Source organism: Bos javanicus, chromosome 3 (genome assembly GCF_032452875.1).
Source record: "Bos javanicus breed banteng chromosome 3, ARS-OSU_banteng_1.0, whole genome shotgun sequence".
NCBI lineage: Eukaryota > Metazoa > Chordata > Mammalia > Artiodactyla > Bovidae > Bos > Bos javanicus.
The window spans coordinates 107,280,590-107,424,768 of record NC_083870.1 but is presented as its reverse complement, the minus strand read 5'-3'; the positions used below and the strand labels follow the sequence as shown (position 1 = coordinate 107,424,768).

Genomic DNA, 144,179 nt, shown 5'->3' with positions numbered 1-144,179 from the left:
CAAGACAAGTAAATCTTAAGTTTATATGTAAAAATAAGCATATAAATACAGCCAGAAAAATTCTGGGGGAAAAAAGAATAATGGCATACGATTGATCCTATTATACATTAAAGTATAAAACATCAGTAATTAAAATAATTTGGTACTGAAACATGAATAGACCAACCAATCAATGGAGAGAATAAAGGGTCTAGAAATAGATAGAAACATATATCAGGATTAGGTATATAATAAAGATGGCATTTCAAAACAATGAGAAAATGTTTGATTCTTTAATAAATACCATTGGAACAACTGGCTAGCCATTTTGGGGAGAAAAATTAAATTCTTACCTCACTTCTTATACTAAAACAGATTCTGAAAAGATGAAAGATTTAAACACTAAAAAATAAAATTAGAAACATATGAAAGAAAACATGAATAATATTTTTGAAAACGTAAAAAACATTTTTAAGATCTTTCTAAGTAAAATACACATCTGATGAATTTTTTCAAAATTAATCAATTTAACTACACCAAAATGTAAAAATTTCTGCCAGACAAAACAAAAACCAAATCAAAAGACAATGGCAAGCTGGACAAAAGCTAATTTCCATAATATTATGTAAGAACTCTTGGAAACCAAGAAGAAAAAGTCCAACAACCCAATAGAAAAAAAGATCATAGAAAGAACACAAATGACTTAAACGTTTTAAAAGATGTTCAGCCTCAGTCACTAAAACAATGAATTATTTTTTTACCTAGCAGATTGGCAAAGATAAAAAATGTAATAATACCTAGTATAGACAAAGAAATGGAGATACCAGCATGCTCATGAATTATCAACAGGGGTATAAACAGGTACGACTTTCTTTGAAGGATAAATTGGCAATAAGTTTCACATTTTCAATCTACTTGTTCTCTGAGCCAGCAATTTTGCCTCTAAGAATTTTTCGTACAGACATGCTCACACATACGTACCAAAAGTACGTTTGCTGCAGCTTTTTTATGGGATCACCAAAAAAAACACCCAAACTGAAAAACGTAAACACTTGTCAATAGCATAGCTAAACACTTTAAGAAGTATAGTGAATGTCATACAAAGCGACGTTGGAAAGAGACACTAACAAAAGCAGATGCTCGAGGTGGAAGGGGAACTCCCACAGGGGAGACAGGGACAGGAGTAAGACTTCTCAATATACTCCTCTTTCAATGATTCTGGGTTTTGAACCTTTTGAATGTATTACCTATTTCAAAAACAAAATTGAATTGAAAAAAAAAAACAACAAGGAGAAGAATGAGATCGATCTGTACACGCCAATACAAAATGATTTCCAAATACAATGTTAGCGGGGGGAAAAGCAAGGTTCAGAAGCCTGTGGAGTATGCTACTATTCATGTGGCAAAGTGTATGCATTGAAAATGTCTAGAAAGATACACAAGAAACTACTAACAGCAGTTTCCTCTCTAATAAGGAAACCAGAAATCTGGAGTAGAAGAATTACTTTTCACTTCATACCCACTAATACTTGTTTTTTGACAAACGAATGCAATACAATTTCATTTAATCCTCAGATCAAAGTCACTAGTCTAGAATCACCATGATGAAACCAGCAGAATCTCACAGAAAAAGATGTAGAGCTTGTGTGTGAGATTTAAAAAAAAATACATATATATACATATATATATATAGCAAAGCGCCCCCCCGCCAACACTCAGTGACCTAAACGATACATCTAGCTGGGCACTGAGCTTTGGGAGACGAACAAGACTTCAGAGTCAAGTCCACTTGAATCCTGACTTTGCCACTTACTAGCTGTATGACCTCAGGCAAGTTCCTTCACCTCTCTGGGCCTGTTTCTTCATTCCTTAAAAAACGAATTATTACACTTGCCTTCCGTTACCATGATTAAATGAGATGGTACCGGTAAGGGGCTTAAAGACCTGGCATGTAGCAAGCATTTAATTAGGAGTAGCAAGGGAAAGGTTAAGTTAATTATTATACCCTGGTGCTCTGGAATATTATTATATGGTTTTGAAAAGAATTACACAGGACTTGGCCTGATAACGTGGAAAGATCTCCAGGGACATTCTTAGGCGAAGAAAGCAAGTGAGAGACCAGAATGCACAACGGGATTGCAGCCTGCAGGGAGGGAGGACCTATATTATGTTTCGATTATGAATTTTTAAAAAAAATCAAATTGCTATATTAAAAAGTCTGGAAGGCTTCATACCAATGGTAAAAGGTGTTTATCTTTGGAGAGGAAGTTTGGGGAAAGACAGGTTGGAAGGACTTTCGCTTTTTACTTCATGCGTCGCGGTATTGTTCGAGCTTTTCACTACTAGCGTTGATCACTTTTTTTTTATTTTAAAAGAAGCAAAGACCTTTTCATTAGAAAATTAATGGGAATTAGGAATCAGGGGGAGGCTTCCGCAGCGACCGGGAAGGTGGGGCGGCGAGGCGCCCACTCCTAGCTCTTGACACAGACCTCCCTACCCGCTCCCGGTCCCCTGCCCTCCCCCCGGCGCGCCTGCCCTGGAGGGCCGCGGGGGCACACGGGTTCACTGGGGCCGCGGGGCCGGGAAGGGGTCAGGGGACCAGGGGTGGAGGGGTCCTCGGGAGTGGAGAGGGTCGCGGGGACCTCTGGGACGCCGGGGGCCAAGGAGGACCCGGGGTGGAGGGGGACACGCGGGAGCAGAGAAGAGCGGGGAGAGGGGGGGACACAGAGCCACGGGGGGCGCGGGGCCCCGGAGCGTGCGGCCCGGGCAAGCCGGGCGCCCGCTGAGCCCGCGGGCCTCGCCGCCGCGCCATCAGCGCCACCATCAGCCGCGCCGCGTGCGGCCCCGTGTCCCCCGCTGCTCGCGGCCGCGGGCCCCCGGCAGCAATAATGAGGCAGAGCGCCGTGACCGCGGCCCCGGGCTGCGCCGCCGCCAGCCACGCGGGCGCCGCATTAGCATTTCCGAGGCCTTGCTGTTTGTTCTTTTGTGCTCATTTTCCAGCCCGAATGCTCAGCACATCCCAGGCCGCGTCCTTAGCAGCGGGGCCACCGAGGCAGAACGCGGCTGCCCGGGTTTGGGAAGGCGCGCCGGCTGCGGGCCCGGTGGCCTCCGGAGGACCCCTGCCTCCCGCCCTGCCCGACCAGACCTCCTTGGGGACGGCCCGCCAGGGAAAAAGAGGCTGGGCAGGGACAGGCTTCCCCCCAGAATATGCCCTGAGCGGAGGCCGTCGTCTCTGCAATTTCGGCGGGGGCGCACAGGCTCCAGAGACCGGAGTGGGCTTGGGTCCGAGCTCTGCCACGAAATAATATGGTGCCCTGATCTACAGGCTCTTCTCTGTGTGCCTCGATTTCCCCACCTTAAAAATGAAGCTCAGTACATATCTCATCGGAGTAAATGCTTCTAAAGTACTTAGTGCTTGACACATTATCTAATTTATTCTTCAACAATCCTGAGAGGTGGATATTAATACTGTCAAAGTAAATGGAGCTCAGAGGGGTGAAGTGGCAGAGGTCTTGACAGCTAGGGAGCTACCGCACGGCTGAAGGAAGCAGCCAAGAGCAGAAGTATTTGTCTCTAAGGTAGACTGAGGCGTTCTCTTTGCGACTGAAGTTTTCAGGCTCATAAGTTTAAATGAGGAGGCTGGAGAAGGCTATGCTTGGGGTGACACCTTTTAAGAAGGGGCTAAGGAGCCCTGGTTCAAATGTAAGTGTTCATGCATCTGCTGCCCCAGTATCAATTAAAAAGAGCAGCTGCCTCTTTCCACCATTGGTGCCCCCGCCCATAGCCTGAGGAAAGGGACTGGAGAAGGGGGCACAAAACCTACTACAAAGCTACAGTAATAAGACAGCATGGCACTGGCATAAGGATAGGCATAGATCAATGAAATAGAATGAAAGTCCAGAAACATGCCTTCACATTATTGGTAAATTGATTTTTTACAACAGAGTCAAGATAGGTTTACCTATGGCTGATTCATGTTGAGGTTTGACAGAAAAGAACAAAATTCTGTAAAGCAATTATCCTTCAATTAAAAATAAGTTAATTAAAAAAAAAAGATAACTCAAAGGGGAAAGACTAGTCCTTACAACAAATGGTGCTGGTACTACTGGACAGCCACGTCATCATACACAAAGAAGGACTGGAAACAGATCATAGGCCTGGATGGAAGAGCTACAGCTGTAGGGTTCTTAGAAGAAAACACAGGAGTAAATCTTTGTAGCTTCATGTTAAGCAATGGTTTTTCACATAAGATACTGAAAGTGTGTGTGCACGTGTACAAAGGAAAACTGAACTACATCAAAATTCAAAACAGTTGGGCTAAAAAAAGAGAAGACAATCACCAAAATAGGAGAAAATATTTGCAAATCACACATCTAGTTAAGGGACTTGTATCTAGAATATATAAAGAACTTACAACTCTATAATAAAAAGATACCTACCTGATTATTTTTAGTGGGGAAAGAATTTGAATAGATATTTTCCAAAAGAGATATACCAAATGTACATGAAAATAAGTATATGAAAAGATGCTCAACATTATTCATCAGGGAAATCATATTAAAAATACAATGGCCTTACTACCTCACCCACTAGGGTAGCTGTAGCCAAACAGGCAGGATGTGGAGACACTGGAGCCCTCATGCACTACTGGTGGGAATGGGGAATGCTGTAGTGATTGGAAAAGAGTTAAACAGTTACCATATGACTCAGCAATTCTACTTCTAGGTATATACCCCAGAGAATTGAAGACATATGTCCACACAAAAACTTGTATATGAATGTTCACTGCTACTGCTAAGTCACTTCAGTCGTGTCCGACTCTGTGTGATCCCATAGACGGCAGCCCACCAGTCTCCCCCGTCCCTGGGATTCTCCAGGCAAGAACACTGGAGTGGGTTGCCATTTCCTTCTCCAATGCATGAAAGTGAAAAGTGAAAGTGAAGTTGCTCAGTTGTGTCCAACTCTTAGTGACCCCATGGACTGCAGCCTACCAGGCTTCTCCGCCCATGGGATTTTCCAGGCAAGAGTTCTGGAGTGGGGTGCCATTGCCTTCTCCGATGAATGTTCACAGCAGCTTTTATTCATAATAGCTAAAATGTATTAAAACTCAGGCTTCCCAGGTGGCAGTAGTGGTAAAGAACCTACCTGCCAATGCAGGAGACATAAGAGACTCAGGTTTGATCCCTGAGTCAGGAAGATCCCCTAAAGGAGGGCATGGCAACCCACTCTAGTATTCTTCCCTGGAGAATCCCATGGACAGAGGATCCTGGAGGGCTACAGGGTCACAAAGAGTTGGACATGATTAAAGTGACTTAGCACGCATGCGTGTGTTAAAACTCAAATGTCCATCAACTGATGAATGGAAAAATAAAATATAGCATATCAGTACAGTGAAATATTCAGCCAGCACTGTCTCCAGGTATAGGAAGTGGTCTATATCTGTGTTGAATGAGTGACCAAATGGAAAGTGAAAGAATGACTTCAGCTGAAAGCTGTCCATCCACATTCCCCTGGGTCCCTGCAGAAAATCTCAAGGCACAAGCTAAGTGCTACCCTGAAGCCGGGTGGGCACCCTGCCTGCCTCCCCGCCCTGCTGTGGGAGCTTTCACTGCCCTCTTGGAGCAGGTTTACTCACCTGTCACAGAGTCATCAGTGCCTGCCCACTTCCCTTCCAGGGCTGTGTGACTCAAATGGAGTGTGGCAGGTATTAAGTGCAACCTTCACACTCAAGTGGCCAAGGAATCTTTTTATTTTCTTTAAGTAAGTTTAAGTCCAGCTCTGAAGACCCAGCCCTCTAAACCATTGGAAATCTAAACAGGCATGACTAGGTCTCTTCCTTGCCCCAAGGTTGCTCCAGGATACTGGGGTCTTGGGCAGGACCAAGCCTCAGACAGGCCCTCTGGTCACTACCTGCCCTACTTGTTCCAAAGGATGTGCCAGGAGACCCAGCCTCACAGTCCCTTAGGCCAGACCAACTCTGCTACCCCCATACTCTGCCAGCCTTCCGAGGCTGTGTTCTCTCTCCCAGAAATGGGTCCCTGGGATCCCTTTGGAGGAATTCACTACCCTCTCCCATCCCAGGCTCATGAAGCCTCTGTCTTCTCCCTCTCTCAGTGCTTTGCAAGGCAGTCCCTACTTTCTAAGCCAGTCAGCATCACGTTTTCAAGGAACTCTGGCTTTTACAGAACAAGAACCCTCTCTTCAATCAACTCCTGCTTTGCCCCAGGAATTTGAAGGGCCAGGCTATTGGCTTAGAGCATAACGACTGGAGAATAGGAGAAAAAAAAAAGCAAAATGCATTCATATGTCAAAAATAGATTCCGCCACAAGCATGTACCAAAAAAGCTCTAATAGATTGCGAAGGGCCATGCCTAGGGTAGGAGTTACACAGCTTGAGTGGGGCTTCAGTTACTTCCACGTGGGGACATCATTTGGGAATGCCCTGCCACAGGAGGCATGGCAGACAAATAATAATTTGTGGAAAGAAGAGAAAGGTCTAACTTCTTCAGTCCCAAGCAGCAAGCTTTTCCAACTTAAGCAGGGCCTTCAAAATTCAAAACTCAGTCGCCTGATACCCGACATTGGCCTTTGGGCTGTCTTTGGTTTCTCTGTTGTTCTAGACCAAGGGCAGGATTTGCAGCCAGAGTGCAGGTGCTGACTGCCCCAACTGGGCTGCTTCTTTAGAGAAAACATCTTGCTGAGCCATCCTGGGAATACCCACAACCGCCCTGACATTGAACACACTAAACACTAGCCTCCAAGTGCCCAGTATCCTCCTCTCTTTGAAATGGTATTTCACTTAATCTGTAGGAGAGTCCTACTGTATTCCTTTTTTTTTTTTTCCCACCACATGGGATCTCAGTTCCCTGACCAGGGATCGAACCCGAGCCCCCATGTAGTGGAAGAGAGGAGTCTTAACCACTGGACTTCCAGGGGAAGTCCCTGCATTCCTCTTTTGACACCAAGAAAATTATAGCAGAAAGAAGTGGGTTCAACTAGCATCTGTCTGACTCCCGAGGCTGTGTTCCTAACCTCCCTCACACATACTGCCTCCAGCTGTTTTTTAAAAGTCTGGAAATTTACCCGTGATGGGAGAAGAAAATTCACTAGTTTCCTGGGAGACAATTACTAGCTTCTAGCAAGATTTGGGGGCTTTCCTAGTAGCTGAGACGGTAAAGAATCCACCTGCAATGGGGAGACCTGGGTTCAATCCCTGGGTTGGGAATATCCCCTAGAAGAGAGTATGGCAACCCACTCCAGTATTCTTGCCTGGAGAATCTCGTGGACAGAGGAGCCCAGAGGGATACAGTCCATGGAGCCACAAAGAGTTGGACACGACTGAGCAGCTGAACACACAACAGCAGGATTTAGGGGAGAGGGTTACTCAGCACTGGCCCACAGAGCACCAGTAGGGGGCAGAGTCACAATAGCCCTGGTGTGTGTAATACTGCCCCTCACTGTCTCGGACTGCCCTGGAGTTCTGGGGTTCACGATACAAGCTCAAATGCCCAGGTAGTCCACACCATATCATACTTCTGCTCAAACATCTTCAAGGCTTTCCCATCACCCCCACAGCCAGACCCTTCGACCTTTTTCCAATCTGCTGTGGAGCAAGCACTCGTCTGGAGTCTGGCAATCTGAACTTTCTTTTCCTCCTGGAACCTTGACTTCCTCCTCTGAGAAAAGAGCATCCACATCCCTCAGCCCTTCCAGCTCTAACGGCTAGACTCCATGGGTCTCTCGGCAGCCCCTCTCTTAGCCTTTCACACTTCACCCAAAGGACTTACCTTGCCCTGAATCTTCATGCTCTCTCTCCCCTTTGTTTGTTCATGATAATCCTTTCTGTGAAATCTTCCCTCCCATCTCTGCCCACCCACATCCTCTTCCTACTCCTAGCCCAAACATCACTTCCTCCAAGAAGTCTGCTCCAGTCCCAAGAGGAAGCAATCTCATCCCCTCTGCACTCTCCCAGCACGATGTCAGTGGTCTTCTCTTCTTTTTTTTTTTTCCTGGGGTTGGGGGGACAGGTTATGCCATCCCAAAAGGCACAATATTATTTGAGTCAAGAATGCAGCTTTGGGGAATTCCCTGGCAGTCCAGTGGTTAGGACTCTGTGCTTCTACTGCAGCAGGCCCAGGTCCAGTCCCTGGTCAGAGAACTGAGATCTTGCAAGTCACACAGCATGGCAAAAAGAAAAGACGCAAGTTTTGAGTCAAACAGACCTAGGTTCAAATCTTGGTTTCCTGGACGGTGATGATCTTGGGCAAGTGACATAATGGTTCTGAATTTCACTTTCCTAGCACGTAAGACAGGAATAACACAGCCTCTCCGTCAGAGGGTCTTGGTGAAGATTAAATAAAATGATGTACATTAAAGCCCAATAAATAGTTGGTATTACTATTGTCTTGTCTTTCTCTTGATGTAAGTACCTCGAAGGAGGACATAGCATCTTTCTCCTGACAGCTCAGCACAGGGTCCTTCCTGAGCATGGTTTAAACATTTTTAGAATAAATGAAACAATCAGAAATAGTTTCAGGCTGTATACCTATGTTCACAGAGGCATTTTTCACAACAGCTGAAAGGTGGAATCCACCCAAGTGTCCATCAACAGATAACTGGATAAACAAAATGCAGTATTTACATAAAATAGAATATTATTCAGCCTTAAAAAGGTAGGAAATTCTGACATATGGATGGATGAACCTTGAGGCCATTATGCCAAGTGAAATAAGCCAGTCACAAAAAAATAACTATATGATTCCACTTATACAAGGTACCTAGAGTAGTCAAATTCATAGAGAGGAAAGATGGAATGGTGGTTGGTACCCAGGGAAGCCGGGAGGGAAGAATGGGGAGTAGTTGTTTAGTGGATACAGAGTTTCCATTTTGCATGATAGAAAGCATTCAGAAAATTGGGGGCACAACACTGTGAATGTACCTAACATTATTGAGCTATACGCTTAAAAATGGTTAAGATAGTAACTTTTATGCAATGCATATTTTATCACAATTAAAACTAAACAAGATAAAAATCAATAACTTGCTCAGACCTTTAAAAAAAAGAGTAGATTTAGGCTGAATCCCTCAAGAGTCTCAGTAGGAACAGAGCAGCAGAAAAGATGCTCTTAAAGTTTCAAATATTTGGGTATAAAATTTGTTTTAATGTCCATGAGCCACTCATATATACATATGCTCCAAACGAGCTCATTTTTCTTCTCCTTTCTGCTCTGAAGGGTGACATAAAGATCACCAGCACAGGAAGGATCTGAACGACCTGCTGATTACAGGATAATATTCATACAATGAGGTTAAAAGCACTGGCTGAAAAGTTCTTTCATAAAACCTGCTACATGAGAAGAGAAAATAATTTATGAGAACATGAACAATTAGCACTTTGTAAAAAAGAAATAATGCACTTAACTTGATCCCTATATTTAACATCAATTAAAGATTATCCTCATGAATGAAACTCGACCTGGAAATTAACAAGGGATTTAAATTGCATTATGCAAGCAAAAGATAGAAACCAAGAAGCCAGTATGTGAGCTCAGGGCTTCCAATATTCAGCTAGGCTGGCATCTGTACGATGAAGCCTGACCATTTCTTCACATTTCTCTGAGCCACAAGATATTGCTGCAACATAAAAGGACATTTGTTTCAGCCCCCAAATCGCATGATAAAAATCCCTAGGTAGCTGCAAGCACAAGGTTGGCACCCTTGATTTTTAAAAATAACTTCTGGGTCATTTTTTTTTAATAAAACTAACCAAGAGATTCCCTTTAAAAGAATGACTGCACTGCTTCTAGATTTCACTCTGGATCATTTCCATAAAACTATTCAAGTGAATCTATAGGGTGAGGCTAGATCAGAAATTCTGGGTCACCTAGTTTCTACCCAAGTTACAGAGCATTTTATCCTCTAAAATGAGCAGCTCAAAGGGTGTGAAATGGGTCTCAGAAAACAAGTGTGGACTGTAGCTATTTATGTGTGATTTTAAAAAAATAGTTAACCTTGTACTGAGCCATACTCTGTGCTAAGCAACCCACAACCCATCAGGCCAATTTTACTATCCCCATTTTATAACTAAGAAGAGAGAGGCTCAGAGGCTTCACTTATGGAGATTCACATGGGCAGATATGGGATGGGGACCCAGGTTCCTCTGTTTCCAGAGTTCACTGGCAGTCACACTCTTTACCATGGAGGGCAGAGATGATGGCAGATGCAGAGATGATGGCAGATGCAGAGAAACCCTCAAAGAAGACATACACAAGACCCCCTCAGAATGCCCCAGAGCCTGTGTCTAGAACCAGAGGCGGAATCTCTGTTTGTCTCCTGATACAAAGCATCCTGCTGCTCCCCAGGGAACATGTCAGGACCACAGCTCTGATGCTGATTGCTAAGAATTGCCCCACTGGGAGGAAGCAGAGAGCTTCTTACCATCATTCAGACCCCCTGCAAGAAAGGGTCTTGTTCACAGCCCCATGAGAGATTTGGCTTTGTTTCTTTTTTTTCCTTATATCACTGTCACTCTCGCTACATCCAAGTTTTCTGGTTATTGTTTCTAGTGCCAGATCTGGGGACAATTTACCCTTTGCAGAGAGAAAAATTCGGCTCTCACAGTCCTGGCTTGGTGTGTGTGTGTGTGTGCAGAGCACAGGCTTTCCCATTGTTATCTTGGGAAGGAGAAAGCAGATGTTAACCGCTACCCCTTGAGAATTCACCTTGCTGTGCTGTAAAAGTCTGCATTATTAATATTCCAAAATCCTTCCACTCTTGTACGCATCTTAGATGGGAGTGCATTTTTGAGAATTCAAAAATGTGGAGAGGATGGAGGTGGCAGAAGTTTATTAAATTGGCCCAGGGCAGTTTTGAAATTTGAAAGTTTCTCACTCTCCATGGCTCTGGGCCAACTCAGCCAACTTGGTTGAACAGCTTGTGCAGAGGTTTCTCACTGGGTAGCCCTCCCCATCCTCACAGAGGGTGAAGAGCAAGTACAATGGGTACCCAGGGAGGACAGGTTAATCCAGCTCCACTCTGGAAAAAGGGCACAGTGGCAAAAGGAAGATACTCCATAAGACTTCACAGTAAGTGCATTAAATATTAGTTAAATTAATTGATCACTTTTAAGATAAATAATTCTAAGGCAACTTCTCTGTTATATAAGTCAGCAATGAAACTCAGCAGTTTCTTCCTCCTCTGATCTGGCTGACCCATTGGAAAGTAAGAGCTGGGGCTTTTTTTCCACTCTATTTCGAAAAAAAAAAAGAAACAGCAAAACCAAACAGCCACTCATTGCAAAATTGTAAAATAATTGTAAAGGGTATTTCCCCAGATACAAATGAGCTTTGCAGCAAATAACTGCAAGTTTCTGTAACAATAGAGCAGAGTGAATAAGTCCAGAGTTTTGAAATCAGAAGGACTTAGGCTGAGTTCCACCTCTGTTCCTTTCCAGCTGTATCACCATAAGCAAGTTAACCTCTCTGAGCCTCAGTTTCCTCCCTTGACAAAAGGAGATGACAACAGCACCTACTTTATAGGTCTGCTCTGAAGATTAAATAAGATACTGGAGACAGAGTATACAGTACCTGACACATACTAGGTGCCCAAGAAATGTTAGCTGCCTCATGTTATTATTTGCATCATCATTATTGTTGGTGAGGTTGTTTTTCAAGTACACTGGCCCCCAGATGCAGTAGCATCCACACAGCCTGCCCTGAGACCAACAGCTGGGATTTGATTTTGCCTCATGAGCTAGACCCAAGGATCTCCTAATAGGAGACAAACTGCAAAATAAAGGCGCCTTCCAATAGGAAGGGTTTCTCTTCCCCAACCCTCAGCCCCACCCCCTGGTTTTGATCTCAGAATTCCCAGCTACTGAAGATTTATTAAGGCCATTTGGGGATAGGGAGAAAAGAAAGACAAAATAGAATCTATTTCTGTAATTAACTACTTAACTAGAGCTTTCAATTAATGGAATCTCTTAAAGAAGAGAGGGATGGATACCCACCATCTCTCATCTGTCTTCCCAGGGGTGAGTTGTTCCCTAACCCAAGGGCAAAGTGTCATCCCAAGGGAACTCAGGTGAGTCCTGTTTGTTACCTCCTGAGCCTAAGGCATCTGAGGACAGAAGACCCTCGCGGGTTTGTAATAGTAATAAAATATGGGGTCAGCGGAGCCTGGAGCGGGGGAGACGGACGTTTACGAAAGACCGGCACAGGTCAGGATGAAACCGAAAAGACTGGTCTCATTAATAGAAAGTAACCGGCCAAGTTAACTGACCCAGAGCCCATCTTCCCCGAGCATTTGGGAAAAGGGAGCTTGCTGAAGCCACAGCTCCTGGTGTGGGAGGCTGAGCGGCGCTCCCTGCAGAGGGAGCTGTGCAGGCGCTCCCCCGCCCGGGAAGACAGCCATCCATCACTCCGGGAGAGGCGGCGGTGGGGACGTGAACTCGGTCACCTCCTCCCCCTCTCCCTTCCCCTGCAGGCTCCAAGGAGCCGAGGCGGTGGCGGCAGCGCGAGGAACAGAACGCGCTGCAAACTGCTTGGCTACCCCCTTTGCAAGACTGACGCCGCCGACACAAGTTTTTCCATTTCCCCAAACAGCCTCTCCGGCTGCCAATAAAGACGGCGGCGCTAGGCCCAGGCACGCGGTCAAAGGGGTCCTTTCCAGCGGCTTCGGAGAGGCCCTCTCGGCCCGCGGCGCGCGCTGGGGCCCCCGGGGGACGCTCAACCTTCCCCCTTCTGTCTGCCGGTGCGCACGCCGGCGACCCGGGCCGATTGCAAGGCTGTGCGGAATAATTACCGAGTAATTGATGGCGGGCCTGATAGGTGACAAGTCCAAGACCCTTCGAAACCGCCGTCTGCGTCCTGCATGGGGAAGGCACGGTTAACGCCCAGGATCCTACTTTCGCAGGGCTCTGAGGCTCTGAGTTGACAGGCTCCATTAGAGAGCGGCTGTGTCATGGAAATTGTGATCTTAGCAGAGGAGTATGTGGTGGATACCCAATTACCTGCACCAGCCTACACTGACTGGCAGGCCCCTCTCCCTGCCTGATTAATAGGATCAGGGGCTGTTCTCATCCCTGACCTAACCCATCACCATGACCTAACTCCCCAGACCAGTCCTCATTGGACTTGACCTGCAGGGCCGAGATTGGGGAAGGCATGGCCGGGAGACCCTCACAGCAGGGGAAACAATGTCCCTTCTGTGCCTGACCCAATTCCTAGACCCAGGCCTTCTACCAAGAAGGTTCAGATGCTTCTCCAAACTGCAGAACTTTGCAAGGCTCTCAGATCTAAAGTGGAAAAGTCTTTGGATCAAGGCTTGCAGCTGTGTGGGACACGTGGATGCCCAGGAGTGACCTTGAGAAAGGCCTTCTCCTGGGTCCTCAGTCACACACACACACACACACACACACACACACACGCACACACACACACCCGCCCCGCCTCCTCAAGTGCCACGACAAGGCCCAATTTCTCAGAAGCTGAAGCAGATCAGGTCTGTCCCTGACCAGTACATAAAGACGGCCACTAGGCCAAGACAAATTCCAGTGCAGCCCCCTTCCTTCTAGAAAGCAGAGAAGGCACCTGGAGAGAAGGGACTTGACTGGAGAAGGGAGGGGAGAGGGTGTTTGTAAACCTCACCTGCTCACAAAAGAAAAACTTGGAGCCCAAAAGAAAGAGGCCAATAAAACAAATCCACGAATTCATATCACACACTCCAGAGACAACAGGACTGACCACAGCCCCCTGCATCCTACCTTCCCCCTACTCAGGAAGGACAGGATTTGCCCCCCTACCACCATGGCCCCCTCCTCTACACAAACAAACGTCTCTCTCCAGTGGCTGGGTCCAGGTCCCACGGTGTGCTAGCCTCAGAGACACGCCAATCGCTGCTCCCCAAAGGTGGGGCCGTGGGGATGGGGAGAGGAGGGGTGACTCTGTCGGCCACTGCGGGTCTTGGTGGACCAAGCACCGCCGTGGCTGAGAGGCCAGCAGGGACTGGCCCAGGATCACCACGCCCCTAGTGTGAGGCCCAGAACGCTCAAGTCTGGGGCAGAGAGAAGGGGGAAGGCTTAACCGTGGGCCACATCTAAAGGGACGGGATTAGAACAGGCTAGGTGGCCTCCCCGAGGGCCCTGCGCCCGCGCGCCCTGGATTGCCAGGGCTGAAAGCGCCGCCACCCCGGGGAGAATCGCGGAGCTCTCTCTCGGACCCCGCTCCAGGAGAGCCCGGAACAAGACCCCGTTCATTCCAGGCAGGGGAGCCTGGACTGCTTCCAGCAACCTTCTTCCCTTGGTCACTTGGAGCCTGCCACCCGGTCCTGGGTACCCACGGAAGCGCCTCCCACGGAGCAGCCCGCGGGGCCTCCGGCCGGACCCTCTGGAGCGTGGCGGCGGCGCCCGCTGAGCCCTCGCTGGCCGCGCGCGCGGCGGAGACCAAGGCTGCCATCTAGCGGGCGCAGTAGGCAGGCGCCGGGGGGCCCCAAGCCTAGGGATCCCGGTGTCCGCTGCAGCCCGGCAGGGTTTGGAAGCCAAGGACTCGGTGCAAACTTAAGCGCAAGCTGTGTTACCCTGGACAAGCCCCCGACCTTTTTGAATCAAACCTGTTTTCCTGGTAAAACAGAGAGGGAACGACTTCTCCGCTCAGGGTCGTCGGGAAAGATGCGTCGGGGAGAGAGGCGCAGCCCCCTTCCTCCAGGCCAGCCCTCCGCTCGCCTGCTTCACACCCGACTCCTGCCCAAATGAGTCTTGAGCAAACCCAGTCCCCCGAAGACGCGAGAAGAAGGCGGCGCTGAGGAAAGCCAGCAAAGCAGGAATCCGCACTGAACAGCAGGATCCTTTTCTAGGAATTGTAAACCCAGAATTGTAAATAAAATGCTAATGATTTATTCGTGCTCAAACTCCGGGGGCTGCGTCGCAGCTTTTGAAGACAATTCCAAGCGAAGCTTTCCAGGAAGGCGGGCCTCCCCGCGGCGCCTTCCAGAGCTCACCGGGGGCTTCCAGGCGGTGGTTCTCGGCCGAGAGCTCTGAACTGCCCTTGACTGAGACCTGCACGGGGTTAGAGGAGGACTGGTCTTTTTCCTTAAGTCTGCAACTGAGTCAGACCCCTCAGCATTCACCCATCATTCATTCAACAAATATTTACCCATCACCAAGCACCTACCAAACCCTTAGCTAAAACCTGGTGATCAAAACAGACATAGAATTCAAATCTGGTTGGGTAAGTTTGACTTAATGAACAGTCCTAGAAATAAATCCATGCAAATTACAGTGAGTGCCTCAAAAAGGAAAAAAAAAAAGCAAGAGTATAGATTTTTAACTTCCAAGGATGGATTCCATAAAAGTTCTGGAAGCTTCCAGGGGTTCTGGAGGGTGATCTGAGGGTTGATCTTTGAGTGTCCTAATTATTTCACAGTATTTCTTCAACAGATGAGCTTTTTTAAAAAAACAACAACAACAACTTAAAAACAATTCAACAATATGTATAGACATCTGCTGTACATGGTAGCCATGGTGATACCTGGCCTGGCTGGGTAAGGTGGTGATCACTGAGCACCCATAGGTTGAGAAGGAGAACACAGCTAGCCCATCAGACTGCTGTCCAACCAGTGCAACCCACAAAGCATCAGAGAGAGCCTCACTTTTAGCAGCTTCTCCCAACAAAGCAAGAAGCTCAGCACTAGCGGGAGAAGCTGCAGTGGCTACAAACCCTACCCCTCAGATCAGGAGACCTGGAGCAGCCCCACCCAGCTCGTCGGAGCTCCCTGCGAAAGCACCTTGCCGGCTGTGTTTGTTTTTAATAAACCTCTCTTCCCCACACTCCCTTTTATGTAATTTCTTGAGAAATGGTGAGTCTCTGGTTAACACTGACCTTTCTAAGGTCTTTTTGAATATAAGATATAAATGCACTAAAGATGATCCAGATTCCTGTTTCCATCACTAAGCTGAGTTTTGCATTTGGGGGGCCTCCATCAGCCCACCAAGGAAATAGTTCCTCCCTCACTGGTCACTGAAGGCCACATTGTTGAGGAAATTCAGGCATCCTGCAGGGGGTATTCTGAATAACTTTTATTCTTTCCTTCAGTGGACAAAGTTTTATTGCTCTCCTACTATGCGTGTGTGCTAAGTTGCTTCAGTCATGTCCCACTCTTTGCGATCCCACGGACTGTAGCCCTCTGTCCATGGGATTCTCCAGGCAAGAATACTGGAATAGGTTGCCATGCCCTTCTGCAGGGGGATCTCCCCAACCCTGCAGGTTCGATGCAGGTTCGAACCTGCATCTCATGTCTCCTGCATTGGCAGGCAAGATCTTTACCACTAGCGTAACTTGTGGACTGACTCTACACTGGGTCCTGGTGATGTAAGGCAGATAAAACACCTCCTGCCCTTAGGGGGCTCACAGTTTAAGTCTGGCTTCTCCTTTGCAAAGCAAGGAATTAGGAATTCCCTTTCCCTGGCCTGGCTGTGTCGAGACCTGGACCCCAGCAAAATTCTATGTCCTTTAAATTAGTGTATGCTTTGAGGGAATTCATAAAGCAGTCAGGTCCCTAATGCTATAAAAAAAAAAGGATGGCATTTGATCAGAGCATCCAGAACCAAAGTCCAAAGAACAACTTTTCTGGGGCACCCTTGTTCCAACTCCTGCCTTGTAAGCTGAGTTTTATCATGCTTTATTTCACAAGGCTGGGTTCTCGTAAGTTTCTTTAAGATAATTCCCATGTAAAAGGAAAAATACCTGCAATGAAAATGAATGAAATTCAACTACAGGAAACAGCATGGATGAATCTCATAATGTTGGAACCAAGAAATAAGACACATACGTACAAGATGGTTCCATTTATCCAGACTTTAAAAGCAAGCAGCAATAAGCTATTTGGGTGTGAACATTATGAAGAAAGGCAAGGATCATGGTCAAGAGAGGGATTATTTCTAGAAGGGAGGTGGTTGAGATAAGGGAGGGGCAAACAGTGGGCTTTGGGGGAGCTGGTAATACTCTAGTTCTTAACCTGGATTGTGGCTGCAAAATTATTTGCTCTATATATTATTTGTCAAATCATGTCTGTTTTATGCACATTTCTATATATGTGTGATAGCTCACAATAAAAAACATATTCGTTCAAGAAATAGGTAGAAAAGTAATATCCAACCTATTTTTTAATGTATTACATTTTTTTTCAAACTGAATTGTTCAGTTTGAGTATCTGTGTAAAGTGAAGTTGCTTCAGTCATGTCCAACTCTTTGCGACCCCTGTGGACTATAGCCCGCCAGGCTCCTCTGTCCGTGGGATTTTTGAGGCAAGAATCCTGGAGTGGGTTGCTATTTCCTTCTTCAAGTTTGAGTGTCTGTACCCTTTCTGAATTTTCTGTAACTGCTGTATCAACACTTTGTTTGATTCTCTCACATGACGGCAACAGGTTCTAATCCCTACTCAGCTTTATAGATAACACAGATGAGGAAGAGCTCAGCCCTGGAGCTGGAATTCTGGTTCTGTAGTATTACTAATTTACTGTGTGACCTTGGACAAGTCTCTTCCCTCTCTGGGCCTCAGTTTCCCCTAGTACACAATAAGGGGGTTGGAGGAGATGATTCCCCAGGTCTGTAGTTATGTGAGAGGTATCTTGCAGGTTGAGTGAGGTTTTCTCTGTTCTAGAAACCCCCTTCCATCTCCCAAAGGACCCATACTTGTGGAGCCCAGCAAATCTCACAGTGATGCCACACTGCAGAGAAAGTGAGGGCACATCCTAAAAGCAAGGCCATCAAACACTCCAGGTGGCTGTCTGAAGCTGCCATAGGCACCCTGTCTTTCACCACCTCCCAGCATCCACGCCCAGAGAATCCCAGCGCCTTCCAAGGCAAGAGCTTGGCCAAGGCAAGAGCTGTCTTTGGGCCTGATGGCCCTTGGGGATGTGAACACTGCTAAAATCCCATTGATTAATCGGGTCCCACCCTTGGATCAATGGCTGGCATTAGGCGAGCTTAGCACAGTTTTATTAGTCTGGCTGCCCTCTTGTAGATGTTATAGATGAAGAAATAAAATGAGGAGGAGAGGGAAAAAGGACAAAATCATTAGTCTGAAAGGAGCAAAAGAGCATCTTCTCTATTTTGTATTCAGATTTAGAGCTGCACTGGGAGCACACACAACAATCCATTTTTATGCTGTTTCCAGAAGTTCAGTTCAGCCTCCTGATTTCCCACTTTGCCTGAGAGCTAAGATCCCAGGAGCATCTGATCCAGAGCTAAGGCCAGCCTTTCCAGGACCCCCCTCTTCAGCCTCTTCAGCCATTCCAGGATCCCCCAAAACCCTAGGGTCCCATTCATTCATGTGTTCACTTCTCACAAGGGCAGAAGGCTTTTGCCTGATGCAGGGGAACAGCCCTAACCCTCCACCAGGAAGTCCATCTTGAAAGGGTCCTGTTTGCTCTGAAGGTACTGCTCCTTGCACAGGACTTGCAGAGAAACCTGCTATACACACATCCCTGTGTTGCCAAAGCTTTGGTTCCAACAGAGGAAACACATGGCCTCTGCTCACTGAAGCTCTCCAGAGAGATGCTTTGAATTAAGACCAGAAATGCTTTTAAAAGTCTTCAGTCCCTGGCCTTCTGATGATGACCTCTTCCTTAATTTTGTGATGGCTTCATGTGCCTCCTTCCATCATCTAGGTAGCTATAAAAAGCTAAACACCTCCTACTAACCCCATTAGGATGAAAGCGGAGGATTTTATTATTCATTTTTAATAGGAGGAAGAGGCTCAAACTCCCCCAGGAAGTGTAAAAGGTAGGGTTTTGATGTATCTGATGTGGAGAGGTTGCAACAAAGCAGAACCCCCGAGAATGGGGAAGCCTCGTCAGAGGACAAACAGGGAAGACTAGGGTGACCGGCTTCTGCACACAAGGCAATGATCTCAGGCAGCCCCAACCGACTTCTCCAAAGCGCTGAGCTCTGCGGCATGAACTGCTTTCAGAACCTGCCTGGGAATCCAGGAATACCCTGAATCCCCTAGAACACTGCCTCCTGATAATTGTCTGTTAAACATTTGCAACTCACACACAAAGGTAACTAATCGGAATGGTTCCCTCCAGGACCACACTGTTCATAACAGTAATAAAGCCCCTAACACAGACAGCGTCATTATCCAAACGCCATTAACGTCAATATTCGTATCAAATGCCATCTGGCAATGAAGCCCGCAAGCCTTAACCCCTCCTACTCTGGGACTTGGCAGCCTGGTGGGGTGAGGGTGGCCCACAGCCCTCCTCCCCTTGTAGCCTGATGCTCGGGACAGGCCTGCCAGGGAATCAGGGCCAGGCTAGTAGGCTGATCCCAGGAGGAGACCGAGGTATATATACAAAGAAGAGCAAAAACATCTAATTTATTCACTGCCATTGACTTTTCTTCAAGTCTTAATTATGAAGATGCAGTCAACTGCTCCTCCACATTGTCATAATAGGAAACTGATTGAGTATTTATATAAACCTCGAAAGAATCATTGTTTGGAAGAGAAACAGAACTTAACCGCCTGCCGGTCCTTGGGGTTGCCTTGCAGACAGCGTCATCTCCAGAACCCTATACTTAAGTTGAAAGAGCTTTCTGTGGGGAGTAATTAGGTGACCCCAGAACACGAGTTCTTCCTGGAGAGAGAGGCTGGGTGCTTGGGGCACAGCTCAGCTCCTCCCCGGGGCTGGATCCCGTTTCCTCAGCCTCTGCATTTGTGTCACCAGATGGCCCTCTGAGAATCACGGGTCACCAGGCCGTGGGGCCATCCTCCCTGAGCATGGGCATGTGAAGGCAATGGAGAAGGCGGGAGCCTTGTAGGTGTGGGCTTGTCAAAGTGATGCTGAGCACTGGCAGAAACACAAGAGCAGGCTTCAAGGAGATCCTCACAAACCACGCCGAGCCGCATTTTTTCCCACTGTCAACTGTTGCTATTACGTTGCTGTTGTTGTTTAGTCACTAAGTCATATCTGACTCTTTTGCAACCCCATGGACTGTAGCCCACCAGGCTCTTCTATCCATGGGATTTCCTAGGCAAAAATACTGGAGTGGGTTATGATTTCCTTCTCCAGGGGATCTTCCCAACCCAGGGATGGAACCCACGTCTCCTGCATTGCAGGCGGATTCTTTACACTGAGCTACTTGGGAATAAATAGCTGTACATGAATCAATCATACCGGCTGCTCGGGCTTACGGTGAGATTCTGAATGAAGTAGTAATGATGATGGTGATGATGTTGATGGCTGCCATTTATGGAGTGTATGTGTCAGGTACAAGGCTGAGCGCTTCACGTTTTGCCATTTAATCCTTACCACAATCATGTTAAAAAGTATTGACCTCCATTTCACACAAGACAAAACAGAGGTTCGGAGAAGTTAGGTGAGCTACCTAAGCTTACCTTAGCTAAGTAACCTACTAAGTGGGAGAGCTGGAATTTGAGATCAAATCTACCCAGGTCTAGTGCCCAAGCACTCGACCACTATTCCGCCCTCCTCCCAAAAGCATTTTGTGAGCTCTGATATACTGAGCACAGGATCTTGAAGTAGAAGGCCAGCGTTTCAGTCCCAGCCCCCTGACTGCTAGCTGTGTGACCTTGGGTTGGTCACTTTGCCCCTCTGGGTCAAAGTTTGTCTTCCTGCCTCACGGAGTGGCATTGATGCTCTTAGGAGATGAAGGCTGAGACTAACTGCTCTTAATGGGTAAACTACTGAACAGATGAGAAGAGCAACCACCAGCCTTGCTCCTAGGAGAGCAGCGTGGACCAGCAGTAAATAGCTGGGAAGCAGCATCTACAAAGATGAGTGGCTTTGGGGACGCACCAGGGAAGGAGGCTGTTTGAGCCCAGTGTCTGAGGCAGCCAAGAAACAGAACAACTGTTTCCAACCACAGCGGGCTTGCTAGAGAGCCACCGAGGGCCAGAGAGATGGGAACCGGGGCTATCTGGGAACAATGGACTCCCAGAACCAGGAACCTGGATGATGGCAATGGGAACATAGTTGCCCTTAGCAGCAGCTGCCGGAGAAGGCAATGGCAACCCACTCCAGTACTCTTGCCTGGAAAATCCCATGGACGGAGGAGCCTGGTAGGCTGCAGTCCATGGGGTCACTAAGAGTCAGGCACGACTGAGCGACTTCACTTTCACTTTTCCCTTTCATGCATTGGAGAAGCAAATGGCAACCCACTCCAGTATTCTTGCCTGGAGAATCCAAGGGACAGAGGAGCCTAGTGGGCTGCCGTCTATGGGGTCGCACAGAGTCGGACACGACTGAAGTGACTTAGCAGCAGCAGCAGCAGCAGCAGCAGCTGCCAGGTCTTTCATACTGAGACATGACTGGCCGGCAGCAGCACTTAGAACTGCTCTGCCTTATACTGTCTTTAGAACGGCTCTGACTTATACTGTCTCAATGAAAAGTGGAAAAGTAATCATACGGCAGGAAGCTCTTCTCTAATCCCATTTTAAATCCTTTTGGGAGAGATACAGGGCTCAATAAATTCAAGAAACAAAACAAAAAGAAGTGAGCTTCCTGACACAGGAAGCATCTGTTCACAGCCCACCAAGTGCTGTCCTAGGGAGGAATTCCTTCATTGACAGGGAAGTCTTCAGTCCCAGAAAAGTAGTTCTATAGCCGCCCTTTGTAATCAGCCAGCACAAAGCCTTCATACAAGAGATAGGAACAGACTCGGAGAGGATATGTCGTTATTCCCTGGAAGAAGCTAAGTCTTCGGTGCTGCTACTCCGTGTAGCTCCTGTGATAAAAGCGGAATCATCCCACACAGCCCATCTCCCTCTCTCTATATGCCTCTTGGGGCCAGCATAGTGGACACTTGTCAAGGGCTAGGATTGGGTAGGTTTGGAGGTCAGGACAGAACTGGAGTTCCCTGGCCTTGGAAAGCAGAAGACACCACTGCCAGATGGGAGCAAAGTCAGAATGAAGCTCTGAGTCGGGAGCAAGAAGATAAGTCCAGCGAGGCAGGTCAAGATCTAGTGGAAAATCTGTGTGATTGCATCGAATTCCAGCCAGCATTTAGAGCTCACCTTTACAGCCAATGAGGACTTGATTCATGGCTTGGTTAGCCCTGTTCAGAAAAGATCGGAGAGGATGGGTGCTTGGAAGTGAATAGGAGCAGCCCCTGCCCATGCAAGTACCCTGACATACACTGGACCCTCTGAAAACCTTGGGCACATCCTTCTTCAACTCTATCCTACTAATACCGCAACCCTGGCAGAGAGAACTTTTTCCTTTTCCACTTTTCCCTAATGCATTCAGGCAGAAGAGTCATTAATACTTCACAAGGAATGAAAAATCAAAGGAAGAAGACAATTTTTTACTGTATTTCTTAAACATTTGGGTAAGAAAAGTCAGATGTCAAAAAAAAAATCCCCATTTACATCTTTTAAAATGTGAGCAATTAATATTTTCCACGGAGGTTCACGCTCCCTCTCTTCATTCTGTTTGCAGGGTATTGTTAAGCCATGCTTTGTAATTTGTTGCATGTTTAAATATTCAGTCTGTATTTCATTTGGGCTCCACATTTAATTCAGCCAACATGTTCATTTTAAGATCAATACTGTCATAACTATGTTGAAAAATTAAATTATTGTAACTTTATTTACATTTCTTAAAAGTACTGTGAAAATTATTCTTAACCAGGACCTAATCAATGTTAGAGTCTAAAAATATGCCACTCTGCATGAAGCTATAAAAAGATTAATGTACATTTTTTTACAAGAAATTAGTAGCTTAATGAAGTGGATAAAAACGCTGTCACAATTTTTATTGGATCTAAATTGCATAGTAGTGGAGGTACAGTAAGTGCCTTCTGCATAATGACATAATGAGTCATGACTGGTGCTGGAAGGCTAATTTGCCCTTAACTGACACAAAACCAGGGAATTAACATCCCAGTCGCTCTACGCCAATAGCAGATGCATTATTTCATTGCACAGCAGGGTTTTTAACTAAACTCTTAACTGTAGAAATATTGATCTATTCTTCTGTGAAATGATGAAATTGGAATTTTTTAAAAGGACGTCTTAAATTATGGCTGCTGCAGTGACATTTGCTTTCACAGTACCATGTCTGCCGACAGAGCAAATGTAACAAGAGAAGTTTGATGAGGTTCCTACCTGTGTTTTAGAGTCTTTACTCAGAGGAGAGAGGAAGGGGAAATTTTGTATGAGAGCAAGTGCTGGTGTTTGAGAAAATGACAGACCATCTATAGGAACCTCATTTCTAGAGGGAATATTCTTGAGCATTGTCCTAGCCCATGAACTGGTTTCCTTTGAAGAATATTTGGTGCTTGAAAGTTGTTTGGGGTAAAACACCACCAAAACAATAATATTTAGTCCAAAACAATAATGTACTCGTGCAAGGTAGCCTGGGAGTAGTTGAAGGAGCTAGAGACCCTTATAAGAGATAAAGTTAGAGACACTGTACTACCATGGTTTCAACTTTGTGATTCATTCATTCACTCATTCATTCTGCCTATATTTACTAGGCACCTATCAAGTGCCAGAGATGGATAAATACAATCACTTCTCTATGGGGGCTAATGATCGCTTCTGTCAAATAGTGCAATGCAATATATTTCTTTGTTTAACCAAGTGAATCAAACTTCATCTTGTTTTGAAATTTTTGCAATAAACCTGGTAATAACTGCAGACATTGTGAGCTATCGCAACCCAGGAAGTTAAAAGAAAAAAGAACAGGATACAGTCTAGCAGATATACATCTGACACCTCTCATGTGTCGATAGAGACACATAAGTTAACATCAAAAAATAGTAATAATAATAAAGATTGGCAAAATCCGAATTCTTTGTGATCAAGGAGCTGGCAGACCAAACCTATTTAACTCAATTCAACAAGCATGTATTATGTTCATGACCTAAACCTGGACACCCAGAGTAATTAGATTTGGTTGGATCCAGAGGATCTCAACAACACTAAAAGATAGCAAGTCACAAGGGGACAGCCTTATTAGGACAACCTGGTATCACTATTTTTTAAAAATCAGCCCCAAGTGATTCTGGAGTGCAGCTGGGGTTCAGAATCACTGCTCAAAAGGCTTGCAACATAACACAATAGAGACTGCTCAGACCACACTCAGAAAGTTGGAGGACTTGAGGGTCCGGCTCTGACTAGGAGTGGAAAGGAAAAGGGCCATACACTGGCCAGGTGAGGATGCACAGAAGAGGGGCAATTTGAGGTACTGGAAACTACAGACAACAGATTTGGTCCCCTATGCAGATTCTTTCATGTCTGAGCCACCAGGGAAACCCTAACACTGTTCTGAGTCTAAGACCATGCTCTGCTGCATGTTAGAAATCTCAAAACCTCTCCTCCTCATCTTCCCTTCAATTTGTATAGGATATTTTTAAATCCGTGTGTGTGTGTGTGTGTGTGTGTGTGTGTATGCTGCTGCTAAGTCACTTCAGTCGTGTCCGACTCTGTGCGACCCCACAGACAGCAGCCCACCAGGCTCCTCCGTCCCTGGGATTCTCCAGGCAAGAGTATTGGAGTGGGGTGCCATTGCCTTCTCTGGTGTGTGTGTATATATATAGTTATTTGTAAAAAGGATACATATTCATTGTAGAAAAATTGGAAAACTATTGGTGATGGCATCACCAACTAAATGGACATGAGTTTGGGTAAACTCCAGGAGTTGGTGATGGACAGGGAGGCCTGGTGTGGTGTGGTTCATGGGATCACAAAGAGTAGGACACAACTGAGTGACTGAACTGAACTGACAGCAACACATGTGTGAAAGATCTCATCCTTAGACTCTCACCCAGCATCATCCCTTGGGGAAAAGTGCCCCCTTGATAAGGAGAAAGGGAAGCTGGTTGTGATTTTAATTTCCTTTTCTTTCTATTGCTTGTGAGGTCTTATGGGTTTTCATGTTTGGGGCCTCCTCTACTTTGTGTGTCCGTGTTATTTTTCCTCCTCACTCTATTTTGGAATGTGATTTCTTACAATTTGTAAAATTACATCAAGAATATTAACATTATCTATTACACGTTAGTGAACGTTTTCCCTTGGAGAAGGCGATGGCACCCCACTCCAGTACTCGTGCACGGAAAACCCCATGGACGGAGGAGCCTGGTGGGCTGCAGTCCATGGGGTCATGAAGAGTCGGACACGACTGAGTGACTTCACTTTGACTTTTCACTTTCATGCATTGGAGAAGGAAATGGCAACCCACTCCAGTGTTCTTGCCTGGAGAATCCCAGGGACAGCAGAGCCTGGTGGGCTGCCGTCTATGGGGTCACACAGAGTCGGACACGACTGAAGCAACTTAGCAGCAGCAGCAGCAGAATGTTTTCCCTGGTTTCTCCTGTTTTGTTTATAGTATATTTTGACATAAAAAGCTTTCCATTCTTATGGGGGGGAGGGGAGCAGACAACAAACAGAACTCTATTAAATTGCCTCTAATATCTTGCTTATTTCTCCTCCCTACACTCTATGTGTGTCAACAAGCCCCTGGGGCCTGGAGTCAAAAGATCATTTAAATAGTCACTTCAGTTCAGTTCAGTTCAGTCGCTCAGTCGTGTCCGACTCTTTGCGACCCCATGAATCACAGCACGCCAGGCCTCCCTGTCCATCACCAACTCCCGGAGTTCACTCAGACTCACATCCATCAAGTCAGTGATGCCATCCAGCCAGCTCATCCTCTGTCGTCCCCTTCTCCTCCTGCCCCCAATCCCTCCCAGCATCAGAGTCTTCTCCAATGAGTCAACACTTCGCATGAGGTGGCCAAAGTACTGGAGTTTCAGCTTTAGCATCATTCCTTCCAAAGAAATCCCAGGGCTGATCTCCTTCAGAATGGACTGGTTGGATCTCCTTGCAGTCCAAGGGACTCTCAAGAGTCTTCTCCAACACCACAGTTCAAAAGCATCAATTCTTTGGCGCTCAGCCTTCTTCACAGTCCAACTCTCACATCCATACATGACCACAGGAAAAACCATAGCCTTGACTAGACGGACCTTTGTTGCCAAAGTAATGTCTCTGCTTTTCAATATGCTATCTAGGTTGGTCATAACTTTCCTTCCAAGGAGTAAGCATCTTTTAATTTCATGGCTGCAGTCACCATCTGCAGTGATTTGGGAGCCCCAAAAATAAAGTCTGACACTGTTTCCACTGTTTCTCCATCTATTTCCTATGAAGTGATGGGACTGGATACCATGATCTTCGTTTTCTGAATGTTGAGCTTTAAGCCAACTTTTTCACTCTCCACTTTCACTTTCATCAAGAGGCTTTTTAGTTCCTCTTCACTTTCTGCCATAAAGGTGGTGTCATCTGCATATCTGAGGTTATTGATATTTCTCCCGGCAATCTTAATTCCAGCTTGTGTTTCTTCCAGCCCAGGGTTTCTCATGATGTACTCTGCATATAAGTTAAATAAGCAGGGTGACAATATACAGCCTTGACGTACTCCTTTTCCTATTTTTACCAGCGTTTAATTGAGGGTGCCCAACTTCATGTATGTAAATCTGTTTTCCTTCATCAGCATCCCAACTTTTATCAGGATGAAATTCAGTCACCACTCTAATGGCAAGAACTTGGCTATCTTGTATCTACTTGTATATACTTGGCTATCTTGTATCTACTGATACATCCCCAGAAAACAGAGTACTCAGTAGGCACTCAACAAATATTTGTTAAATGAGTGGATAAGCATTTGGCCTGGACTCTGACCCAAAACAGGCAATCAGCACATTGTGGTCACTCACAACAAGCCCAGATGCCACTATCTTAACCTGTCAGAATCTGTATCTTGTAATCCAGCCATTTACATCTTTGCCATGATTTCCCAAGTACAGTAATGTATGTATTGAGTGTCTAGTATGAGAATAGGCCTGTTCTGAGCATCCCTGGTGGATATGAAAGAGGGCTACTGCACAAACTCTGCCTTCAGCCTAGTGACGGCTCTTATAGGATTTCGTTGTACATACAGAATAATTAAAAGAGGAGATGAGATGAGCCAGAATGTGGGCCAGGAGTCTCACTGAGAAGTGAGATCAAGAAGGGAAAAGCAGAAACACGGAAGGCTTGTTAAAGAAGGAGGCCCCCAGCAAGAGATTTGAAGGATGAAGACTCTTCCAGCATGCAGAGGCGAGGAGGCTTCGAGGCCAGATGATAAACAAGGATCCAGGCTTGCTTTTACTCTTAAGACTATTGGCCTAATGTGCTACTTGACCACAAGACAATTGTATTATATATTCATGATTTCCCTCACCCAGACTATTTTACTTGCTCATTGGCAATGATTCCATATGCTAGTGTACTGGTTTCTAGAAAAGCTCTCCTTTTCCTCTTAGGATTGGAAACCCCAGGGGAAAAATGTGAAATCCAGAACATTCAGCCAAGTCAGGCTTTCATTTCAGTTCTAAATCAACCTAAGTGGTTTATGTTCAGATTCACAACTAATTCTTCAGTTTTTTGAGTGCGGACACACTGGAGAGTGAGAAGAAAAGTGGGGTTCCTTCTGTCCAGTTGGTACATGTAATTTTGCACACAAATACAGGAGCTCTCAGAACACCTGTAGCCCATCCAGTGACTCCTAGGGTCATACTGTGAACCCCTTGCATCAGAAGTTGACCCTGAAGAGTAGCCAGCAAACTGCAGCCTTCAAATTCTGTAATTGTTATAATCTCCTTGGCCTGAAAAGGATTATTTTGGTCATTTTGCAACTGGCTACAAAATCTGAATCTTTCCGGTTTACTTCTTTCAAGAGATGATGTCCTTTCTCACTCACTACCTGTCCAAGTTCCTACCTAAAAATCACAACCAAAAGAGTGTGTAGGTGTGTAAGTTAAGATAATACCAACTGCTATAACAAATCAAGTCTAAGGACTTCCCTGGTGGTCCAATGGTTAAGAATCCGCCTTCCAATGCAGAAGATGGAGGTTCAGTCCTTGGTCTGGGAACTAAGATCTCACATGCCCCAGGGCAACTACTGAACCCTCCCACGCTGAAGCCTTATGTGCCACAATTAGTGAGCCCTGCAGGACCCAATTAATATTCCGCATGATGAAATGAAGATCCTGCATGTCTCAACTAAGACCAGACTCAGTCAAATAAACAAACAAAAAACAAATCAAGTCTGTCATCTCGAAGACTTCACATCATTTATTCACAGCTTATGTAACATTCCAATGCAACTGTTTCTGGTCAGCAGATGAGGCTCTCACAGCCCGTCTGGGAATCCAGGCTCCATCCACATCAAAGCTCTGCATTTTCTGAAGAGTTGTCATGCTATTTTTTCCATCTTGGGGAAAGAAAGGATAATGAGGGAGAGGATTTTATGGGTTAGACTGGGAGTGGTGTGCACCACTTCCTCACATTCTTACAGCCAGAATTCAATCATATAACCATCTGTAATTGCAAGGGAGGCTGGAAATGTTATCCCTGCACCCAAGAGGAGAAAGCTTATTGGTGAACAGGTGTCCTACCTTGCCCACAATGGATGACTACAGCTATTTCCAAACTACTCTTGGGCAAGCCGTTCAGAGTCCTCACTAGCCATTCTTCTTTCTCCTTTTGTAGACTCAGCCTCTAAGGAGTTCTGCCACTACCAAGAAGGAAGCCCTTTGCCCAGGCATCAGACAAGTGAGACTTCAAATCCAAGCTCTGCCAGTAACGAGCAATATGTTCCTGGAAGTTCATCTCTGTGCCTCGGCTTTCTCATCTATAAAGTGGACCACAACAATAGCTCTAACCTCATGATATTGCTTATTTAACTTAAATGCAGAGTACGTCATAAAACTGCTGGGCTGGATGAACCACAAGCTAGAATCAAGATTGCCCAGAGAAATATCAACAACATCAGATATGCAGATGATACCACCCTAATGGCAGAAAGTGAAGAACTAAAGAGCCTCTTGATGAAGGTGAAAGATGAGAGTGAAAAAAGCTGGCTTAAAACTCAACATTCAAAAACTAAGACCATGACATCCTATTCCATCACTTCATGGCAAACAGATGGGGAAAAATGGAAACAGTGACAGATTTTATTTTCTTGGGCTCCAAAATCACTGTGGATGGTGAATGCAGCCATGAAATTAAAAGACGCTTGCTCCTTGGAAGGAAAGCTATGACAAACCTAGACAGCATATTAAAAAGTAGAGACATTACTTTGCCAACAAAGGTCCATATAGTTAAAACTATGATTTTTCCAGTATTCATGTACAGATGTGAGAGCTGGACCATAAAGAAAGCAGAGCACTGAAGAACTGATGCTTTTGAACCGTGGTGTTAGAGAAGACTCTTGAGAGTCCCTTGGACTGCAAGGAGATCCAACCAGTCGATCTTAAAGAAAATCAACTCTGAATATTCATTGGAAGAACTGATGTTGAAGCTGAAGTTCCAATACTTTGGCCACCTGATGCAAAGAGTCAACTCACTGGAAAAGACCCTGATGCTGGAAAAGACTGAGGATTGGGGATGGGGAGGGGGGAGAAGGGAGTGACAGAGAATGAGATGGTTGGATGGCATCATTGACTCAACGCACATGAATGTGAGCAAACTCTTCAAGATAGTAAAGTACAGGGAAGCCTGGTGTGCTGCAATCCATGAGGTTGCAAAGAGCCAGACACAACTTAGTGACTAGACAACACCACCAATATAACACTGGTGGGCTACATGAGAAGGCACAAGTAAAGTTCTTAGCCTGATGGTTGATGAGTTGTAAGCACTCAAATAATCTAATACCAATGCTACTGCTAATAATACTTAAAACAAAAACAAAGCTATTATTATGGGGCTTCCCTGGTGGCTCAGACAGTAAAGAATCCACCTGCAATGCAGCAGACCTGGGTTCGATCCTGGGGTTGGGAAGATTCCCTGTGAGGAAATGGCTACTCACTCCAGTATTCTTGCCTGAAGAATTCTATGGACAAAGGAACCTGGTGGGCTACTGTCCCTGGGGTCACAAAGAGTCGGACATGACTGAGTGACTAACACCTTTGCTTTTGCTTACACTTCCTTTCTTTATAGGCTAGTCCAGATTTTGAAAATGAAGAATCTAAGAGATAAGCCAAGGCTTCTGTAAGAATTTTGATTAAATGTGATAAAGGTTTGGCCTGGGGTAAAATGAAGAAGAATTCCAGCGTTCAACAAGTACTTTTATGACCATTAACTTAGATCTGAAAGAAATCAAGAATAAATAATTTTGGGACTTCTCTCGTAGCTCAGTGGCTAAGACTCTGTGGTTCCAATGCAGGGAATGAGAGTTCGATTCCTGGTCAGACAACTAAAATCCCACATGCCACGTGGTGCAGCCAAAAAAAATTTTTTAATAAATAATTTCAAGATTTAACAATACATTAATGGGGAGAGGAAAGTAAAGAACCTATAGAAGTTGCAAATGGTCCAGATCTCCAGTTCAGAGGTTTTTCCAAGTCACCAGTACTTCTAGGTAAAATTAAGATCTATTTGTTCTCAGCCTTCAGATCTCTTGCTGCATTTCACATTTCACAGTCTACCTGGTTTTCTTCTCACTACGAGGATCATTCTGACTTCTTCCCCAGCGAGGCTCCTTCCACTGATCAACCATGGCCTTCATTCAGTCCTGCCCTGAATCCCTCCCTCAAACTTCAGCTCAGCCTCCAGCTCAGCCTTGTCACTCGAGTTGTCCAGGGAACATTTCCACTAAGATCCTGTGACCTTTGACACCTAAATGAGTTCCTTTTTGCCAAATAGGCTGCCTTTCTCAATTATCCCCTTTCTATCAATACCCCGCCACAAGGGTCATGCAGTGAGGACACAGAGCCCAGAGAACTTTCAGTCTTAACAACTAACCAGGAAAAGCTGCAGTGCAGCTATAAAGCATCCTCCAAGCATGAAATGGCAAACAGCTCTAATTTCCAAAGACAGGTATTAGAAAATGTCAGTAGGGCTCTAAGCTTACTTCTTAGTTCATCTTGCAAAAGTGTAAAGCCAATACCTTGTCTGGGATAAGGCTCCAGTACAGAGAGTTCCAGTACTGCTTTTTAGAGTAAGATAGGCTCAAATAAGGGCTTCCCAGGTAACACTAGTGGTAAAGAATCTGCCTACCAATGTAGGAGACACAAAAGAAGCAGATTAGATCCCTGGGTCAGGAAGATCCCCTGGAGGAGGGCATGGCAACCTACTCCAGTATTCTTGCCTGAAGAATCCCATGGACAGAAGCCTGGCAGTTCTTAGGGTTACAAAGAGTCAGACACAACTGAAGCAACTTAGCACCCACACACTCAGGCTCAAATAAATTAACATTCCCTTCTCAGCTGACTCATTACCTAGAACACAAACTTTGCATGCCTGTTTGAATACAGACAGGAGAGAGGACAATGAAAAGGAAGGAAGGAATATACACAACTTGCTAACATGAGTGTAACAGCACCTCTCTTAAAAAACAAAAACAGCAAAAAGAACATTGTAGAAGATCAATATTCCATTTTTACAACCCAAGCTCCTATCTATATTGTAGTAAACCAAATTTTAATTGTTTGCCGTGTCCCTTCTGATATTTGATCACTTTAGCTCTAAAGATGCTTTAAAAAAAAAATTAAGTATAGTAGATTTACAACTTTGTATCATTTCAAGTATATAGCTTCCCTGGTGGCTCAGTCCATAAAGAATCTGCCTGCAATGAAGGAGACTGCCTGCAATGCAGGAGACCTGAGTTCAACCCCTGGGTTTGGAAGACCCCTGGAGAAGGTAATGACAATCCACTCCAGTATTCTTGACTGGGAAATTCCACGGACAGAGGAGCCTGGCAGGCTACAGTCCACTGGATCACAAGACATGACTTAGCAACTAAACCACCGTCACCACCAGGAATACAGCAAAGTGATTCAGTTACACAAACATGTGTATATTCTTTTTCAGATTCTTTCCATAACAGATTATTAGAAGATATTGAATATAGTTCTCTGTGCTATACAGTAGGTCCTTGTTGTTTATCTATTTTATATATAGTAGTACGTATCTGTTACTCCCAAAGCCCTAATTTATCCCTCTCTTTCCTTCCCCTTTGTTAACCATAAGACTGTGTTCTATAGCAGTGAGTCTGTTTCTGTTTTTTAAATAAGTTCATTTGTATCCATTTTTAGATTCCACATTTAAGTGGTACCCTTTGATACTTGTCTTTCTCTGATTTATTTCACTTAGTATGATAATCTCTAGGTCCATCATGTTGCTGCAAATGGCATTATTTCATTCTTTTTGTGACAAATATTCCACTGTATACATATCACACCTTTAGCCATTCATCTGTCCATGGACACTTAGGTTGCTTTCACGTCTTGGCTACTGTAAACAGTGCTGCTATGAACATTGGGTACATGTATCTTTTCAAATTAGATTTTCCAGTTTTTCCGGCTATATGCCCAGTAGTGGGATTGCTGGCTCATATGGCAGCTCTATTTTTAGTTTTTTAAGAAACCTCCATACTGTTCTCACAGTGGCTGCACCAATTTACATTCCCACCAACATTGTAGGAGGGTTCCCTTTTCTCCACACCTTCTCCAGCATTTACTATTTATAGACTTTTTGATGATGGTCATTCTGACCATCATTGTTTTGCATTTCCCTAATAATCAGCAATAGTGAGCAAAAGGATGGTTTTTGAAGTGCAAGGGTCTTAAACTGGAAGTTGCAGTACTTTCTGAAAGACACATTGGTAGTAATGGGCACTGGAGTGGGGGAGGTCGAGGGGTAACTCGTTTCCTTCTACTCAGTTCCTCATTATAACTGTCCTTTTGCAATTTTCTCAGTTATATTTTAAACAGTTCTGAAGCTACACTGATGAATCTAGGTTTTTTTTACATTAAAATTTGTCCTTGTGGAACAAAGTCACAGCTGGCGATTGTGGCAAGATGATATGCCCATGGAGGGATAATGTGCTGCAGCCTTTTTCTTTGCAGTGTTTTAGCTCTCAAGTGTGAAATAATTACAACAAACATCATCTGAGGCCAAAAAAAAAAAAAAAAGTGATGAATGCAGAAATTATCAAACATGTGGCATTTCCTTCCAAACGAGTGCCTATTACCAGTGCCCATTACTACTAATATGTCGTTAGAAAAGTACTGCAACTTCCACTTTAAGACCCTTGCACTTCAAAAACCATCCTTTTGTTCAACATTGCTAATTATTAGAGAAATGCAAATTTCCTTCCTTCCTTTAAGAGCACACTCATCTATGGCAGATGGCTTGGTGAGCAAATCGTTCTGCCTGCTATAGGCATAAGGACAGCATGCTCTTATTAAAGCTGCTTTGTAACCCATAATCCAGTGAAGAAAAGAATGTTAGGACCTTCATCCTATCCAACCCCTTGTTAAAGAGCTGATAATGAACAGAAAAAGTGAAAATCACAAACTGCTTCACCTCCAACACACTGTCTCAATCAGCACGGAGTATGATTTCAGGGGAAATAACTTCAGCAATCCTTTGACTCTCTAAGTTAGGTGTATACTTGGGTGATACAGGCAATTGAGAAACTTTCAGAACAGAGCCAACTTCTGGGAGCCTGAAAGCTTGAGTTTAAATGATACAACACCGCCACCTAGAGGTCAAGCAATGAGGAACTGGACACTGCAGCCAAACGGGTAAAAAGCTTGACAAGCTTACCGCCCAGCCAGGAAAAGCATCATTGCCTTCACGTCAAAGCTGCAATGAGAGACATTTAAATGAGTCTGGGTTTTCCTCAACATATGGGATATTGGAGAAATCCTACAGAGTAGAAAATATGCTTCCCCCATCACAACCTACAAAGACAGGTGCTGAGCAAGTCACCAAAAAAGAGGGCAGAGAACAAACCCACCCATGGTGCTAGGGAGGCTCAGTGGTTAGAGGGCTTTTGTGGAAGTTAGGACATTTAAGCTGACCTTGGTAGGATGAACAGAATTTCTATATGCCAAGGGAAGCAGATTCCGAGCTGAAGGACCAGCATGAACTACTAATTTCAATTATGAAAATATACAAGATTTACTCATCACCAGTTCATTATAGGTTATATTAAGCCACTTGGAAAATGGAATAAAAAATCATATTTCCAATTCCACAGAAAACATTCCAGTAAAATGTCCTTCTGTGTACTTATTTAACATGCTGTCATGCCTGTCTGCAGCCCAATGAACTACAGCCCACCAGGCTCCTCTGTCATGGGATTCTCCAGGCAAAAATATCAGAGAGGGTGGGCATTTCCTCCTCGAGAGGATCTTCCCAACCTAGGGACTGAACCTGAGTCTCCTGGACTGGCAGGCAGGTTGTTTACCACTGAGCCACCTGTGAAGCCCATGCTCTTGAAAAGGCGTTTCTTAAAACAATCAAACTTAGGAACATAAACCAAGGTAATCAGACTTCTTTACTGCAGGTCTTCTCAAAGAATTTAGTATTTTACTGTACACAGTAAATCTCCGAGAACTACAGAATGTGGTTTCCAAACTTCACAGAATTTGTTTTCTGCACAATTTTCCATGAGCAAACCCTCCCTCCCTATGAAGGAAGTGAGGTAAAGTGATGGTTGAAGGATGCAGGTTCTAGAATCAAACTGCATGGACTCCACCGCTACACCTCCACAGGCCTGTTTCCCCACCTGCAAATAGAACTAGAGGCCCTAGCTCACCAGGTACTGTGAAGATTACGAGGTAATACACACAAACACCTGAAATAATTAGTAGTTGCTGCCCCTTCATGTCCCTCCCGCCACGCTCTTTACGGCTAGACCCTCGGCTCCATAGGACCAGTTTGAGCACTACTAATGGAAATGCACTCCAGCTTTGCCCAGCTGCTGCCTACAGTCCCTTGGAAGACTCTGTTCCTTCAAGGTCTCTGGGAAACAAAGGAGGAATGTTTCAAGTTACTTTGGTAGCTTAGATGAAAAATAACAATATTCATTAATTAACCTCTTCTGCATATAACTCTAAGAGCTGTCAGCATTTGCAAAACAAAACAGGACCGATACAGAACCTTAACAAAGCCCACGAATCACACACATTAAGCTTGTGACAATCATAATTTTATCTTTCAAGTCATTTGTTTCTGTGTGTACACACAGAATCCTAAATGTAGGAGGGAAATATATACAATTTCAAATACCTTGAACATTCGGTTATTGAGACATTATTACATAAGTGTGTCTGTGTACATATATGCACATGTATGTATGAATGTGTGTGAACAGGAGAGACAGTGTTATGTGAAACAGTTCCAACACCCTGCTGCAAAAGATGATCAAGGTATTCTTCCACCATGTCTGCCAGCTCTCTGAGGTAGCCTGGTGCATATAAACATCCATGGAGATACAAAACATTTCAGGCAAATCCTTTTCTGACTTTTGTTTCCTTTTTCCTGAGTCTGTTTCACCATTTTCCACTTTTTCTCCTTATCACTCCCTGAATTTATAACTTCCCACAGTAGTAGAAAAAAAAATTTTATGGGCACCCGTGTCCCTCTTGAGGCATTATCTCCATTGGGTCAACAGGAGCCTGAGGCTGGAGATGCAGGCAGGCAGCACAGGGCTGCCAGGTCTGGAGCACAGGCGCCCCTTCGGCTCTAACTAGCTCTGTGACTGAGCTGCTACCTGGCTTGCCCCGAACAGCAGAGTACACACCTGTTGCTCTGGCGTAGTTATTAACGACATCCCTTTCACTCTCAACAGTACCCTGGATTTAAAGTTACAATGGTCATGCCATCTATTACCCTAGACAGGGCTCTTTACTCCTCTGGATTTCAGTCTCCATAATTTGAAAATGGTATAGGATTAGATAGTACTTTAAGGGCTTTTTGTTTTAACTTGTTTTTGTGATTTCCATTTTTTTTAAATAGCCCAATCACAAAATTAAAGATCTTTCAACCTCTACCTCCCTCCCTCCTAATATACATATTTTCCCCAACCAGTTGAGATCCAACCTAACTGTATAAGCAGAAGAGACATTTAAGGGTCAATAATGAGTATCTCAGAAACTGGAAGAAATGAAAACTAAACTGCAATCAATACATATTTTGTAAAATGTGTTCTACTTAACTCATTCCTTTACACGCTTCCTGGCTTAGATATCGTACATCAATTATGTGAGGCCCTGGATAGTCCCCACCATGAACCACCACAAAAAGACTACAACCAAAAGACCCATTTCTACCTATGTTTAGATCTCCTAAACAGAAATGGGTGAGAGAGAGATGCCTGGACACAAGGCATGGAATTCCTGCACCAGGACAGAAGTTTAAGTCCTGAAACATACAGTATCTTAACCATATGAGGCAGCAAAAGAAGAAATGTATAATAAAATCAGAGTGGGAAGAGCCAATGTTTCGTTGCCCCAACCCTCCATATCTTATGCAAATAAAAAACTGATTCTGGAGTAAATACATTTATTGATACCCATTTTATATAGTTCAATGAAATAACCTATAAATATAAAAGCATTTTTCTTTTGGATATCACCATGGTCCATGTAAATACTCAACAGTCAGAATCACCTGCAGGAAGCACTCAAGTCACACAGTTGGGTTTACAGACCTGAATACACACACTTCATTGACAGTGGCACTTATGTACTCAAGTGGTCCAGTGGCTTCGGATATATGACAACTGGGCGTGTGGAGTAAAAGTAACGTATAAGTTTAAGTCAGTGGAAAGGGTATCAACTTTCAACAAACAACAACCAATTATAAATCAATATCCTGGGTGAAGAAAGTACCACAGTTGACACCGGGTGTCTGGACACTGGAGACGAAGCACGTTCACCGACACGTCGTGGTGCCGTACGCTCTTCAAGCCCCAGGGCAGTCCACCAGTGCCTCCGGGTCATTCAGGGTCAACAACACAGCACTTCTTAAAAGACTCTCACCAGCTGAGAAAAAAGGTATGTGGAGACTGCTATCAAGTTTAAAGAAAAATGAGCTAAATATTTCAATGACATGATGAGTTTTCCTCCTAAGAGGAGGAAGAGATTGTGGGGAAAACAACTTTTTTAATTCCCTTTTTTTTTTTTTTCAAAACAGTGATCAGAATCATTTATCAAATGCGAGGGAAGGAACCCAGGTATCTGGTATCCAAAACACAGGTGCAAAAATCTTCTGTCTCAAAAGTTTGTTCCTCAACACTTCTGAGGGAACGAACGCAGCAGCCACTGTTGGAGACTTGCTCTCGACTTTATGCAGCATAAAATTTTCTCATTTCTTCAGAAACAAATACAGGAATGTCCCTTCTTGCTGCAGTCAGACCACGTGTCTTCCGAGTTAGCAAGCAAATGCGTTTAGAAGGTCTGAGGTGTGCAAGGTCCAAAACTGAAATCTGAGAGGCAGTGTTAGAACTTAAGCGAGGCAGGATTTTTAGAGACTACTCAAATGAAAATCTAAGTGAAGCATATAAAAATTCAGTTCTTTCTATTATTTTCAACTGGTATTTGATGGAGACATCCCCTGGTAAGGACGGGTTAAGGGCTGTTATCTCCAGGTCCAAGATGTCCCAACTACTTAAAGTAGGGCCCCCAAGAGGAGAAAGACACACACTTCTGTGGTCTCTGGAATTCTTTTTTGCCTTTTTTTTTTTTTTAAAGAAATAGTAGCTTCAGTTGCACACCACTGGCTGAAGGTGTTTGCATCCAAATGAGAAACTCTACCCCTTGTCTCTAGTGGGACAGGCACCAGGTTCCCACAAGCGGCAACTCCTATGTCCTGTAGCACATGGCACCTGACCCTGGAGTGAAGAATAAGCTGGCACAGAGCCCCGATTGCTGGCGTCCAGGCTAGATGGCGTTTCGTGGCGTGCCGTTGTGTGTCAACGCTTTCAGGCTGGGGGCACTGGTCTGGTGACTACAGCTCCTGTGAGAAGTCACACCCACCTCAAAAACCTCATGAATGGCTTTTCGGAAACAATGGAAGTTATAGTCTATTAAACCTGCAGGAGAGAAAAAGGAAGATCAGGCACCCTGCAACTATCTGTTAGGAAACATTTGGTGACGGAAAGAAATAATTGGTATGTATTTTAAAACATATATCCAATTGAGAAATTCTCTACAATGGAAGCATGATAAAACATATGCCCAAGTTGTTAACACTGATTACCTCTGGGCCTGGGAATGAAGAGAGTAAATAAAAAAGCAATTAGGAAGACAAATTTGCTAAGAAAATTTACAATGAACTCTAAAGTGAAAGTAAAATACTTTCGATACATCAAGTTTTTCCTTTTACAAGTCTCTGGGGCAGGCAAAGAAAAGCTGAAGGAAACAGTTGGAACAAGAGTTGTGCAAACTGCTTAGTAGAGCCATGGGGATGGGAGGGATCAGGAAGGCCCCTAGGGCAGAGCCTCAGGAAGCCAGCTCCCCCACCTCAGAGGGGAAGGAGGGCAACTCTGTCCTTTTCTGCTTATGAACTGGCTTCCAAATCAGATTTTAGTCAAAGGGTTCCTTGCAGGTGCGTATGGACATATGACCAATTCCGGCCACCAAGAAAAGTGCAAGTGTGTAAGACCTGCATGGAGTCTCCTTAAAAGGAAGACCTCCCTGTTCCTCCCCCAATCCTCCTTAGTGCCCAGAATTTGAGGGAGATTGCTGGAGATCCAGAAGTCCTTCCACATCACGAGAAGAACCTGAAACTAGTAGCCAGTACTGAGAACAGCAGAGCTGAAAGAGAAGCACTGGTCCTCGAGGACACCGGGACAGAAAGACAACAAACCAAGAAACAAACCGAAGCGACTACAGATGCGGAAGCAGCCCAAAGGTGGAAGGGTCAAGTGCAAGGCAAAAGCAGCCAAGAAAACTGCAGGGCACAGACAAGACTCTGAGGATACGGGCAAGATTTAAATAGGCAGGAAAGAGGAGCAAAATCACAAGAAAATAGCAGGGCGTTTGCACTGAGAACACAGCACACAGGTGAAGACAGGAAAGAAGCTGGTCTGACTGGAGATGGGAGCAGACAATTCTTGGGAGAAGTACTGGGAATGGCGGCTGAAGAAGCAGGTTCGAGTCAAAATAAGGAGTTCCTTCAGATTCAGAGAAAAATAAAGGTTTTGATAACTTCAACTACATTAAAACTGAGTTCTCCACAAATGGTAAAATTAAACTGACAATCAAGGAAGCCTGAACAATGTGTGGATATGTGATGATGATATGAAATCATTGTTAATTTTTTTTTCTTTTAACATCTATTAATGGTAATACCATTACGCTTTAAAAACAGCACTACTGCTTAGAGATACCTGCTGGAATCTCTATAAGACAAAATGATTTGATGTCAGAGATTTGCTTCAAAATCACCCAATAGGAGAAAAGGTACAGAGATGAAATAAAAATGGCTATGATTTTGATAGTTGTTCAATCTGGGTGATAGATACGAAGGGCTTCCTTACATTATTTTCTCTCCTCTTTTATGTGTGACACTTTCCACAACAAAGGATTAAAAAAAAAAATGAAGATATACAGGAAACAAGACTGACCATGTGTTCATGACTGTGAAAGCAGGGACAGGTACATGGAATCGCTGAGCTGCTCAACTTTTGTGTTTACTTGAAAATTTCCAGGAACCAAAAGTTTTTAAAAATTTTTAAAGATTAGAATGGAAAAAGATAAGAAACTCCTAAGAGGCACAAAAAAGATAAAAGCATAGGAACAAATAAATTACTAGAGAAGCCTAAACAGACATGAAAGAGCACCTGCAATGAAAAAGATGCTTGCTCCAACCAGTAATTAGAGAAATAAAAACGAGACCCTAATGAGACATCATTTCGCACCTACCAGACTGACAACAACTGAACAATCTGACATCATCAAACATTAGCAAGGACATGAAGTGACAGAAACTCCCACAAAGCTCTGTCTGGGGTGAAAACGATAAAGCCACTTTGGAGAGCAATTCAATAATCCCTAATAAAACTGACATGAACTTGAGCAGGGGACATGACCTTGGGAAAATTTTGGGAGATGGTGAGGGATACACAGGCCTGGGGGGCTGCAGTCCATGGAGTCACAAAGAGTCGGACTGGGCAACTGACTGAACAACAACAATAAAACTGAACACATATGCCCTCCATAAATTCCACTCCTAAATACTTCCTATTCTAGAGAAATTCTCCCTATGTGCAAAGGCAAACTTGTTCATTAATTTCTTGCAAAACTATTTGTAATCTTAAAAATCATCTAAACATACAGTAAAAAGAATATAAACTGTGATATACACACTCCACAGTGACAAAGAATGAACTGAAGCAACATGCTATTAATATGGATAAACCTCAAAACCAATCTTGAATGAAGAGAAACAAGCAAGCTGCAGAAGATGACTTACATTTTGACATGGTTTACACAAAGATATATAACACCCTATATAGTTTAAGGAAAGATAAGAAGTAAAGACTAATTCAGACACAGGAAAAAGAAAACACTACATTCAACAGAGCACAAGAGAGGGTTTCAACTGAGAAATACACAAAAGACAAATATGTATTGGTCATGTTTCAGATCTTAAGCTCAAAGGGGAATATATACATTTTTGTTTTATCAAAAAAACTTTGTATATCTAAAATATTTCATTAATATAAGCATCAGTGAAATATTAACTCATTCAATATTAATTAATATCACAAACCCAGACAGAAGAGAAGGAACTTGTTGCATGAGTAACAGAGCTACTATAGACCCTTGAGTAGTTAAATAACACGATGAAAGGAATATTCTGAAAACTAGTCTGCCTTGAGAATAAAGGACGATACAGACTGAGCCCTCAATATATATGTTGAATGCAGCACCTTAGGCCTGGATGGGTGAGGACTTGGACTGGAGATACCAACAGTGGAAATGGATAGGACACCCTAGAAAGTTCCACAAGAAAATGTTAAAGAGTTGGTGAAGATTCAATGAAAACCACAGAAAAGAATGGGAAAAGGAGAACAAAGAATACCCTCTGTGAGATGCTGTGCAAGGGCCTCGGAAGCAATTACACCACACGATTACCAGACTGCACACAGCTAAGTGTGGACACCAGGAAAATGGCATAACTAGTAACAGAAGTAGAGTAGCCATGAGTCACGAAACAATGGGGAAAATATTCATCGGTTTTTGACATCATGGAAAGATAAATATTTAAGTAAAGATGCCTTACTAACAGCTTCAAATATGGGATGGAAACAGGCCCAAGTCAGAGCTGGAGAGGTGAATTTTTCCGTCAACTACACAGAGATTAACTGAAGTCATAGATGTGATGTGCTGACCAGAAGAATAAGTGAAGAAGTGAGCCAGAAGCCGCGGCTCTGAAGGGCTCTCAGAACTGAGAAAAAGAAAAATTAGAAGAAACAGGTGGTCAGAGAAACAGACACACAAAAGAACCCAAAGAGCTCTGCTTTGGGAAAGCAGAGAGAAGAGGGCGTGAAGGAGGACGGGATGACACGGTCACATGCTTGGGAAGGCTGAAGAGGAAAGGCCACCAAATGTGGCAAGAAGGTGACCCGGTGACGTCTCAAACCACCTCAGGAGACTGGTGCAGGTGGAAGCCAAATGCAGGCAGACAGGTAACAGAAGGATGTGAAATCAGAGGCTGGAATAAAAAATGTGATTTAAAAACAAAAGACCAAAAGAAGGCAGGAGAAAGCATGGACTGTACATGGAGGGAAAGGCACAGAAGTAGTTGAAAACGTCATGCAAGTGAAAGTGTTAGTCCCTCAGTCATGTCCAATTCTTTGTGACCCCACAGACTGTAGTCTGCAAGGCTCCTCTGTCCATGGAATTCTCCAGGCAAGAATACTAGAGTGGGTTGCCACGCCCTTCTCCAGGGGATCAAACCAACTGGTAAATCCTCTAACACTGCAACAATGTTTTCTCTTGTTTTCCAGAACCTAAGAAATTATGACAAAGACCTTTATATAAAGACAGTTTTTAAAATGTCATTACCTTTTCTTTCAAAACTTTCTTCCCTAAGGATGCAAACCAGTGCCAAAAATTTAGTCACCTCCTTTAAATACAGGACAGTTGTATTATTCAGCTTGATGATGGCCATGGACTCTTTGTCATAAGCACTTCCACTTCCATCTTCCTTTAGCCTGTTTTAAAACAAAGTATTGTTCATTATAGGTTTCCCAACTCGGCATTCTGTCACATTTGCACAACAAGTCTTTCTACCCAGTTTCCTAAATGTCTTTTGAGAAAAAAGGCTGGCTCGACCACAGTGGAACAGAAGCTGTGTTTAGCTGTGGGTGCCCAGCCCCTGCTGCATAATCATTCCATGTGCTCACACCACCTTGTTGACCTAGGAAGCATGGAAGACAGCAGACTTCTAATTTTTACTTCACACTAATCAGTGCTGACACCCTCCGCAAATAAAGAAGGACCTGAAATATGAAAACTGTGAGTAGGGAAAAAGGAGTAAGTACAAAAACTAAAGTAAATACGGTCTATCAAAGATACTGTGGAATCCTGATGCCTGCAAAGTGAGCCTTACAGGGTCTGAAAGCTATTTCATTTATCAGATTAGATTGTCAGAATTACATGGAGTCCCCCTTCAAAAAACACAAATCAAGAGCCAAGTAAGCAACAAACTGAACTTCAATAAAGCATACCAAGTTTCACACACGGGTTAATAATAATGAAGTAATGGCTGTTTCTTTTCTTTTTTATAATATACTTTATCATGTGTAATGTAGTTTACAATGTGTCTTATACTGAAAATAAAATTTACAACTAAATTTGATTCTTTAATTATAAAAAATACACTCTATTCATCTCTTTTTAAAACTAGGAACAGGAACATGAAACTTTTCTGCATGACCTACAGACAAAATTACTTCTTCTCTGGGGAAAGAATAAAAACAAAGGCAAGCATGTAGTCACAAAACTGACAGGAATAGAAAACAAGAATAGACAGGTAAAGAAGAGCTAAGACAAATGCATTCCCTACCCCGAGGCAGCTAGAGAAAGACACTGACAAGTGAGGCAGAAAGACCAAGGTGCCAGGTAGGGACAGAGAGATGAAAGAGGGATTTAGACTAGGTGGAACACAGAGGAACAACAGATCAAGGACAGAGGCATCAAAAAGCAAAGGTAATGTCAGAGCATCAAAAAGCAAAGGTAATGTCAGAGCATCAGGACAGTGCTTGGGAGGGCTGACATTAATATACAAGATGAACCATCACTATTAGAGGCGCAGAGGTCACTGGCTTTTGAAATAATTATTAGTAAATCCACCAAGGTTTTCACTTGTCTTCTGGACTATTCTACAAAACCATTTCTTTACAAATTTCTGTATAAAGTGTGGTGAATTTAAATAAAAGAAGAGTTTATATTTTAGAGACTTCTTAGAAACTGAGACGTGTAGGTCAAACATTCCTTGTTTCTGTGCTCTCTGAAAGATTAAGGACTCCTCAGTTCCACAGAGCCTAAATCAAATTAGGAACCAGTACATACTCTTGTTATTCAGTGTTTTCAATAAATTAGTCTAGTTTATTGATCTAACAGTAGTGAGAAGTCGCAGTAGTGAGAAGACACAGTATAAACCGCCCAAATTAAAGCAGGTGAAACTTTCACTGATAATTAAGTCTGGCACTAGTCACACCTTTTCAACTGCTCTTGTCCATCCACTCGGAAAGAGTAAGACCCAGCAGTCCACTCACAGAGAAATTATGCTCCAAACTGAAGCACTATGGTCAGTTCTACTTCATACAGTACTTGCTAGATGCCTCAGAAATTAATCCCCCTAACAAGTCAAACTGGTGGTTTTCCACTTGTCTGAGATCTTACAAAAATATATACAAACACAACTTACCCATATATACAAGACACATCAATTACAACATCAATCATGTCACAGCAAAGTTCATATGACTGCATATCCACAGGAGAACTGTCTGTTGCAATGTAGATTTTGCTGACAACATCGAAGAGAAAAGCTTTTTCAATACCTGAATTCTTGAAAAAAACAAAGTCAAGTGTTCATTTTTTAAAGAATCACAATTTGTAAACTTATCAAAGATCCTGAATCATTAACATCCAAGAACATTTTTAACAATACAACCCAATACCAAGAGTAAACAGTACTTTGTTTAGGAGACACTTTTCTTATCCAAAGAAGAAAAGTCAAAATGTTTCTCTGCTCTTGATTTACTGACATAATAGCACACTCAAATTTGTTCTTCTTTCGTCCTCTTTACTTAAATGAATTATTTTCTAAGATACCACCATAAAACAAACAAAATCCTCCTAAAATCAAGCCATGCTACATTTCTGATGATCCTTTTCTTGACAGTAATCAATCTCTGATTCAAATGATCCTGCTACCAGAAAGGTTTGATGTGGCACTCAGCAAACAATGTTTCACATCAACATCCAGCATAGTGCAAAAGCCTAAAGAACTGGGGATCACTACACACTGAGTCCTTCAAAGCAGTGTTTGGAAAACACAGTCGCTGAATGCTAAACTGATGGGAAGAATATCCTTTTTAATTAAGCTGAATCCTCAAAATAAGAAATGTGAAATATGACACTGAGATTACAGTTAACAAGGATCAATTTTTCAATGTGACCTTCAATAAAGCAGAGATTAAACTAAGTCTAATTCCCAACACCCAGTATATCCCACTTTCTACTCTTCCTTCAGGAAAAGAGATCACAAAGATATTTTTAATTAAGAAAAGCATAAGAAAATTTTTCATCAGAGCCTTTTAAGACAAAAAAAGTATTAAGGAAAATTTCAGAAAATAACTCAAACCATGTTTTAAATGTTTCTATTATTTATTAAATTAAAAGACGCTTACTCCTTGGAAGGAAAGTTATAACCAACCTAGATAGCATATTGAAAAGCAGAGACATTACTTTGCCAACAAAGGTTCATCTAGTCAAGGCTATGGTTTTTCCTGTGGTCATGTATGGATGTGAGAGTTGGACTGTGAAGAAGGCTGAGCACCGAAGAATTGATGCTTTTGAACTGTGGTGTTGGAGAAGACTCTCGAGAGTCCCTTGGACTGCAAGCAGATCCAACCAGTCCATTCTGAAGGAGATCAGCCCTGGGATTTCTTTGGAAGGAATGATGCTAAAGTTGAAACTCCAGTACTTTGGCCACCTCATGCGAAGAGTTGGCTCATTGGAAAAGACTCTGATGCTGGGAGGGATTGGGGGCAGGAGGAGAAGGGGATGACAGAGGATGAGATGGCTGGATGGCATCACTGATTCGATGCACGTGAGTCTGAGTGAACTCTGGGAGTTGGTGATGGACAGGGAGGCCTGGCGTGCTGCGATTCATGGGGTTCCAAAGAGTCGGACACGACTGAGCGACTGATCTGATCTGATTATTTATTTAATATTTAACTGTGTTGTCTTTAAATTTGACTCAGATTAATTCAAGGCATTTTTTGGAGAATTTGATAATACAAATATATTCAACAAAAACCAGAAACAACACTGAATTAAATAGCACACTTACTGATATAAAGATATTTAATAGGTTTTCCAAGGTCGGTAGCTGTGGGATAAGTTTCTGCACCACCTTACTAAAGGCTTCAAATATTGAATGGTCATAGATACTAGTCAAATAAAAGCTGAAAGACACAACACAGTTTGATTAATTTGAAAAATATCTTAAAAGTCCAACAACAATTATCACAATACATAAAATTTTAAGTTTCTTCACATTTCATTTCAGTAAGTTCAAATAAAGCCTACTTTGTGCACCATCTCCCTCACTCAAGATGACAAAAGCAATTTCCCCACCTGGCTTATAGCTCTCCATCCCTTTAATACATTTACACAGAGGGCAACTGAGGTAGTACTAGGAAAACATTTTCAGATGCGGAAACCTGAACATTCACCTAAGTCCGTGCAATCTGATCCAAAAAGCTTGGTTTCTTAAGCCCACAACTGACAAAAAAACCAAGAGAAAGCTCAGAGTAGATAGGTGACATTTATTGACATTTATTAAATAAGAATACAATACAGGTTTCTAATAAAATGTTACCTCCTCAGAAAGTTCCTTTCTGATCCCACCTAAAATGGTAGTCCTGTGCCCTTTGCTTTCAACCTCTTCCCCCTTTGTTTTTCTGCATAGCACTGATGAGTACTTAAAATTACACTATACGTTTATTTATGTGCCTTTGAGCTGTCTCATTCATCAGAACGTAAGCTCCATGAGAATAAAGGCTGTCAGCCTTGCTCACAGCTGCGTGCCCACTGCCCTGTAGAGTATCCGTGAATATTTGTTGAGTAAACAAATGAATAAAACTGGCACTTAGAATTTATGTAAATAACATGCTAAGGAAGATGAGAGCAGGAGCTCGAGAGAGAAGGGACAGCTATCTGGAGGCCTAAAAGGATACACAAAGAAGTAAATTTGTAGATTTAACAAAACACATACTTGAGAGAGAGGCTTTTAACAATTTAAACAGTGTGGTCAACTGTACCTGCTTTTTCACTCATGAAGTATACTCTTAGTTACACAGCTCTATCCATTATGTAATTACAAACACAGATAACAAAGTCAGAGACACAGAACTGTTTATATCACACTTTTTATCAAAATTCAAAGATACTTTCAAAGACTACACCTAAGAACCTAACTTAGATGGGGCTCTAATCTAGATGTTAGAACAATGGAAGAGGTAAGACCAAGATTATCCCCCCACAGGCACGAAGGTAAAGGAATATTTTAGGTTAGCAATGTAAGAAGGTCCTGCAGGAACTGTGAGGTTTGGAGATGGATGGCGACAGGAAGAACCTCCCAAGGCACAGGGCATTCTAGGAAGCTGAGTTTCTGGAAACTGGAAATTAAAAGAACCTCATCCATAGGTCTGTTAGTAAAGTTTAATGCTGTTAACAAGGCCCAGGGCCCCACAGAGAACTGGAGAAAGGGACAGTGTGTACCACTGAGGTGGGTGCTCTGGAAAGGGACAGACATGGTGCTAAGAGGATCAGAAGTGTTCTTACGGGTCCTGGAGAACACAGGACAATCATGGCTTAAAACCCATCATTCATTGCAGAAAAATAAGACTGAGGAATTTTATTGGAAGATACTTTCACTTTCTCCTACAAATACTGCTGAATTTTTTTAAAAGCATGAATTACTTGTACATATTTTAATCCAGGCTAAAGGTGAATGGGACTTGTCTATGTGGTTTCTTAGGAGAGTAACAGAAAGATCTTATAGCCGGAGGCCCTAGGGAATATTAGGGTAAGGATGGGGGTTGGCTTGAGCCTAGAGGGAAGTCATTATAACAGACCAAGGATAAGGAAATAGCTACGGTTGTCTCTCTGCTGCTTCCCCTTTAAGTTGTTTGTACCATCAAAAGAACATTTTCTTGGGTACTTTTTATTACTCATTTCTACCTAAACCATAAAAAAGGATGCAGAAAATAATTCTCACATATTTTTAAAATACAAGCATACAAACCACTGAGTTTATCTAGTAGGTGTTCTTTAATATTAATTTTGCAATGAGAATTATGAATCAGCAGTTCTTTAACTTGATAGCAACCCTAAGCAGATTTAATGGATACAATCACTTCACCCAATTTTTAGAGGTTTATAAAAGCATAAAGTGTTTTAAAAAACATAAACAAGAAACATTAGAATCCAAACTTAAAATGTGCCCTCTTTAAAAGGCTCTTCCTACTGAGAGAGATACTGTGAAAGATCAAGCTACAGAGTTCTACAACAAATGTGAGATTCCTCAAACTGAGGCAAGGAGAGGGGAAAAAAAAAAAAAAAAACCAAGAGGGGGGAATCCCAAAGCAGATTTAATGCCATGAGGAAACAGCCTGACTCCAGTCTCTTGAGATGAATTTGTAAACACACCTACAGAAACAGACCTCGCCTGACTTCAACCTCTGGGAAAATGCAAAAAAGCAGGGGAAGTAACTTCTCAGTAACATCAGGCTCCCAAAACTGTTTGAATTCAACAGAAATCAAAAACATTACACATTTGGGAAGGGTATACCAGTAACAGAGAGCTACGTGTTTGTAATGACAGAGATGGGAATACATTTACACACTTTTCAGGGCTCCCATATCAAACACACAGGTTGTTACCTAAGGTGGAGTTTTTCTAGCCCAGCATCTGCAAGGTCATCATTGGCCCTTTGATGAATGTCCCTCTGTGTTTCTATTTTGTGATCATCAGACAGACCATCAACTTTGTGAATAAAAACCTCAAAATTCATGTCTGGGTTAACTTTGTAGGCTTTAGAAACAGTAATGTGAAGTCTTGTTAAAGCCTCCATGTAGTCATCCTGTAAGTCAGAACAAAATATTTTTTAAAAAGAAATCTTATGTTAGGAAAGCCTCAAACCACCTCTTTCCCCAACCACAGAATATATATTACCCTAATCATTCATAAGTATTCAAACAACTACATTAACTTATAGCACTAAATAGATCTTCAATCTCTCTTGTTAAGAATTCAACTACCAAGTTAATGCTTGTAATTTTTAATACTGATAAGAAAAGGAAATGGAAAATGGACACTTATTCCCAATAAAAAACTTTTTAAGTAATCCCAGCTCTGCCATTTATTAGATGTGTGACTTTAAGCAGGTTGCTTAAATTCTGTGATCTCAGTTTACTCAGCCATAGAATTGTAATTACAATACCTACCTTACAGCACTGTGACGAAGAAATCAAATTAGGTCATATGTATGAACGCACTCATAACAGAGTCTGTACCTCAGAACTCATTCCTAGCTAATGCTTAAGCTTAGAAAAAAAATTAAGATTCTTAAGGATAAAGACATGTCCCATTTATCTGAGTGTCTGCCACATGCTAAGCCCTCAATAAGTGCTAGCTGAGCTAAATTGAATTTGGACAACTAAAGAAACTATTCATTTAATATTTACTGACTCAGTTCTCACATTCCTCATTACAGGCACACTGATAAAGACTTTTTCAGTGGGTGACATTACAACAGTTAATAAAAATACAGTAGTATCTACTATTAACAAAAATGGAACACTGCTCATTAACTAGAACTCAGAGATATAAACCCTATCTCCTAGTCATGTCATATTCTGTCCTTGCACAAAGGCATGCCTGCTCCTAAAGCACCTCTGCAGGCACATCTCTCAGTTAGGAAATCTAGTGGCAAAGAAACAAGCTGCAAGAAGCACATGACAAGATAAACAACTTTTCTTTGTTCCTACATGTTTCGCCTTCAGAGAAGAAAAGTAAACATCATCATTTCCAACTACCTGTGCATCAATGACATATATCAATGCTCCTGTTCCCCTGAAGATCATCTCGTAGTCAAAAGTTGGGTCAAAAAAGTCCATTTGCCCAGGAAAATCCCATATTTGGAAATTCACAAAGGAGCTATTAGAAATGTCATCTTTGTAAATCTTGTTGGTACTTTCCAAAAAGAGAGTCTCATTGGGTGACATTTTATGAAACACCACCTGTTAAAATAAAAAAAGACAATTTAATGACTATTCCACTTTTTATTTAAAATAAGTACAAAAACTCCACCTGGAATTAACATAAAGAATGTGACCCTACAGCAAAAATTTTAAAAGAGATGAAAAGTGAATGGTGTATCCATTGGTACTCACTCTCCTCTAACTTGTAACACAACAGAAAACACCAAATTACTAAAACCAAATCACCCAGAAAAGCTAAAACTTTTCTATTTTCTCTGTCTGTATACAATACTAGCAGTAGCAATGTCTCTCCTCAGTTTTTTTTCCTCCCCATTGTATAAATTCAGCCAAAATCTGCTCTAAGATTATGAAAATTTATAGCTAAAGTTTAAAAAGTTTTGTTCATTGAAAATTTATCAGAATGCCCACATCAGGTTCTAACGAATAATCAGAAAAGAAACTGACTGGACCCTGTCCTTCATGGGTTTGCAGTCTTGTGGAAGAAATAAAACAAAAGCAAATTATACCAAATAGGAAAAGGCATATTGGTAGAGAAGGAATATTTGTGAGGAGGGGAAGAATGGGACTTGACAAGGAAAAGACAGTTCCCATGGAAAAAAAAAAGGTAAACGCAATTGTTAAGAATCACAATTATCACAATCCACACAATTCCAACACACAAGGAATTTCCCTCTCTCTACTCGCTGGATGAGAAAAATGGATAGTTATTCCTGAGGTTTAGACGGTGAGTAACACTATAACGAATCAAAACCAGTTTGCTAAAAACCTGCCATCAGTGTACTCCGATTTTGCTGTAACGGTGAAAAGATAATAAAACACAGTAATCCCGTAAATTTGGAAGGCTACTTTTTAAAATCATCATGTCTACAGAATATCACACAGAGATTTATTTTGGAGAGATCTCTGCCACAGAATGAAAAGAGCAAAAAGCCAGGTATCTGGCATTTTATCACCAGCTCACCTTGTGTTTAAGAGGAATGGCTGATGGAGGTCGTCAACCCTGCCTCTATTCTCCCTTACTAAAAAAGCGAATAGCCCTCCATCCTCTCCTGCCATTTCCCAAGTGAAAGCACACGTACAAAGGTCTGTAAATATTCTCCAGGTCTCAAGACTTTTGTAGCCACACACACACAGAAGGGAAATCACTACTAATTATACTCACCGGACTAAAAGTACTAAAACTGGTGGAAGAACAGCCCCCATTCCCACTAAGGAATGTCACAGTGAAGTCTCCTTCGTACTAGTAACAAGAGCAGGCATTACAAAGGCCAAGGAGTTAGTCACAACTCTTTCTGACGCTGCTCCCTGGGGCTCACCTGGGAAGCCCTGCAAACTCAGGTCACCTGAAGTTAAGAGGCACACACACAACCGCGGTCGGGGAGGCAGTGTGGGAAAGTTCTCCGAGTTAGAACCGGGGAGCAAGTCTCAGTTTCGTGAATGGCACGGGGGCTGGGTCCCAGGAAGTGAGGTCCCAGGAGGTGAGGCCACGGGCACCTGCCTCGCTCCGGCCACTCGGGGAGCGCGGGGATCCACTCGGCCTCGGCTGACCTGGGCGTGGACTCCGAGATCGGGGTCCCGGCGCGGACCGCGCCCGGGCTCTGCTTCCCAGAGGAGAAGAGAAAGCGCGCTGGGACAATCCAGCCGGCCACCTCGGCCGCCGCCCTCCTCAGGGCCTCCCCTCCCGGCTGGCCCCCGGCGCCCCCGGGGAGGGGAGGGAGGGGGAGGGGCAGAGGGCCCGAACGGCCCCACTCACCTTCTGGATGGAGGACTTGCCGCTGCGCCGGAGGCCCATGAGCAGAATCCTCGGCTTGGAGCTGTCAGCGCCCCCCGGGCCACAGCCTCCTCCGGCCCCCGCCCCAACCCCGCCGCCCGCGGCTGCCGCCTCCTCTTCCTCCTCCTCCACGCCGTAGCCGAAATCCTTCGGGAACGAATCCGCCGCGCCGTAACTGCCGGCGAGGGGCGTCTCCTCCGCCCCGTACTGCAGGGACATGGTGCCGGAGCCGCCGCCGCCCGCGCCCTGACAGGCCAGGCCAGGCCAAGCCAGGCCGCCGCCTCCCCAGTCCGCCGCCGCCGCCGCCGCCCCCGGCAGCCGCCGCCGCTGTGAGGCCCGCCCCCCGGCGCCCGGCTCTCATAGGCTCCCCGCCCGAGCCCAGCCCCTCATTGGTCGCCTGAGCTGCCACTCGGGAGCAGCAAGGTAGGTGGTGCCCGTCACGTGCCCGGAATCACCTGACTCGGAGCCGTGGAGGGGGGAGGAGGAGTCACGAGGAGGGTGGCCAGGCCGAGCCCTCTGCCCTCCGCCCCAGCCCGCACTTCGGTCCGACTCAGCCACGCGCCTTGCTGCTCACCGTTCTCCTGCCTTCCTCGGGACTCCAGAGGCCAACGCAATGAGTGGCGCTCTCTGGGCACTTGGGAGAATTGATTGTCCTCCTCCTACTATTGTGCTTGCCCAACCAATACTTACTGATGCCCGCGAAGTCCTGGGGCACAAGGGGCACAAAACTGGAACTACCTTGGATCCTGCCTGCCCTCAAGTTGCCCCAAGGTTAATGGAAATCGGACCTCTGAGTAAGTAGCTTCTGTATGAGATAGGAAGTGGGAAGGTCAGAGGTGCAGATAAAAATGCTCGGCAAGGGTGGGTGAAAGCATCTCTAAGGAGCTGGCGTCTGAACAGGTCTGGAAGGATGGCATTGGTTGGGATGTTCAAAGGTAGAGAGGAGAAGCTAGCCAGAGTGAGGGCAAAACCTCAAACAAGGCAGAGTCATCGGTGAGATAGTTTGTTCTAGCAGGTAGCTGGACCCTGATGGGAAAGCAAATGCCAGCAAGCTAGAATGTTTTACCCTCTTTCTTCAGCAAATCACTGACAATGAATACTGCTACTGTTTCACACTTACCAGGATCTGACTCCTCTTTCCTCCCCACCCAGTATCTATTTCTTTAGTAATTCCATCACCCCGTGGAACATTGCATCTTGTGCGATCTCCTTCAGATCAGAGACCAAAGGAATTAATAATGAAAGCTGACCAGAACAAATGCTTGTCACCAAAATATGGGAAAACTAGAAGAATTTTACTCTTCACAGGGAGGCTTTAGAATTGGAAATTTAACCAAAAAAGGTCCTTCTCTTAACGGGGACATGGGTGGTGGTACTGATCTTTCAAGGAAACTTTCTTGATTATGAAGGGAAAGCAGGTATGCAAATCTAGAAGTTGGTTTTGTCTGAATCTTGAAGTTAAAGCTAGGACATCCTTAGAGGTCATCTAGTGCAACCTCTCACCTAAAAAGAATCCACTGTATAGCGTTTCTGACGCTGCATGAAAGACTTGCAGCATACATTTCAGTAGAGCCCAGGGAAGAGAGCTCACTATCTCAATAGGCAAACAATTCCACTGTAGTAAAATTTGGCATAGAAGTCTCTTATTCAGGCCAAAAATCACACTCCTTGGAGCTTATACACCACAATCTATTAGCAGTGGTCATCTTTTTTATGACAGCACCTCAGATATTGGATTACAGTCTTCATTACCCAGTCTTCTGTTCCACATTAAACATACTTTAGCCAGGCCTTCTACTGTAATGTCCAATAGCACTTCGTGTGATCACAGAAATGTTCCACATCTATACTGCTCAACATAGTAGCCAGTGTGGATTGAGCACTTAAATTGCTTTTAGTGTGACTCAGGAACTGAATTTTTAATTTTACTTGCCAGATGTGGCTAGCGGCCACCATGTTGGACAATACAGCTTTGTGGTTTCAAATGTACTCTCCACATTTATATGCAGTTGAGCTTGTCAACATCCATCAAATGTCTGACACCTACAGTAAAGACAAGTAGAGCCTTCAGGGTGATTGTTTAGCACCTGGACAGTATTTCTGTTAATGCTTTCCAGAATGGAATTTTTTAAAAAAATGTACAGACTATAAGTGGTTCACACTAACAGTCACTGGAACCAGTACTTTGTCAGCAATCCCTAAGTGCCTAAACTTGTGCAGCTGCATTTTTAACCTCAATGTAAGACTTGATATTTCAGCTTTTTCATTTAGGTCGTGAAGTTTAGGCACTCCCAAGTTGTGAATCATTTTCAAGCTCATCTCAATATAGTCTACCAACCAGCCTCTCCAACTCTGTGGCAATTAGAGAATTAGCATTACTACCATCTGACCCATATGTAGTCCTTTACAATTTGCAAGGTACTTTTTACATCCATTATATTTAATTTAATCCTTAGAACACCTTGTGAGATAGGCAAGATATGAAATCTACATTTTACAGATAAGGCAGCTGGAACAGCAGGAACTGAACAGATCGGATCCTTTTTTTACTCCATTGAGCATCATGTACACTGTCTTCATCCAGATCCTTGATAGAAATGTTGAAGAGGACCTGCAGAGGCCAGGCTCACCCTGAATTCTTACATAGCACTGACTGATACAGCAGTGTAAGCATGTCAGTTCCCCCCAAGAGTCTGATTATCCAACTCACAGGTTGCCTTTTTTCAAAAGAATGGTACAGGAGACAATCATCTGATTTACATAAATATTAATACCAGTCTCATTAGGGAAAAAAGCAAATAAGGGTTGGCTGCCAGAAAAAATTTCTACTTGCCTGTCCACAAAGGGACTATGACACCAACTGCTTAAAGAAGCCATGTCTCCCTCTCTTCCAAAACCCCCCAGGAGGCCATGTTTTATTATTATCGTTCTTAGCACATCCTATCCCACATTGTGATTATATACATGTCTTATAGTTAACTTCAAGTCATTCATCTTTATAATACTCAGCCCACTGCTGTCCCTGTAGGAGGCACTCAAACTGGTAAAAGATAAACCAATTCAAGTAAATGTTCTTCCAGCCATATCTGATTCCCCTACAAAAACAAACCTGTGACTGGAAGAGACAGACCACTGCCACATTCCTGCCACTGTGACTGATTAAGATGCCCTTATAATTGGCTTGGTCACAGCTTCCAGCAGGTGCTGAGGCTTCTGCTAGTTAAAAACCAGCTTTCATTGTATGGTTTTCTCTGTGTGTTTTGACCAAAAAATAAGGACATTTCTGTAACACTGGGGACAAAGTACATGAGATAGGGCTACTTCTTAATAATGCTAATCAATCAATAAGGAAAAGAAGTGAAGAGTAACACAAAAACATCTGACTGTAGGTCTTCCAAGAAAGGAAAAAGGACTAACAAACAAGAATATAGTGCTTTACCATTTACAAATCTTTCATATACATTCCATTTGACCCTCACAACAACCCTGTGAGGTAGGCAGCACAGATATTATTTTCATTTGACAGATGAGGAAAGTGAATCTTGGAGCAATTTACTAATGTGCCCAAGGTTCTACAATTGGTAAATAATTGGTATTCATATCAGTCTTTGGCCTAAAGATTCAGCACCCCACCTCCCCTCACACTTGCCTACCTACTTCACAGGGATAATGAAGATAAAATGAATTCAAAGCTAGAAAAATACTTTGAGGGGAAAAAGCACTATATAATTATACTCACAAACTATAATTTTCCACAATATATGGCTCATTCCCCTTGTCATCCAGGCTTGTGCGTGAACCCAGAATTTTAAATTGCCTCTGTTCTGTGTTCCGCTAAGCAACTAAGTAAGGCAGGGGAACAGTGTGATCCTCTTTATATAAATTACAGTCAGGGTAACTGCTATTACAGGAAATTGAAAAACAACACAGAAAGGCCAATGTGCAACTGGGACCCAGGGAAGCACAGTAAAGCAAGGCAACAGTATCAGATAGGGCATGATTGCATAGAAGGAAAGGTGGTGTCAGAGTTCACACTGGCACACACACAGTATCTAAGGCAAAGTGGTGGCAAAGAGTCATTCGTTCCACCTAATATAAACAAGAGCAGAAGATTCATGAGACCCCCATGAAACAGCATCGTGTATCACACAGATCTCTCCAGCTGCCTACAGAGAATATAAAACAACAGTGTCATCTTCATTTTAAAGAATGACTGTACCTGTGCTCATAATCCTGAGCTAAACCAGGGAATAGCTCTGTGCTAAACCTCCTTGGCTAAAATACAACCAGTACCATCATTCCTAGTCAGACTGATAGAATGTCTTTTAAGGTAATGAATTCGATGGCTGTGTTTATAGATTTTTTTTTTTTCTTTCCAGGATTCACTTTTGATTCTCCTGCTTTTTTAAGACCCAAAGAAAGTTATACTGAGTTTTTATTGGTGATTCTAAGTATATGTGTTTATAACAGTTAACGTGTGATAGGTGAATTTAACATATTTAAAAGAGTGCTATAGCATCTGTTCAGAAAAGATTATATACTGTACAAACTATTCGAGTCATACAAAACCATTTTTTTCAGTGTCTTTTCAACTGAGAAGAATCCTATTCAGCACGTTTCTCCTCCTGAGGTGGTTCATACTGAGCAAGCTATGGGGGCAAAGACAGAGGCGTTTAGGTGAATTTTATTCTAAATTGGGTTAAAAAAAAAAAACTATTAACAGTAACAAAACGAGTCAACTACTTTGTTCAATGACTGAATCAGTTTATAAAATCCTAGCCTTTTTAAACCAGTGATTTTTTTAATATTTAATACAATCAAACCTAGTGAAAGTTTTTTTTGTATAAACCTTACAAATTACTGGGAAACTAAAATTTAATTCCCATTCATGACTGCACTGCACAAACATCTATGCAATAATCCGTATCTTCCCTAAGATGTTGTGGCTTATATAGTAAAGGTACTTTCTTCCTCTCCACCATAAGTTTACTGAAAACTTTCTTCTAGAAAGTATAAAAAAAACATCATGTGACATGTATTAATCTAGCCAGTTAATGAAAAAGCAGCTAATGTCTTGGACTTTAAAAGGTGTCAAAAAAGTTATCTAGCATTTATAATAATTTGGATAATTTAAGATACTGAATGATCTCTTATGCTGAACTGTGGTTTACTGCAAGAACACTAAGATATGAGTTGTTCCAATTAACTGTGAGATTTGAGAAGCTAGACTTCACTGTGCTTTAGTTTCCTCACCTATAAAATGGTCTGTGCACCTGTGTCATTTATCTCACAAAGTTGTTGAGAAGATAAAACACATTATGAGAAATGCCTAGAGTCATGTGAAATGCATTATGTGATTCAGAATGCAGTTAAAACCTCAAAGGCTTATTAGTTGACAAAAGTTTATGAAAATTCTCATGGAGTTTAAACAAAGAAAAAACTTCAGCACTAGACAAAATTAAGTGCAAACAAATGTACAGAGCTTAAGTGCAAACAAGTTTACAGTTAACACATTTCAGGGCCACCACGTAACTATACAGATCATGAACTGCACAGTCTTAAGGTGTGCCATTCGCAAAGCAGTGGCCCCATAATGACCTACTTAACTGCCTAAGACTCCCAGAAATTTCCATTTACTTAAAAACCAGTATTCTTCACCAGTATTTTCATCTTTTTGTTGATGAAGGTTCCCAAGAACCTCTTCTTGACCACACTTTGCTCATCCTGTTTACAATCTGCTAGTGGTTTTCTAGACAGGGTATCAGCTTCTCCTTGCAGTTAACTGAGCTGAGATTGATATTCACCCTCCTCCCTGCTCTACTGTCCATTTTAGTGAGGTTCTGATCATACAGTCATTAAAGGTGAAATTATTTTTAACATGAATTCTTTCAAAAATTTTACCTTTGTTTTCAGTTTTTTATTTTCTTCTACAATAGCTTCATATTTCTCTTTCATTTCTGCCAATTCTAGGCGAAGCAGCTCTATTTCTGGATTTTCTGGGGTAGCAGCTCCTAAGTGATGCTTTAAAAAACTAATATCAAAGTTAAGGATTTACTTGAGCTCATTAAAACTAATGAAATAGCCCTCTATTGAAATAACTCTGATGAGAGTCACCCCAACCCTACCACCAATATTTACCCAGAGATCAAAACCCAAATACTCAAAGTAACTTTTTCAACAGAATAAAGGCTTTTTTCTGACTTGAAAAATGAAAAGGATACTCCAAAGCACTATTAGGTTTCTCTGGTTCTTCATATAAGGCTACCAATACTGCAAATCAAAAAGCAAAAAAAAAATTAAAGTCTTAAAATGGCCGAAGTCATATGCCATACCTCGGTAAATATTAAGCATCTATTATATACCACACATCTCGCTAGGACATACCATGGTGAACAAGACAGACAAGGTCCCTGTTCTCAATGTATTTACAGTCTAGTGCGAAAGAGTATCAAGCATCAATAAGGGTAATGGGTGATGGGAGCACAATGGAAGAACACCTAACTCAGCCCAGGGCACCAGGGAAGGGAAATAAGACCTAAGACCTTGGCAATGAAGGCTTCAGATAAAAAGGGAAGGCCAAGGGCAAAAGAACAATGTATTCAGGAACTGAAAATTCAAGTGTGGCTAGATGGAGTTGTGAACTGAAAGGAAGCTGAAAAGGTGGTTAGGGAGGAGATTGGAGGATCCTGCATGTTCAGTCGGGCCTTGATCCTAAAACAAAATGGCATATAATTAAAACAGTTTTAAGCAGGGGAGTGACGGGATCTTCATCCTGTGTGGAGTCAAGTAGGCTAACAAGTGGGACAAGGATTTAAATGCACGAAGAGCAATTATGGCTCAGTGGTAAAGAATCTGCTTGTTAATGGAGACCGGATTTAATCCCTGGGTAGGGAAGATCCCCTAGAAAAGGCAATGGCAACCAATATTCTTGCCTGGAAAATCCCATGGACAGAGGAGCCTGGTGAGCTATAGTTCATGGGGTCGCAAGAGTCTCCGACACAACTCAGCAACTAAACAACAACAACATGCTAATCACTTTAAAAAAAGAGTGCCTGGGAATTCCCTGGCTGTCCAGTGGTTAGGACTCCAAGCTTTCACTACAGGGGCATGGGCCCGATTCTTGGTCAGAGAACTAAATCCTGCATGCCACATGGCATCCCCCACCACCACCAAAAAAAAAAGAGAAGTGACCTGTACTGGAGTAATAAAGAGATGAAAACAAGGTAGATACATTTGAGAAAAATTTTTAGAGAATCAATAAGGCTGTGGTTAATTGTTGGAAGAAAGAAGCTTTGAATCCAAAATATTCTTCAAGAATGAAGTTTCACACACCACATTCTAAATAACCACCAACCAAAAACTACCAGTAATCAATGTGCTCAAATTAAAATACATACTTTAGTGGTTTCATATCCAGTAATTCATGTCAGCACTACCTTTTCCATCTTATATTGAACACAGTCCTTCTAGGATCCTTCCCAGATAAAAATCTAAATCAGTGGTTAAGTTTTTTGTGCACAAAATTCTGAAAAATCTGATCAAAGACCAAGAGCTCTAACTACATACAAAAAACATGCATATCTAGGCCCCAAGTTAAGAACTCTTATAAACCAACTTAACATGCTTTGCTCTTTTTTTTAGTTTTAATAACATCAAAATAATTTAGACAGCATGAAAAAAAAATCAAATGGCCAACTACTACAAACAACTTACATTAAGTTCTGATAGTTATACTTTTAAATGTATTTACAGCACTATTTTTTGAGAAATTGGCATACTTATGTCACCACTACCCTCTCCTCTCCTTCCCTCTTCTTTCAGTGTTACAGGACACTTTATTCCTCTACTTACTACCTTTTTCTTCAAACTATATACTCAACCCTATGTTTCTTCTTCCATTAATTCCCACTGATCCCTATCAAATTCTGATTTTATAAGACATAAATACTCTTACCCTTTCTTCCTCTTTTTCTCCTACCCTTTCTTTTAGCTTCTAAATTTCTGTCAGTGGTACTTACAAGGTTGATAATTACAGAACATAATGTAAACGTCAAATTTCCTGTGTTTTTCTATAGATGAAATATACTTCCTTTTAAACAGACAAGAACTCTATACCCAGTGTTTCCCTTTTTGTCTTAGCAGCCAGGATTTTTAGAGGTTGATACAGTGCTCAAAATAACTAAAATGCCTTTTCTTCCAAATAACTTATCTTTAGACATCCTTATAGTGTTTTAATGTTAGAAGCAGTTTCAAATCCTCTTGGAAATGAGCTGGATAAAAAGTATATGCTAAATCTGTGTGAAGTACACAAAATCAAATATTAAATAGATCATCATATCAGTAGATACTGTGTTGTCTGATGTTACTTAGGAAACTGGAAACCCAGGAAGGTTGAGGGGGAATACCAATAGATGTCAGCCAGGGAAAAGAAGCCTCCAAGGGTTTCGTTTCTCATGAAGGAAAATCCAAGTATGGCCACAAGGCTTAATATCTTCATTTACCTCCCACAATGGTCACTTCTCTGCCCTTTACCAATGTATGTTTCATTCACTCCATCCAGCCACTCTGGCTTCCTTACACTTCCTGAAACTCAACAGCACACTTCTTTCAGGTCTTTGTTCAAAGGTTACTTTCTTGAGAGGCCTTCCCCCACAACCCTAGGTAAAATGCCACCCCCATCACTCTATCAGCAATGTTCTTTTCACAACACTTAGCACTGGTTGACACTGTGTATTTATTATCTGTCTTCCCCAACTAGGATATAAGTTCATTTAGAGCAGGGGCCTAGTTTTTCCCCCCACTGTTGTATCCTCAGTGCCTTAACAGACACCTGAATAAAATGGTTAAATAAATGAAAGAAATGTGCTTGTGGAGTTTTTTGAGGGGAGCGGGAGGTCCATGAAATTCCAATGGTGGGATACTTTCCAGGATGACAGCACGGTGCTTTCACACTACCTTAATGTTTACTGAAATTTGCAAAGAGTAGGAAATTGAACCTAAGGTAGGTAGCAATTCAAAATGACCAACCCAGGCTTGAGAATTAAAAGCCCTGCTTTCTGCTAAGACCCAGAGTTGTTATTCTCCCAGTTTTTTCAAACTTTTGCTTCTGGACAAAGAGCAGATACCAAAGTATTTCCAGATACTTAACTACACTTCTCATATGGACCCAAACCATCATCCCTGCCAGCTCTTCTGTTCCACACCCTTGAAAGGCCCAGCCAGTGAGCTGAGTGATAGATAACAGCATTCGCCTCACTGCCTAGCTGATGAAATAAGCAGTACCCACACTAGTTCTTGGAACCTTCCAGTGTCAGTCACCTTACTCATCTACTTAGATCCTGAATCCAGATTAAGAAATACAGTGTAACGACTTCCATTTTAAAAAGTGAAAACAATATAACCATTTTGATGTGTCCTCACGTTCTTTAAACTGTAATTCTACTTTATGAAATCTGCACCAAGTAGGAGTTGATATAGACTACAAAATGGGGTTCAGCTGAAAAGCCACATCCAAAGAGCTATTTCAAGGATTAGGTTCACTTAGCTACTTTATAAACTGCTTTCAAATCTGGTCATTTTCCCATTTGTCCTTTGTTCGAGGGAAACTGTTTCTAAAGGATTTGGAGGGCTCGGGAAAATTTGTCAGGAGAGAGGAGTTGGGCTCTCCCAAGGTCTCTAGCAACATGCTCAGTGCGGCGGCTAGAGGCAGAGCAACGGAAGTTGGAGGGACTTTGCAACAGCTGCGAGAGTTTTACTCACCACGGGGAGGGTGAGGCTCCCCGACCCGGGCAGCGTCCGGCAGCCAGGCGTGCGCCGGTCCCCGCTGACCCCCGAGGCCCACCTCGCTGGACCCGGAGTGGGTCCCCCCTTTTCCCCTCCTGCCCCACACCATGCCCGTTCGCGGCACAGAGCCGAGGAACACGACGACGGCATGAGGAACCCTCTCTTGGCCCATGCTCACCCTTGGTCAGCGTGTCCAGCACCCCCGACTTCTCCAAGTACCTCCGGAACTGCTCGCGCTTCGAGTCGGCGGCCTGAGGAGACACGGCGGGTCAGTGGCCGAAGCCCGGGGGCCAGAGCAGGAAGAAGGCGCTGGGAGTCCGGCAACGCCGCCTCCGCCTCACTACCTCAAGCCCCCCAAACCTACGCGCACGCCCCCACTCCCACCCGAGCCGACCAGCGGCTGGCTACCGCCCGCACGCCCCCAGCCACGCCGCGCCCCCCTCACTTTGTAATGGGCCATAGTGACAGCGGCAGCGGCGTAGCTGGCGCCGGAGACCGTGGCTGGCGGGCTCGGAGCAGCACTGCTCATGCGCGGAGGGGCACGGACGCCTGCGCACTTGGGATCCCCGGGCCGGGATGGCCGGGGTGTGGCCTGTTTTCATGGCGACCAGGACGCTCTGAATGCCCCATAGCGAGATGAGCCGAGGGAGGCTGCGTGCACCCGCCCCTCTGGTTAGCGAAGCGTCGCCTCTCCTTCCTCTTCCGGTCCTCGCCAAGATTTGGTTGCTTAGTAGGAGGCTAGGTTTTGGTAACTTGGGGCGAGTGTCCAGGTGGGGCCAAAGACGGGCGTGGCGCCAGGGGGCGGGGTCTGCGGAGCCCTGGAGCGCTAGGACTCACTCGAGACGCCGAGAGTGGGCGGACCCGTCTCAACTAGGACCTCAGAAGCCGTGGCAGGCGGCGCCTACTGGTGTGTGGACTCTCGTCTTGAAAGAGGGCGCACGACCGTCGAGGGCAACCCTTGGATTTCCAGTGGCTGGAAGACCGCTTAGAATCGTCTGTTTGGGCTCCAGCTCTGTCGTTTGGAGTCTCCTTATTTTGTGGCCGACTTGATGTGGGTCTCCAGAGGGTGAGCAGTAATGTGATAATAATAGCTAGCACTTTTGAGCGCTTACTGTATGCCTGGCAGCGCGTTAAACACCTGTTTCTTATTTTAATCCTCACACCATCCCTGTAAAGTAGACACTGTTAGTAAACTGTAATGGTTAGATGGCCAGTGTAGTAAAGCCAAGACTCGGATCCTGGCACTGAATCACGATGCTATAAACTGGTAAAAGAAAGCGACATCTTTTTAGGATTTTATTTACTAGAAGCAACATGATGATTATATCCAGGACACATCGGGTTGCAGTCCATAAGAAAACTAAGAACCAAGGGCAAACAAAGTTTAATCAGTGTCCAGAAAGAAGATCAGTAACTAAAAGAGGGAATTACATAGATCAAGAACAATCTCCGAAGGCTGTTTTCCCTTCAAGGAAAAACCTGGTTCCATTTAGCTTCAATTCTGACATAGGTTTTCCCAGAATCAGTGTTTTTCTGAAGGGAACCACAAAAAAGTAATCCTGATTTGGTAACTCTGTGTCTTTAAACTTCAAACTAATCCTTCCCAGTTCAGAACTAGAGCCATTTTCCCTTTTTAAAAGGATTTGTAGTCGTTTGTCTAAACAGCTGGTCTTTAGAGCTGCCCTATCTATTTCTTCTGTGTTCCACCATCACTAGGCTACTTCTGTGATAATGTAATATGGAGAATGTCTAAACGCCAACGGATGTTCAGATCTGAAGGTCTGTGGGAGCCCGCCTTCCAATGAGGTTGTTTGTCAGTGACACCAAATGAGTTGGACTACAAGCAGTAGGGTTACTGCAGGTTCTGACCAACTTGGATTCAAAGGACAGCCCTCCCGAAGAATCAGGAGTGTCTGGAATGTCAAGTGGTTGAAAGTCTCCCTGTGAAGGAGGAAGGATTCTGGTTGTGCTCTCCCTGAGCTGGCCCTTGAGGTAACCTTTAGGAGGTAATGCCTGGTTTTCACTTTCTGCAGAGGGACCCCGGGTAGCCCGAGGCCACTTTGGTTTCCAGGTGCAGTTAGCTGGCAGAGAGAAAGCTGTTTGGGGTGACTGTCCCACGTGGTTGTTAAGCTCTATAGCATCACCTGGACTGGAACAGTGACCTTTAAAGTAGTGATTTCTTTTGCTGTCTTTGCCATCAATTTCTCTTTTTCCCCTCAACTGGTTACCATTAACTTCTTTTCCAGATAGTTTATGAGTGTCTTCTTTATTACTTGAGCTGATATTTTGAAGATGACCACAGGCTGTACTAAATGTGCACATCTCAGAAAGTAGAGTTTCCTGTTCATCCAAAATGCCTTTGTCATCATTTCCAATATGGTTATCAGGGTCTGTCTGAAATGCAGAGGGATTTAAACTAGGATACGCTGCTGTGTGTGTTTGCTTGTCCACTAACAGACTATAATCAGGTACAGAAGAGAGTCGTTTCAGTGAGTTTGCAGATGTGTTTTGATATTTGGCAAGGTTTTGTTTTGACTTGGTACAAAATTCATTATGTTCATCCTTCAATTTATATTGTCCCCAAAGCCCTCTTTTAATCTTTTTAAAACCTAGATGGAAAATTTCTAAAACATTTAAGAAAAGTGAAACAGTTGCTATGGATTGCATGAATAATAGGAATATTGTCTTTTCTGTGGGTCTAGAGACAAAACAATCAATTGTATTTGGACATGGGTGGCCGTGGCATTTAAATAGAGGCTCTAAGTGAAATCCATATAAAAGATACTGTCCAATCATGAACCCAACTTCAACCACAGAGCGAGTAAAAATGTGTATCACATAAGTGCAAAGCAAGGTTCCTCTGAGTGGAACTTTATTTACTTTCCTTTGCTCCAGCTGACACAGTTCTTCCTCCAGTCGCCTCCGATCCCCAGGCATTTCAAGCTCTGCCTCCTCCAGTTCACCTCTCAGTTGCTCCTTCTTCATCTGCCTCTGCTTCTCCAGAACTCTCAGTCGGTACAAAGCATGGCCCATGTAGACCAGGGATGGTGAAGACACAAAGATTACCTGCAAAACCCAGTATCTAATGAGGGAGATAGGGAAGGCCCGATCATAGCATACATTTCTGCAGCCGGGTTGTTCTGTATTACAGATGAAGCCAGACTGCTCATCATTCCAGACATCTTCAGCTGCTACACCCAGAACAAGCATTCGAAATATGAACAGGATGGTGAGCCACATCTTTCCAATCACCGTGGAGTGGATGTGAACCTCCTCCAGAATGCCTCCAAGGAAATTCCAGTCCCCCATGTTTATTTAGTCAGTCATATTATCTCTGAACCCCACCAAATAGGAGGCCGATACATTCTTCCATTTCTGAAGCGTGTGCTATTTCTTAAGCAAACCTATGGCCAAAATATGAACAAAGCGTCACTCTTTCAGCATGCTGGTTGCTCTCTTTTTTCCCTAGAAAGTTGTAATAATATGTTACCAAGAATATGTTTAAGATGTCAAGCATAGAAAGTCATTTACATTTAGACATTATAATGCAGTAGGAGGAAAAAAGATACCTGGAGGAGGGGTTGTATATATTCTCTATGAAGAACAGAATTGTAGGAGTTCCTGGAAGAAAGGAGTCTCACTTGGCTTTTTGCTTTGTTATTTTAAACTGATAACTCTTAGAGAGGTTCCTGAGACTACTGACTTGATCTTACAAACCTATTTATTAAGATTATTTTATATGGAAGCTGTGACCAGTGTCAATGATTTTAAAATCTCATTTATGTACAAAGGAAAAGGCATGTGTTTCATTTCATAATCCAGTAAGGTACAGCATTTTATGAAACCAAAGGAAACAGATCTGGCTCTTGCTATAAGAATTTAGATCAGTTTTTTAATCCACATTTAAATGTCTAAATTCTAGTTTCTTGCAGTTTTTGAGCATTTTCAGAAATCATTTCAGTAAAAATATTTATGAATATTTATGTAATTATTACTGTACTTTGCTATGAAAATTATAAGGATATTATTAGATATTGCTTGGATCATTGGTATGTTGGTAGTGTTATAGAAATTTTCATTATGACAGTATTTGACCCTTTTAAGACATATAGCTTGCTTTGTGGAGCGAGCAGTAGGGCCAGTTATAATTTAGATGCTTGGATTATCAGCCAGTAGTTTCCATATTAGAGTTGATAACCCTGAGATATCTAAGAGGAAATATATCCCAAAGGAAAGAAAAAATGGGGGAATGTTTTCATTCATTTTCATTTAATATGTAAATGCATCTCATGTATTCCTCACAGAAAGGGAAATATTACACAATCAAACAACATACTGGGATATTATAGCTACAACATAGATATTATAGCTTTAATATAGATATTATAGCTATATATTCATCACAAAACTCCTGTGAGCTAGGTATATTGTTTCTCCATTTTACAGATGAGGAAACTGAGGCACACCTTAAATTACCCAAGATCACACAGCTAGAACTGGCATTCAAAGATCAATGTGGTTCTAAAATCACCTCTTAACTGTTTTACTAAACTGTTATTTTTCTTCTCCAAACACACTTGAAGTTTTCATGAAAGAGATATTAAGAAATCACCTGTTTTCTCTTATAATTTTAATTATTTAAATTAGGTATGTCAAATAGTGAAAGTTTTGATTTTTTAAATAACAAGTTCTAGAGTTTTTAGTTCCTTTTTGAAAGCTTTATATAGTTCAAAAGAGTTGCAAAAGCGTCAACCTTCTAAAATTTAGTTGTATTCCTGAGATAGAGAAATTTTGTATTTGACTTTTTTACATTAATAGCAGTATACTCTTTGACCCACAGTCCAAAACACTTAAAAATATAAGCAAAGATATTATTCTTATTGTTGTTTATAATAATTATAATTTGAAACTATCCAAAATAATTATCAATACAAGAAAGACTGTATTGCACATATAAATAATAGTACATCCACAGTATGGTACTATGCAACCAGTAGAGATAATAAATATATACTAACATAAAAAGACATTGGATATGTTGTTTCAGTGACATTCGGGTTATAAAACAGAATAATGTAGCCTCATTATTGTAAATTTACTTATATGTAGAGATGCATTCAATAAAGCCTAGAAGGATATTCATCAAAATACTAACTGTGATTATCTCTGGGTAGAATGATAATAATTGACTTAATTTTTTATAATTATATATCTGTTTAATTTCTTTTACCATGAGCACTTTACTTTTAAAATTACCAAAGAAAATTAAAGTTGTTTTTTTTTCCCTAAAAGGACAAGTGCATAGTATTTTCTGAAAGAGGAAGCACTGTTACGTAGCTTCAAATCTTAGGTCCTAAAGCTTTCATAGCAAATAGCATGAATACTAATATACATAGATACAGTACCATAAAATTCAAAAGAAAAAGAAAAAATATTTCAAATGACTCTTAATTAGCTAAGACACATTAACACAGACCTTTCTTGATTTAGGTAAATTTGAAGCAGATCACACTTTAAAGTTACACCACAGCCGTCTTCAACATGTTGTCTCCACGTGTCCCTCTGCAGGTGTAGAGCAGATTCGGTTTAGCTCGGCACAGTGAATCAGCCGTCAGCTAAACTGCATCTCCCTGCCTTCATTCTTGCCTCTCAAACAGCACCACCCAATGGAAGTTTTTTTAATCCAATGGAACTTTTTGCAGCAGTGTTGGAGTAGACTGTCTGCACTGTTCAATAAGATGGCCACTATTAATACATAGCTATTGAGTACTTGCAACGAGGCTTGTGTAACAGAGACACCGTTTTTAATTTCATTTAATTTTAATTAAATGTAAACAGCTACATGTGCCTGGTGGCTACCTTACTGGGCAGCCCACAGAAAGAATATTTCTAATATTTCTGATTAATACAACACAGTTTAGAAGACTAAAACTATGAGCCCAAAATTAAGCTGAATAAATGGTTCCTGTATTATTCAGAAATGTCAAACTTAAAATGCCAGACATATGTGTGCTTTTTTAATGGTAACTTTGCGCTCTGGAGACCCAGAAAGATATCACTGTTTTTGGTAATGTAAACAATGTTTCTAGTACCAAAATAACCTAACTAGATAATAACTTCTTAGTCATCGGTCTTAATAATCAATGGGTCATGTCCGATTTCATAGTTAGATGAATGCTATTTCTCTGTCTAGTTTTCTGTTTGCACTTTAGGTCATTAAAGATCTCCAGAGTACTGACCTAGTGGGTTGGTGATGGCAGATAAATATTTCTTCCTTGGGCTTCTTTGCTATCTAATAGCTACTTTTCAGTTTAAATTCAACCCTTTCATCAGGAAATATATATATACATATATATATTCATACTTGCATATTATATATTATGTGTAATATATAAATTATAAATATTAATAAACTTTTTAAATACTAAGCTTCATTAGTGTTACATATGAATTGAAATAAAATATTTTTAATCAAAATGTAAATTTTTTAAAGATTTATAAAGCCACCTTTTGGCAAATGTATGAGGAAACTGTTACTGTCATATAATATCAGTAAGAATATAAATGAATACAACTATTTAAAAGGTAATTTAGGGAATTCCCTGGCATCCGGTGGTTAGGGGGTTTCCCTGATGGCTCAGCAGTAAAGAATCTGGCTGCAGTGCAGGAGATGCAGGAGACCCGGTTTCCATCCCTGAGTTGGAAAGATCCCCTGGAGGAGGGCGTGGCAACCCACTCCAGTATTCTTGCCTGGAGACGCCTATGGACACAAGACCCTGGCAGGCTACAGTCCATAGGGTTGCAAAGAGTTGAATACAATTGAAGCAACTTAGCACGCACCAGTGGTTAGAACTCAAAACTTTTACTGTGGTGGTCTGGGTTCAATCCTTGGTTGGGGATCTAAGATCCTGCAAGCTGTGTGGCACAGCACAGCCAAAAAAAAGAAAAAAGTGGTAGTTTAAATCTATCAAAATTAACATAACATTTCTGCTTCCGGATGCTTGAAATACCCATTCATTCAATCATTCTCAAAGACACAGCAGCATACTAGGATGATCGCATAGCACTGTTGGTAATGGTACAAAATCAGCAGCAACTCAAGTGTTCAATAGAGGAATGGTTAAGTCAACGATAGCACGTCTTGTTTAGTTACTAAGTCATGTCCCACTCTTTGTGACCTCATGGACTGTAGCCAGCTCCTGTGTCCATGGGATTCTCCACCCTGGAGTGGGTTGCCATGCCCTCCTCCAGGGGATCTTCCTGACCCAGTAATCAAATGCACGTCTCCTGTGTCTCCTGCATTGCAGATGGATTCTTTACTCACTGAGCCATCTGGGAAGCCCTGTCAAGTCATTAGCAACCTTTAAGTCCTAACCTGTCTTAGACAGAGTACTTAATTTTTTTCTTTTTTAAGAATTCTCATAGCCTCCTCTCTAAGATGCAGAGTAATAGCTGCCTTTCTGGGTTGTCAACAAGATTAATAATAATGCACATAAAGCACCCTAAACAGTGACCTATTGACTCAAAACAGTGATGGAAAGTGATAATCAGTAGTCTGACAGGTATGAAAAGTTTTTATTATCAGCAGAGTACATTATTTGTGGATTCTATCAAGCAATCTCTATACCATATCCTCCTAAGAGCAAGTTCTTTTAGAGAATAAATACCCTTGACACAGCATGCCTAGAAAAGAGCCAGTCTCTGGTTCTTACTTCCCTTCCCTTTTCTCTCTTCCTCCTCCCCCTCATTCCCTCGGAAGAGCTCCTTCCTTAAACCCTAACCCCTTTTGTAAGCAGTCTTTGAAACCGACAACTTCAGGGGTGTTTGTTCTCTTTATAAAATTGTTAGCATTTCCTGGGACTTCTCTGTTTCTTCATAGAGAGTTCTCCGGTTTTGATTTTTTTTCCCCCAGATGACCCTTTTTATTCATTGGTTTGTGTTAGGGGCAAGTCAGTTCGCTGGGGATAGGAAAATGTTGAAAAACACAGCAAATAAAACAAAAGCTAAATAAGCTGCAATCGCTGTCCAAAACCTTGGATCTTTCAGCAGTGCCTGATCAAAGCAGCTGAACACGGTATAACCAATGGACATTCCAGCAAATCCACCCGCAATGTGAGCTGCAAAAGACACCTTGGGAGAAAAGGAGAAAATGAAAATAAGTGAAGAAAATGCTAATTGTATATTTCAGCTGCATCTCACTTATTAGAGAACAAATACCATCCCAGTCAGAGTCTTAAAAGTCTGAACAGTGAGGCAGTGAGACAAAACAGACAAGAAAACTCCATCATGCAAAGCTACAAAAAATGTCATTTCACTGACTCTTGAGTACATGCGACAGCCAGCCTGTCTCTCTTCTAGGCCGTCATTGCATTAGGATGGTTCTGTACAAGGCCAGCCAAGAGAGTAAGAGTTGAGATCAGTGAGGGTTCTTTATAGGAGCATAATCTATCCCACATAAATGGAATGTCTGAATTAAAACACAGGTAATAACATACGCACAAATACTCAAGCAGAAATTACCAAATTCAGGAACCAATTTCAACAAAACTGGAAATCTTTGTCAGTTTTCTTTATATTGTAAATTTATCTGGACCCATATTATTGCTGCTTTCCAATATGCATTTTATCCTCCATAGACAGTAAAGTCCCTTCACTCCTGTTTTTTGGAATAGCTACCCGTATAGCAGGTGCAGAGAACTAGAGCCAGTTATCTGGGCTATGGGAGAAGTGAAAAGGACAACCCAAAAGGCTGGTTTGCCAGGAATTTTCTTACCTTCCAAATGGAAATCTGACAGCTTTAAATCTCACAACTGTTGCTGCCCCTATTTGGTGACCCTTTTTAGCTATTGATAGATACCATAGGTAGACAAATTTTCACTTAAAAAATAATAAACCGAACTCACCGGAGACCCATTTGCAGGAACAAAGAACCGTCTGTAAAGAGCAAATCCCATGTCCGACACAACTAGAAGGGAAAACAGCCTGATGAAGCCCCAGGATCTCCACAACAGTATACCAGTTATTTCTGGTTCCCCTCTAGCAACGGTAACATTTATTGAGACTTACTCTGTGCCAGGTACTGTTCTAAGAACTTTACACGTACTAACTTTGTATCATTAATCCTCACAACAATGCCATGAAATTGGTACTGTCATTACCCCATTTTATAGATGCATCGATCCAACAAGTATTTATTAATGATCTCTCATGTGCCAGCCACTATTCTAGGTGGTGGATATACTGCCATGAAAAGATTAGACTGCCTCATGGAACTGAAAGTCCAGCTGGGAAAGGTGAATGAAAAAGTAAAACGTTACAGTATTGTCAAAGGGTGCCTAGTGCTGTAGAGAGTGCACAAAGAGAAGGAGAATTGAGAATGCTGGGAGTCGGGTGTGATGTTTAACTGGAGAGGCAGGAAGGATCTCAAGGAGAATTTGGTGAAGATAAGGGAGCAAGCCATGCTGACCTCTGAAAGAGCCTTCTAGGCAGGCTGAAGTACGAAATCACTAAGGCAGAGCCAACAGTGCCTGGTGTGTGAGGAATACCAAAGCAGTTGATCTGATGGCGTCGACGGTTTTCAAAGGATGGTTCCATTTCCCACTGGGGATTCCCAGCTTCACTGGGAACTTACTAGAAATGAAAACTCTCAGGCCCACTCCAAACTTACTGAACCAGAAACTCTACAGGTACGATTCAACAGACTGTGCTTTACCAAGACCTGCAGATGATTCTGGACTCAGGCTGGGGATGAAGTTGTAGGTGAGGAGATCAAACCATGGCAGATGCAGATCACATAGAGCCTTATGGACCCTCGTAAGGACTTTGACTTTTACCCTTCAAAAGCTTTTGAGCACAGAAGTGACATGCCTGGCTTGGGTTTTAAATAATTTTTATTTATTTGCTTATTGGCTGTACTGGGTCTTCACTGATGCATGAGCGGCCAGTGGGGGCTACTCTCTAGTTGCGGTGCACAGGCTTCTCATTGCAGTGGCTTCTCTTGCTGAGCACAGGCTCTAGGGTTCACGGGCTTCAGTAGTTGCAGTGTGAGGGCTCAGCAGTTGCGTCCCCTAGGCGCGATAGTCGTGGCACAGGCTTAGTTGCTCCATGGCATGTGGGATCTTCCCTGATCAGGGACTGAACCATGTCTCCTGCACTGGCAGGTGGTTTCTTTATCACTGAGCCACCAGGGAAACCCCCTGACTCATATTTTTTAAAGATGATTCTTGCTGCCATATAGAAAGCATACTCTAAAGAAGTAAAGACAGAAGCAGGCAGGCAAGCCAATTACCACTATTGCAGCATCTCGAGTGAGGAAAGACCTCCTGTTTTATACACAAAGAAGCCAAGACACAAAGGCTAAGTACTCACCCAAGGCCACAGAGCTCTGAGGCAGTGGTGGGATTTGAACCTTAAGCCGTCTGACTATGGGGGCTTCACTCTCACCCACCTAATCACCCCAGATTAAAAGATGAAAGCCTACACCTTGTCTTGAAGATCCCAAGATGAAAGGTTGTGGCTATTAGCCATGAACGATGCTGGGATTCTTGGCCTCCAGAGGAAAGGATTTTGATGTGGAGCCAAAGACGAGGCTTGACCACTTGGAGCTTTTGTGTAGCCAAATTTTATTAAAGTATAAAAGAGAGAAAGCTTCTCACATAGACATCAGAAGGAGACAGGAGAGTAGCCCTTTTGCAGTTTTTTGCAAGGCATCTTATAGTCTTTAGCAAGCTGTTGATCATAGATTAAAAAAAACACCTCAAGGCTAAGAGAGTTGCACCAGGTGCAGCTCTCTCCCACAACAGACACATCTACACACCGGGAGTCATCTCTGGACCTCGATGTCTCTGGCAAGATACTAAAGGAAAACAGACCTCCAAGCAAGATACATAGTTTTATTAACATAGCCTAAGAAAAACATTCCCATGAGTAAGATGTATTGTTTTATTGGGCAATCAGCCCCTCAAGGTTGGGAAAAAGTAACTTTCAGGAAGAACGGATTGTCTCATAGCAACAGAATTAAAGGAGCCTGCTGCTGCTGCTGCTAAGTCTCTTCAGTAGAGTCCGACTCTGTGCAACCCCATAGACGGCAGCCCACCAGGCTCCCCCGTCCCTGGGATTCTCCAGGCAAGAACACTGGAGTGGGCTGCCATTTCCTTCTCCAGTGCATGAAAGTGAAGTCACTCGGTGTGTCCGACTCTTTGCAACCCCATGGACTGCAGCCTACCAGGCTCCTCCATCCATGGGATTTTCCAGGCAAAAGTACTGGAGTGGGGCTACCTGGCTAAAGCGGGAGCAAAGGAATGTAGAAAAAAAAAAAAAAGCCCACCACTACCATTTGCCATTTGTCTCCTCCTGCAGCTTGGGGACCTCTGGCCCCCTTAGTGAGACCTGCCTCCCCATTAACCCTTTCATAATTACCATCAGGAATACAGAAGACAGCCCGAGAAAGGAAGTGATTCCACAGTCACTAATGGAACAATAAGAGCCAGAACTTAGACATTCCTTAAATAAGTCATATCGGTGGTGGCTTCTTGGGTTAGAAGAACTCTGCCCTACATGTGAGCTTGGAAACGTCTCCTTCAACTGTCACATTCCACACCCATCCCCCAATACTCTATGCTCTACTTAGTGAGTGCCCCAGGAGACGGAAAGACCTAGTCCTTGCCTTTGGGAAAATAGCATCGGGACCATGTGTTCCGGCTAGCTTCCCTTTCAATACAGTATCGACACTGAAGTCACTGGGTAGGAATTGAGGTCGGGGAAGTACTCAATATTAATTTAATTGTAAATGACTATCACACCAAATGCTAGATAAATGTGGCTGTTATTGTATTTTAAGTCATTTGCAATCCCTGAGGGAGTGTAAATAACAGATGCAGTGCTAGGAAAGTATAAGAAAACCACCACAGGGCAGACTTACTAGAAACAGCTACTTTGGTCTAGTCTTTCACAGTAGGAGGCCTTTCAAAAACACTCTGTAACTCTTAGCATGCCAGTTTCTCCATTCAGTTTCTCTCCTGCCTTCTGATTTGTATCTGCCTGGCCCTTTCTGCTTCCAAGGGGAGTTTACTTCTAAACTGCTGCAGTCTCTAAACTGAGACCTGTCTTCCCACCTGAAAAGAAGCCCTTGTTCCAGTAAGCCAAATCATTATCTTCAATAAAACCTAACACTCATTTTTAAGGGAGTTGCCTTTATATGGGTTTTTTGAAGGATGAAAATCGAGATGTCCTGAACTTTTTCCAGGGAAGCTCAGTTGCTTTGTTAGAAAACACATCTAAAAATTGGTGCTAATGAAGGAAGGTCCTTAAGGCCAACTGTCCTTCACAGTTAAGAATAATATTTACCATTAAAAAAAAAAACAACTATAAATTTTCCGAAGAAAACATGCTTAAAATTAAAATGTATTTGTGTTTCATTAATCTGGAGTTTGTTGTAGGTGTGTGTGCACATACATGCTCAGTTGTGTCTGACTCTTTGAGACCCCATGTGCTGTAACCTGCCAGGCTCTTCTGTCCATGGAATTTTCCAGGCAAGAATGCTGGAGCAGATTGCTCTTTCCTTCTCCAAGGGATCTTCCCAACCCAGGGATCAAACCTGCATCTTGCATCTCCTGCATTGGCAGGCAGGTTCTTTACAGCTGAGCCACCGGGGAAGAACTTTTAGAAAAAATGGCATGTGGGGAAGGTTGATGTTAGCTGGCCTACCTGTGTTTGTAGGATATAATACAACCACATCCTTCAGTGACTGTATTACTTACCTCGAGAATGACAGAATGTTACATAAACTGTATTTGGAGATAACTTTGTGCATGAGGAAAGGGTTTTTACTCCACCATTAAAGAGTATTAGAGAATTAAAATCATTTCCCCACTGAGAGTTTGAGGCTTATTTTACAAAAGTCATTATTTGACAGAAACAGATCAACTGAAAACCCAGGTAACTTGCGTAAGAATATTTTTCTAAGGGCTTGTTCCTTGGTTCTGGTTGTGACCCTTAACAACTCAGGTGGCTCAGCCCACACAGTGACTCCTCCTAACTAACTCCCAGACATCTGCCCTCCTTCCTGTGCTGACTACTTTCCCTCTTTTTAAATTTCTCGATGTCTATGGAGAAAACATTATATACGGTATGGTATAAACTACAAACAAGTCACTTCTTTTCTATCTGGGTGAAATACTGTTTTGTAATTATACCATTTATAAACTAAACTTAGTCTGTTTTTTGAACACTTGTACCAATTTGCAGGATCATTTTTTTCCTACTATGTGGACAGCCAAAATTGCATGCGCGTGTGCTAAGTCTCTTCAGTCATGTCAGACTCTTTGCAACCCATGGACCGTAGCCCACCAGGCTCCTCTGTCCATGGGATTCTCCAGGCAAGAATAGTAGAGTGGGTCGTGCCCTCCTCCAGGGTATCTTCCCGACCCAGGGATCAAACCCACGTCTCTTACGTCGCCTGCATTGGCAGGCGGGTTCTTTACCACTAGCGCCACCTGGGAAGCCCTGACAGCCCAAAGTAGCCTGTATCAAATGTCACTTCTGTCTCTGTCTTCAAGTCTGAGCCTCAAGGTCAGCCTTCTCCCCACACCCTCTGTGCAGATACATCTGCAGCAGGAGCAGGCCTCGATATACAAGTAATAAGCCCTGCCTTTGCTCTTGTTTGTTTCTGCTCTGTATGGCTTGCCATCATCCAAAATCCTGACTTTCAGACCCAGCTAAAATTCCACCTCTTCTCCAGAATGAGGCTTCCTAAGCTCCTTCAGCATGTCATTCTCCGCTATCATTCTTGAGATTTCCAAAGCCACATCAGTCATCTTCCTAGTTCCCTGACCCTTTTCTTCCTCCACCTCTGCTCTCATCATCAATCCTCAGCCACCACTCCATGCTTATATCCTAGATCAGTTTTTTTTTTAATCTGAAAATGTAGAAATTGAAGAAGAAAATGGATAATGTGAATGGTTTTTAAGGTTTCCCTTTCAAACAAAATTGTATACAGAATCTAGTTTATGAATGAGAAAAATCCAGTGTATAAAAAATAAATGACAGGGACTTCTCTGGTAGTCCAGTGGGTGAGAATCTGCCTCCCAATGCAGAGGATGTGGGATCCCTGCTAGGAGAATGAAGATCCTGCATGCCACAGGGCAGCTGAGCTCACATACCACAACTAGAGAAGCCCTTGCACCGCAATGAGAGCCCACACAGTCAAAAATAAATAGGGCTTCCCTGGTAGCTCAGTGGTAAAGAATCCACCTGCCAATGTAAGAGACTCGGGTTTGATCCCTAGTCTGGGAAGATCCTATGTGCCAGGCAGCAATTAAGCCCATTCACCACCACTATTAAGCCTGTGCTGACTGAGCGACTTCACTTTCACTTTTCACTTTCATGCATTGGAGAAGGAAATGGCAACCCACTCCAGTGTTCTTGCCTGGAGAATCCCAGGGACGGGGAGCCTGGTGGGCTGCCGTCTATGGGGTCACAGAGAGTTGGACACGACTGAAGCAACTTAGCAGCAGCAGCAGCAGCTGGAGCCTTGGAACCGCAGCTACTAAAGCCCACACATCCTAGAGCTTCTGCTCCTCAACAAGAAAAGCCACTGCAGTGAGAAGCCCAAGCGCTGTAACTAGAGAGTAGCCCCCACCCCCTACAACTAGAGAAAAGCCATGTGGCAACAAAGACCCAGGACAACCAAAATAAATAAAATTAAATAATTAATTTTTTAATTTAATAAAAAATAAATGATAGAAAGTAACACAATGTAGATCAACTATACTCCAATAAAAATTAAAAAACATAAAAAAATAAGTGATGGTATGGTGGATGAAGTGGACAGAGTACCTCGAGCCCTACTCTCTTAACTCCCCACACCCCAGAAACAGGCACCTCTAAGAACCACCCACAAGGGTCTGTGAAAACTCCACTCATATCTTTCTGCATCAGGACATGTAGGATGTGTTTGGGAAATATGAGAAGGCCTTCTGAAGGTTGAACCATAAACTTGAAGATGTGAAGTATTCACAGAACACACTTACTTATAACAACAATGATGAGTAGTCTGACAACGCCAAAAGCAGGAATCATTTCTTGAAAATTCTTGCAAAGAGATAAATGACAGTAATAACACAAGTTATCTATTGGCAAAGGGAATCTCAACTATACTCCCCCTCCATCTGCTTTTTCATTTAAAATAAAGTGTGTCAAATGTTTGCCAATCAAAGCATCAGTGTTAACAGTCCAGTTTTCAAATGTATTTGGGAAGTACAGTGCCAGTATACTTTGGAGTGAAAATGAAACATGATATTCCTTGAAATAGCAAGAAATATGCTAAGTATAAGTAATAAAAAATCAACTCTTAATATGTCACAGATAGTTAATAGATGCTGTCAAACTAAATCTGGTGAAAATATTTCCAAGTTTTTTGTTTAATATTCATTTGATACAGCTTTACCCTCTTTCTAAGTAGGAGTTAGCAAAGACAGCTAAAATTTGAGCATTACCTTGATTTCTTTTTAAGATAATTTTTTAAAAATTAAAAACACTGGTCCAAAAACACTCAGTTTGATTTTAGTTTCAAAAAGCCTCAGACCAACTTGCATTTACCCTCATGTGTTACCAGAGGACTAAGCAGACTCAGAAAGATAGCTCCACTTCAACCCAAATTGCCTGTCCCTTCCCTTTAAAGTTATTAACTCTCTTCCCAGTGAGACATGCTGAAATAGCTATGTTAATTCTAAATCAGTTATTTTCAAACTGTTGTGACCAAGATGTACAGTAACAAATAATTTACGTAAAAATCCAGCACACGCATAAACAGTACCTACTCTTATTTTACATGACGCGTACTGAAATTTCTGTGTAAAAGGATTTTCACAGCCCCTCCACCTGAGTTCACAAGCACTAATGTGATGTGACCCAAAGTTTGAAAAACGTTTTTCTAAGTGACTTCTAGTTTGGGAACAGTTTTTTAATTGCTTCAAATTTTTCCTCGTAGAGTATTTTTAAGGCACACCTACATGGTTAAAGGGTTAATTTAATCAGGATTTTACCCTGTTTTAAAAAGTGATTGGCATCTCACCTACTATATCATGGTTGTGTAAAATGGTATGCCAACTTTGGAGGCCTTTATATATAAAAATGTAAAGCCTTCACCCAGTAAATGCACTTCTAGGAACTTGCCTACAAAAGAATCACACAAATGCAAAAAGACAGGTGAAGGTATGTTCCTGACAGCATTATTTAGAGATGTAAAAAGCTGCAATCACCCTGGACCTTTTCTTTCAAAGAAAAATTGAGTAAGTAGGGCTACTATATAGAAGGTACTGTGGAGCGCCTGAAAAGACTGGGGTGGATTTCAGTGTCCTGCTCAAGTATCCTATGAGTAGATAGGATACTTTGTTAAGATGCAGAATAATGTAAGGGTAGTCCCATTTTTGTAGTGTTACTATTGGTAGAATTTTGCATACATACAGAAAACATCTGAACAGATGTATATCAGACTGGTAACAGATACTACGTTGGGGACTTTGACTTTTCTCTTTTGCAACTTTGAACTTTCTTTAGTATTTATTCCTTTTGAGATCAGAGATGAAAGGAAAATTCTTGTGGTCAGATGGAAGATGTGTGCTTAGTAAATACTGATAAATAAGATTCCCTGAACCAAATACAAGTAATTATTTTAAAATTTTTTCTTAAGGTCTACAGATTCATCCCCAAAATTCTTACCACTAGAACATTCATAAAATAGCCTCCCATCAGAGCATAGACTCCTCCTGAAGCACCCACAAGAGATTTGAGTGGGTCAAAGATGGAGCTGGCAAGGGATCCTAAAGAAATAAAACACAAAGAATTTCAGACATGACTGTAAGAATCATGAAGGATAAATCTTTCTAATCTAAGGTAAAAGTTGGGGAAGCTTGGCCATTATATTAACAAACAACAAATTCACTTTGTTGCTTCCATACTAGAAAAGGATAGCCGTGTGACCTCTCTCAATTATTATGAAACATTAAATGCTCAATATGAAGACAATATAACAGTAACAAAAACAAATACTCTGAAGCCAGAATTAGCAACTGTGTGACTTGAGCAAGTTTTTTAATATCTCTGTGCCTTTGTTTTCCTTTCTATAAAAATAGCGGTGTTAAATAGAACTTCAGTGGGTTGTCAGGGGAAATAAATGAGTTTACATGTACATTATGATTAGAATACTCCCTGACATGTGTTAAATACTTGTTAGCTACTGTTTCAAAATATCCTACACAGTTAACCAAAACTATCAAAATACGTGAGACATTCCAACATTTTATTTTCTACGGGCTAGCTTTCTCATGGAGTCAAGATGTGGTTTCAGAATCCTTCTTAATATACCATTCAATCAGTTTCACCAAGCAAGATGAAATCCTGTTTGCTAATTCAATCTTACTTGTCTGAACCAAAACAAGGCTTTAGAACCACCTTATGCCAACTCTGAAGTGTTCTCCATACTGCTTAGCTCTATTATTCCCTTGCCTTCAAGTCCCTCCTTCATTTTTTAAGATACAGTACACTTCAAAACCTACTTTAGGACTGCCCTAGTGGTCCAGTGGTTAAGAATCTGCCTGCTAGTGCAGGGACAGAGGTTCGATTCCTGGTCCCGGAAGATCCCACAGGCCAGGAGACCACACCCTGGAGCTCATGCTCCACAGCAAGAGTAGCCACTGCAGTGAGGAGCCAACTACAGAGCACTCCACCCCCGGCTCACCACCACTAGAGAGAGCCCGGCAACAAAGACCCAGTGCAGCAAAAAAGCAGTCAAATGAGTTTTAAAAAGGAAGTTCTCATTAAAAAGTAGCCACTTAATGCAAAAAAGGGGAAGTGTCTGACCTTAGGAATCTTACAAATGTATGATCAAACAGTTATCAAAAAATTCAGACTAATAATTACTGTGATTTTTTTAATGTGATAAATTTGTTTATGGAAGCACTTAGGAAAGAATGACTTTCTGAGCAGAAAGGTGGAGGCCCTGCTACTCTGAGAGGAGGGAGACAGCATTTTTTTTTAATTAATTTATTTATTATAATTGGAGGCTAATTACTTTACAACATTGTGGTGGTTTTTGCCATACATTGACATCAATCAGCCACTGGGCTGGATTGTCCCAGTGCACCAGCTTCAAGTGCCCTGTTTCATGGATCGGACTTGAACTGGTGATCTATTTCACGTATGGTAATATACATGTTTCAATGCTGTTCTCGCAAATCATCCCACCCTTGCCTTCTCCCACAGGGTCCAAAAGTCTGTTCTTTATATCTATGTCTCTTTTGCTGTCTCACATATAGGGTCGTTGTTACCATCTTTCTAAATTCCATATATTAATATACTGTATTGGTGTTTTTCTTTCTGACTTACTTTACTCCGTATAATAGGCTCCAGTTTCATCCACCTCTTTAGAACTGACTCAAAGCATTCTTGTTAATAGCTGAGTAATATTCCACTGTGTATATGTACAACAACTTTCTTATCCATTTGCCTGCCAGTGGACCTCTAGGTCACTTCCATGTCCTAGCTATTGTAAACAGTGCTGCAGTGAACATTGGGGTGCACGTGGGGAGACAGAATTTTGATTAAATTCTGAAGACACTTTAAGATTTGGACAGGAAAAAAGGGGGGAAGAAGGCAAGGATTTAGGGATCTGGAAAAGCAAAGACAAAGTTATATGGGTTACTGAAGATCAGTGAGAAGCGGTACCTTAGGGCTATATGGACCCAGTGGTTCTCAAATGTTAACCTACAAGCTAGAGCTGGGGTGGTTGTATCTTAGTTATGAGAAATTTATTTTTAAAATATAGATGTCCACTTCTGGCCACAATGAAGTAACAGGACAAGATTTTTCCTCCTGCTTGAAAGCAATGGACAAAATATATGAAACAGTGGTCTTAAAGATACTGGACATCAGATAACAAGGGACAATGAACCCTAAGAAACAAGAAATAAATGAGTTGACTAACTGCCCAGCTACTGCCTTGAGAGAGACTGCAGGTAGCCGTGCATGAAGGGCAAACCTAGGCAGATAACAGTAAACTTCAAGTTGATGAGATAGAGTCTAGGTCTATATAGAGCTCAGCAGCTAGAGTTCAGACTCCTTCCAAGTAACTTTACTGAGTTACAGAACAAATCTAAAGAATACTTACATGAAAACAATAATACCCACCATCCAAAGATAAAATGTCTAGCATCCAAACAAAAACTCAAGACATGCAGGACATGCAAAGAAGCATGAAATTATGACCCATACTGAAGAGAAAAAAATCAACTAAAACCTACCAGAACTAAAAAAAAAAACTAAAAGTAAATTTAAAAAAGTAAATTTATTTATGATCTAGCAATCCCACCCAGAGGAAACTATAGCTTGAAAAGATACACGCACCCTAGTGTTCATTGCAGTACTAGTTACAATAGCCAAGACATGGAAGCAACCTAAATATCCATCGACAGATGAATGGATAAATAAGATGTGGTATATATACACAGGGGAATATTGTTGTTCAGTCGCTAAGTCATGTCTGACTCTTTTGCGACCCCCTGGACTGTAGCCCTCCAGGCTCCTCTGTCCAAGGGATTTCTCAGTCAAGAATACTGGAGTCAGTTGCTATTTCCTTCTCCAGGGGGTCTTCCTGACCCAGGGATTGAACCCACATTTCCTACACTGCAGGCAGATTCTTTGCCACTGAGCCATTCCATTCCTCACAATGGAATATTAGTCATAAAAAAGAGCGAAATAATACCATTTGCAGCAACACAGGTGGATGTAGAGATTATCATACTAAATGAAGTAAGCTACACGGAGAAAGACAAATATCATATGATATTGTCTATATGTGGAATCTGTAAAAATGATGCAAATGAACTTACTTTTAAAACAGAAATAGACTCACAGGCATAGAAAACAAACTTATGGTTACCAAAAGGGAAGAGGGAAGATAAATTAGGAGTCTGGGATTAATATATACAACTATTATATATAAAATAGATAACCAACAAAGACCTACTGTATAGAACAGGGAACTATACTCAATATCTAGTAGTAACTTACAAGGGAAAAGAATCTGAAAAAGATTGTGTGTGTGTGTGTTCAACTGAATCACTTCTGTACTCCTAAAACTAACACAACATTTTAAATCAACTATATTTTAATTAAAGTTACCCAAACTGACACAGGTGTTAAGATTTAGCAAATAAGGGCAATAAATAATTATTTGAAATATATTCAATGTGTTCAAAAGTTAAATAGCAATAAAACAGGCTCAATCAAACTTCTAAAGATGAAAAGTACAACATCTAAGATGAAATAATAAACTTGTTGAGTTGATTGACCAATTAGACATTGCAAAAGGAAAGTTTAGTGAACATGAAGATGTGGCAATAAAACTGTCCAAAATAAAACACAGGGGACTTCCCTGGCAGTCCAGTGTTTAAGACTCACCACTTCCACTCCAGGAGACACAGGTTCAACCCCTAGTCAGGGAACTAAGATCCCCCATGCCGTGGGGTTAAAAAAAAAAAAAAAGAATATTTTTTAAAATACATACAGTATCAATGAGCTATAGGTCAATTTCAAGCAGCCTCATAATATCTATAATAATAAGTGCATAGTAGGAATCCCTAGAAGAATGAAGGCACATAAAAAATACTTGAAGAAATAATAGCCAATTTTTTTCCAAAGTTTTGTGAAAACTATAAACCCACAGATCCAAGAACCTCAACAAATCTGACACAGGAATCATGAAGAAAACCACAGCAAGGCATAACAGAATCACATCTTCAAAACAGTGAAAGTCTCAAAAGCATCTAGAATAAAAAGACATGCTTCATACCGAGAAACAAAGATAAGGATGGCAGGAGATTTATCATCAGAAACAATGCGCATGAGAACCACAGGAGAGCAACATTTTAAAGTAAAGAAAGGAAATTACTGTCAAGCTAGGACTCTAAACCTCAAAATGCACTACAGAAATGAAGGCAAAAGACAGATTTTCTTTTTCAGACATACAGAGGCTGAAATAATTGATGACTAGCATTTCCATACTATAAGAAATGTTAAAGAAAATCTTCGGGAAGAAGGAAAAAGAGATGGAAAAATAAAGCTACACAAAGCATAGGGAGCATTAGGAATGGTAAGAACATGGGCAAATATACAGGATTTTGTTATTATTTAAATCTCTTTAGAAGTTCATTGTTTAACAGTTAAACTATTGGACTACTAGAAATAATGACTTTATCAAGAGGGTACAAGATCAATACCAAAAAAATCAACTGTATTTCTACGTAATAGCAATGAAAATCAGAAATAGAAATTTTAAAAATAGTACCATTTACAGTACATCAAAAATATGAAATGTAGAAATAAATATGACCCCAAAAATGTGCAAGCCCTAAACACTGAAAGCTAAGGACGATGCTGAAAGGAATTCTGAAAGACCTAAATAAACAGAAGTCTATACCTTGTTCGTTGGTTAGAAGACTCTGATATTGTTAAGATGTCAATTCTCCCCCAGTTGATCTAAAGATACTTTGCCATCCAAATCAAAATCCCAGTAAACTATCTTATAGAAATTGACAAACTGATTCTCAAGTTTACATGGAAATGCAGAGGACCTAGAATAACCAAAACAACTTGAAAAAGAGCAAAGTTGGACCACTGAGGTGTCCAATTTCAAAACTTAGTAGAAAACTACTTAATCAAGATAGTATGTAATGGATGTTCAGTTCAGTCGCTCAGTTGTCTCCGACGCTTTGTGACCCCATCAACTGCAGCACGACAGGCCTCCCTGTCCATCACCAACTCCCGGAGTTTACTCAAACTCACGTCCATTGAGTTGGTGATGCCATCCAACCATCTCATCCTCTGTCATCCCCTTCTCCTCCTGCATTCAATCTTTCCCAGCATCAGGGTCTTTTCAAATGAGTCAGCTTTTCGCATGAGGTGGCCAAAGTATTGGAGTTTCGGCTTCAACATCAGTCCTTCCAAAGAACACTCAGGACTGATTTCCTTTAGGATGGACTGGTTGGATCTCCTTGCAGTCCAAGGGACTCTCAAGAGTCTTTCCCAAAACCACATTTCAAAAGCATCAATTCTTCGGTGCTCAGCTTTCTTTATAGTCCAACTCTCACATTCATACATGACTACTGGAAAAACCATAGCCTTGACTAGATAGACCTTGGATGACAAAGTAATGTCTCTGCTTTTGAATATGCTGTCTAGGCTGGTCATAACTTTCCTTCCAAGGAGTAAGCGTATTTTAATTTCATGGCTACAGTCACCATCTGCAGTGATTTTGGAGCCCCCAAAAATAAAGCCTGACACTGTTCCCACTGTTTCCCCATCTATTTCCCATGAAGTAATGGGACCAGATGCCATGATCTTCGTTTTCTAAATGTTGAGCTTTAAGCCAACTCTTTTATTCTCCTCTTTCACTTTCATCAAGAGGCTCTTTAGTTCTTCTTCACTTTCTTCCATAAGGATGGTGTCATCTGCATATCTGAGGTTATTGATATTTCTCCTGGCCATCTTGATTCCAGCTTGTGCTTCTTCCAGCCCAGTGTTTCTCATGATGTACTCTGCATGTATGTTAAATAAGCAGGGTGACAATATACAGCCTTGATGTACTCCTTTTCCTATTTGGAACCAGTCTGTTGTTCCATGTCCAGTTCTAACTGTTGCTTCCTGACCTGCATATAGGTTTCTCAAGAGACAGATCAGGTGGTCTGGTATTCCCTTCTCTTTCAGAATTTTCCACAGTTTATTGTGATCCACACAATCAAAGGCTTTGGCATAGTCAATAAAGCAGAAATAGATGTTTTTCTGGAATTCTCTTGCTTTTACGATGATCCACCGAATGTTGGCAATTTGATCTCTGGTTCCTCTGCCTTTTCTAGAACCAGCTTGAACATCTGGAATTTCATGGTTCACGTATTGCTGAAGCCTGGCTTGGAGAATTTTGAGCATTGCTTTACTAGGATGTGAGATGAGTGCAAAACACAACAGAAAGTCCAGAGATAAACCCACATATATATATGGACAACTGAGTTTGACAAGATGCAAAGGCAATTTAGTAAAGAGAAGATTGTTTTCTCAACCAATGATGCTGGTACAATTAGACATTTACATGCAAAAATGTGATATTTCAGTCCATTCCTTGCACCATGTATAAAAATGGATCATATACCTATACGTAAAGTCTAAGATTATAAAACTTCTAGAGCAAAACATAGATAAAATCTTTGTGATTTTACATCAGGCAAAATGTCTTAAATATGATGCTAAAAGCGTAATTCCTAAAATTTAAAAACTGATGAATTATACTTAATCAAAATTCAGAAATTTGAGTCTTCAGAATGTACTATTAAGAGAAAAAACAAGCAACAGACTCGGAGGCAATATTTGTAAGTCATATATCTGATAAAGAACTTAGAATATATAATAAGGAATGTAAATCAATTTTTTAAAATATTTGTTTGTGTCTGTGTCAGGTCTTAGCTGTGGTTCATTGCAGCCTTAGTTGTTTTGAGGCATGTGGGATCTTAGTGTCCCAACCGGGGCTTGAACCCGTGTCCCCTGCATTGAAAGGCAGATTGTTAACAGTGCACTGGACCTCCAGGGAAGTCCCTAATTCAGTTTTTAAATTGGCAAAAGATTTAAACATATACTTTACCAAAGAAGATATATGGGTAGCAACCAAGCACATTAAAAGATGCTCACCATCACTGTCATTAGGAAATGCAAATTTAAACCCAATGAAATGCCTTTATATACCTAACAGATTGGCTACAATTAAAAGACTGATCATACCAAGTGTTGATGAGGATATAGAGGAGCTGAAACTTATGGTGGGGATGTAAAACTATACACTTTGTTACCATATGACTTAATTCCATTTGCAGATATTAATATATACACAAGAAATTCACACAAAAACTTGTACACAAATATTCATGACAGTGTTATTCATAATAGATGAAAGTGAAAACAACCCAAATGTCCACCAAATGGTGAATGGATAAGGAAAATGTGGTATATCCATACAATGGAATATCATCCAACGATAAAAAGGAATGTAGTACAGATACGTGCTACAACGTGGGTGAAGGAGGAAAACATTATGCTTAAAAAGAAAGTCGAGAAAAGACCACATAGTATATTATTTCATTTATATGAAATGTCTAGAATGGGTAGATTAGAAATTAGATCAGTGGCTGCCTAAGGCTAGGGAGGGGGTTTGGGGTAAGGAGTGGGGAGTGACTGCTAATGGCTACAGGGTTTCTTTGGAGCACAAGTGTTTTAAATTTAGATTGTGATAATGGGTGCATAACCTGTAAATCAACTAAAAAACACTGAATTATACACTTTAAATGGGTGCATTATAGGTTGTATGAATTATTGATATATCTTAGAAAAGCTATTTTAGAAGTTTGATAGTTTCTTACAAGTTAAATATAACCCTACGGTAGAATCCAGCCAGTCTGTTCCTAGGTAATCGTCAAAGAGAACTGAAAACACTTGTCCACACAAAGACTGTACTGTGTTCATAGTAACTTTCATCTGTAATAACCCCAAACTGGAAACCTCCCAAATGTCCATCAGCTGGAGAGTGGATAAACAAATTTGAGTGTATTCCCACATTGAAAGACTCCTCAGCAACAAAAAGGAATCAGCTGTTTATACACAGCAACAACATGGACACACCTCAGAGTAATTATGCTGAATAATATAAGGGACCCAAAAAAGTACGTATTTCATGATTCCATTTATATAAAATTCTAGAAAATACAAGTTAATCTGTGATGGTCAGCCGTTGCCAGGGGAAAGCAGAAGGAGGACAAGGAGAGGCAGGAAGAAGTGATTCCAACAGATTACAGGAACTCTGAAGGGAGTAATGTTCATTGCCTTGACTGGGGATAGTTTCACAGTTATATACACACATCAAAACATCAGCAGTGGACTTCTCTGGTGGTACAGTGGATAAGAATTCACCTGCAAATGCAGAGGACATGGGTTCAATCCCTGGTCCAGGAAGACTCCACATGCTGCAGAGCAACTAAGCCCACGCTCCACAACTACTGAGCATGAGCACCTGGAGCCTGCGCTCTGCAACAAGAGAAGCCACCCCAAAGCACCAAAACGAAGAGCCGCAACTGGAGAAAACCTACGTCTAGCACCGAAAACCCAGAGCAACCAAAAATAAATAAATTATTTTTAAAGTTCAGTAGTTATTATATGTCAATTATACCTCTCTAAGGGCTTCCCTGGTGGCTCAGTGGTAAAGAGTCATCCTGCAATGCTGGATACTTGCAGGAGACGCAGGTTCGATCCCTGGGTCAGGAAGATCCCCTGGAAAAGGAAATGGCCACCTGCTCCAGTATTCTTGCCTGGGAAATTCCATGCAAGAAGCTTGGCGGGCTGCAGTCCATGGAGTGGCAAAGAGACAGACGTGACAGAGCGACTAAACAGCAACAAAAAACCTCACTGAACAGAAAAATGAAAAAGCAAAAAAAGAAAAACACAGATCCTAGGACCGTGTTCTTAGAGATTCTGATTCAGTAGATCTGGGTGTGATCTGAATAATATTTTAGTTGTAACAGGTTCTTCAGGTGCTTCTGATGGTCAGTCACACTGGGGGACCCAGGGCTGGAGTGCAGGCCAGTGGTTCTGTTTTTATGAATCACCTGTGGACTTGTCCAAATGCAAATTCTGGTTAGTAGGTCTGGTGTGGGACCCCAGAATTCTGCATGTTAACACGATTTCAGTTGAGGCCAGTGCTGCTGATTCGGTGACCACACTTTGCCAGGAGCAAGAATAGGGAAACTAGACTTACGTTACGTATGAAAGAATCCAGGAAGAAAGCAAAGCAATGGGAGAAATGGGCGAAAGGGGTCAAAAGGTAAAATAAAGTATTACTGCTTCCCTCGTTTAAAAATAAAAAGCAAAGCAAGAAAGACACTGGCAGGGAGAAACTTTCATAGATGATAGATATGTTTACGGCATAGAATGTGGTGATGGTTTTATGGGTGTATACTTTTCTCCAGATTCGGCAAGTTGTATATATTCAGTTCAGTTCACTCACTCAGTCGTGTCCAACTCTTTGCGACCCCATGAATCGCAGCACGCCAGGCCTGCCCATCACCAACTCCCGGAGTTCACTCAGACTCACGTCCATCGAGTCGGTGATGCCGTCCAGCCATCTCATCCTCTGTCGTCCCCTTCTCCTCCTGCCCACAATCCCTCCCAGCATCAGAGTCTTTTCCAATGAGTCAACTCTTCGCATGAGGTGGCCAAAGTACTGGAGTTTCAGCTTTAGCATCATTCCTTCCAAAGAACACCCAGGGCTGATATCCTTTAGAATGGACGGTTGGATCTCCTTGCAGTCCAAGGGACTCTCAAGAGTCTTCTCCAACACCACAATATACATTAAATATGTACAAAACTTTGTATGTCAATTACACCTCAAAAGTGATTTTTTAAAATGTTTTATGTTATGTAAACATGTCTAACATCTTCATATATATTCTTCCCTGAAGAAAAAGGAGAAAAGAATAAAAAGCAGTGGGGCCAGATGGTGGAGGGTAATACAAAGTAATCTCAGACATTTCAGGGACTTTCTGGTCCAGTGGTTGAGAATCCACCTTCCAATGCAGGGGACCTGGGTTAATTGCCCCATGGCAACTAAAGCCCACCTGCCATAATGAAGACCCAGCCCAGCTCCCCTTCCCCCCCACTCCCCGCTCCAAAAAAAAAATCTCGGATGTTTCAACTTTTTATTAGCCACTGTAAATATTTTAGGAAGGATGTGTTTGAGGAAGGTGACCAGCAGCAGTATGAAGGAGAGACCGATTCAGCAAAGAGATACCTGCCAAAAGGTATTGCAAAAACAGACAGAGGATGTGAACAGGTTATTCACGTTCTCTCCTCTCTCTCTCTGCACTGAAACTGGGGCACAGCTGATTCCACATGTTGAAATCCAGCTGTGGGGGAAACAAGCATATAGATACTGGAGCCAGGAAAAACGAGTGTGTGCAGGAACACCTGGAGGAGGTGGAGTAACAGCATCCACAGAGGCAGGGGGAAGTACCTTGGGGAGCTGCATCACTAGGCCTGGCCAAGCCCACCTCTTTACCGCGTCTTTACCAAGGCTTCCCACTCTCCATCCCCACTGCTCTAGGAAGCAGGCACAGTTGTGATTGGTAAAGTTTTGAGCACTGCCATGGGTCGGATTGGGTCCTCCCCCTCCCCAAAATAGGTTTAAGTCCTAACCCCCAGCACCTCAGAATGTGACCTTGTTTGGAAAATTGTTACAGATGTGACTGGCTAAGAGGAGGTCATATTGGCCTTGGAAACTAATACAGCCACCCCCTGCAATACGGGTATATTCACTTATAAATTACATGTATCAATATATGTACCACTTCTTTAATGTTTTGTAAAATCACATAGAATTTTAAAGGATGGGACTTATTGGTAACATAATATTTTTAAATTATTTTTACTTCATTAATGACACAAAAAATTATTATCAAGAAATAAAAAGACATGGGGGAAACCGAAAAGCATATTACTAAGTGAAACCAATCTGCAAAGGTTACATAGTGTATGATTCCAACTATATGACATTCTGGAAAAGGAAACAATGGAGACAGTAAAAAGATACCCTTTATAATACTATAATGATGGATACATGTCAGTATTCATTTGTCCAAAACCACAGAATGTACACCAGCAAAGATGAACCCTAGTTTTAAAGGACTTTGGGTGATTGTGATGCCATAGATGTAGGTTCATCGGTTGTAACAAATGTGCCATTCTGTTGAAAATGGAGCAGGCTGTGCAGGTGTCATGGCAGGCGATGAATGGGAAACTTCAGCACTGTCCTCTCGGTTTTGCCATGAACCCAAAACTGCTCTAAAAATTAATCTTAAAAAAATCCTTCAATGAGCAGTGTTATTAAATAAGGGCTTCCCAGGTGGCATTAGAACCCACCTGCCAATGCGGGAGACACAAGAGACACAGGTTCAATCCTTGGGTCGGGAAGATCCCCTGGAGGAGGGCTGGCAACCCACTCCAATATTCTTGACTGAAGAATCCCATGGACAGAGGAGCCTGGTGGGCTACAGTCCATAGGGTCACAAAGAGTCAAACACGACTGAGGCAGCTTAGTACACGTACACATTATTAAATAAGCATTATTATATTTTAAAACCCTGGTTAAATATCATGCCACAGAAATGCAAAGATTTTTTTTCAACTCAGCAATTTTACTTTAATGTTATGTTTGCTCATAAATGACTCTGAAAAAGCTGATATGCAAGAGACTAACATGCTGCAGTCTAAAGCAACGTCAAGGCCAATGAAAACGTCTCTTCAGGAAAGAGACTGTACTCTAAATCTCCCCCACCTGGGGCAAGAGCAGCAGAAGTGGGTACTGGGACAGACAAATAAATACACATGATCTTGGCTTTCCCACCAGGGCTGGCGGCCCAGGACCCCAAGGCACATGATCGGAGGTCGATTGCTTGGAACTTCCAAAGCCTCGCAAATGTTTGGGTCTTTGAGGGCAAGGCTGAGGTTTTGGGAGGGCACATGTGCCAGCTGGAAGGGCCCTCAGCCAGCTCCCTCCTCCCACTCCAGCCCCAGGGAGAGCCTAACTCCCTGCTGGCCAGGCCTGCTGGGCCCTGGGATGGGGGCAGACTTTCACCCCAGCAGCCCCTGCCAAAGGGACATTTTGGTGTTCCCTGCCATGCAGTGTCAGGTGCTGAGGCCTGGCAGTGGCCCTGAAGCAGAAATAAGTCAAATGCGCATGAAAAATGGTGATTGCCCAAGACACTATTAGTTATACTGGCACAGGGTTGTCATTCTTCTCAGGGGGTAGATTTGTGATTGCTGGGCCTTAGGAAGAGGGAGTGGGGGGCTGTTGAGGCACCTTGTCAGGATGGAATGGCAGGTGGGAGGAGGAGACAAGGGTCCCGAGGCAGGGGGTAGGGGCCTGGCACCTGCAACTACCGGTACCTTTATGTTTATTTCCAGAGCGTGGGATGCGCTGGGGAGGGCGGGGTGCATGGTGCTGGCAGCCTCTACCCAGTAGTGTGTGTGCTGGGGGCAAGAGTGGGGCGAGGAAGGGCAAGGGCCCAAGCATCTGTAGCGAGGTCCAAATAGGAATCTGCCCTAAAGGTGGCCAAAGCAGCCCACCTGTAACACAGCCCTGCTCCCAAAGGCAAAGGGCCAGCCCAGCAGGGTGACCTCCCAGGCATGGCCAAGCCAGGCTGAACCCAGCCACAGCAGGAGATGCAAGGGAAAGTGGTGGTAATGAACAGTGTTAGGAGAAGTGGGTGCAGCCAGGGCCCATCCATCAGAAGGCAAAGTAGCACTCCTTGGGATGGCCCACATGGTCCAGGCAAGTATACTGGCTCGTGGGCAGGGGTCTGCACATCTGTACCAGCAGGCTCCTCTTCCAGGGATGGAAGGTAGTAGAGATGGAAGCCCTGGCTGTATTTCTAGGCTTCAGGGGCTCTGTCCACCATGTACCAGAGCTTGAAGCATGCAGAATGCTCATTCCTCAGTTTCTCCAGCTCAGGCTGCAGCACGATGTCCTTCTCGGTCTGGTTGGCAAGCAGCAGGTGACACACTGTGCAATCGCTGGGGTCCTTCATGATGGCATGGATCACCTGCAGCATTGAAGTGGTGCCGGTCCCTCCAGCAATCATGCCCACAGACTTCAGCGTCTTGAAGACAGGGTTGGATTTCTTGTCCAGAGAGATGGCAAACTTCGCTTTGCCCTGGTAGACCAGCAGCCCATTGGAGCCCCAGCACTCAAATGGTGTCTCCAGTCTTTGTGCTTTCCACGTACTGGGGCATCTTTCCTCCAGAGGGAAATGTGGGATGGGTGTCTTTAAAGTAAACCTTGACGACCAGGTCCACAAAGCCCTGGTCATCATCACTGGAAACACGCGTGTAGGGCCAAAGGACCAGGTTCCTATTGATTCAAGCAGAGACGTAGATGTGCTGGCCAACGGGGAGGCCCAGGATGTGCTGGGGTGACGGCAGAGCAAAGCAGAACCGCCGGGTATCCTGGCTGATGACCTTCTTGTTGATGAGCCACAGCGGGTACTTGATGTCCCAACTCTGGAGCATGATGGCCGGGGTGGAGCACTGAAACAGCTTCCCGAGGAGGCTGCACAGGAGCCAGACTGGGGACAGGACCCTGTGGCCCAGGGTGCCCAGCTGGGCCCCCATATTGGCACCACTCTGCACTCACTCCACAGCCACCACCACCAAGACCCGCAAAGATGTACTTTTAAGTTCAGTTATTTTCCATAGAAATTTTTTTCTTAACCACTTAAAATATGAAATTAAAAAAGTGATGTCCAGTTTCAACTGGAAGAATTGCATCATTGTCTGTGTGTGTGTGTGTGTGCTTGTGTGTGTGTGCACGTGTGCACACGCACTCAGTCTCTTCAGTCGCATCTGACTCTTTATGAGGCTATGGACTATAGCCCGCCAGGCTCCTCAGTCCATGGGATTCTCCAGGCAAGAATACTGGAGTGGGTTGCCATTTCCTCTCCCAGGGGATCTTCCCCACTCAGGGATGGAACCCGTGTCTCCTGTGTCTCCTGCATTGCAGGCAGATTCTTTACCCTCTGAGCCACTGGGGAAGCCCCATAATTGTCTATGCTCATTCCAATTATCCAAAAGATTTGTTGTACTATGGCTATTAATTCCCACCTTCCCTAACATCAGTCAGTTGTTCTTGCAAACTAATCAGAAAGTGTTAACAATCAGTAAGTTTAAAATTTACTAAAACTCTCCACTGAGAAATTTTAAATCAGATGAGAAAAGTGTTTTCTGGCTTTTTTAAGTGTGAACTGAAAAGAGTTACTTCATCTTCTTCAGCAGCAAAAATCACATAATGATGGAATGATTTCCAATAACCAGTTTTCAAAATGCCCTTTTCAAAGCATGAGTGTTTTTGGAAAAGCAGTTACATTCTCACTTCTTAAGAGAAAAATACTACTGTGTCTTCAAAGGGACATATTTTGTGTTTGTTTTTCAGCATCTATAAAGTAGCTTACTAGTGAAAGCCTATTGTTATCACAGAAAAAAAACAGACACCCAACTGTTTTTAAAAGAGAAATACATAAACTAATCAGTAAATGAGCAAAAAAGGAGAGGAATCCCTCTCGCTCATTTCAGGACTTACAGCTCCAGTGGTACTGTGTGGTATTGGTGGAGAGATAGACACACTGATCAATGAAACAAAAAGGAGAAGCCAGAAAGAGTTCCATGAAACTACAGCCACCTGATTTTTGACAAGGTATAAAAGCAACTCAGTGAAGGAAGAATGGTCTATTCAGCAATTTATTCTGATATTCACAAACAAAAAGAAAATCTGAACCTCATGCTTTAACTAACCAACTCAAATAAATCACATATTTAAATGTAAAGTGCAAAACATAACTTTAGAAGATAACATAGAGATTAAATTCAAGACTTAGGGCTCAGTGAAGAGTTCTTAGACATGACACCATGACTCGTAAAAGGAAAAAACTGATAAACTAGACCTCATCAAAACTAAAAACTTTTGCTCTGTGAAAGACTCCGCTAAGACAATCAAAACATAAGCTACAGACTGAGAGAATATCTGTAAACTACATATTCTATAAAGGACTAGGTCTGGGATATATAAAGAAGTCTCAAAATTTAACAGTTAAAAAAAATCTAATTATAAAAAAAATAAAAAATTAAAAAAAAATCTAATTAGATAAGTGGGCAAAATTCATGAACAGATATTTCACTGAAGAGGATACATAAATGGCAAATAAGCACATGGAGAGATGTTTAACATCATCAGCCCACTAGGGAAATGCAAGGTAAGACCATGATGAGATCACACACGTGGAGCACAGCTAAAATTAAAAGTGACAGTGGACTCCCCTGGTGGTCCAGTGGTTGAGAATCTACCTGCCAACTTAGGGGACACAGGTTCGATCCCTGGTCCAGGGAGACTGCACATGTTGCGGGGCAGCTAAGCCCACACGCCTCAACTTCTGAAGCCTGTGTGCCCAGAGCCCGTGCTCTACAAGAAACGCCACCGTAATGAGAAGCCCGCACACCACAGCTAGAGAGTAGCCTCCACCTGCCACAGCTAGAGAAAGCCCGAGTGCAGCAACAAAGACCCAGCTCAGCCAAAAATAAATAACTGTTTTAAAAAATAGCGACAACACCAAAAGCTGGCGAGGATGTGGAAAACTGAATTGTTTACACAGTACTGGGAGGACAGTGAAATGGAACGGCCATCCTGGAAAACATTTTGGCTGGTTCTTAAAAAAACTAAATATGCAACTACCATACAACTCAACCAACTTGCTCTTGGGCATTTATCCTAGAAAAAATGAAAACTCAAGTTCACAAAACTATACTTACGTTTTAAAAAACCTGTACACAAATGCTTACTGGAACTTTATTTGTAATAACCAAAAACTGGAAACAATACAGATATCCTCCAGCAAGTGAACAATTGAACTAGTGGTGGTATACCATCCGTACCATCGAATACTACCCAGCAATAAAAATGAATAAGCTGTTGATAAATGCAGCAACCTACATGACTCTCCAGAGACTCATGCTGAGTGAAGAAAGCTAATCCTAAATGGCTGTACACTGTATTATTCCATTTATATAACATTCTTGAAGTGAGAAAATTATAGAAACAGAACAGATTAATGGGGTTGCCGGGAGGGTGGAAGAAAAGGGGGTATGGCTATAAAAATGAAACTGTGAGGAATCTTTGTGATGTTGGAAATATTTTGTACTTTGACTGTATCAGTGTGGATATCCTGATTAGGATACTGTACTGTGGTTTTGTCAGCTGTTACCATTGGGGGTAACTAGTTAAAGGGTATATGAGACCTATAGGTATTTATTTCCTACAGTGTGAATTAATAATTATCTAAAAAGTTTAATTTTTTAAAGTTTCTAATAAATAAATGGGTAGATAGGGGTTCTAATATTTTCTGCCCACACCCTAATGAATTTTTGGCATACCCAATTTGAGAGATCATTGGCATCCCAGGATGCTAGTCCCTACCCAATCTTTGGGTCCCTTTAGCTATTCTCAATGTTCTCTTGAAGTTATCTTTCTTAAATGCAAATTTGATCACGTTATTTCCCAAAATCATTAGTCTTGGGACATAAGGACCTTCTGGCTTTAGTCCTTTATCCAGTATATACACCTGGACACCAAACTACTCACAGTTGCCAGTCGTGCAGAACTCTGAGGTACCTGAGAATGGGCACAAAGACCTCTCGATATGCTTCTCTCTGGTTAACTTATTTCTAAACTTACCAGGTGCCCTAGCACATATTCGGAACACAATAAATCTTGATTTAAAAGTTTATTGCCTTTGCTTATTGCCTCCTAAGAGTCCAGAGATGTTGATTCTGTGCTGTGTTCGGAACACTAACCTGCTATCACTCCTGCCAGGTACACCAGCCCCACGCGGAGGCCTTTATGGACCATTTCCAAGGGGATGCCCAGCCCGAGCTGCATGATGAGATTCCCCAGGATGTGCTGGACTCTGCAGAGACAAAAGCCATTGTCAAACATTAGGACTAGCCCAGGCAGTTATCTCCTTGGGAGGGTAACAGGCACTGATATGTTGTTTCTAGTTAAGAACATGCTTAATGTGAATTCCATTTTCTAATTTTGTTGGGTGACTTTTTAAGAGATAAAATCTTGAGCTTCAATATGTGAAGCAGATAAAAGGACATTTTAGAAATACACATTTACTTTATGAGTTTTGTTTTACAATAATTACTGATAATGTCAAACAGAGCAGTGAGGAAGCTTTAAGGAATGGAATATAAGCTTGCAATTATGGGTTTAGCTGACAGTTGCCATCACATGTCAGCCTCAGCACTTGATTTTGTTTTAGTTGCACAGTAATATTGAGAGAATACTAATTCACTCATATTGTATTGAAATTTCAGTAGGTTTTTAAACATCTCTTGCAAGCTCAGGGTAGTCTTTAATAAAACAGAGGTGGGACTTCCCTGGTGATCCAGTGGCTAAGATAGCACTCACTCCTAATGCAGGAGGCCTGGATTTGATCTCTGGTCAGGGAACTAGATCCCACATGCCACAGCTAAGACCTGGCACAGCCAAAGAAAGAAATAAAACAGATATGGCAAGAGAAACCTCATTCCCAGTTCTGTATTTAAAAGGTTTTAAATTTACCAGAATGGAAAAAAAAAAAAAATGTTTACCTAGTAACACTAGCTAAACTTGGTTTCTCTCATATAAATATACTATAATTTGGTATATAACATTGTTGAATACAAATGCTTTTTATTATAGTTTATAAATATGGAAAAATATTTTTAAGTGGAAATTGACATTATTTTGCTTGTCAAACCCCACAAGCATCTATGGAAACTCTCTGAATGTCACTTGGCAAATTTCCATATAACAGTAATCCTTAATTTAGTTGCTATGTAGCAAAATGCTTTAGTTTTTTAAGTGGGCATAGTGATCAGAATTCTTAGCGAGGTCGTAAAAGGCTATTAGCGTTTAAGAGACTGTAAGCAAAACTAAAAGGCAGGCACTGCATCACCCATTGCTTGTATTATTCTAAATAAACTATTCTACACCCATCAAAATGTTGATGAATTATGTTTTTAACTTTGGCAGAGGTGGGGAGGAAGGCACTGGCAATTCACATTTTACACGGAACATTTAACAGCACCACACAACGTGGGGGACACAATTCTGGTTTGGTGACAATTTGGTCTCTTCTCATTGATATTCCTACGTAAATACCAATATTAGGCAGTTACGATTCAAAGTACACTGGACTTGGAGTCAGCACTAATGAGTTGAGATCCTCACTCTGCAAATGACTGCATCCCGTAAGCCTCACACAAAACAGCGGGAGCAGCGCTTGCCTCCTAGGGTTGCCAGGAGCATCAAACAAGATTATGGATATAAAAGTGCCTGGTCGATAATAAGAGCTTCCCTGGTGGCTCAGAGGTTAAAGCGTCTGCCTGCAATGCGGGAGACCTAGGTTCGATCCCTGGGTCAGGAAGATCCCCTGGAGAAGGAAATGGCAACCCACTCCGGTATTCTTGCCCGGAGAATCCCATGGACGGAGGAGCCTGGTGGGCTACAGTCCACAGGGTCGCACCACCTACAGCACAGGGAACTGTGCTCAATGTTCTGTAACCTCATTGGGAAAAGAATTTGAAAAAGAATAAATACATGTACATGTATAACTGATTCACTTTGTTGTACACCTGAAACTAACATAGCGTTGTTAATCAACTATAGTCCAATATAAAATAAAGAGTTATAATAATAAAATACCAAACAAATGTTCAGGGTTATGGTTACTTGCAGTCACCTCTGACATCAGTGACTCAACTGTCATTGCTTACCCAGCATGAACCAGCATGTACGAGATAAATCTCCAGGCTTCCTCCCGCTTCTCAGGACGGTAGATAAAGGGACTCTCCAAGATGCCTGTATCCAAGGTGATCCACTGTTTCTGAGGCTTCCATACAGCATAGTAAATAAATACCGCCAGCTGACAGGGAGGGGCAGACACTAAAGTTAACCATACCTGCTGCAGAAAGCGGCCCCATTAAAGCCCACGGGCACTACCTCTGTTTGAAACAATTTGCTCGTAAGAGCAATTTGCTCCACAGCATGTGCTCAGATGGCAGAATTCAATTCCCTGCTGTATATCTGACCATCTCCTGCTTCTTCCAGCAGTTAGGAGCAGCCCTAGACCAAACTTCAAAGAAGAGTCTCCCTTGAACCCACTTTCCCCTCCTCTGCCCTCCTCTTCCCACCTTCACCACTTGATCACTCATCTGCAACTTAATAGGAAATTAGGTCACCGCTGGCTTCTGAAAAATAGAGGGAAAGGGGAAAATAGTGACTTTACAGTGGGAAAACCTGGCAAACAGGACCTGAACCAAGTGATGAAGGCTTATGTCACAGGGATGGCATGTGGATGCCCCCATTCCTGAATGTGATGTGATGAGAAGGGCACTTCACTTCTGTGGTCTTCCTCCCCCAAACCCATAACTCCAGTCTAACCGTGAGAAGAAATATCAGACAAACCCAGACAGAGGGACATTGTACAGGATACCTGGGCAGTACTCCTCAAGACGATCAAAAGCATGGAAAGCAAAGACAGAGAGAGGGTCAGAGATCAGAGCAGACCAGGGAGATGTGACAAGTAGACACAGCGTGACTCCCTGGGTTCGAAAGTACAGAAGGACAGAAAGAGGTCACCAATGGAAAAACTGGTGAGATTCAAATAGGCCTGGAGTTTAGCTAATACTAATATATCAATATGAGTTTCCTAGTTTTGACAAATGTAAAACTGTGGAAATGTAAGATATTAACATTGGGAGAAACTATCTCTGTAACTTTGCTATAAAGCTAAAATTACTCCAAAATAAAAAAATTTGCTTAAAATTTTTTTGGCAGCACCACTCAGCCTGCAGGATCTGAGTTTCTTGACCGGGGACTGAACCCAGGCCCCTGCAGTAAAAGTATCAAATTCTAACCTCTGAACTGCCAGGGAGTTCCGTCATTTTTTTATGTACAGTCTGTCACCTCCAGCGAAATATTGAGTAGAAATGGTGATGGTGGGAATTCTTGTCTTATTTCTGATTCTAAAGGAAAAAAACGATTTTAACATTTCACTGTTTGTAGTATTAAGCCCCTAAGATGGTCCTCAAGGGTCCTCACCACTTCATAGTCACACCCTTGAACAGGTTCCTCCTTCAGTGACTCAGGGCTGGTTTCTGTGTCTGCCCCAACCAACACAGCATTGACAGAAGCTTCTTTCAGGAACGCCCCATTGGGGCCTTATCTTTATATAAGCCATAAGAGGCCAGGTCCCTACGATAGTTAAATTTATGTGTCAACGTAACTAAACCACAGTATTTGGTCAAATATCATTCTACATGTTTCTGTGACTTTGAATAAAGCAGACTACCCTCCGTAATGCGGGTGAGCTCCTATCAGTTGAAGGCTTAATAGAACAAACACTCCTTGAGCAAGAAGGAATTGTGCCAACAAATGGCCTTTGAACTTCAACTTATCCCCTGGTTGCTAGTCTGCAGGCCCACCCTGTAGATTTTAAATTTGCCAAGCCTCTGCAATTACATAAACCAATTCCTTAAATCAATCTCTCTCTCTATCTCTCCCCCCATATATGTGTGTACATAGATGATAGATTGTGTGTGTGTGTGTACATCCTATTGATGCTGCTTCTTTAAAGAACCCTGACTAATACAGTCCTTGATAAAAAAAAGTTGAGGCATCAGTGGGCACTAAGAGAATAACATCAGAAACTTTCTCATACTCTTAAGTCGGGGCTTCCCTGGTGGCTCAGAGGGTAAAAAAAATCCACCTGCAATGCAGGAGACCTGAGTTCAATCTCTGGATCAGGAAGATCCCCTAAAGAAGGGAATGGCAACCCACTCCAGTATTCTTGCCTGGAGAATTCCATGGAGAGAGGAGCCTGGAGGGCTACAGATCATGGGGTCACAAAGAGTTGGACATGACTGAGTGACTAAACACACAATGCCCCTAAGTCACATCCCACAGGCAGCCATACTCTGTCAATTCCTTTATGAGGCATCATGGTGTGGGAGAAAAAGCTGGGTGAGATGAGGCTCAGGAGAAGCCCAGTCCTGGTTAAATAACTAAGTATGTGGCCTTGGGCAAGTCACCCCACTCTTTTCTGGAAAACAAAACAGCTGACTGGACCAGAGTCTGATACTCACTACATGCTGCCCAGAGCTGACATCATTAGAAGATCCCAATCCCATTTTTTCCTACTGAAATCTGGAGGCAATCTATATCTCTTTTAAACATAGAGCTCCTGATAGACCTTACGAATCGATCATAGCTGGTTCATGAGATCAAACCAATTGGACACCCAGAGATTATTTGATCTCTAAAGCCCCCACCAACTAAAATGAAATGCTGCTGCTGCTAAGTCACTTCAGTCCTGTCCGATTCTGTGCGACCCCATAGACAGCAGCCCACCAGGCTCCCCCGTCCCTGGGATTCTCCAGGCAAGAACACTGGAGTGGGTTGCCATTTCCTTCTCCAATGCATGAAAGTGAGAAGTGAAAGTGAAGTTGCTCAGTCGTATCTGACTCTTAGCAACCCCATGGACTGCAGCCTTCCAGGCTCTTCCATCCATGGGATTTTCCAGGCAAGAGTACTGGAGTGGGGTGCCATTGCCTTCTCCAAAAATGAAATGAAGCCACTGCAATTGTGGTCACTGCAGAGGAGTTGTTTGAAAAATAAAACTCAACACATAACTGAAAGTGCCTGGGAAGGCAGGAAGGACCTGGGAAGGGGACTCTGAAGAGGACGAAGTCGAGCTCTGTGTGTGCTCTACTGCCACCCCCAAGCTCTCCTCACATGTTTCCCAGTCTTTCCTCCAGGTGTGATCTGAAGCCCCAGTGTATCTGCAGCCCCCCAGGAGTCCTTGCGCCAGTGCACACCACCCCGCACGTTTACCTCAGCGATGCTGATGAAGATGATGAACAGGGGGGGCGGGAGGCAGTTAGCTCTTTCCAGGTATGTTCTTCGCACCGGTTCAGGAAGCATCCATTTTGAGACAATCCTGTGGACCTTTCTAGGCTTGAAGGGATCTTTATCTGCCCTGCCCTCTCTCATTTTCTCCTCTTCCAGCTCTTCTTTCATCTCTGTCTCCATATTCAGATTCACATCCTCCTCTATTTCCAAATCATGAGCAGCAGCCATTGTCCTGGGTCCCCCTCCACCTGAAAGGAACAAGACTGTCAGGGGAAAACAGATGACCCTATGGTCTTCGGGCCATAGCTCTTTCCTGGGCTCTCGGGCACCACCATTGGTTTCCAGTACCTTCCCAGTGAGTCAGTAGAAGGTGGCTGCAGATCTGTTGCCCAAACACACGTAATATCCATACCCTCACCATCCGGGTGTAATTGTGAAAAAGTACTAAGTTCTCCCCAGCTGAGGAAGAGGACTCCCCAGAAGTCACTTATGGAATTACCTACTGTCACCACCCAGAGTGGACTGGAGCTTTGGGATGGCAGCTCTACCTCATACACCCTTTCCTTGCCCTCTGCCTCTGACTCCCAAGGCAGTTATTAGTGTAAGAGATAGCTCTGCCACAAGGCGATGCATCTCAGAGTCTAAGCCACACACGCGCGTAACCGAATTCAGCTTTGACTAGCTTACGTAAGCAGTCTCCTCTCAGCTCTTAGTTTCATCTTGCTTCTACTCCCAAGCCAAACACAGGTCTCTGGTTTCTGATTCCGAATCAAAAACTATTTAATGAGCATCGACTATGTATCAGGTACTATGCTGAGGGGTGCTATGTGTCAGGCACCCATTTTAGTTTAAAAAATTCCCCTCCCCTCAAAAAAGATTTAAAACCACATCTTCCCTTTTTAAATTACCGGTGTCCTTTCTAACATGCCACCGCTGCCATTCTGCGGCACATGAGTCAAGTAGGCCATTGCTCACTGACCCTCCAGGGGCAGCGCTGCCGGTCTCCCTAAAACACATCTTCCCAACAACTCTTTGACATCTGACACTCTTGGCTGAGTTGCTACTAATGTCTACACCCAGTATCCCCTTGAACTCAATCCTCAATATGTAGACACTCAAGCATTTATTCACAGACATCTGTTGAACACCTACTATGTATCAGGCGACCAGTCCCATCCCAAAGTGTTTGCAGTGTCAGGGAGGAGGCTGAGGTCAATAAACATCACACAAATAATTGTACAATTACAGCTGTGCTAAGAGACACCAAGCAGATGCATAAGTTACTGAGGCAGCATGTCTGTAACAGTGAGGCCTGAACTACATACCCCCTCCTCTCCATGTGTCATGGTGCTATCTGTACAGTCTTTCTCCTTTTGGTTTAGTTCTGTTATATTTTACTTCTGGTTGAACTATTTAATCAAATATTTTCATAGCCAAAAAAATGGGTGCTGCTGCCTCTTACTCGCTTCAGTTGTGTCCGACTCTGTGCAACCCTATGGACTGCAGCCTGCCAGGATGCTCTAGGCAAGAGCACTAGAGTGGGTTGCTGTGACCTCCTCCAGGGGATCTTCCCAACCCAGAGATCGAACTCAGGTCTCCGGCATTGCAGGCAGATTCTTTACCACTGAGCCACCAGGGAAGCCCCTGGCAGGGATGGGGGAGGCTCAAATACACTAAAGGAAAAAAAATAATGTTTCCAGACACTACATAGAGTACAATCCAATTTTTTTTTAAGTAATGTATTGATACGAAGGGAAAACATCTGGAGAATTAACCATGATTATATTTGCATGATGGGATTTCACTGCATTTTTGCCCTTTATGCAGGAGTGGGTCTACATTTTGTGTATGCTGAAGCTTAAACAATATGGGGGCGTGCTCTGGAAAAAAATATCATTATATTAAAATTATAAAACAGAAAAACTATAAAAGTACTTAAAATGCTTTAGAAGAAGCCTGTGTAAGTAGAAATCTGAAGCTTAAGCTTTTTTAGTATCACAGATAACCCAGCCAAAACAATCTTAAAAAAGAACAAAACAGGAGGTACCGCATTCTCTGACTCCAACTATAATTTAGAAAACTACAGTGATCAAAACAGTATGGTACGGGCACTAAAACAGATACAGAGCAAAGGAACTGAATAGAGAGGCCAGAAATGAACTGACACCTATACAGGCAATTAACCTATGACAAAGGAAGCAAGAATATACAATGTGGAAAAGACGGCCTTACACCACATATAAAAATAAACTCAAAATGGATTAAAGACTGAAATGTAAGACCTGAAACCATAGAACTTCTAGAAGAAAACACAGGCAGTCTGCTCTTCGACATCGGTCTTAGCAATATTTTTTCTGGATATTTCTCCTCAGGAAAGGGAAACAAAAGCAAAAACAAACAAATGGGACTATATCATACTAAAAAGCTTTTGCACAGCAAAGAAAACTACCAACAAAAGGAAAAGGCTGCCTACTGAACGGGAGGAGATATTTGCAAATGATAGATCTGACAAGGAGTTAATATCCAAAATACACAAAGAACTCACAATACAACCCAACATAAAAAACAAACAACCCAATGGAAAAATGGACAGGGGACCTGAGTAGATTTTCTTCCTATAAAGAAGACATACAGATGGCCAATAGACACATGAAAAGATGCACATCACTAATCTCCAGGGAAACACAATCAGAACCACAATGAGGGGAGTTTCCTGGCATCTCCGTGGTTAGGACTCCACATTTTTCACTGCTGTGGCCCAGGTTCAATCCCTGGTCGGGAAAATAGATCCAACAAGTCATGCAGTGCAGCCAAAAACAAACAAAAAGAACACAGTGAGAATCACTTCACACCTGACAGAATGGCTGTTATCAAGAAAGACAGCATAACAAGTGTTGGCCAGGGTGCTGAGAAAAGAGCCTCATGCCCTGTTGGTAGGAAGGTACTTTGGTACAGACACTGTGGAAGTGGTACATGGTGGTGGTGTAGTCGCTGAGTTGGGTCCAACTCGTGAGACCATGTGGACTGTAGCCTGCCAGGCTCCTTTGTCCACAGAATTTCCCAGGCAAGGATACTGGAGTAGGTTGCTATTTCCTTCTCCAGGGGATCTTCCTGACCCAGGGATCAAATCAGAGTCTCCTGCACTGCAGGTGGTTTCTTTACCAACTGAGCCGCCAGGGAAGTCCATGGAAAACAGTATATGGATTCCTCAAAGAAAAGCAGAATTACCATTAGATTCAGAAATTCCATTTCTAGGCACTTATCCAAAGACAATTAAAATGTACCACCATGTTAAATGCTAAATTATTTACAGTAACTAAGACATGGAAGCAATCTAAGTGCCCATCAATAGATGAATGGATAAAGAATATGTGGTATGCGCACACACACACACACAGAGGAATATTTCTCGGCCATGAAGAAGAATAAAATCTTGCTCTGCAACAACACGGATGGACTGAAAGGGTATTATGCTAAGAGAAATGAGTCAGGCAGAGAAAGACAAATGCTGTATGATTTCATCTATGTGGGTAATCTGAGAAGCACGTGAACAAACGCAATCAAACAGGAACAGAGTCATAGATACAGAGAACAGGTTTTTGCCAGAGAGGAGGAGGTTGGGAGGAGGTAAGAAAAAGATGGGAGATAAAGAGGTACATTTCAGTTACAAAATAAATGTCACCGGAATAAAATGTAGTGTGGCGAATACGGTCAATAATTGTGTGATAACTATGTATGGTGACAGATGACAACTAGACTTTTCATGGTGATCATTTTGTAATGTATAGAAATAACAAATCACTATGCTGTACTCTTGAGAGTCCCTTGGACTGCAAGGAGATCCAACCAGTCCATTCTAAAGGAGATCAGCCCTGGGTGTTCTTTGGAAGGAATGATGCTAAAGCTGAAACTCCAATACTTTGGCCACCTCATGCGAAGAGTTGACTCATTGGAAAAGACTCTGATGCTGGTAGGGATTGGGGGCAGGAGGAGAAGGGGACGACAGAGGATGAGATGGCTGGATGGTATCACCGACTCGATGGACATGAGTTTGAGTGAACTCCAGGAGTTGGTGATGGACAGGGAGGCCTGGCGTGCTGCAATTCATGGGGTCGCAAAGAGTCGGACACGACTGAGTGACTGAACTGAACTGAACTGATGCTGTATACCAGGAAGTAACAGTGCTGTGGGTCCGTTATTTCAAAAACAAATAAAGTCATAGAAAAAAAGATCAGCCACATCAGATATATGTGACTACCAAAGGTGGGGGTGGGAAGGGGAATTAGATGAATGTAGTCAAAAGGTACAAATTCCTGCTGCTGCCGCTCATTCAGTTATGTCCGACTCTTTGCGATCCCATGGACTGTAACCTGCCAGGCTCCTCTATCCATGGGATTCTCCGAGAAAGAATACTGGAGTGGGGTGTCATTTACTCCTCCAGGGGGATCTTCCCAGACCAGGGATCGAACCCACATCTCTTACCTCTCCTGTGGTTATAAGATACATAGGTACTAGGGATGTAACACTACAACATCATAAAGATAATTAACTGCTGTACATTATAAATGAAGGTTGTTAGGAGAATCCCAATAGTTCTCATCATAAAGAAAAAAATGTTTTTTCTATTTCTTTAATGTTGTATCTATATGAAATGATGGATGCTCACTAAACATATTGTGTTAATCATTTCATGATATATGTAAGTTGTACAACAATCATTATGTTGCACACCTTAAACTTAAAAAAAAAAAAGATATAATAAAACAGACCCATATGTACGACACCTTTGCTGGACCCTAAAGTCTCAAGCACCGTACAATTTCTTCCCTCCCCTTGTGGATCAATGTCTTAAAGGATGAGTTTGTATCCACTAAACACCTTGTCATCTGCAACCCCGATCGAAACTGCTCTGCTAAGTTATGCCCTTTAAATAAATCCACTTCTGTTGTAATGTGAGTTCTAACGAAGTGTGTAGAGCAGCCCAGTCTCTTCAAAGCACATCCTCATGCAAATTCTCACGTACTCCTCTGAACAATCTGGGAAGAAAAGCAAGCAATAAGTTCCCAATTCTGACCTTCCACTTTCCTAACTGAGCTTCCTGTTGAAAACCCTTCATCCCTGCCTTTCATCCCAACCACATTCCATTGGGTGACTTCTTTTTCCTACTACCCAGCCACAGGCATCCCCTCTGCGCACTTCAGCAACACTGTCCTCCTGCAACTGACCTTCTCTAACTTGGTGGGAAAAGGCAGTGTCAAGGTCACTAAAGGGCAGGTACACAGGCTAGACAGACTGGGGAATGGCCATGTCTTATTTTTATATGCCACCCCAGTAAATAGCCCTGGATCTGGGACTGTGAGCCATAGAATGGGGGCTTCGAGGGGTGGGAGGCAGGGGAATGGAGAAGTTTGTGTTTAATGGGTACAGAGTTTCAGTTTGGGAAGATGAAAAAGTTCGGGAGATGGATGATGGTGATGGTTGTACAATAACGTGAATGCTATGAATTAATTATACACTTAAAAACAGTTCAAATGGTAAGTTTTATGTGTATTTTACCACACACACAAACTAAATAATAATATTAAATTTTCAAGGTCACTGTGAAGACTAGATAGAATATACTGTTTGTCATTCAGTTCAGTTCAGTTCAGTCACTCAGTCGTGTCTGACTCTTTGCAGACCCCATGAATCGCAGCATGCCAGGCCTCCCTGTCCATAACCAACTCCCGGAGTTCACCCAAACTCACGTCCATCAAGTCAGTGATGCCATCCAGACATCTCATCCTCTGTCGTCCCCTTCTCCTCCTGCCCCCAATCCCTCCCAGCATCAGAGTCTTTTCCAATGAGTCAACTCTTCGCATGAGGTGGCCAAAGTACTGGAGTTTCAGCTTTAGCATCATTCCTTCCAGTGAACACCCAGGGCTGATCTCCTTCAGGATGGACTGGTTGGATCTCCTTGCAGTCCAAGGGACTCTCAAGAGTCTTCTCCAACACCACACTTCAAAAGCATCAATTCTTCGGTGCTCAGCTTTCTTCACAGTCCAACTCTCACATCCATACATGACCACTGGAAAAACCATAGCCTTGACTAGACAGACCTTTGTTGGCAAAGTAATGTCTCTGCTTTTGACTATGCTGTCTAGATTGGTCATAACTTTCCTTCCAAGGAGTAAGTGTCTTTTAATTTCATGGCTGCAGTCACCATCTGCAGTGATTTTGAAGCCCCAAAAAATAAAGTCTGACATTGTTTCTACTGTTTCCCCATCTATTTCCCATGAAGTGATGGGACCAGATGCCATGATCGTAGTTTTCTGAATGTTGTCATTAGCATGTGCTTAATCAACAGTACCCAACGTTACTGACATTTTCAGCTTAGTCCAGTGTATCTAAACTTCCTCTCATGCACATGCTCAGATGCTCAGTCGTGTCTGGCTCTTTACGACCCCATGGAGTATAGCCCAGCAGGCTCCTCTGTCCATGGGATTCTCTCAGCAAGAATACTGAAGTAGGGTGCCATTTCCTTCTCCAGGGGTCAAACCCACGTCTCCTATGTCTCCTGCACTGGAAATGGTACATCTTCCCAAGGGGTACCACTAGCACCACCTGGGAAACCCTCTGAGTATTTTCCACTGGAATTTTCTTTTTTGGGAGGGTGGGGGGCCACATCAAGCAGCATGCGGGATCTTAGTTCCCCAACCAGGGATCGAACCCAGGCCCCTTGCAGTGGAAGCACAAAGTCCTAACCACTGGACTGCCAGGGAAGTCCCTAAAATTAACCATTTTAAAGTATATAATTCAGTAGCATTAAATACATCACCACTATCTATTTCCAAAATGTTTTCATCACCCCAGACAAAACCCTCATACTCAGTAAGAAGTCACTTCCCTCTTGCTCCATCCCTCCAGCCTCAGGCAACCATTAACCTGCTTTTGGTCTCTATGGATTTACCTATTCCAGATATTTCATATGAATGGAATTATATAATATGTGGCCTTTTGAGCCTGGCTTCTTTCACTTAAAGTCTTCAAGGTTCATCCATGCTATAGCATGTGTCAGTACATCATTCCTTATGGCTGAATAATACTGCATCACATAGATAAAACCACAATGTTCATCCATTCATGGGTTTAAGGGCATTTGGATCGATTCCACCTTTGGGCTACTGTGAATAAAGCTGCTATGAACATCCCGATACAAGTTTTTATTTAAGTACATGTTTTCAATTCTTTCAGGTATATACCTGAGAGTGGAATTGCTGGGTTATATGGTAATTCTGTGTTTAATTTATCAGGAAATCTTCAGATCCCATTTTAAAGTGGTTAAGACTCTTCACTTCTATGGCAGGGGACACAAGTTTGATCCCTGTTTGGGAAACTAAGATCCCGCAAGCCAAATAATGAGGTGGAAAAAAAAAATTAAAGTGGGGATAAGGACAGCACTTACTTCATAACATTTTTAATTTTTTTTATTGCAGTATAGTTGGTTTACAGTGTTGTGCAGAGATTTACAATCTCTGCTGTGCAGCAAAGTGACTCAGTTATACACGTATAGACATCCTTTTATTTGTATTATTTTTTATTACGGCTTATCATGGGATATTGATTACAGCTTCCTGTGCTATACAGTAGGCCCTTGTTGTTTATCCATTCTAAATGTAATAGTTTGCATCTAGCAACCCCACCTCATAGCATTTTGGGGAAGATTATTTGAGATAATGCATATAAAACCTTAGGACAATTTCTGGCACATAGTAAACATGCCTTAATTATTAGTCTTATCGGCTATGGATGGATGAGTGGGTATGTGGATAGGCAGATAGATGGCTAGAAGGAAGGGTGGGACTGAGTCTGGGGTCTATTTTCACATTGCAAATTACTAGGAATTGGGTCACTGCCGGGAGCCAGACGGGAGTTGCCACCCATGACAAAGGTAATGCAGAGAGGATCTAACATGCAAAGGCGAATCAGAACTCGAGAGGCCCCCTGGACCTGCCCGAGCATCTACCCCAAAACCAAAATCTGTCTGTTTTACTATTTCACGACTTTCACCAACTCTTCTGACATTAACAGGGGGCTATCCCCAACCACCTTTCTCTGAAGAAAATCAACTTGGAGCTCTAGTTAATAAGTCTCCTGGGCATAATAGGAGTGTTTCAATTCAAACCCCTCTGATGACTTTCTAGCTTGCCTGACAGGTTTGTTCGAACTCCTGCAGCTACACATGTGATTGTTCACAGCCTCCCAACCACGAGAGGCAGAGAGGCACGGGAAGCTTAAGATATTCTAACAATGCAGAGCTTCTCAGAGAGTTAAAATTGTTAGAATAGAACTAGTAGAGGAGATTTCTTTGTTGAGCTAATGCTTGCTGCCAAGTTTCCATATCCCTTACCTACTGTGTCCCTGGGAGTGTATTGATTAATATAGTTGGTATATAGAAATGTAAGTAGTAGCTTTAATGTTTGTAACCTTGGACCCTTGAGTTAATTCTTTTCTTGTTATAGCCCACCACACCTTTGCCCTATAGGAATGCAACTTTATCTAATGCTTTCAGAGGGTGGCGCCTGACTTTAGAATAATCACCTTTAGAGAAAATAAGTTTTTTGATTGACTAACCATTATTCAGAAGAAAGGGTCATAAAATGTTACCAGGCCTCCTGGCCAGAAGATGATGTAAATCACCTAAAGCCTTTGCATATAAGTTTGCAGAAAGAAAGCCTGGCTTCGCTAAGGGTCAAGGACTGCTGACCTTGCATGACTATACTCCCCCTATTATCCTCTATGCACAACTTAAGGTATAAAAACTACTTTGGAAAATAAAGTTGTGGGCCATGCTCATCAAGCTTGGTCTCCCCATGTCGTTCTTTCTTGTTTCCTTTTCTCTCCTTTTCTTCTCTGTTCTTCCTTCAGGATGACTAATTTGGAGCACGGGGGCCCTCTGAGACCACTTATTTGCCCGGGCTTCTAAGACCCACTCGAGAAGATGCCTAAGGTGGGGCACTTTCCGCAATTTGAGAGGGCGTCTGTGGCCTCTGTGGTCAGTGCAAACCTGATGGCACAGGTTTTATTGGCTTTCTGCGTAAACCAGTTAGCTCAAGCCTCTGTTTCTCTGCTTTGCTATCCTTTCGCCAACACCATCCTCCCGAGGGAATCCCTGGATCCAGCCGGGGCTGGACCCTGGCAGGTCACATTTATTTTTTTTCAAATGCATTCCATTAGGCAAGGGTGCACATTATAATAGATTATAGTTAATAAATTTAAGGAAGTCCCCTTTTATTACTTTTTTCCCAGTAACTTTGCTGAAAATAAAGGCTTCTTCTCTCACACTCACCCAGTCTCCAAGGGTCAGACTCTAAGTGTATAGAAATAGCTATTGGGTTGGCCAAAACTTTCTTTCAGGCTTTTTGCAATGTTTTGTGGAAAACCTGGATGAACTTTTTGGCCAATCCAGTATTTAATTCATTTTCCTTGCATATTGATGATTATTTCTAGTTTGTTTCATGTCTCATAAATGGCAAAACAGAGTATGGATTTAAGATCAGCAGCTCTTAAACGCAAATACTAAGGCACTTTTAAAAGAAGTTCAGGGACTCCCTGGTGGTCCAGTGGCTAAGACTCCACACTCTCAATGCAGGGGGCCTGGGTTCAATCCCTGGTCAGGGAACTAGATCCCACATGCCACAGCTGAGACTCGGTGCAGCAAAATAAATAAATAAATGTTTTTTTAAAAAATAAGTTCAAGTAGGAGTGATTAACATTGTGTTAATAAGCCCTAGTCATACACGGTCATTTCACGAGGAAATAAAATTCCACATTGTTAATAACACAACTTTATATCTATAAAAGGGCTTCCCTGGTGGCTCAGACAGTAAAGAATCTGCCTGCAATGTGGGAGACCCACGTTAAATCCCTGAGTTGGAAAGATCCCCTACAGAAGGGAATGACAACCCACTCCAGTATTCTTGCCTGGAGAATCTCATGGACAGAGGAGCCTGGCGGGCTACAGTCCACGGGTTCACAAAGAGTCAGACACATCTGAGTGACTGACACACACACACACACACACACACACACACACACACACACACCCCTATAAAAGGAGCTAGAAAAACAAGGATTACATTTCTCCCCCAATTTTTCTCTTTTTTCCAGACTTCAAAATTTCCAGAAATTTTATGACCTCAAGGCCATCATTTTATTTATTTTAGTGAAATATATTTCCTGTGTTGCAAAAGTATCTGACCCATTCAGTTTAGCTGAGCTCACTCTGTGTCTGCTTTCTCCTTGGTATGTGTGTGAGTGTGTATTAGTCACTCAGTCGTGTTCAACTCTTCGCGACCCCGTGGACTGTAGCCCGCCAGGCTCCTCTGTTCATGGAATTCTCCAGCCAAGAATACTGGAGTGGGTTGCTACTCCCTTCTCCAGGGGATCTTCCCAACCCAGGGATCGAACCCGGGTTTCCTGCATTGGAGGCAGATTCTTTACTGTCTGAGCCACCAGGGAAGACCTTCTTCCTTGGTACATGCAGTAAAGGGATCTGACGTCTAGGTCTACCTACTGTCATAGATTCTAAAAATAGATGAACATGTTGGTAGAGATGGTGGCATTTTGTTTTGATCTCTCTTCTCAAACGCTATTACGCTCTGACTTCCGTACCTGGCTGTGTGCCTATTGCATGAATATCGAGGCCTGTCTCTGGTTCATCTCCACAGGTGCTGCTTCTCATCTGACATTCCCTGTCCCTCCTACTCCTGTTTACCTTCTGCTCCCACAGCTGAATTTCTGAGCACAATTCACCACCATGGAAACACTACTGACCAGATTGGCAACAATGAAAAACACTGATCCATACTTATGAGGCTCTATGGAAATGGCTGCCGTTTATGAGGTGTAATTGATGCAGGCTTTTCACAAGGCAATTGGGCGGCTTCTATAAAATATGAAACTCATATACCTTTCAACAGACTTATTCTACTTCTAGAAATCTCCTTCTAGAAATGTATTTGAGCAAGTACTCAAGGCTATCATTCAAAGATGTTCAGAGCAGAACTATTTAGAGTAGTGAAAAATTACAAAGAAACTTAAAGTACGTTAATCAGGTTGTTGTATTTTCTGATAGTTCTACTTCCTTATACTGTGCTGAAATCTGCTCACCAGCACTTCCTGGGTCAAAGGTTCCCCTCCCCGGGGCGTCACAAAGCAAGTATAAGCTAGGGTCATGTCATTAATCATGAGGGTGTAGCCTATATAGGCCATGGGTTCAAAGTTGGGATAGATAATCTGAATTTTCTGGATTACCAGAATTTTCAGAGGCTCAGTCCATAGCACAAGATCTCAAAACAAGTCACCAATGGTTACAACACATTATAGTCTCAGAAATATAAAAACATCTACAGCTATCAAATTATTTACTTGGTCACTCTCATCACAGTGTTACTCATGGAGTGAATTGCTTACTACATTGACTGCTTTCTTATTCATTAAGCAAAGGTTAGGGTTTCTTAAGCTTTCTTGAATGTAGACTTGATATTATGCCTCAGCTCCTACCTTTTATCTGCAGCAAGTGGCTGTCAACTCTTTGTTGAAATCACACACACACGAACACACACACATACATGCAGATCAAAACTGGGTGGAACTGCTGTGAAATGTTGTCATCCTACACTTAGAGAACAACTAGGGTAGATTATTAAAAAGAATACAGGAAAAGTAGAAAAGACTCAGAGCCTTCTGGTTAAAAATGGAGATGTTCCCCTGCACACAAGAACTGAAGACCTTCCCTTCAAGTTAGCAATTATTCTCAAGAAGAGGAAAAATGGAAAGAACTTTTCGACTTCCTGACCTTACCTGGTATAAGCATTGTTCTTGTTATGAATCATGGAGCCAGTGTGCTGGCCAAGGATTGGAAAGGGGAGGGCTCTGCAAAGGGGAGGGCTCTGCTCATTTACCCAGAATAGTGATTTGCCTTTAAAATATATATATCTGTAGAAAAAGAGATTTCCATAAGATTTACGTAGGAGACTCTAGACATTGGCAAGGGATTTTTCTGAAGACCGTTTGTCAAGTGAAAGTCGCTCAGTCATGTCCGACTCTTTGTGACCCCTTGGACAATACAGTCCATGGAATTCTCCAGACCAGAATACTAGAGTGAGTATTCTTTCCCTTCTCCAGGGGCTCAAACCCAGGTCTCCTGCATTGCAGGCGGATTCTTTACCAGCTGAGCCACAAGGGAAGCCCAAGAATACTGGAGTGAGTAGCCCATCCCTTCTCTAGTAGATCTTCCCAACCCAGGAACTGAACTGGAGTCTCCTGCATTGCACGTGGATTCTTTACCAACTGAGCTATCAGGGAAGCCCAAAGACCTCTTCGGTGCCCTTATTCACTATTGAGAATACTGATAGGGACAGAGTAGCGACAAAGTTGGTATTTAAATAGTTAATCCTACTAGGGGATTATAAGTCAAGAAAAAAGTATGGGAGACCCTTGTAAGTTAATGATCACTCAAGAAAGCAGGTTTGCTTAACCACAAAACCAAGCAGGGCTGCTTAGCAACAAAACCACACAAGAGAAGCATGAGACATGCCCCCTGACTGTAAAACCATGGTGGCATGAGACCCACATCTTGCCCAGTGAGCCTGGTAAGTTAATGACCCCTAGGACATGCTCTCTGCACACATAAAAAAACAATAATTTATGGAAAGGTAACATTTCAAAGTGCAAGATCCTCAGTGTACTGAGATCTGAGATAATTTTTCCATAGTGTCACGACAGTCATAGTAACAGTCATAGTGTCTTGACCATGTAGGGACAAAAAAACCTCCCCCACCTGACATAGAGGAGGAGCTGACGATGGAAGCATGACATCTACTCAAGAATGAGGAAGAAAGTGGTTTTCTCCCTTTCTGACTTCTCCTTTGATTATAAAACTGTAGCCCACTAAGTTCTTGGGGTGGGGCACCTTCTCGCCTGGCCACTTATAAGCCTCACAAGCATCCTGTTCTAATAAATTACTTCTATCACTTTGCCTCTCACTGAATTCTTTCTGCACTGAGACCTAAAGGACTGGAGCTCCTTGGAGTCCCTCAAAATGCCATGTAGCATTTTCAATATCACATAGTGTTTCTCAAAATTATGTCATAAATTAAGTCAAAAAAATTTAAGTTAAGGACTTCTGTAACTGAGCAGGACCCTATGGGGCCTTCCCAGGACAGACCTCTCTGCCATATCCTCCGCTTCAGCTCCTCTCTAAGGTACCTAGATAACAGTATCTGATGCACATTTCCTGAGTTGTTTTGCAGATACTAAGTGAAAGTGAAAGTGAAAGTGAAGTTGCTCAGTCGTGTCCGACTCTTTGCTACCCCATGGACTGTAGCCCACCAGGCTCCTCCGTCCGTGGGATTCTCCAGGCATGAATACTGGAGTGGGTTGCTGTTTCCTTCTCCAGATCTTCCCAACCCAGGGATCGAACCCGGGTCTCCCGCATTGCAGGCAGATGCTACTAAAACCCCCACCAAATGAAAGATGTTAACTACCTGATGATGATGAGCACAGAGCCCCCAGGCCTACTGAACCTAAGGATTGATAACATTAACCCTGTGACTCCACCCTGTTACCTCATCAGAGAACTGTGTGCCAGCTGATCACATACCCTGGGTCACCCCTTCCTCGCCTTGCCTTTAAAAAATGCCTGGCTGAAACCCATTAGGGAGTTCAGGTGTTTAGAGAACTAGCCACCCTGGACTCCTTGCTTGATGCCCTGCGATAAACACAGCACTTTCCTTCACCACAACCCAGCGTCAGCAGATTGGCTTCAGTGCATGGATGAGTGGACCCAAGTTTGGTTCTGTAACACTTCCACTGTATTCTTTTGATAATGCTTATGTAATGGTCATTGGTTAATTTTCTCAGCCAATTACTCATTTCACAAATCTGGGTGGGCAGCAAGGACCACTTCCCAGTACAAAAGCTAAAAATGTTCAATACTCACTTTTCCAGGTTCTTAGGCTCTGCAGATGGGGAAGATTCTTTACACAGCGCACTTTAAAGCAATGGCAGCAGTATCTCGTGTCCCTCCAGCTGTGCCACTGGCGTCAGTGTGGCACCCAGCATCCGATGCCAGCTGTGTCTTTCATGCAGGTTGAAGCAATGAGCATGCAGCAGCAACAATGTGGCTCTTTTTGCCTACCTGGCTCTGTAATTTTGGTGTACTTCTCACTGCCTGGTCTCCCTTTGTTTCTCCTTATTTCCTTCCAGTGATCTTGTAATCTACCATGACATTGTGATATATTAAGAAATATATATATTTGGTCTTCCTCCCCAGACTTCCCTGGTGGCTCAGATGGTAAAGCATCTGTCTACAATGCGGTTGACCCAGGTTCGATCCCTGGGTTGGGAAGATCCCCTGGAGAAGGAAATGGCAATCCACTCCAGGACTATTGCCTGGAAAATCCCACGGACAGAGGAGCCTGGGTAGGCTACAGTCTATGGGGTCGCAAAGAGTCAAAGAGTCGGACACAACTGAGTGACTTCACTTTCACTTTCACTTTCTAACTGCCTGGTCTCCCTTTGTTTCTCCTTATTTCCTTCCAGTGATCTTGTAATCTACCATGACATTGTGATATATTAAGAAATATATATATTTGGTCTTCCTCCCCAGCTCCTGGCACTGAGCTCCTAAAACCCCTGAAATTTCCTGAGCAATATGAGAGGAGTATCTTTTGCTATTCTTAATAAGCCTCTTTCAACTGTACCTGAGTTTATGCAAATGAAGTTATTCTTAGAGGATGGGGACTGGTCACCAGAGGAAACAACCATGTGATTAGAGGGTTGGGACTTTCAGTCCCCCACCTCTGGGATGGGAAGAAGTGCTCGAAACCGAGTTTAGTCATCAGTGGTCAAAAATTTAATCCATCATCCCTATGTAATTGAATCTCCATATAAATCCTTAACAAATGGGTTTGGAGAACTTCCAGGTTAGGTAAACAGTTCAAGATGCTGGGAGGGTGATGCATTTACAGAAGGTGTGGAGGCTCTACATCCCTTCCCACATACCTTGCCCCACGCATTTCTTCCATTTGGCTGCTCCTGAGTTGTAGTCTTTATAATAAACTGACAATAGTAGGCAATGTCCAGTCCTGAATTCAGTGAGCTGCTCTAGCAAATTATGGAACCCAGGAGGGAGGTGACAGAAACGCTGAAATTATAGCCATTTGGTCAAAAGCCCTGGAAGCCTAGGCTTGCAACTGCATCTGAAATAGGGAGCAGCTTTGTGGGACTGAGCCCTTAATCTGCAGGGTAGTCAGCGTCAGAATTGCTTGACATGGAAGACGCACACATGTGGTGTCAGAAGTGTGAGTACTATTAGAGGTCCACTCTATCTCACAATCTCTGTGATCTTCCAACAGGAGGCTGACACAGTTTTGTTGCTGTTTTCCTCAAGCCCAGAAAGTTCCTGATGCATCAAAGGTGTTCAGAAAATACTTGTATCTGAGTAAAAAGTAAACAAACTCTGCAACTTTGATGTATTAGTAAATCTACAATTGTTCCAAAATACAGTTTATTTAAAAGAATACTGGAAGGAGGGAGGGAAGGAGAGAGGGAAGGAGAGAAGAATTCCGTGTACACCATATTAACTAAGAGTTTTGGTTACTTCTCTTATACCGAGAAGCACTTCCCCTCTTCCTTTTCCTCCGCACACCGCCCCCGCCCCCCGCCCCATCGTCATCATTCTGCCATCACTGAGCCTTCACTGAGACCTGCAGAGCTACCATGCTGTATTGGTTAAAAAAGGGGCTGTCACCTGTCTTCAGGGAGCACTATTCCTTGTGCTTGGCACTGTGAAGACTCGAGTTCTACTCCCCTCAATATCTTACAGAATTATTGTAAGAATCAAATGAAATTCTAAGAGTTGCCATAATGGTAAGCACTTAGTGTGTGCCAGCTTCTATGCCAAACACTTTAAGAGCATGCTCTCCTTTACTTCTTACAACAGTCTTGTAAGTTGGGATAATAACGTCCCCAGTTTATGGATAAGGTAACTCAGGCTTCCCAAGCACCTTGCTCATGGTCATAGAGCTGGTGAGAAGAAGGCTGGAGCAGGAGACTTGAAGGCGCCTGACTCCAAAGGCCCCATGCATTCCTCTGGCTTGTGATTCCCATGTAACAAGTGTGCAAGAAGTGTGCATAGTTTTGAGTATTTTCATCCCATCCTTCCCTCTTTCCTCCTCCCACTTCCTCCTCCAGCTCTCCGATTAGATCCCAACTAGACTCTGAGAGTTCCCAGATGGGAGCTGCAGAAGAACTGGCAAGCGGGGCTGGGAACGCCCACCACTCCCATTACTGCTGCAAGGAGTCAAGATGGAGAAAGACATCCAGGAAAGAAAAAGGATGTGATTCTCTGAGAACCCGAGGACTAAGTCAGGCTCACCTTCCCTTCTTCACCTCACCCAGGAGAGCACTGCCAAGGCCACCAACCTTAGGACAACTCCTCTTTGACAGAGAGGCTTTCGATCACTAAGCTGTGCTGCTTCCCAGCTGCACTCGAACAACTGGGTTTCAGACATCTGAATTGTTTTTTTAAACAGCTGGCCCCACCCATTCATTGGTACCAGGCGGGCCCTTGCAGAGGCTGAGTCCAGCCTTGATGTGGCCGGGGTATCCAGAAGGCTGGGCAACAGACTATGCTGGGTGTACCCAATTGCTGCCCAGCTGGGCCTGGTGGGGAGGCTTTGGGTGGTGTTGCTAGGCAACCTGGGTAATTGGAGAGGCCACGGATTGGGCTTCTGGGCCACAGAGACGAACAGCCTCCTTCATCACATTGCAGACCATCATTATGCCTCATTCCAGAGTCCTGCAGCAATCTCTCTGTGGTTATAGCCTGAAAGAGGGCTTTTTTAGCTACAGAAATTAAGAACCAGCCTTTCCAATTTATGGGTTTGTGGTTGTTTTCTTTTTGCTACATATCCAAGAATACACTTGAAATAAATAGGCAAAAGATTTTAAAACAAAATAGAAAGTACCTTCACAAATCCCCTTTTCCAAAAGTGTTCCTTATTCCTGAAGCAAAGCACACTTGCCCTCAATTGTGAGGGCATCTAAGGTAGGGATGCTCTTCTTCCTGAGGTCTCTGCATGCCCACTATGTGTTAAGATTCTTCTTTGGAATCCCACAGCTGCGGCTGTGGTTCAAGGTGGGGGGACCAAGACTCTGGTCATGTACAAGACCTCTCAGTGGAATAATTTCTTTGTGTCTCTCCCATTCAAAGACTATCATGACTGCCCCTTCCCAATCCACAGAACCACTTTCACTTGTGGGGTTTTTAGTTTGTTTTTTGTTTTTGTTTCATTCGGCCATGCCTCAAGGCTTGCAGAATCTTAGTTGCCTGAACGGGGATCGAACTTAGGCCCACAGCAGTAAAAGCACTGAGTCCTAACCACTGGACCATCAGGGAATCCCCATCACTTGTGGTATTTTGATGAATCCTCCTAGCTGCCTTGCAGAGAAGGTGATGCACCCCACTCCAGTACTCTTGCCTGGCAAATCCCATGGGTGGAGGAGCCTGGTAGGCTGCGGTCCATGGGGTCGCGAAGAGTTGGACACGACTGATCGACTTCCCTTTCACTTTTCACTTTCATCCATTGGAGAAGGAAATGGCAACCCACTCCAGTGGTCTTGCCTGGAGAATCCCAGGGACGGGGGAGCCTGGTGGGCTGCCATCTATGGGGTCACACAGAGTCAGACACGACAGAAGTGACTTAGCAGCAGCAGCAGCAGCTGCCTTGTGAAGAAGACACCATTTTTATTCCCATTTTACAGATGAACGACTAAGGCAAAAAGAGGTACCTGTGATTGCACATCAAAAGCAAAGCCAGAGCACTGTCCCATTCTTGAGGCTAGATCCTGAGCCACTCCACTATTAATATACCCACTGCCTCCCCACAGAGCTATTTAAGTACTCTATTATAACATGTTTGTTTTCTATTATAATAAATAATAGTAATAATAATATATACTGTAAAGACCAAAGCTTTATGTTGTATCTCATACTGTCCTCAACACATTTTCCTTGTTAATTGTGATCAGACTTTCAAAGTTGCCACATGCACACTAAGAAATAGAATATGGAAGAAGTCCCAAAGACAGACACACTATTTAACTAGGCTAATGACCTAGCCCGCCAGAGCACAGAGCTAAAGGAAAACTCCCAGATGGTGCCGGTGGTAAAGAACCCACCTGCCAATGCAGGAGACATAAGAGACACAAGTTTGATCCCTGTGTTGGGAAGATCCCCTGGAGGAGGAAATGGCAACCCACTCTAGTACTCTTGCCTGGAGAATGCCATGGACAGAGAAGCCTGGCGGGCTACAGTTCATGGGGTCACACAGAGTCAGACACGACTGAAGTGACTTAGCGTGCAGCACGCAATGACCTAGCCCACCAGAGCACAGGGCTGAAAGAAAACTCCCAACCTCCTTAATTCAAGGAGTTGGCTCTGTTTGATAACATTATGATACTATTTCAGTCCCTTCAGTAAGGAGGCAGAATCACTGCTCTCAGTAGGTATTTGTAGGTATTCTTCAAAAAGGCTTTCACTGCCTCATCTTCAATGTTTCTTAAATAATGGTCCATTGATGATAACCAACTGTGCTGCTTTGCACGGGACTAGGGATATGTGATTTAGGGTGCTAAAATTAGGACAGTCCTGGGCACACCAAGAACAGCTGGTCACCCTGACATAAACCAGCTACAGAATCATCTGAACAAGTCAAGTGGAGATGGCTGGTTCTAATCCTAGAGCAGTGGTTCTTAACCCTGGCTACACATGAGAATTGTCTGAGGAGATTGTAAAGCAGTATTAATATCTGAGCTCACCCCTGATCAGTTGAACTAAGGCCTCTGGAGCTAGGGTGCATTGGGATTTTTTGATGTGCAGCTAAGATTGAAACCCCCTGCCCTAGAAATTTGGATTCTGGGCTGGGGTCTTGCCCAGGAATCTGCCTGTCTTTGTAACAGCTCCCCAGGGGATTCTCATGTACACTATGATTTGATAACCTATGAATTCTTACATGATGTGTAAATTTATCGGACAACATACCCTGAATGCCTTGTATATGCTATACTCTGGAAACACACACAAAAAACCAAAAACAAAACCACCTCCTATTCCCCAGGCCCTCTTTTTTCCTCAGTGGAGAACAAAGACCTATAAATTGTTCCAACACAGTATACAGTAGTCTCCCCTTATCCACAGCAATACAATCCAAGTCCCCAGGGAATATCTGAACCTGTGGGTAGCACCAAATTTAATCTATACAATGGTTTTTCCTATACACACATACCTATGGTAAAGTTTAATTTATAAATTAAACATTAACAACAATAACTAATAATAAAATAGAATGAAAACAATATTCTGTAATAAAAGTTGTGTGAATGTTGTCATCTTTCTCTCTCTCTCCAAATCTTATTGTACAAATTTAAAGCTGTTTCCATATTAACTAAGCACTTGTCATACATTGTGGCTGTAACTTTTGCGGTTTGAGGTGAGATAGCAAATCTAGCATGAATTTTTTTTTCTTCTTCACAGTTTCATAGATGATTCATTTTTATCTTAGCAGCCTCAGAATGCAATTTGTTTTTCTTACCATTTTTTGTTGTTGTTGTTGGTCACCCCATGTGACTTGTGGAATCTTAGTTCCCTGACCAGGACTCGAACTTGTGCCCCCTACAGTGGAAACACAAGAGTCCTCACCATTGAACCACCAGGGAAGTTCCCTTTTTTCTTTCCTTATTAAGTCAAGAAGTTTCACCTTTTCACTTAAAGGAAGCACTTCACAGCTTATCTACAGCATATCCAAATTGCCAGCATTATTACCCTTGTGCTTTGGGGCCATTAGTAAGTTAAATAAGGGTGACTTTGGCATACCTCAACTGATAACCAAGACTGCAGCTAGATGACTGGGCAGGATACACTAGACAAAGAAATGATTCATGTCCCAGGCCAGATGGAGCAGGACAGCTTGAGATTTCATCAAACTACTCAGAAGAGTACACAACTCAAAATTTATGAATTGTTCATTTTTGGAATTTTCCACTTAATATTTTCAAACCAAGGTTGACCTCAGGTAACTGAAACCAAGGAAAGCAAAATCTCGGGTAAGAAGAGGGCGCTACTAAACTGTGGTTTAGATTTTCAAATGGGTCAGTCTCATCAGGGCAGTTGTGGTTATTCCGTTTCCAGAAGCCCAGTGTAGTAGATTAAAGATGGAGCATATTACTTGCTGTTTCTCCACTAAAAGGTGGTTTTGTTTCCCCACCTTGAATCTGGGCCAGACCTGTGACTAATTTTGACTGATAGCATGAGGCAGAAGTAGTGCCAGATACCTCCAAGGCCAGGCCTGCCGAGATCTGCAGCCCTACTTCTGTTCCTCTTGGAATGTCCCCTCTTTGAGATGTGACATCATATAAGAAGAATGAGCTCTGAGGAGTGATTTGTTATATAGCAATAGTTACCAGCGCCCCTCATCAGAGCCAGAGGACAACATGACATTCCACACCATTCTGCCTTCCCTTTAACACCATTCACCTTCACACCCCCTCAGCAGAGTAGACAGCAGCTGTCTCACCTGAAAGGGCCTCTCAGTTAATCTCCATCTCTGTTTCCATTCCTGCCCCCCTTCCAAAACAAAACACAATCAACTGTCTGCTTAAAATCCTTTAGTGGGGGGCTTTCCTGGTGGTCCAGTGGTTAGGAGTCCACCTTGCAATGCAGGGGACACTGTTCAATCCTTGGTCTGGGAGCATCTCTCATGCCCTGGAGCAACTGGGCCTATGTGTCACAACTACTGAGCCCTGTGTGGCTTCTACTGAAGCCCACGCACTAGAGTCCATGCTCTGCAACAAGAGAAGCCACCTCAATGAGAAGTCCCCACAAAGCAGCTAGAGAGCAGCCCCTGCTCACTGCAACTAAAGAAAGCCCACGCACAGCAACAAAGACCCAGCACAGCCAAAATACACAAAGAAATAAAACCCTTCAGAGTTTCCCATTGTCTTCAAGGTAAATACAGGATCCTTGGCATGGCTGGTAAATCCTGCACCACCTAGCTCCAGCCTTCTTTTAACCTCCTACTACTCTCCCCACATCTCTGTGCTGCAACTACAGGGGCTTCTTTCTGACTCAAGCTCTCTCCTGTCTCAGGGTTTTTGCACTTGCTGTTCCCCCCACCTAACCCTTTCTCCTCCCCAGCCCCCACCCCCCAAACCCCAGCACATATACTCAAGGCTAGCTCTTTTTCTGGCCTCTCTGTAGTGGCAGCCCAACCTCTGCCCACCCCATATACTCTATCACATCCCCCTTCTAACTCACTTTCAGCACTTAACTATCTAAAAATACCTGGTTTGGGAATTTCCCTGGTGGTCTAGTGGTTAAAAATCTACCTTCCAATGCAGGGTACATGGATTCAAGCCCTGGGCAGAGAACTAAGGTTCCACATTGGTTGGTTGGTTGGTTTAGTCACTAAGTCGTGTCCAACTCTTGCAACTCCCTGGACTTCCGCCCACCAGGCTCCTCTGTCCATGGGATTTTCCAGGCAAGAATACTAGAGTGGATTGCCATTTCCTTCTCCAGGGGATCTTCCCGACCCAGGAATCGAACCCGGGTCTACTGCATTGCAGGCAGATTCTTTACTGACTGGGCTATAAGCAAAGACTCCACGCGCCACAGGGCAACTAAGCCCGTATGCCACAACTACAGAGCCCACACACTGCAGCTACTGAGCCAGAGCTCTGGAGCCCACGTGTGCAACAAACTGAAGCTCACATGCCACAGTCAGTATTGATCCCGCGTGCCACAAAACGATCTCCGGTATGACAACTAAGACTCAGTGTTGCTGCTGTTGTTTTCAATCGCTAAGTTGTGTCCGGCTCTTTGCAGCCCCATGGACTGGAGCATGCAAGCCAGGTTTCTCTGTCTTTCACTATTTCCCGGCGTTTACTCACATTCATGTCCGTTGGTAATGCTATCTAACCATCTCATCCTCTACCACTCTCTTCTCCTTTCGCGGCCTAAGATTTGATGTAGTCAAATAAATATGTAAAAATAAAAATCTGGTGTGTTTATCTGTTGTCTGTCTCTTTCTACTAGAATATAAGCTCCAGGGAAGTAGGAAATTTTCTTTTTTATCCTATCTAATGGTGCTTACTGTTTGCTGAATAAACCACTAAGTGAGTAGAAGAAGAAAGAAGGGGGAAATTTGGAAAGAACACTGAATTGTTACACTCGGGAAACCCTGGTTCTTGCTCCAGTTCTGCCCCCTGCTTATCTCCAGACGAGCCACTTCACCCCACCTGATCAGTCCCCACTGTGATGCCCTGGACAATGATGTTGTGTGTGCCACACACCTGCAGTGTTCACATTTGTTGCTCATGTAGCCCCATAAGAATTTCGGACAAGCTATGTTACTCTCATACATTTTTAAGTCAACAATAAATTATTTCTCACAAATTAAAATCAGTTGCAAGATAGAACTTTCTAGCATAGTCTTTATTAGAGACATGCTTTAGATATGTCTTCCTCTAAACCTTGGAGCTACAGATTTAGCTTGCTCAGTTTATGAAAAATGTCTGCCATATAATCCAATTGTCAAAACCAGTCCTCACTGTCAAATCGACCAGCTAAACCAGAATAATCTTCTGTCTGTAAGAGAATCCGCCTTCATTCTTTTCTTCCTTGTTACCTCTAATTAATTTTTTACTGAGGTATAGTTGACTTGTGGTACTATGTTAGTTTCAGGTGTACAACATAGTAATTCAAAATTTTTATAGGTTATACTCCATTTAAAGCTGTTATAAAATATTGGCCATTTTCCTTGTGCTATATAAGATATCCTTGTAGCTTGTTTATTTTACACATAGTAGCCTGAACCTCTCAGTCTCCCACTCCTATCCTGCCCCATCCCTTTCTCTCTCCCCACTGGTAACCACTAGTTTTGGTCTTACTGAGCGCCTAGCAATTCTAGCTCCCACCCTGCACTAGGCCTTTTCATGAGCATCTCTCTCTGTTAGAACATCTTCCCTCCCCAGTGTGTTCTCCTGGCCAAGTCCTAACACCCCCTCCAAGACTCTGTCCTAACATTTCCTCTGCAAAGCCTTATTAAGGCTCTACTAGGCACCTGCCATTGTGCTAAGCAAGGGATACAGTAACGAATAAAGCAGACGTGGAAGAATTAAATGCCCCTTAGGGTACCACTGTCTTCTTTGTATTATCACTGTCTCCTCCACAAGGCTGTGAAAGCCCTGAAGATAGAACTTGTTTTATTCATCTTTTAAAGTTATTTCTTTATTCACGTTTGGCTGTGCTGGGTCTTCGTTGCTGCATGGGCTGTTCTCTAGTTGTGCTGTGCAGGCTTCTCACTGCGGTGGCTTCTCCTGCTGTAAAGCATGGGATTTAGGGCGAGTGGGCTTCAGTACTTTCAGCTCGTGGGCTCTAGAGCATAGGCTCAATAACTGTGGCTGCTCCACAGCATGTGGGATCTTCCCAGATCAGGAATTGAACCCGTGTATCCTGCATTGGCAGGCGTATTCTTTACCACTGAGTCACCAGGGAAGACCTATTTTATTCATCTTTGAATCCCTATTAGGGAACCCACAGAACGAATCAGATTATGTTTGTTGAATTAACTTAAGAAAGATTCCTCCAACATTTCTGTATCAGGAACATACAGGGTGCTCACTATAAGCTGTGAACATATACATAGGACCAACGGAGCACACGACTGAATGAATGAAGTATGAATGGGTGACTGAATGAACAAATCAGGGAAGGACTGGGTTCTTTCCCACTTGGATGAAGCAGCCCAGAGCAGGAGATGTACTGATGTACGGCAAGTGAGAAGCCAGTGTCTAGGAAGCTGGGAGAAGGCTGATGGCCTTTTGTTCTTTCTGATACACAGAAATTTGAAGGACAATAAGGATTTGAACAAAGTGTGGAATCCAGAGTCTGACCTAGATTTGAATTCTGGATCCACTACTTATTATTAGCCATGTGACCGTAGGGAAATCCCTTTGTCTGTTTGTATCTTCGTGTTCTCAAATGTAAAACGGGGCTGAGGAAAATATAATAGGGTTATGATTAAATTAGATTACGCATTTAAAAGGCTGTAACCTGCGGCCAAGGGAACATTTCATTCAAAGATGGGCTCAATAAAGGAGAGAAATGGTATGGACCTAACAGAAGCAGAAGATATTAAGAAGAGGTGGCAAGAATACACAGAAGAACTGCACAAAAAAGATCTTTACGACCCAGATAATCACGATGGTGTGATCACTGACCTAGAGCCAGACATCCTGGAATGTGAAGTCAAGTGGGCCTTAGAAAGCATCACTACGAACAAAGCTAGTGGAGGTGATGGAATTCCAGTTGAGCTATTTCAAATCCTGAAAGATGATGCTGTGAAAGTGCTGCACTCAATATGCCAGCAAATTTGGAGAACTCAGCAGTGGCCACAGGACTGGAAAAGGTCAGTTTTCATTCCAATCCCAAAGAAAGGCAATACCAAAGAATGCTCAAACTACCGCACAATTGCATTCATCTCAACACGCTAGTAAAGTAATGCTCAAAATTCTCCAAGCCAGGCTTCAGCAATATGTAAACCGTGAACTTCCTGATGGTCAAGCTGGTTTTAGAAAAGGCAGAGGAACCAGAGATCAAATTGCCAACATCCACTGGATCATGGAAAAAGCAAGAGAGTTCCAGAAAAACATCTATTTCTGCTTTATTGACTATGCCAAAGCCTTTGATTGTGTGGATCACAATAAACTGTGGAAAATTCTGAAAGAGAAGGGAATACCAGACCACCTGATCTGTCTCTTGAGAAATCTGTATGCAGGTCAGGAAGCAACAGTTAGAACTGGACATGGAACAACAGACTGGTTCCAAATAGGAAAAGGAGTACGTCAAGGCTGTATATTGTCACCCTGCTTATTTAACTTCTATGCAGAGTACATCATGAGAAACGCTGGACTGGAAGAAACACAAGCTGGAATCAAGATTGCCTGGAGAAATATCAATAACCTCAGATATGCAGATGACACCACCTTTATGGCAGAAAGTGAAGAGGAACTCAAAAGCCTCTTGATGAAAGTGAAAGAGGAGAGTGAAAAAGTTGGCTTAAAGCTCAACATTCAGAAAACAAAGATCATGGCATCTGGTCCCATCACTTCATGGGAAATAGATGGGGAAACAGTGGAAACAGTGTCAGACTTTATTTTTTTGGGCTCCAAAATCACTGCAGATGGTGATTGCAGCCATGAAATTAAAGGACACTTACTCCTTGGAAGGAAAGTTATGACCAACCTAGATAGCATATTCAAAAGCAGAGACATTACTTTGCCAACAAAGGTCCGTCTAGTCAAGGCTACGGTTTTTCCTATGGTCATGTATAGATGTGAGAGTTGGACTGTGAAGAAGGCTGAGCGCTGAAGAATTGATGCTTTTGAAGTGTGGTGTTGGAAAAGACTCTTGAGAGTCCCTTGGACTGCAAGGAGATCCAACCAGTCCATCCTGAAGGAGATCAGCCCTGGGATTTCTTTGGAAGGAATGATGCTAAAGCTGAAACTCCAGTACTTTGGCCACCTCATGTGAAGAGTTGACTCATTGGAAAAGACTCTGATGCTGGGAGGGATTGGGGGCAGGAGGAGAAGGGGGCGACAGAGGATGAGATGTCTAGATGGTATCACTGACTCGATGGTCGTGAGTCTGGGTGAACTCCGGGAGTTGGTTATGGACAGGGAGGCCTGGCGTGCTGCGATTCATGGGGTCGCAAAGAGCTGGACACGACTGAGTGACTGAACTGAACTGAACTGAATCTGAGGCCAGGCAAAGTTGGTGGTAGGAACTGACGGTTCCCATCACTGACTCTAAGTATGCAAATTCAGAAACACAGCGGGAGAGCCTTCCTTTCCTTCCAGCTAGAGGTCCCAGCCCTGATTGCTGTTCTAACCTCAAATGGCAGGAGGCGCTTTCCCTATTCAGCCCCTCCCTTCACCACCTGCCCCTTCACTCCCAGCTCAGTGTTTACAGGTCGGCCCAAGTGCTTTCAAGGCCGAGGGTGTCTGCTACATGTTTACAAGATAGAGAGGGGAGGGTGGCAGTTAGGGTGGGTCATGGCAGGAAGCGGGCCAAAGAAGCACAGGTGTTTCTGGAGCCGGCCTTACTGTGTGCCCGGCACTGGGCTTGGTGTTTGATATGCATCATCTCATGTCCATGGAGTCCCAACAACAAAACAACATCTCATGTCCTCTTTATAACAATACTATTTAGAGCTAAGGAAACTGACCTTCAGGAAGAGGTGGGATAGCAATCCAAATGCCTAAGACTCCAAAATGTTTCCACTCTGCCACGCTGGCCACCTGCTTACAGATGATCACCATACATTTGTGAAATAAATTTCAGTTCTCTTATTCCCAGGAAGAGCGAAACTGTGTGTCCCACGCCTAACTTCACCCCTGCCCCACCCTATCCCCCCACCCCCCACGGAGACTCATGAATAAAGAATAAAAAGTAACATATTCAGGAGTGAACAGAATCCTTCAGACACCCATACCAGGAAGGAGGAAACAACCTCGGAGACTTGCTGGGCAGGAAGCAGCCAGAGACTGTCCGGCCCTGGCTGTGGTCTCCCGGGGCAGAGGTCTAGGGAGGACTAGGATCTGGCTCAGTTGGAGGGAGGAGAGAAATGTGGGACTGGAGTTGGGGACAGGTTACTGAGGAGAACAGGATGAAGGGGGAGAAAGAAGGCGAGAGATTGACCAGGGCTCAGAGGGGCAACGGCATTACCTGGTCCTCCCACCATCGGGGAGAGGGGTGAGTCAGAGACAGCCCCCTGACTCCTGGCCCAACCTGCTGCCAACTTTTAAAATGAAAGTGGCAGGAGCGGACACTCCTGAAGCCTCCTCCGGAAGGAGGTTGCTAAGGGAGCACTCCTCGGTCGGCCCTGGGCCTCGGGCGCTCCCCACCCCCGACCCGCCCGACAGAGGGACCCGGTCGACGGCTCCCACCGCCCTCACCAGAGCCGGCAGCTTACCTGGGGGAGGCCAAGGTGCGTCCCAGGCAGGACAGGCTGCTCCCTGCCAAGGGGCTGCCTCAGGTATCCTGAAGTTCCCGCCCTGCCAGACACTCCTAGGTAGCTCCTCAAATTAAAATCCTCCGCACAGTTTCCCGCTCGCCCAGCCCTGGGGGAGGGAGCCCGAGGAAATTCCCTCCCAGCCCTAAGAGGGCCTGGGCCGGGCCAGCCAGCTCGGCAACCTCAGCCCTGGGCTGGCCCTGGATGAATGAGCCCTTCCGCTCCGCCTGTCTGGGTTTGTGCCAGCGAGCCCGTGACCGCCCCTTTGCTCTTTCTCCTTGGCCCTGGCCCTGAACTCCAATCCTCTTCCTAGTCCTACCCTCCCAGGTCTCTTGCTCTGTTCTCAGCTCTCTGGAGAGACCTCAGCCAGAGGACTCCCTTCTTTTCCCACCTTCTTATTTCCTGATTCCTTGTCAAAAAGATGCTGGAGAGCAAGAGAGCTTATTGATGCATCCCACAGGGGTCGGCGCCCCAAGACCCAGAGCAAGACAGAGCCAGATAGAGAATGGATGGAGGGGCGAAGGGGGTCTAAGAAAAAAACAGTCTTCCCTCCTGTGTTTCTTCTTTACTCACATAGGAATACCATCCAACACTTCTGACACCAGGTGTGTGGGTTTAACCCACCCCAAACAATTCTGCAATAGCAGCTGGGTGTCCTCCAGTTTAACTCAGTTCTGACACAATCTACCTGAAGTGAATGTCAGATGCCCCAGGTGAAGGGCTCAAACTGCTGCCCACTTTAGAAGCCAATTGCAAGAAGTAGGTCCCCAGGTCACCCATAACTTTCGTCCAACTTAGCTACACATCAGAGGTTCCTGTGTTCCCTTCCTGAGATCTAGGGTGAGGTCTGGATGGTTACCAAGCACAGGAGTGTCTGTCCTTGTGGAGCTGGGATGCAACACCCTACCCGTAGGTGGATGCGTTTACCAACCTGGAAAGTCCCTGAACTCCTAATGTTGGGATTTTATGGAGACCTCCTCACATAGGCATGATCAATTATTAACTCCATGTCCAGCCCCTCTATCCTGTCAGACTATAGAAAATTTCAATCTTCTAATACTGCCTGGCTTGGTCTTTCTAGTGACGAACTCCCATTCAGGAGCTCACCCAGAGTGGCCTCATTAAAACAAAAGATGTTCATTGTGCTCTTATCTGGACTGAGAAGTTTTACAAGTGTTTTAAGAGCCTTGTGTCAGGGACAGAGTCAAAAACCAAATATTAGAACAAAAAGATGCTGGCAGCGCTCTTATCACTTGGGAAATTACAAGACTTTTAGGCGCTCTCTCTAAACCAGGAACCTGGGACAGAGACCAATATATATATATATATTTTTTCTATTATCTCACACAAGGGAACCAAACAGCTGGAAAAAAGATATTTAGGAGTGGTACAGAGGTAGCAGCTGTACCTGGGAGATGCCCTAAAGCACTAAAGATGGATCGCTGAGCCTTTCCTCCGGAGCTTAAGGGAGTAGCACCCCAGCCCTATTTCCTAACTAAAGTAGGGGGCACAGTCACCTGTTAGGAGTTAGAGGGATAAAGGTTGGATGGAAGATTGCAAGGAATTGTCAAATGTTTGAAAAAACTATTGAGAGGAGAGAAACTTGACCAAAGTAATGTAGAGGCTCACAGAGGAGTATGGAGAGTCCAATCAGAACAACACACATACGTGGAGACTTCCCTGGTGGTCCAGTGGTTAAGAATCCTTCTTCCAATGCAGGGGACGTGCGTTTGATCCAGGGTCAGGAAACAAAGATCCCAAGCCTGGGTGCTGTAACTACTGAGCACGTGCACTCTGGAGCCTGCGCCCTTAAATAAAAAGAACACAGATTAACAAGGAGGCAAGGTTGAGGGGCCCTCAGGGCAGCTCCTGTCCTAAGTGACGTGATGGTGAGATCAATGGGAAATGGATGAGACTCATGGGGAATGCCACCAACACCGTTCAGCTCCCAGATCTAGGGGAGATGTTCCGTAAGATGGGAGCTGTCTACAGAGAAAAGGTCCTGCTTTAAGGGACTGTGGGCAGCCATGAAAGTGCGAAGAGCATCTGAGGCCAGCAGTGGCAGTGCTGGGTTGCAGAACTGCACGGGAACAGTGGCTGTGCCAACTCGACTCCAGGATCCAGTTCTCCCCACCAAGTAAAGCAGGACCCAGGCTGTCAGAGACACCATTGAGCAGTCCAGCCTCCAACCAACCTCCCTTGTTCTTGTCTCACCCTCAACAAGCTGCTTCCTGACTGTGACTTGGTTTCTCAAGCTATGTGATTTCAGAGAAGGAACGTGTCTGGTCACACCCAACACACACATAAGTTAGGGAGCTCTCAGAGACCAAAGCCTGTATTTAATTTATCTCTGTGTCCCCAGCACCCAGCACTGGGTTCAGCAATTAGTTGGGGTTCAGCAATTAGTTGGGGTTCAAAACAGTATTTGAAAAACAGACCTGGGGAAGACTGATATGCCTTTAAATACATTTTGTAAATTAATAAATTCTCATTTAGGATTTGTGTATTGGATGCTGTTGAAACCCCATTCATATGAATCAGTGCCTACAAATCATGTCAGTTCTGAAACATTGACAAATGTTTCTAAATCTGCAAAATTCAGAGCCTGGCCCTGCACTGTGGTGAATTCACCAAAATCATACTCATTTCCCTTTTTAAAATTTATTTTATTGAAGTATAGTTAATTTACAATTTGTGGTAATTTCTGCTATACATCAAAGTGATTATATATATATAATATATATATTATATATATATACACACACACACACACACACATACATTCTTTTTCATATTCTTTTCCATTATGGCTTATCAGAAGATACTGAATATCCCTGTGTTATACAGTAGGGCCTTCTTTATCCATTCTGTATATAATAATTTGCATCTGCTAATCCCAAACTCTCAATCCATCCTCCCCCATTCCCTCCCCCTTGGCAACAAGTCTGCTCTCTATATCTTTAAGTCTGTTTCTGTCCTGCAAAGAAGTTTATTTGTGTCATACTTTATATTCCATATGTAAGTGATATCCTATGGTATTTGTCTATTTCTGACTTACTTCACTTAGTATGTTAATCTCTAGCTCCATCCATGTTGCTACCAACAACATTATTTCATTCTTTTTTATGGCTGAGTAGTATTCCATTGTATATAAATATGATGGCCCTCTAGATCAGTGAACCAGGCTTCTTCTTTGTAAAGTAGCATACCCAGCACCATCCCTCCTCATCCAACCAACATCATGAGATCTAGATCTTTTGCCTGGGAATTCCCAGGCAGCCCAGCGTTTAGGACTGGGCTTTGCTGCTCTGGCAAAGAACATAGCAGGATGATTGGACTGATTTGGGTTTGGGTGCTATAGGAAGGCAAGGGCCACGCATCTTTCCAGCTCACCACACCCAGCTCCTCCTCATTCATCCCTCAAAACTTTGGCTGTCGTATATGTAATCTGTGCCCAGAATTTGTTTCATTGGTTTTTCAATGTCCTCAGAAAGAGGACATTTGACTCAGGCTGGGCCAATTTGTTTCCTTTTCCTAAAAATGGCCATAGGGGAAGGGAGACTCTACTTTGTCTCTGCTTATAGCTGTAACTAAAAGAAGTAAGCCTGGGAGCTACAGAGAGTTCCTTACGAAGAAATGCACAGTTAACGAGTCTTTTCCATGGCACTCTGAACTTGCCACACAACTTCTGACACTTCTGGTCACCAAATGTGTGACCACTAAGCAATTCTCTGTGACCCCAGCTGAGTGTCCTACAGTTAACTCTGTTCTGACACGATTGCCCTGAAAAGAGTGTCACATCACACAGATGAAGGGCTCAGTCCCATGAGACTGTCCCCACTTCAGATGCCAGTCCCAAATAACAGGTTACCCAAGACTTCTAAACAACTTGGTTACAAATTGGAAGTTCCCACATTCCTGTACTCAAATTTGAGTAACTTGCTACAGTGGATCACAGAACTCAGAAACACATTTACCAGTCTGTTAAAAAATTATATGATAAAGGATACAGATGAAGAGGCAGGTGAAGACATACAGGGCGAGGTCTGGGAGGGTCCCAAGAGCAGGAGCTTCTGTTTCTATGGAGTTAGGGGGCATACCTTCCCAGTATACGGCTGTTTCACCAGCATGAAAGCTCTCAGAAGCCCATGCTATTGGCATTTTACAGAGGCTTACTTGTATAGGCGTGATCAATTATTAACTCCCATTTCCAACCCTTCTACCCTCACTAGAGAAGTGAGGGTGGAGGCAGGGCTGAAAATTCCAAGCTTCTAATCATGGCTTGGTCTTTCTGGTGACCAGCCCCCATCCAGGAGCCCACTCAAAGTTGCCCCATTAAAAAGAAAGATGCTCTTATCTATTAAGAAACTACAAGGGTTTCAGCAGCTGAGCCAGGAACTGGCTGCAGAGACCCGTGCATATGTTCTATTTTCTCACACACACCATAACACCTACCACAATGTAAATACCTGGATGCATGTCTTTCTCTTTCCCTGCTAAAGAGATGATGAGCTCTTCAAGAACAGTAACCTTCACTGTTTCATCTTTGTATCCATGCAATTATGCCCCAAATCTGACACAAAGTAGGAAACAATGAAGGCTGAACTTTCAAACTGGGCAACAAAAATGAGGTTCCCACCTTTCTGAGGTGAAGACTCCCTCAGCCACCAGCAGGTGTCAGGACATGTCTCTGTGGCTTCTGACTACCAAGCTCCTTGTCTGATCCATAGCAATTGGTAAAAGTACAGGTGAGTCACTGAAGGTATGAAGAGTGACCACCTGGACAACTCTAAGGCCAGGGTGTCGGGCTCTAACAAGAAGTGGTATAATTGAGGCTGCAACAAGCTACTCATTGTATTCCTCCAGGTTCCCGATAGCATGTTTCCCGATAGCAGGTTGTGTGTGTGTGTGTGTGTGTGTGTGAGTGAGTGTGTGTTAGTCACTCGACTCTTTGGGACCCCATCGGCTGCAGCCTGCCAGGCTCCTGTGTCCATGGGATTCTCCAGGCAAGAATACTGGGGTGGGTTGCCATTTCCTCCTCCACCTAAACAGGTTAGATGAACTGCAAAGAGAAGTCTCCCAATAAGTGATCTTTCCTTATGGGTTTTAGCATTCTATGTCTAAAGGAAAAATAAATTGTTAAAAAGATACTCATCTATGAAAAAGTACAGAAAATCTAATACAGAGGAGCTGATAAAGAATCCGCCTGCAGTGCGGGATACCTGGGTACGATCCCTGGGTTGGGAAAATCCCCTGGAGAAGGGAACGGCTACCCACTCCAGTATTCTGGCTTGGAGAATTCCATGAACTGTAGAGTCCATGGGGTCACAAAGAGTCGGACATAACTGAGGACTTTCACTTCACTTCACTTCACTTCAAAAAAAAAGGCAAAAACAAAGCAAACAAAAGAAACTAGATAAAATGAAAAGAAAATCTTGTAAATGCATGACTGACCTTGACCGGAATGTGAGGCGTCTCTAGGAGAAAACAGGAGTAAGCAAGTGTGAGACTCATATTTGAACCAGTGCCATATACAGATTCCTAGTGACCCAGCATCTGTGTTTTCATGAACCATGGAGGTAAGGAAAAGTAAAAGTTACTCAGTCACGTCTGACTCTTTGCAACCCCATGGACTGTGATGAATTCTCCAAACCAGAATACTGGAGTAGGTTTGCCAGGCCCTCCTCCATGGGATCTTTGCAACCCAGGGATCGAACCCAGGTCTCCCAAATTATAAGTGGATTCTTTACCATCTGAGCCACCAGAGAAACCCAAGAAAACTGAAGTGGGTAGCCTATCCCTTCTCCAGGGGATTCTTCCCTACCCAAGAATCAAACCGGGGTCTCCTGCATTGCAGGTAGACTCTTTACCAGCTGAGCTAGAGGGAAGCCCACCTTGGGTCTAAAGAGAGCAGAAAATAAAGTCAGAGGGCGAGGCTGAGCCTCTCCAGCACCCAAGCCACTAATAGCCTCGGCGGACAGTGAGCAAACTGAAAATAAAAACTGGGAAAGTGGGAGTGGAGATGCAGGCCTATCTTCACTTGGATCAGAGAAGAGTGAAAAATAAACACAAAACCGTCTCTCCTGAGAATTCTCTATCCCATGCCTCCACTTATACGTGTTTACCTTGGGACATACTCTCCTTATCTGTATGAACCAAACACTCCAAGATGAAAATTTAGAGTGTTTCTGGGTTGGCAGGGCAGAGAGACAGCTGGGAGAAGCAAACCCAAACTTCCTCTTGAAGAATATGATTAAACTCAGGCCTCAAATATTTCCCACAAAGTTTCAACATGACTCACAATTTTTTTAAAAAGCCTCTGACTGCTCGAAGAAACAAATCCCTATAAGCGGAAACAACCAGCTAGAGGAACATACCCATAAAGATCAGAAATATGTTTTTTTTTTTTAATTAAAAAAATTTTTTGGCTGCATTGAGTCTCCATTGCTGCACATGGGCTTTCTCTAGTTGCAGTGAGTGGGGTCTACTCTCCCTTGTGGTGCCTGGGCCTCTCATTGCAGTGGTTTCTCTTGTTGTAAAACATGGACTCGAGACGCTTGGGCTTCAGTAGTTGCAGCCCCCCAGGCTCTGGGGCTTAGGCTCAGTAGCTGGGATACACAGGATTCAGTGGGCTGTGGGTGGGGTCCCGTGCCATGTGGGATCTTTCTAGACCAAGGATTGAACCCGTGTCCCCAGCATTGCAAGTTGGATTCTTAACCACTGGACCACCAGGAAAGTCCCAAGATACTGCTATTTTGAACTATAAACTATAGTTTAATTATGTTTAATTTGTTGAAATAAATTAGAGGGAATTAAAAGTAAACCAAGAAAAATCAAATAGCAATGACTGAAAGTCTAGGCAAGTAACAATAGAGTCTAAAAATCCTGGATATTTTCCTTTGTTTAATTTCACTAGAGAAATTTAGGAACCCTTGACTGCCAGAAAAACCAACAATAGGGTAACTGGAAGGATTGGTATATGCAGCATGATTCCTGGCTGTAATCACTGTATTGAAATTCACCGTACTAAAGTTTGTCAGGGGATGTAGCTCAGTGGTAGAGCACATGCTTTGCATGTATGAGGCCCCGGGTTCAATCCCCGGCATCTCCATATTTTGGGCTTCCCACCTGGCTCAGTGGTAAAGAATCTGCCTGCTAGTGCAGAGGATGCACAAGATGCAGGTTTGATCTCTTGGCTCAGGAAGATCCTCTGGAGTAGGAAATAGCAACCCATTCCATTATTCTTGTCTGGAAAATTCCATCAGCAGAGGAGCCTGGCAGGCTACAGTCCATGGGGTCACAAGGAGTTGGACATGACTGAGTATGTACGTGCACACACACATACACACACATGCCTGCAAGTTATATAGGTTTTAATTTAGAACTGCTGACCTTAGTTAAACTTCTCAGAATTTTTTTTGATAAAATATACGTAACATAGTATTTACCATTTTAACCATCTTTAAGTGTACAACTCAGTGGATTCTCATTACTTTTTAAGTCTTCTCTTTGTTCTTGATGTTTTGTTGTTCAGTCACTAAGTCAAGTCCAGCTCTGCGACCCCATGGACTGCAGCACACCAGGCTTCCCTGTCCTCCACTATCTCCTGGAGTTTGCTCAAACTCATGTCCATTGAGTCAGTGATGCTATCTAACCATCCCATCCTTTGCCTCCACCTTCTCCTCTTGCCTTCAGTCTTTCCCAGCATCAGGATCTTTTCTAACGAGTCAGCTCTGTGCATCAGGTGGCCAAAGTATTGGAGCTTTACCTTCAGCATCAGGCCTTCTAATGAATATTCAGGGTTGATTTCTTTAGGATTGACTGATTTGATTTCCTTGCAGTCCAAGAGACTCTTAAGACTCTTCTCCAGCACCACAATTCAAACGCATCAATTCTTCTGTGCTTAGCCTTCTTTATGGTTCAACTCTCACATCTGTACATGACTACTGGAAAAACCATAGCTTTGGCTAGACAGACCTTTGTAGGAAAAGTGATGTCTGCTTTTTAATAGTCTGTTTAGGTTTGTCATAGGTTTCCTTCCAAGGAGCAAGCATCTTTTAATTTCATGGCTGCAATCAACGTCCACAGTGATTTCGGAGCCTAGGAAAAGAAAATCTGTCACGGCTTCCACTTTTTCCCCTTCTATTTGCCATGAAGTGATGGGACCAGATGCCATGATCTTAGTTTTTTGGTGATGGTTTTATAACATGGTGAATATAACCAATACCACTGAATCATATATTTACAATTGCTTCAAATGGCAAATTTCACATTATGTGTATTTTATCAGAATAATAAAATATGTAAGAAGAATACCAAAAAGATAAATTTAAAAATCTGGAAATTTAAAAAACATATTTTCAAATGATTGATGGTCAAGGAAGAAATCATCATGGAAACTAGAAAATAGATCATACCATTGTAAATCAACTATACTTCAATTTAAAAAGTAAAAAAAAAATACTTGAAACTAAAATATTACAGGTCAAATTTTTTGGCATGCAGCGAAAGTAGTACTTATAGAGAAATAATATATTTAAATAGTGTATTAATGACCTATTGCTATATAAGTAATTGCCCCAAAACTTAATGATTCAGTTTTAGCAGCAAGCATTTGTTATCTCTTACATTCAATTTCAAAAGCAGCTTTGTTGAATGGTCCTCAGAATCTCTAATGAGGCTGCAGTCGTCTGAAGGCTTGACTGGGGCTGGAGGATGTACTTTAAGTGTCTCAGTCATCTTGTTGGCAACTTGGTACATCCTGTTAGCAGGAGGCCTCCATTCCTTTCCTTGTGGATTTCCTCACAGGGCTGATTGGGTTCACACAGCCTAGTGGCTGATTTACCCCAGAGCAAACATCCCAACGTACTGAGGTTGAAGCCACAATGCCTGTTATAATCTAGTCTCAAAGTCACACAGCATCACTACTACCATCATAGAAACCAACCCTGATTCACTGAGGGAGGAAACTACTCAAGGGTGTGAATATTAAGTGGCAAGGACCTTCAAGGACCATTAGGAGCTTACTACTAGAAACAGTGAAAATATTCAAAACATTTTTTCAGGGCCTCCATCATGGTCCACTGGCTAAAACTCCATGCTCTCATTGCAGGGGACTCAGGTTCCACCTCTGGTCAGAGAACTAGATCCTACATGCTGCAAGTGCAGCTAAAGATTCTACATGCCGCCACGAAAACCTGCTACAGCCAAACAAATAAAATAAAAGCATTTTTAAATTAAATTCCAAATATACAAAGAACTGAAACAAATAGGGCAAAAAGTCCAAACCTTTGGAGGAAAATATAGCAAAATGTCTTTAAGAACTTTGGCTAAGAAGAATTTCTTAAAGATGTAAATAAATGCATAGCGTTAAGGAGAAGATTGATGAATTTAGCCACTTTAAAATGAATGGCTTTTTATCAAAGAGAATGAAACGAAAAGCAACCAAACAGAAAAATGGGCAAAATACATTTTTTTAATTTATTTATTTTTTATTGAAGGATAATTGCTTTACAAATTTTGCTGTTTTCTGTCAAACCTCAACATGAATCAGCCATCAGATCAGATCAGATCAGTCGCTCAGTCGTGTCCGACTCTTTGCGACCCCATGAATCGCAGCACACCAGGCCTCCCTGTCCATCACCAACTCCCGGAGTTCACTCAGACTCACGTCCATCGAGTCAGTGATGCCATCCAGCCATCTCATCCTCTGTCGTCCCCTTCTCCTCCTGCCCCCAATCCCTCCCAGCATCAGAGTCTTTTCCAATGAGTCAACTCTTCACATGAGGTGGCCAAAGTACTGGAGGTTCAGCTTTAGCATCATTCCTTCCAAAGAAATCCCAGGGCTGATCTCCTTTAGAATGGACTGGTTGGATCTCCTTGCAGTCCAAGGGACTCTCAAGAGTCTTCTCCAACACCACACTTCAAAAGCATCAATTCTTCGGCGCTCAGCTTTCTTCACAGTCCAACTCTCACATCCATACATGACCACAGGAAAAACCATAGCCTTGACTAGATGAACCTTTGTTGGCAAAGTCATGTCTCTTCTTTTGAATATGCTATCTAGGTTGGTCATAACTTTCCTTCCAAGGAGTAAGCGTCTTTTAATTTCATGGCTGCAGTCACCATCTGCAGTGATTTTGGAGCCCAGAAAAATAAAGCCATAGGTGTACATATATCCCCTCCCTTTTGAACCTCCCTCCCATCTCCCTCCCCAACCCACCCCTCTAGGTTGATACAGAGCCCCTATTTGAGTTTCCTGAGCCATACAGCAAATTCCTGTTGACTATCTATTTTACACATGGTTATGTAAGTTTCCATGTTACTCTTTCCATACATCTCTCCTCCCTCTCTTCCCCTCTCTCCCCATGTTGATAAGTCCCTTCTCTGTGTCTATTTCTCCATTGTTGCCCTGTAAATACATTTTTCAGTACCATTTTTCTAGATTCTGTATATATGCATTAGAAAATGATCTTTATCTTTCTCTTTCTGACTCACTTCACTCTGTATAATAGGGTCTGCTGCTGCTAAGTCACTTCAGTCGTGTCTGACTCTGTGAGACCCCATAGACGGTAGCCCACCAGGCTCCCCCGTCCCTGGGATTCTCAAGGCGAGAACACTGGAGTGGGTTGCCATTTCCTTCTCCAATGCGTGAAAGTTAAAAGTGAAAGCAAAGTCGCTCAGTCGTGTCCGACCCTCAGCAACCCCATGGACTGCAGCCTACTAGGCTCCTTCATCCATGGGATTTTCCTCATCCAACTCATTAGAACTGACTCAAATGTGTTTATTTTTATGGCTGAGTATTGTTACATTGTGTATATGTACCACAACTTCTTTATCCATTCATCCTCTGTCAGTGGACATCTAGGTTGCTTCCATGTTCTAGCTATCGTAAATAGTGCTGCAGTGCACAATAGGATACATGTGTCTCTTTCAATTTGGTTTCCTCAGGTTATATGAGTAGGAGTGGGATTGCTGGGTCATATGGTGGTTTTATTTCTAGGTTTTAAGGAATCTCCATACCGTCTTCATAGTGGCTGTATCAATTTCCATTCCCACCAACACTGCAAGAGGGTTCCCTTTTCTCCACACCCTCTCCAGCATTTATTGTTTGTAGACTTTTTGATGAGGGCCATTCTGATCCGTGTGAGGTGATATCTCATTGTAGTTTTGATTTGCATTTTTTTACTAATGAGCGACATTGAGCATCTTTTCATGTGTTTGTTAGCCATCCGTATGTCTTCTTTGGAGAAATGTCTGTTTAGATCTTTTCCCCACTTTTTGATTGGGTTGTTTGTTTTTCTGGTATTGAGTTGTATGAGCTGCTTGTATATTTTGGAAATTAATCCTTTGTCAGTTGTTTCATTTGCTATTATTATCTCCCATTCTGAGGATTGTCTTTTCACCTTGCTTATAGTTTCGTGTGCTGTGCAAAAGCTTTTAAGTTTAATCAGGTCCCACTTGTTTCCTTTTGCTTTTATTTCCGTTACGCTAGGAGATGGGTCATAGAGGATCTCGCTTTGATTTATGTCATCAAGTGTTCTGCCTATGTTTTCCTCTAAGAGTTTCATAGTTTCTGGTCCTACATTTAGGTCTTTAATCCATTTTTAGTTTATATTTGTGTATGGTGTTAGGAAGTATTCTAATTTCATTGCTTTACATGTAGCTGTCCAGTTTTCCCAGCACCATTTATTGAAGAGACTGTCTTTGCCCAGCAAAAGACATTTTACAGGTTCTTCTGTCCATGGAATTCTCCACACAAGAATACTGGAGTGGGTAGCCATTCTCTTCTTCAAGGGATCTTCCCAACCCAGAGACTGAACCCAGGTCTCCCCATTGCAGGCAAATTCTTTACCGTCTGAGCCACCACAGAAGCCCAGGCTGTTCATAATATCTCCATTTTCTTTGCAGACTTCTATGATTTCATTTTTCTATTGCCATGTTTTGCAGTTTTATAAAATTTAAAGCTTTCTTTACAAATTGAAGTACTGTTAATTTACAATGTTGTGTTAATTTCAACTCTACAGCCACGTGATTTGGTTTTATATGCATTTTTTATCAGATTATTTTCTAATGTAGATTATACAGGAAAAAATTTAAACTTCTATTTGTTCTATATACTTGAAGCAGACACAGTTATCTCAGAAGGTTCTGAATGACAATATTGATAATAGGGAGATTGTACGGTATGGGTCATTTCTCTTTGGCCAGTGTCCCAAGTATATTCCACAAATTTTAGTCTCATTAGATGAGTCCCAAAAAAGGGGTTTCTTAGTTAATTAAACAAAGGAAGTGTTTCATATTATAATCCTCCCTTGAAGAGTCACAGTGCATGTCAGCATCATGAGGCTCTAAGAAGTCCGGTATCAAACAGAGAAGTCTGTTCAACTTTGCTTCACCTAGTACTTCCCAAGCTTGTCAGACCTCTTTCCTGTGACATTTTCCATAATATCTGCTAAATAGTTCCCCTCAACTAGCAATGCCTTCTTGGAATAGTTTTATGGACTAAATAGGATATTTTTTCCCAAATTTACTTACAAAATAAATGCACTATTTTTTAATACATCTTTGGGGATAAATTTGGAGATGGCAATTTTGTTATACTGTTACAGACCACATTACGGCTAGGCTCCCCTGATTACCATTACTCTTCTTTTTTAGAACAACACAAATTTATTATCTCACAGTTCCCGTGAGTAAGGAGTATGGCTACAGGTTAGCTGAGTCATCTGCTCAGTATCTCACAGTGTTGAAGTGGGACACAATCAAGGTGTCCAAAAGGGATACAATCTCATCTGAAGTTCACTGAATGTCGGCAGAGTTCAGTTCCTTATGGTTGTCAGCCTGAGGTCCTTGCTTTCCTGAGGGTTTCTGTCATTATTCTTGAAAATGGAGAGTATATTAATTATCTATTGCTATATAACAAATTACCCCCAAATTTAGTGGCATACAACAACAATAAACTATTACATCTCACAGTTCCTGTGGATCAGGAATGCAGGAGCAATTTGGCAGGGAAGTTCAGAATCTTTCATGAGGTTGCAATTGAGATGTCAACTAGAGTTGTAGTCGTCTGAAAGTTTGACTGGGGTTAGGGATCTGCTTCCAAATGGGAAAGTTGCTGTCAGCTGTTGGTAGGAGGCCTCAGTTCCTTTCCATGTGAGTATCTCCCAGAGTTACTTAGAATCTTCATAAAATAGTGACTTGTTCCTCAAAAGCAAGTTTCCCAAGAGACTAAAGCGGAAGACCTACTTTATGACCTACACTCAGGAGGTTCATACTATCACTTTGGGAGAATTCTAAAGATCTCACAAGTCAGTCTTTATTAAATGTGGAAGGGAAGAACACAAGAGAATGAATATCACAAGGCCAGAGTAAATCTTAAATATTCCCACCTCCCATACATGCACAAAAAGTAATTACGTAGTTTAAGAGGTGTTAACTAAATTATTAACAAAATTATTGTGACAATCATTTTGCAATATATGGTGGTGGTTTAGTTGCTAAGTCATGTCCAACTCTTGTAACCCCATGGACTGTAGCCTGCCAGGCTCCTCTGCCTGTGGGATTCTCCAGGCAAGAATACTAGAGTAGATTGCCGTTTCCTTCTCCAGGGGATCTTCACAACTCGGGAATCGAACCAAGGTTTCCTGCATTGCAGGCAGATTCTTTAACAACTGAGCTATGAGGGAAGCCCTTGCAATATATAGGCATACCAAATTATCAAGTTATATCCCTTAAGCTTGCACAGTATTACATGTCAATCAGCTCTCAATAAAACTGGGAAATTTTTTTTTCTGAAAAAATATTCCCTTGTATAGAATTACTATATTTTATCCATATATCAATTGATGGACACTTGGGGTGTTTAATACCTTTTGGTTGTAACATTTTTTAAATAAAAAATAAATAAATATCAAAAGGAGAGGATTATTGGGTACCATCTTGGAGCCTAGCTACCAAAGTTGTTGGACTATATTGAAAACAAATATTTCCCTCTCACCTCAGTCTATGACATAATAATCTGGAAAATAATATGTACATACAATTGAATGGGACTAAAGAATAAAGAATATTGAGAGTTAATGAAAGTGTCTTGAATTTTCTTGGCAAGTTACTATTGCTCCAGGATTCCTTGAAGTTCTGTCTTGATTACACCTTGAAAGATGGCTCTGTCCTCATTTTCTATCAGATTATTTATAAGCAAAAATGGATTCCATCTATTCTACATTTCATTCTTTAAGTGAACCATGTTCTCTAGGTTTGTGGTTGAAGAGTCAAAAACTAAAACAAAACAAAAAAAAGACTTTTCCTAGACTGATAAGATGAAAGTTACATGCAAAATGGAATATAGTAGAAGATACTTAGGAATTCAAAGTTTATCAATATCTCAGTGAGGGCATGCATGCTAAGTCGCTTCAGTCATGTCCAACTCTCTGCGACCCTAAGGACTATAGCCAGCCAGGCTCCTCTGTCCATAGGATTCTCCAGGCAAGAATACTGGAGTGGGTTGCCATGCACTTCTCCAGGGGATCTACCTAACCCAGGGATTGAACCCATGTCTCTTACCTCTCTTGCATTGGCAGGTGGGTTCTTTACCACTAATGCCACCTGGGAAGCTCTATTAACATCTCAGTGTCCTCAAGCAAATTAAGCCTAATAGTCCTTTCTTATAGGAGACTCTGTGCTTGTGTGTTTAAGGGGAAAAAAAACAAGTATAAATCAAGGTCAATTAAAAAGATTTCTATAAACTTTTCTGGAAGAGGCTTTATAGTATTTTCTCATTTAGATCATTTGCTTAAATATTTCAAAGTAAGTAAAGAACTAAGGACCATTTTGTTGCAGAACATTTAGACTGTTCTGACTAATGCAATGTTTCTTTTTTTTTTTTTAATATGGAACACTTCATGAATTTTTGTGTCATCACTGAGCATCATTCAGGCCATGCTAATCTTCTCTGTATTGTTCCCATTTTAGTATATATACCGCCAAAGCGAGCATCACCTACCTATTTACCTGAATTCCACAGATTTCATGTCAGCTAAATGAACTTGAAATTTAGTCTGTCTTGGAGAAGCACTTTCTGTGGCAGGGCTATGTCATTTCATCTTAAGCCTGCACATCCCCATGCGAGTTCAACAAGCAGACTGAGAAGTGTTATTTCTGTTCAGCCCTGTTTGCCCAGGCCACAGCATCATGTTTGTTTCCAAAGGTGTTCAGATTCTGTAAAACCAAGTGTTATAAATACTTAAAAAAGAATGAAATCCTCGCAAGATCAGACAGACTAAAGCGTTCCGGATAGCAACTATATAGAACTCACAGCGGTAATTCACTTGAATTTGAAAAACGTATTCCATAGATCTCACTGTCAAATAACAGGGAGAGCTATGGAATAAAACCACTGATGTGATAAAGAGAGTTGAAGAGATCAAACAGAAATGCCAAGCTAAATTTATAATGAACAAGTTGAAGAAAAATAAAAAACTATGTAAAGTTCAGAACATTAAAGCAGTCAAGCCAAGCATCCATCTTATCTGGGCCCTTCTTTCAGGTGAAGGAAAGTAGCAGGAAAACAAAAAGGTACAGAATTTACAACAGGATGTTGACATGGAAGATGTTTCTTAAAACTCTTACTGCTTGAAACCATTTCTTTAAGTGAATCTGGAAATCTCCTATGGAGGCATAGAACTTCTAAATTATTGATTTTTTCACATAAGATCACTCAGAAATGGATGAAAGTACTTCTCTCCTACAGCGTTATCTGTGGGACAGCAGGTAGTATGGATGCATCTCAATATTAAACCTTCACTGAGAGATACACTTTGTAATTCATGAAAATTATGTTTGTAAATACAGAAGTGAACTGTGGACACAAAATGGCCATGCCATTTGGTTGATGGCAGTAGACAGCATTTATGTAGTTCAGTCCAGTTCAGTCGCTCAGTCGTGTCCGACTCTGCGACCCCATGGTCGGCAGTACGCCAGGCCTCCCTGTCCATCACCAACTCCCGGAGCTTACCCAAGCTCATATCCATTGAGTCAGTGATGCCATCCAACCATCTCATCCTCTGTCATCCCCTTCTCCTCCTGCCCTCAATCTTTCCCAGTATCAGGGTCTTTTTCAATGAGTCAGTTCTTCGCATCAGGTGGCCAAAGTATTGGAGCTTCATCTTCAACATCACTCCTTGCAATGAATATTCAGGACTGATTTCCTTTAGGATTGACTGGTTGGATCTCCTTGCAGTCCAAGGGACTCTCAAGCATCTTCTCCAACACCACAGTTCAAAGCATCAATTCTTCGGCGCTTAACCTTCTTTATGGTCCAACCCCGACATCCATACATGACTACTGGAAAAACCATAGCTTTGACTAGATGGACCTTTGTTGGCAAAGTAATGTCTCTGCTTTTTAATATGCTGTCTAGGTTGGTCATAGCTTTTCTTTCAAAGAGGAAGCATCTTTTAATTTCATGACTGCAGTCATCATCAGCAGTGATTTTGGAACCCCCAAAATAAAGTCTGTCACTGATTCCATTGTTACCCATCTATTTGCCTTGACGTGATGGGACCTGATGCCATGATTTTAGTTTTTTGAATGTTGAGTTTTAAGCCAATTTTTTCACTCTCCTCTTTCACTTTCATCAAGAAGCTCTTTAGTTCCTCTTCACTTTCTGCCAAAAGGGTGGTATCATCTGCATATTTGAGGTTATCGACATTTCTCCTGGCAATCTTGATTCCACCTTGTGCTTCATCCAGCCCGGCATTTCACATGATGTACTCTGCATGTAAGTTAAATATGCAAGGTGACAATATACAGCCTTGATGTACTCCTTTCCCAATTTGGAACCAGTCTCTTTTTCCATGTCCAGTTCTAACTGTTGCTTCCTGACCTGCATACAGATTTCTCAGGAGGCAGGTAAGATGGTCTGGTATTCCCATCTCTTTCAGAATTTTCCACAGTTTATTGTGGTCCACACAGTCAAAGGCTTTAGCATAGTCAGTGAAGTAGACATTTTTCTGGAATTCTCTTGCTTTTTCTATGATACAACAGATGTTGGCAATTTGATATCCAGTTCCTCTGCCTTTCCTAAATCCAGCTTGAACATCTGGAAGTTCACAGTTCACATACTGTTGAAGCCTGGCTTGGAGAATTTTGGGCATTACTTTGCTAGTGTGTGAGATGAGTCCAATTGTGTGGTAGTTTGAACATTCTTTGGCATTGCCTTTCTTTGGGATTGGAATGAAAACTGACCTTTTCCAGTCCTGTGGCCACTGCTGAGTTCTCCAAATTTGCTGGCATATTGAGTGCAGCACTTTCACAGCATCATCTTTTAGGGTTTGAAATAGCTCAACTGGAATTCCATCACCTCCACTAGCTATGTTCATAGTGATGCTTCCTAAGGCCCACTTGACTTCATATTCCAGGATGTCTGACTCTAGGTGAGTGATGATCACACCATTGTGGTTATCTGGGTCATTAAGATCTTTTTTGTATAGTTCTTCTGTGTGTTCTTGCCATCTCTTCTTAATATCTTCTGCTTCTGTTAGGTCCATACTGTTTCTGTCTTTTATTGTGCCCATCTTCATATGAAATGTTCCCTTGGTATGTCTAATTTTCTTGAA

At 42.8% G+C, this 144,179-nt stretch overlaps 4 protein-coding genes, 2 non-coding genes and 2 pseudogenes across 10 annotated transcripts; 2 read left to right on the top strand and 6 right to left on the bottom strand.

Moving 5' to 3' along the window:
* Positions 1-34,959: 34,959 nt before the first annotated feature.
* RRAGC (Ras related GTP binding C) lies at positions 34,960-51,398 on the bottom strand. The gene is made up of 7 exons (XM_061412442.1): positions 51,055-51,398; positions 49,116-49,319; positions 47,961-48,160; positions 45,364-45,478; positions 43,711-43,853; positions 41,844-41,992; positions 34,960-37,861 (listed from the first exon to the last, which is right to left on the bottom strand). The coding sequence occupies exons 1-7, from the start codon at positions 51,289-51,291 to the stop codon at positions 37,710-37,712; spliced, it is 1,200 nt and encodes a 399-aa protein (XP_061268426.1). The 5' UTR covers positions 51,292-51,398; the 3' UTR covers positions 34,960-37,709.
* A 3,094-nt stretch (positions 51,399-54,492) lies between these two features.
* On the bottom strand, positions 54,493-61,518 carry MYCBP (MYC binding protein). Its single transcript, XM_061412448.1, has 5 exons — positions 61,301-61,518; positions 61,034-61,106; positions 57,294-57,342; positions 56,974-57,103; positions 54,493-55,721 (listed from the first exon to the last, which is right to left on the bottom strand). Exons 1-5 carry the CDS (start codon positions 61,382-61,384, stop codon positions 55,677-55,679), a joined length of 381 nt encoding a protein of 126 aa, XP_061268432.1. The 5' UTR covers positions 61,385-61,518; the 3' UTR covers positions 54,493-55,676.
* On the bottom strand, positions 61,387-68,323 carry GJA9 (gap junction protein alpha 9). 2 transcript variants are annotated; one of them, XM_061412441.1, is made up of 2 exons: positions 66,332-68,323; positions 61,387-63,921 (listed from the first exon to the last, which is right to left on the bottom strand). In XM_061412441.1, exon 2 carries the CDS (start codon positions 63,886-63,888, stop codon positions 62,623-62,625), a length of 1,266 nt encoding a protein of 421 aa, XP_061268425.1. In that variant the 5' UTR covers positions 63,889-63,921; positions 66,332-68,323; the 3' UTR covers positions 61,387-62,622. The 2 variants fall into 2 exon arrangements, with proteins under 2 accessions (XP_061268425.1, XP_061268424.1); XM_061412440.1 differs by lacking the exon at positions 66,332-68,323 and having other exon boundaries at positions 61,387-65,410.
* An 88-nt stretch (positions 68,324-68,411) lies between these two features.
* RHBDL2 (rhomboid like 2) lies at positions 68,412-126,772 on the bottom strand. Of its 4 annotated transcripts, XM_061412445.1 has the most exons (9): positions 126,520-126,772; positions 119,083-119,162; positions 99,425-99,690; positions 96,307-96,455; positions 94,339-94,451; positions 77,575-77,675; positions 75,885-75,945; positions 69,759-69,820; positions 68,412-68,985 (listed from the first exon to the last, which is right to left on the bottom strand). In XM_061412445.1, the coding sequence occupies exons 3-9, from the start codon at positions 99,668-99,670 to the stop codon at positions 68,806-68,808; spliced, it is 912 nt and encodes a 303-aa protein (XP_061268429.1). In that variant the 5' UTR covers positions 99,671-99,690; positions 119,083-119,162; positions 126,520-126,772; the 3' UTR covers positions 68,412-68,805. The 4 variants fall into 4 exon arrangements, with proteins under 4 accessions (XP_061268429.1, XP_061268427.1, XP_061268430.1 ...); XM_061412443.1 differs by lacking the exon at positions 119,083-119,162 and having other exon boundaries at positions 126,520-126,771; XM_061412447.1 differs by lacking the exons at positions 69,759-69,820; positions 119,083-119,162 and having other exon boundaries at positions 68,753-68,985.
* On the bottom strand, positions 78,076-94,332 carry LOC133244803 (NADH-cytochrome b5 reductase 3-like; annotated as a pseudogene).
* A 5,359-nt stretch (positions 126,773-132,131) lies between the features above and the next one.
* LOC133245231 (probable ribosome biogenesis protein RLP24) lies at positions 132,132-142,182 on the top strand (annotated as a pseudogene).
* On the top strand, positions 133,598-133,669 carry TRNAA-UGC (transfer RNA alanine (anticodon UGC)). Its single transcript has one exon. It is a non-coding gene; the product is annotated as a tRNA-Ala (tRNA).
* On the bottom strand, positions 141,447-141,558 carry LOC133245424 (U6 spliceosomal RNA). Its single transcript, XR_009735686.1, has one exon. It is a non-coding gene; the product is annotated as a U6 spliceosomal RNA (small nuclear RNA).
* Positions 142,183-144,179: the final 1,997 nt, after the last annotated feature.

Coding starts and splice junctions, on each gene's coding strand:
- RRAGC (XM_061412442.1), bottom strand. CDS start 51,291: ATGTCCCTGCAGTACGGGGCGGAGGAGACGCCCCTCGCCGGCAGTTAC. Junction 49,320..51,054: donor GCAAGTCCTCCATCCAGAAG/GTGAGTGGGGCC, acceptor TTATTTTAACAG/GTGGTGTTTCATAAAATGTC. Junction 45,479..47,960: donor CTAGAAAAACTCCACCTTAG/GTAACAACCTGT, acceptor TGTGTCTTTCAG/CTTTTATTTGACTAGTATCT.
- MYCBP (XM_061412448.1), bottom strand. CDS start 61,384: ATGAGCAGTGCTGCTCCGAGCCCGCCAGCCACGGTCTCCGGCGCCAGC. Junction 61,107..61,300: donor TCACTATGGCCCATTACAAA/GTGAGGGGGGCG, acceptor GTGTCTCCTCAG/GCCGCCGACTCGAAGCGCGA. Junction 55,722..56,973: donor ATAAAAAACTGAAAACAAAG/GTAAAATTTTTG, acceptor TTGCCCCCATAG/CTTGCTCAGTATGAACCACC.
- GJA9 (XM_061412440.1), bottom strand. CDS start 64,164: ATGGGGGACTGGAATTTCCTTGGAGGCATTCTGGAGGAGGTTCACATC.
- RHBDL2 (XM_061412445.1), bottom strand. CDS start 99,670: ATGGCTGCTGCTCATGATTTGGAAATAGAGGAGGATGTGAATCTGAAT. Junction 96,456..99,424: donor TCTTCATCAGCATCGCTGAG/GTAAACGTGCGG, acceptor CCTCCCTGTCAG/CTGGCGGTATTTATTTACTA. Junction 94,452..96,306: donor TACATGCTGGTTCATGCTGG/GTAAGCAATGAC, acceptor TTGTCTCTGCAG/AGTCCAGCACATCCTGGGGA.